Genomic DNA, 117,288 nt, shown 5'->3' on the forward strand with positions numbered 1-117,288 from the left:
CAAGTTCAATTATCATGTGAGGGTCCAAGCCACTCTTGACCGTGAGCACGGCTGATATATCAGTTTTATACTCTGCAGAGGTTGTACACTTTCACCACAATTCGCGTAAAAGTTCAAAGAACTTTAAACCCAACCATACAAGTGCGGGCCAAGCACCATATCACACTTCTTTATGTATGACTGCACAAGGACGCTACGAGGCTTTTCCAAAGAATCACTATATGTACGCACTGGTCCCTTAATTTCTGCGGTACCTCAGAAGACGAAGCTTCCTTCACACGCTCCTCAAATCTCGATAACCCAAAATCCACCAATCAAACACCCCCAGGCACGATATATAGATCATCTAATTACTTAGCCAAGACCAGAGCCATATGATATTGTGGTTGTACTGTTTTCTTAGGTGGTTCTCCATGTTCCAATTAACACAGATGATCTTGATTAACAACATTAAGCCATCATGAACATGAGGTAAAACAAGTATAGCATTTGTATCATCATTAACCAACCATAACTAAAGTATAGCAACTAGCATAACTACTTAACATGAAATTAAATCCAAGTTGATCAAGGATAAAAGTAAATAACACTAGGCATATCCTTAATTCGGGTCCCATCATATTATAGACACATGCATGTACATAAAAAGTAAATGTGATTTGTTTGGTGTTTCATGGGACAAAAGCATGATCAAGGGTCCACTTGCCTTGCTCAAAGTGCTTCTGGTCCGGTCCTTCGAAGCCTTGGTCTTGATGCTGCTCCTCGAACTGCGGATCGTCTATCGCACCAAACACGCACATACAAGCAAACAAGCGCAAAAAATAAGAAACAGTACACCAAACAACATAAACAGTACAAAACAAGGTTGCTAAACTATTGTACATGTTGCAAGAGTCGCGTGGGCGCAAGAATCGTCGAAAACGGATTTAAAACGAGAGAGTTATAGCTAAAACATGGTTTTAGGACTAAACTGCGAAGAACCTAAAAGATCAGGGCCTAAAACATAAAAGAAAAGGCTATTTCACAAATTTTTTTCAACTGGCTCGAACGGCAGGTTAAATTTAGAAAAACAGAGGGGCTTATTTGATAAACTGACTCGGTTGACCGGTAGGCTAGGTTTGACTCGAGTTTAGATTAGATCTGGGCCGTTGGATCGAGATCCGGCGGCCAGGGTTAAAAGGAACGAGCGGCGGCGGCGAGCTGAGGCGGTAGCGCGCGGCGGCGGATCGCCAGACTTCGCCGAAAACGGCCGTCCGAGGCTCAAATCGAGCGTGGCTTGCACTGGGAGCACGAGCGCGACTTCGCGAACTCGTCTGGACGGTCTGCATGAGGTAGAAGCGAGCGGAGCAGAGCTGCGGCGGTGCATGGCGGATCGGCGGCGTTGGCGAGCACTCCCGGGCGAAACAGAGTGAGAGTGTGTGTGTGAGAGAGAGGGAAACAGGGCCTGCATGCTTCGCTACCTCGGCGCGAAGCTCCTGGAAGGCTTGAACTCGTGAGAAGAGCGGTGGAACGGAGGCACGATGGTGGCTCCAAGCTCCGACAATGGCGGCGGCGCGCGGAAGCTAGGGTTTGCGAGGCGAGACGACTGCGGCTCGATTCGATGGGGTTCAAGGGCACGGGGCGGCGCTTTATATAGGGCGAGCGAGACCCCTAGGCGGCACCCAGGATGGAAGGCGGAGGCGCGGCGCGGCTTCAGGTCGGACTCCAGAGTCCGGCGCGAGCACGGGGAAGAGGAAGGCCCCAACAGGTGGGGCCCGCCTGTCGGTGGCAGGAAGGAAAAAGGAAACGGGGGCGCTGGGTTGGGCCGGAAGAGAGGATATTGGGCCGGCGGCGGAGGTTTTGGGCCGTGGGAAGAAAAGGAAAAAGAGATGGGGGTTGGGCCAGCTGGGCTGAAATGGTTTACATTTTCTGAAAACGATTCAAACATATTCAATTTAAAATCAAACTTAAGGATTTGAATTCAAATTGAACCACAAACAAAATAAGATGCAAGGCAGCATGAAAATGCAACAAAACCTATTTCCCTTATATTTATTTTATTGCTAAGTATTTTATTTAATTATCGACAAATGCTCTAAATTTAAGATAAATTAAATAAAATCTTATCGAACGTACAACAAATCTAATTAAAATTATTTAGGTTTCTAATTTGAAATTACGGGTGTTACACATCTAGACCCCCCCACCACCAAAAAAAAAGGTTTTAAAACACATTTTCAAACCCCTCAAACTTGCTAATTGTACGTGCCGTGCCACATATATGGGTCCAAAGCATCTAAACTTCTATTAGACGAGTGACATGCTAACTGGGCAATGACATGGACCTAGCATGTGAGATCCACTTGTCAGGTCTTCCTCTATCTATCCCTCCCTGCCCTCTCTCTCCCACACACGACTACGAGCGAGGTGTGGAGTCGGCCATGCACGCATGGCTGCCTACGGGTGTGGGTGGGTGTGCCACCACCACCACGTAGGGGCTGCGACCGCCTCGGGCTGGCTCTCCCCTCCTTGCAGGTGCAATTTCCTTTCCTCTCCCCCTTTCTCTTCTATGATCCCAGCTCCGGCCAAGCCGAGCTCCATCCGCCACTTGCAGTAATACGCCGGCTACACCCCCTTCATCTCCGATTCGCTCTGCGAGAGCCTCACCACCACCTCCTCCACCTTCCCCGCCATTTTCCCTACCCATTCCATTCGTTTCCCAGCTGGAATCGCCTTCGGCTCAGCTAGTCACTATTGAAGTTCGCTGGAGCTCCGAGCCATACGCCGACGAACCTCATTTGGCCTTCCTCCGCTCGAGCCGAGCCCACGTGGAGCACCATGCCACCGCCCTCATCCTTCCTGACCCTTTTCTTCATCGTCGTGGCCTATCCTTCGTCACTCTGCTCGTCGCAAGTAGCCTCCACGCGGCTTGCGCCCCCTCCCCCTACTGTAGCTGTACCTTGGCGCTGGCCGTGTTTCACGGCACTCCATCACTGGCCTAGCCTTGGGCGGCTCGCCGTTGCCTCGCCAGGGGGATCGAGAGAGAGATCCAGGCCCATGGGACCAGTGCGACTGGGCGCGATGGTGCCCGAGCAGCCGCAAACAACGACGGCACAGAAAGAAGGTAGTGTCGAAGAGTGGAGGGAGGTGGTGAACCTAGACTCATGCCACAACCTCCCATGTAAAGCGTTGTCGGTGGAGGGGCTGAGGAGAATAGAGAGGGAGGGGAAGGAAGGGAGAGAGTAATGGTTGACAAGTGGAACCACATGTCAAGTTCATGTCATCATTGAGTTAGCATTAGCATACCGTATCACTCGGATGGTTTAACGTAAGTTATAAATGTAGACCCATATGGCACAATTAGCAAGTTTGAGGATTTAAAAATGCATTTTAGAAGTTTGAAAACTTAGATGATATAGTCGAACAAGTTTATATATGTGAGCCCGTTCGTATGAGATAAAAAACGTTGGCTGGGCTGGGAATCGCTGGGCTGGGCAGGCAGCCGTTCGGCAGGCCAGGTGGAGCCGAATGGCTAGGGGATAAGACGCTCGTCTTCAGCCTTCCTTCCTCACCAGCACGAACAATGAATATCACCTGGTACTATTCATAGCAGCCACCGGCCCAACGATTCCCAGCCCAGACAGAGCTTTTCAGCTCATCCGAACAGGGCCTGTATCGCCTATATATTTTACCTTTTAAATAAAAAAAAGGTTAGATCGGAGCATAATAAGTTGGGTTGTTCAGAGAAGCTTCTGGATTTGAGAGCTTCAATTGGATTATAATTATATTTTTCTTCAACCGCGTGCACATGAACTTGAATCGAAGATCATGGCGCCCATCTCCGATCCGGATCGGCGAGGACAGGTGGCGCCCTCCGGCGGCAGTCGTAGCCGACCTTCCTTGGCAATGGCAACCGCCCCGACACCTCCAGCTTCCATGGAAGCCTCTCGATCTCGCACCCTACCAAACAAGCTACGGACGCGACGAGTAGCGACGACGCACGAATTTGGCGCTCCTCTCATGCATGAACAAGTTCGACCGACTGATTCTTCTTGAGTTACTACTACCTGGAAAGGAAAGGACGGCAAAAATGGCCTGCATCCGAGGAGGAAGAAAGGGGGCGGATTTACCGTACGGTCCCCTGAGAGGCTGAGACTGTAAGAGGTGAGAGTAAATTAGGCCAAGTGATCACCGTCAATTTGGGTGAAACTAAAACCTAAGCGAGCGTGGAGACGGCACGGTCAATTTTGGTCATGGTAGCCGTAGCGTGAGGGTTATTCCGTTTGCCCCCTGCGCGGAGGGGAGAAAGATCTGGATGAGGATGACGTGGATCCACGTGTCCGGCGGCGAGGCCCGCGTGGAGCGGGGCCCCGGCGCTATTTAAGCCGTCCCGGAGCGCCACCCTTTTCTTCACTCATCACACTCATCGCTGGAGCGCAGGAGGAGCTTGTTTGTTTCCGCAAACCTGCTTACACACGCAGTATAATCCAGCTGCCATCAGCTCATTGCAAGCTTAGCGGCGGCAGTGTAGCAGAGGAAGCAAGGGAGAGCAGAGCAGGAGAGCCGATAGAGATAGCTCCGTGCTGCTGCCGGTCGTCTCGTCCTCGATAGAGAATTAGAGATAGCAGCAGGTTGAGGACCCGGCCGGTCGAGCTGATCGGATCGTCATCGGAGGGAGGGAGAGGGAGGATGGTGAACACGGCGGCGAGCCTGGGCGGCGGCAGGGCGGGCGGCGTGCTGCCGCTGGCATCGCTGAACCACATCAGCATCGTGTGCCGGTCGGTGGAGGAGTCGCTGCGCTTCTACACCGACGTGCTGGGCTTCGCCCCCATCCGCCGCCCGGGCTCCTTCGACTTCGACGGCGCATGGTGCGTATCATTAGGGGTGGTAATGGGCCACGGCCTTGGTGGTCTTTTTCACAACCCACCAAATTCAAAATTATATAAGATTAAAGCCTGATGTTTTTAGGGCTCAATCTTTAGATGTTCTAGTTCAAAATATTGAACTCTTTACCACCCCTAGTCCTACTACCAATCTAGTACTACTAGCTAGAGTCTTCTCCGCGCACACACACAGGCACAGCACCAACTCTGATCTGATCTGATCGCATCGATCATCGGTTCTGAATCATAGGCTGTTCAACTACGGGATCGGCATCCACCTGCTGCAGTCGGAGGACCCCGGCAGCCTGCCGGAGAAGAGGGAGATCAACCCCAAGGACAACCACATCTCCTTCCAGGTACTCACCACCGTCTCTCTCTCGCTCTGTCTCGCTCACCATCACTAGTGACTCGTACCAGAATTTAATATCTATTTTTTCTCCCTGATCCGCCGACGGCGACGGGGCCTTGTGAACTAACAAATAATTCCCACCCCGTCGATGGATGGATGGATGGATTAACCTGCACGGTAGCTTACATATCTAGCCCGCGCTAGCCTCCAACGCCGAGCCGCCGGCGCCCCCACTTCGGCCGCACATGGCCAAGGTTGCTTTCACCCCTCAGCCAGGGCGCCACACGTCGGTGTCCATGGCTCCGTCCACGCCCGTCACGGAGCCCCGATGGAGACGCGCGGTGCCGGGAGCTAGCTAGCTCATCCTTTGCCCGTCCTTTCCGCCATGGATCATCGGACGGGAACCGGACCGGTCACCGGAGGAGGGGAGGAGGAGCATGTGGGCGAGTTGGTGTTCCCTTGCTGAGCCGTGTTCCGGCTGGTCGAGTCGATCCACAGGTAGTAGTAAGGTGCTTGTCGTGCAGGGCTAGCTCATGGGATATCTTGAACGGAATCAGGGGAAAAAATGGAGCTCGGAATGAGTGAACGGTTTGGGTTCTACCACCGCCGTGGCCGACCGTGACGTGCTCCACCCAACTTGCAGCGACGATTTCAGGGCAGAGCGAAAGTATCTTTCCGGTGTAGAGCATGTAAATCGAGCGGATACCATCACCGTCGTCCGACCTGCTACCTGCTATAAAATGCAGTGCGTTCAGCAACTGTTTCTATTCTCTTTTTTTGATTGCGCTACTGTTTCTATTCTCAACGTACTAGGTCACTCTGTCTCTGCTCTAGGTACCTGCTAGGTCTCCACGTTGATTTCGTGCTAGGAGTTTTACCTAACCATCATCCACCAACTTGTAGTGCAGGGACGTCGAGTCCCTTAACAATACAACTTTCGATCCCGAAGGTGTCGAACAATTTCAAATTTGATCGAGCTATGTCATAAAAATAATTAAATTAGTTATTTAATGTTTTTTATAATAAATATATTTGAAGATATACATATTAGTATTTTCATTTGATGAAATTTAAAATTATTTATCTTGCCATAATTAGTTCAGGCTTGTCACATCCACCAGTTTTTTTTGTTTAAGAGGAAAAAATGATAATTGTTTTTAGGATAAATTATAAAACTGCCCTTATTTTGAAATCCAACTACACGTTTGTCTTTTTTTAATTTTGCATGTTTGTTTCTGTTTTTAGTCTTTCAGTTGCATAGTTGCTCTTAAAATGTGCAATTCGACCTTAAAATAGGGATAATCATACAAGTGCAAGACTAAAAATAGGGGCAAACATGCAAAGTTGAAAAAATACGAGCCATACAAAGGGTGCGCGTACACGCACAACCACCACTATAGTTCCCAACTGTCCAAATAATTATTTCAAAATAAAACCAAAACAAGCATTAAAACTCGAAGCTCGCTCTTTATCATCAATCTTATTCTACGTCGTTTTTCTTTGTTGCAAATTCCTGGGGATTGGGCTTCAGAACTCTCTAGAGGTTCACATGCATGTCCCCCTCCGGCAGCCAAGCTGTACTGTTAGTTAGGTCAGCCATGTCCTGTTCAGATCAACTGGACGTCGTTGTTGCTTTCCCCTAACCTCCCTTTCCCAAGCCTTTTCCCCGGGCCGGGACACACGATCGATCACATGCACGCAGGCACCACCTCCATGGCTCGTCGGCCCTACCGCTAGCTAGCTCAGCGCCCCCCTCAGCAGAGCAAACCAACACAAAAATCTTCAGGAAATATTAGCCGTCACGACAGCGACGCTGTCCATCAGCGGCTGGAAGTAGGCTCTCCAAAGCTCCGCGCATAATTGCTGCACGCGCTCTAGTACCACGGACGCGGCGAGCGCCACGCTATTATTTTCGCCGGCGACGACGGAATCACGGGCGGGTCTATGTTCTGCGCCTGCCGGCCGGGTGTATATATTCCGGATTGAGATTTCGTGACATTATCGGTGACATTATTCAAGGTTTCACATGTCAGTGACTCAATGTCACTGTGGAATGTCACTGAATCTGCCATCTGCGTCCATATATTCCACCACGACGCGTCGATCGGGATATTTTTTTTCGGACAGGAACAGGTGAGCAGTCGCGTGCGTGTCGTGGTGTCCGAGTCAGCAGCCACAGCAGGCTGAGGTGGATAATGATTGAGCTGAGCAGGGGATCGTACTCGATCGCCGTGCACCACACGAGACCGAGCCGGAGAAGAAAAATATCGTGTACCCCACACGAGTAAAATTAAAGCTGTGATTTTTTTTTATCGTGTCAAGTTGTGAATGAACTTGTGAATTGAAAGTGACGCGATCTCTGGACTCATGTCTGCACTACTGTATGAATGGTTTGTGCAGTGCGAGAGCATGGCGGCGGTGGAGCGGCGGCTCAAGGAGCTGGGCATCCCGTACGTGCAGCGGTGCGTGGAGGAGGGCGGCATCAACGTCGACCAGATCTTCTTCCACGACCCCGACGGCTTCATGATCGAGATCTGCAACTGCGACAACCTCCCCGTCATCCCGCTCGCCGGCGCGCCCGTCCTGGGGGCCTGCAAGCGCGCCTCCGTCGTCAAGCAACAGGGAGGCGCGGTGCCCTCCTCCGCCCCCGCGGCGGCGGCCGCGCAGTGCGTGCCGTCGGCCGCGGCGGCGCAGGCCATCCGCGTCGGCGAGGAGGCGCACATCTCGTGCGCGTGATGAGCAGCTAGCCACGGCGTGCGCGGCTGCGCGTGGTCAACTGGTCATGTCGTCGGCGGTGACGCTTCGGAGCCGTGCGTGCGTGCGCCGCCGTCGACCGTGGTGACGAGGCGGCGCCGCACGAGGCGCCCGTGTGCGGCTGGCGTCGCCGTCTGTATATGCGTCGAGTTTAGTAGGGTTGTGTGTAAGAGTAAAAACTCCCTTTCTAAGTGAAGAATAAACCAAGGCAGGAAGATTTCTTCTTTATTTCCTCCTCGATCTTCGCTCAGCGCTGCCGATTTTTCTGGCCGTGTGCTCGGATTTCCTGCGCCGACGCGGCGTTTCGTGGGCGTACTGATCCGAAACGACAGGAGATCATTGATCGAGTATATCTCTAGCTCGGAGAAGAGAGTCGTCAAGGAAAGCAACACCTCCTGTGATCTTTTTTCCCCTCTGTGCTTGGAGGAAAAACGGAGGGAGGGGAGCAAGCAGGAATCCACATCCAGGTGAGGTGACTGATGAGGACTCGGGCGGATCCTTGGCTGCTCGCAAAGTCACGAGGTGGAAGAAGAAGAAGAAAAATCTAGAACGAGACCAGACAATCTAGGATGAGACAGTCACAGACCGAAAGAAGTGGTTCGCGGCGGAGTCATGTTTCGCTATCACGCGCCTGGGTGCCCAAGCGTCCGCCACTCTTCTTTCAGTTTTTCATCGATCAATAAGACCAAGAGAGAAATCTCTATGGAAAGTTTTTATGGATAACATTTTTCGAAACACAATCCGACAAGTCGCTAAAGAGAATGGGAGACCAAGAAGAAATAAGACCTTGTCTTTCAGTGGCAAAGAATTCCAACAACCCTGCAATCAGGGTTTACCTTTTCGTTTTTTTACCGAATCCCGCCAACTGCCGGAAACGAAATTTCGGCCGAAATTTCGCCAAATTTTGCTAATTCTGAATGGAAAGAGAATTCAAATTCAAAAACAAAATTTTGATGAATTCCGACCGAAACTTCGGTGATTTCGACCGAAATTCGGTGATTTTCGACCGGAAAATGATGTCAGTTGTGATTTTCCTACTGTTTCCGAGGTCAAATGAAAAACTTTTGAATACCAACTTTGTTCAGTTTTTCGAGATCTACAACTTTTGTTTCAGGAACTTTTTCATTTGAGCAATGGTTTGAAAGTTATTTAATTATTTCAAAAACTACCAATTAAAAGTCTTGTCATTTCATGTGACAACTTCCATTTTCTCTCTTAGGCCTCAACTAGACTTTTATTATTCTTGTTATTGCGGATATGCCTATAAAATTTCAGGGACATTGGTTGATCCAATTGAAAGTTATTTTAAATCCAGGACAAACATGATTTGAATTGGTTATCAATTCATGTGACAGTGTTTGAATTTTTTTTTGATTCAATTTGTATAGAGAATTGTTAAAGCATTCTGAAAGGTGTGCTTTCCTACTTCGTTACCTCTCATGCCAACTTTCAACTATAAATTCTACCTCATTAGACTACAAATAACCTTGTTTTTCAACTAAAATGCAATTTTAGCCTAGCAAATGATCTTAGATTTGAGTGTGTTCTAGTCCTATTTGCTCAGAAGAACACCTAGTTTTTTATCATATTTTTTCCAAATTTTTTATAAATATTTTTGAATTTTTAAATTTGAAAACGGAATATGGCGAAAAGTACCGAAATTTCTTTTCCCGGTGTATAGCGAAAACGAAAAAAATATCGAAATTTCGGCGAAATTCGACCGTAAATGTTAACCCTGCCTGCAATGATATCTGTAACAGTCCAACTCGTGGCTGTTTGGGCTAAAATTGGCCTGCGCGTGCTGGTGCCGTGAGCCATATCAGTTAGGAAAATAGTCCCACATGCCACAGTGCCTAATGGCTAGTTTGGAGAAGTTATTAACTCCTTTTATAATCTTTTGCGTGAACCGAGGATAAAAACGCAAGAGAACTAATTAACATATGCGGTCTATTCAACGTGTAGAGTGGTCATTAGTCGTTTTTCTAGACCAGGTCATTACAATATCTATCTAAAAGATTCCAAGGGGTGGCTTGTCATCCCAAGTTCACTTCTAGACAAAATCTTGTTTGCAAAATTACTAAAAAAAGGGGGGGAATCTGATTTCAACATTCAATTATAAAATCGGATAACATAGGCCATCCAACTATTGGAGCTGGGCAAATTTAGCCCTTTAAGTGGTTTTTCATTTTGTGAGAACTATAAATATTCAAATTTAAACAAAAAATTAATAAATAATTTATTTTAAATAAAGAAAATGAAATGGGTATTAAAAGTTTTCTAAAAACGTAACCAATCTATTGGCACAATATTTGTCAGTTATTCAGATCAAATCTTTTATGTTTATAATATTTAGTTGCTTGTAGTTGCGCCTATTACTTTTAAATAACTAATATTCAAATAGATCAATAATGATAGGTTGCATTTTTTAAAAAAATGGTACTAGTTTTATATTTTTCTAATTTAAACTAAATTAGCTTTGAATTTTTAAATCTAATTAATTTTTTTAAAGGGCTAAATTTGACCGATTTTAATAGTTGATGGCATCTGTTATCCGGTTTTGCAGTTGAATGTTGAAAATTGAATGTAAATCGGACTTTTCCACTGAAAAAATGGCACCTCCTTGTTTGATAATCTCCTCTTCTGGAAAGGGGCCAAAGGTACAACATTGCACTTGGGGTAGCAAAAGGACCCTCCTCCATGAATGAATGTCTTGAATGGATCGTGCAGTGTGATGTCAAACCAGAGAACATGCTGTAGTTTGATGAAGAATTCGAGCCCAAGATTGCAGATTTTGGTTTGGTGAAGCTATTAGGCCGAGGAGCCGCGGCACAAATGCTGTCAAGTGCAGTAGAGTACATATGGCACTAGAGGGTACATGTTCCAGAGTGGGCTCTACGAATCCAGCTCAAGCTCTTTCGGACAGGGCATAAGTACAAGCCTGTCGTTATCGATCGCTCACGCCCTAGTAGTGTACAGAAGCGCGCGTCGGTGCGTCCGCGCCTCCGCTGATCATTGTGCTGAAAACGGATTCGCGGGGACGTTAAATATCGCGTGAGTACAGAGCAGAGGCGTACGTGTGTAAAGGCCGCGGATCGATCGAGCACTGACAAGGTGAAGGTGTCCAATTGTCCACGTACATGCCACAGTGACACCCGGTGGCGTGCCTTGCCTTTGATCGCGAGAGCAAAACGAAGCTTCCGCACAACCGGAGGCCGGCCCGGAGGCCTAATTGCCACGTACTGTACTGATGAATGACATGACGCCGGCCGAGAGGTCGCTCTACGCGGGAGCTAGCAGCCGGAGCTAGATGACCTCTCGATCCGTTGCCTCCACAGCCGTTGCTTCCACATCTCCACACCTTTGTCTTCATGGCCGCCACTACTTCCACGCCGTCGTCGTCTCCGTCTCCGTGGCCACCGGCACCTCACCTCCAAACTGTGGCTCAGCATCTATCTGTATGCTCGTTTCCTGCAACCCCCTTTTCCTCCTCCATTTCCTCTTCCTTCCCCCTTCCTATTTTTTCTAGGGTGTGCCTACTTCTTAGAATAGATCTTGTGAAATTGATGATTTCTTCCCCTGCTCCTCCCCGGTGTAGAGGCCTCCGACACCATCTTTTGATTGCTGATGGCATCTTCTCCCTTCCACAGACACTGGAGGTTTGTTCACACGGCTGAAACCTGTAGCGTCTATTTTATATGCTGATGACCGGGTATAGATTTTTAGAGCTTTTGCTTGCTGAAACAGTTAGCTGTAGCGCCTGTTCTATATGCTAATTCTCGTGACCAGGTACAATTTTTTAGAGTTTTTGATTGGGAGTCCTAGAAATCAGTCTCTCTCTTGTCTTCCACTGGTGAAAAGCTATGCAGTTCAGAAATCCAGATACAGCATAGCACTGGACTGAATTTCATAGTCAAGTAGTATTGGACCTAATCTAAGTTCCATTGTTGGAATCCAATCTGTGAATTGCTCTATACCTGCAATGTCGTAGTGTATTTAAATAAGAAATGTTTCATTCTTTATGTAGGCAGATGTAATGGTCCGACAAAACCACATTAGCCGATAGTAGTGACCAATAAGGAAATAACAGTCACCTTTTCAATGCAATTCAATCTTTTTGGAACAGGTTTTCTACCACCAAGCTGAACAAAGCAAGGATAGGGTTACCAATAAAGATCCTATTCTTTCTGATTGGATTTTATTGTGCGACGGCCTTTGCTACTGTCATCTCCTTATATGCATAAAAGTTGTATGTCAGGTTAATGTCATTTTCAGGCTTCAACATACTTGGGTAATCTGCTCAGTAAAATGTATGGTTAGTCAATCACAGGGATGTGGGCATGTGTTCATTTGAATGCTCGGAATAATAACTAGCATTATGTTTTGCCATGCTAGAACTGCTTTCATTAGTTAATTTAGCCAAGCTATTTGTAGCAGTTAATCAATCATAAAGCCTAGAACTGCTTTTATTAGTTAATTTGGCCAAGCTACTTGTAGCACTTAATCAATCATAAAGCAGTTCTATATGTGCCACAAAGCAATCAGTAAGTTTCTTGGGTCATTTATATTATGATTTATTTGATCATTTGCAGGAAATGCAGCTACTTTTATCAGCATGCACAAGTCAAAAATAGTGCCGAACCAAATTCTTGCTGGATATTAGATGGTACTCAATTCAAATTTTGTAAGAATTGAACTTCATTGTAGAAATTCTGAAAAGTTGTAGCCCTTCTCAATATTGTAACCTCTTTTGTTGTCAGTTGTCATAGACAACTTGTGAGTGTAAAAAGTTGTAAGAACCTATATGTGAACACGATTTTTGTTTTTTTAAAGAAAATTTATGTAAGGGTGCCGCAAAGTATTGCTTAAATTTTGTTTGTGTACTGCTGGTGAAGATCCGTATGTTTTCAGATTTTTTAGTTTTTTTCTAATTTTCTGAGCATATATTTGTATTTAGGGATTTCTGTCCCTTGTCTTCCAAACGGCTGCAGGGAATAAACCCCGAATGGGGGATTCGTCCCTGTGGAACTGAAGGGGATATCATCTGCAGGGAATATCCCACTTGGGGGTTCGTGTCCCTGGTATCCTTCCCTTCGCTGCCAAACTAGGCCTTAGGGAAATTCAGAAAATACCACTGAAATGAAACAATCAAGATTGCTTCGTCGTCGAGTTACCCTTTCTTACGATTAGAGGACAGACTGAGATGCCCTTCCCTTGTCTCCAACCCGCCGCGGTGAGTAGCTCGGCATCCTATAGGCATCATATCAACGTGCCTGCGCGTCAACCATGCCTAGGGGTGATAAAGGAATCCAAAATTTTGAACTAGAAAATTTAAGGGCCAGACTCTAAAAGGGTCGGGCTCTAATCTTATACAATTTTGAGCTAAAAAATTTAAGGATTTTGTTGGAGTGTAAAGAGATCGCTAGGGTCATAACACATTACCACCCCTATCCATGCCCTTGCTCGCCACCACAGTTTCATGTTACGTGCAAATACCAGTTGGAGTCTAAAGCACTCTACTTTCAGTTTGCATGGCTGGCCTGGCCACCGCCGGTGGCGAAGTCGCGCGTGCTGACCCTGATGAGGAAGATGCCCTCCACGGTGCGCCTAATCTGGGGCCGCTGAATCCCGATCCCACGGCCTGTATACCGTCCACCCCTGGGATCCAACTCCGCGCCAGCGCTGCTTCACGCCGCGGCTCGCCGGAGCGGAAGAATATCTACGCTTGTTTCACCTTCGTATTCTGGCAGGCCGCGTATTCCCTCCACCAAGCGCGAGCAGCTCCTAATCGCCATGGCCAGTCCTGGCAGCGCGTCCACCAGTGCGCGCGACGCTGGGAGTAGACAGTAGAGCCATCTCGCCGGAAGCCGGAGCAGACGCAGCACCTCGACGAGCACGTCCGTCCGTGGTCGCGCCACCACTGGCCGCCGTCGCCGGCCAAGTGAGCAAGTCTCCGGCTCGCCGCTTTTCCTGATACACCGCGGCCACCGGCTGCCGCGCCGCGCGCGCCAGGGCCAGGTGAAGAAGAGGCTCTTGAGATGTTCCCGATCTGGACCGCAAAGGTTGTATCGGACGGCCAGTAGGGGTGGACGGTAATTCAAATACCATCCACCTGGTCGGTTTCTGAGATACCGTCCACCGTTGGGAGCTAGCCCAGCCACGGCGCGCTGGAACGGCGCCGAACTCAGACCGGCGAGCTGCGCTAGGCGCGGCGGGTGGCAGACACGGTGCGCACACAAAGCTCCGCTGAGACGGCGGCGGCCGGCTCCTCGGCGTCAGTCGATGCCACGCCGGAGAGAGTCACGTCCGTGGTCCGCCTCACCGGCCGTACTGCGTCCCCCGCTCTTCCTCTCGGAGTTCTCGCCGCGCGCGCAATGCGACAAGGAGCGCGACACGGCTTTGACCGCGCCTTGTTGAAGACGCAGACGTCGCGCGGCGAGAACGATGGTGGACTCGAGGTCTCCGCAATGTTTGGCGGCGGCGAGGATGGCCGGAGTTGGCCATGCGAATAATTCTGGAGCTCTGGCAGAAATCAATCTTTTATGCCTGGAGCCCTGGACGAATCCGAACACCCGCCATGAGAGCCGCTCGGGACGGTGCCCAGGCGGGGCGTGGGCGGCACCGTTGCAGCCGCAGCGGGGGCAGGGAGGAGAAGCCTCGCGGAGCCCCGGGATGCCAAATTAGACGAAGCGCTGTGCTCGCGCCTGACGCCGCGGTGGGCCTAATCTGGTCGGCCGAATCTCGATCGCACGGTTTGTAACCACCCAAGGGGTGGACGGTATTTGAAACACCGTCCACCCTTCGGGTCCAATTCCGCGCCCACGTCGCTAGCTTCAGCGCCGCGGCTCGCCGGAGCGCGCGGCAGAGCACCCAGGCAGGTCGTCCCTTGATCCCCGGCGCCGGAATTCTGGCCGCTCCTCCGTATTCCGGCACACCGCGTGCTTAGGCCTCCACCAAGGGCGCAGCTTAGGCCTCCCTGATGGCCGGCGCCGTCGTTTAGCAGCAGGTGGTCTCGGGCTGTCCATGACGCTGGCGGCGTGAGCGCACAGGGCGGCCTCGTCGGAGGCGAGTGCGCGGTGATTGCTTGGCCACTGATGCCGTTACTCGTGGTCGATCGACGAGGACCCTCTCGTTGTGGGTGCTCATCGGGAAGAAGGATTATTGCAGTTGCGGCTAACGAACAAGGATGATGCATGTCTCGTTCCTACTGAAAAATCAGCTCACTGTAGCATTCGGATATAGGAGCAGAGGAAGACGAGGAGCCAGCCACAGTTGATTCCTCTGTTCCATCTGTTTCCGAGCAGAGGATGGCAATTGGCATGCGTATGCGTGTGCCTGCTGGTCATCAGTTGCAAGTATTTCACCGAATACAAACAAGTAGTAGCACTAAGCCAGGCAGGATACTTCGAACCAAAGGATCCAAGAATATTTAATCCTTCTTGGTTGTGTGGAGGAGCTAGCTGTTCAAAGGTCCTCTCAATACTGATCACATCCACTTCTGAAAAACTAGCAAGGTTGCCCGCGCAAATAGCGTGGGTAGCTAGGTTTTTTTTCACACTAAAATTTAGGTTTTTCACTTAGAAGCAAATTTATATAAGGTTTTTTTTAGTTGTTTCATTGTCATTATTGTTTTAATGTCATTGTTTTGTTAAGTGACCCAGACAAAGACATTCTCTCTTCTTATCATCATATTATATGGTTTGGGAACATGAATTCATTTTTCAGGATAAAGGATATGTACTTATGTAGAAACATATTTTTTGGGTTATTGAACTTAATATAACTTTTTTTCTTGAACTTTATTTTGTTTCTCCTCTTGTTTCCATACAAATTAGAGTTGCTTCAATTCTATTCAACACAGATTTTAATTGCCACTCGGGGGGTCTGAGTTGCAATATCCATATATGGATCCAATCTATTATTTTAATCTTCTATACCTCATCTATTCTTCTAAAAGATTAAATAGTTATAACACAAACCTACTATTATCGATGTTGTTCATTTTTCTATTTATTCACCATTTAATGTGGTAATAGCTAGTTTTTCTAGATGAACATGTAGCTCAATAGTTTTTCTAGATGAACATGTAGCTCAATAGTTTTATTATAAAATCTATTTACTAAATAGATTGACATGAATACTATAAATATATTTTTTTCAATTGACGTGGTAGACTATTAGTGAAAATAATTATATTCTCCATGGGATCTTAATTTAAATAATTTGCTTCTAATATCAATGAAAATTTCTCTTAATTTTATTTCTCAATTATTTAGTTATAGTATTTGACTTTGACTACTTTTCTAAATTCATAAAGAATATTACTGTTTTCCCTATTAGTTTAATTTAACACTATTCATCTACAACTATTTAGCCCATTTACACACCGTGTAAACTCTAATCGGTGGTTAACCTTGTTCGTTATATCAACTGTTTATTCTGTTTAATAGCTATTTAACAGTGTTTAAATGGTCATTTAGTCCAAATAAATAGCTAAATGGTAGATGTCCGACTATTTAGCGTTATCGTTTTTTGTGCTAACACTGAATATTAGTTTAGCTATGATTACAGAAATAATAATTTGCTTCCCAATCTCAGTGGAAGTCGAAATATATATTAATCACATTAGATTGGAGTTTTGTCATCTATTAATTTTTTATTTACAGTTTTGACTTTTGCTATTACTAATCGTACTTGACATAGATTATTTCAGTTAATATAGATCATTAGATAATGCAACACTGCATTCTATTATTTTTATTTGTTCAACTACCCACCGTTAAGATGAAAATTTAGAACACCCTGCCAATTTTATGAACACCAACTCATTTAGACGCTAATTTTATGGGGCTCCAACATTTTGATGATTATATATAGCATACTATTCACCTCGGTGCCCTCTCCTCTTGTAACATCAATATTTTTATGATTATTAGAAAAGCATTTGTTGCAATTACTTTATTATTGTTGTCCACTTGTTTTACCTTATTATTTTGGAGTTCCTAGACTTGTACCTATTTATCTAATATTTTTTATTTTACAATGAAAATTGCTCATAATCAGGATAAGTTAGAAAATTAAAATTCTTCTGCTCAGATTAGGGCATACTCTAATCAGTATCTTTATGCTACCTGATGTGCTTCCTCTTACCACCACTCAAGTTTGGCTCAGTCTATAGCACTTTTTCTGCTTGTGCCCAACGATTAGCACTTAGAGCATCTCCAGCAGATTATTCAAATCTTGTAACCAAAAAAACTTCCTCTCTTTGTAATCAATAACTATTTTTAAGTTTTTTGTGATGGTTGCAAACTACCAAAATTTAATGACTGGTGGATGCAGTAGAGAGATAAATATTGACAGTTATTTATGTAAACCCGAGGTGTGTTTTGGTTATCATAAAGAAAAAAATTGAATTGGTAATCTATTGAAACATCTCCAACCAACAAATTTTATTTCTTAGTATTAGGGAGAGATATGAGTAATTTGCTAGAGATGTTCTTATACCCACGAGCTGCTACCATCATTATTGCTCCTCCTCCCTATCACCATGCCCACCATGTGTCCATATCCAATGACCAATGGCACGAACACATGATTATTGACCACCTCCTTAGCTTAAAGTAGTTCATACTTTCTCTTCTGGTTTTAGCATCCCACTTCTATATAGACCTAATTATTGGTTGGGTTGGATCTGACAAAAAATAGCCATCACTTTTCCTTTAGTCTGAATCCTAATCGATCGACAGGCTAGGCATTATGGCATCAGTGTGGCTCGACATGTGCTCAGATTGGGCCGGGTTTAGCTAGGTTAGGTGAAACCCAACTTTTCGTGCATATAGTTTTCAGATTGGCTCTAGTTTTTCATATTTTGGGTAAGAAAACCTTGGCACGTGTGTGATTTGGTTTTTATGGTGTGCTACAAATCTCAGCCAAACCTACGTACAATACACTGACCGGGTTGGGTATTTTGGAGTGGGTTGGATTGTGTTCTTCAGGTCGGATACAGTGATTCTGAATTTTTCTGCGGTTGGAAAACCAAGTTGTCTTGTTTTAACTCTTGGCTAATTCTTAAAAAAAAACATCTTCCAGTGCTCTTGCAAATTCATTCATTCATTTTTTGACTCTTATGTTTTTTTTGCCTCGTGTCTAGCTCTAGGGAATCTGTGCACGTAGTTCTTCTTTATTGAACATCACGTAGTTCCATCTACATTGCAACACCACGTGACCAAAATTGAGGTTATATGCATGCATTTCTATTTTTATATGCTAAAGAGACGGGATTTGGTTTTGGTATGGTAAAGTGAATTTGGACGCCGAACACTTCTATCTCCTTATGTAGAATCTGAATAGGATTGCTAGTTTTTATTTAATTTTTAATTCCAAATTCAGCTACTTAGTAATTGTATTCGGCAAGGACTCTTTGGGCTATTCCGGATCGTTAGATTCTGAATAGGATTCCTAGTTTTTGTTTAATTTTTAATTCCAAATTCAGCTACTTAGTAATTGTATTCGGCAAGGACTCTTTGGGCTATTCTGGATCGTTAGATTCTGAATATGATTCCTAGTTTTTGTTTAATTTTTATTTCCAAATTCAGCTACTTATTAATTGTATTCGGCAAGGACTCTTTGGGCTATTCTGGATCGTTAGGACTCTTTGGGCTATTCTGGATCGTTAGATCTTCATAAAATTCAATGGTGCAAATTCTTCTCTTTTTTAGATTAACGTGAAAATTTCTAGACTCTCTCGGCGAACGTGGTTGTTTTTTTTAACACTATTGTATTAAGATAATAGATGGCTCGTTTGTATCTTCAGTGCAACCTACATTAATTTTTTTCTCAGATTTTTTTTCTTTATTAGCAAGGAATATGTAACATTTTCATCTGCTACAGCATGATTGTTAGATTCATTGTTACAACAAATCACCAGCGTTATGAAATTTCTACACACTAACCAGCAAGAGGCTGCTGCTGGCTTCCTACTGCAGTCTCCCGCGGATGACAACCTGACAAGAACAGACAAACGACGCCCGCATTGGTCTCCTCCGCGACAACGTCCTGCCTCACAGTCGCAAGAGCGCCGCCGCGGCGATGCGTTCTGGACATGCTTTTCGCTGTTGACGCGCCAGTTCCAGCGCGCGCAGCTCCCGATCTCCTCCAGTCCTGGCGGCCGCGCGTCCAGTGCGCGCGGCACCGGGACGAGCGAACCTCGCCGGAACCACGAGCGGATGCAGCATGCCTCGGAATCACGGACCTGTCTGATCGGGATCGCGCCACCACTGGCCGCCGTCGCCGGCGAATTGAAGCGATCAAGTTGCCGCTTCTCCCGAGCGGCCGAGCCGCCGGACCACCGCCACGGGCACCAGCTGCTGGGCCGCGCGCGCCTGCGGGGAAAGACGCTCTTGAGATGGCCCCTAATCCGCAGATCCGGACCGCACATGTCCAATCGGACGGCTTTTAGGCACCCACGGGTGGACGGTATTTGAAATACCGTCCACCCGGTCGGCACCTCAAATACCGTCCGCGTTTGGGGTCCTGCCGTCCCACGGCCGGGGCGCCGCCGAACTCAGGCGGTCCCTAGCTTCCACCCCTTTCCTCGTAGACACCTGGGCGCCTTTCCATCTTGCATCTGACTAGCCATGGGGGCGAGGGGGGCCGACGGGGATGCTGGCCGCCTTGACGGGCGCGACGGGACGGCATGTGCCAGAAACAGGGCGCCGACAATGCTCTGCCGAGACGCCGGCGTCGGCGACCGGCTCTGCCCAGATGTTCAGACGGCTGTGACTCTCTCCAGCGGGGCGGGGCGACGTGGAGGAGCCGACCGCCGGCGAGTCGGCAGAGCTTGTTCTAGGCGCGCCATGCGTCTGCCACACATGCATGCCGTTCGCTCCCGCCGAACCGGGCACCCCCCCACCCTGTAGATCCCTTAGCGTGTCGCTGGCTAGATGCGAAGACGCCATGACTCCGAGGTGTCGAAACCGGAGGGGGGAGAAGCTAAGGAGACCTGCTGAGTGCTGCGCCGCCGGTCCGGCGAGCTGCGGATTGGACACCGAGGGTGGACGGTATTTGAAATACCGTCCACCCCCTGGGCATCTACCAGCCACCGGATCGATATTGTGCGGCCCAGATCGGCGTACGGAAGGAGTCTCTCTTCCTCGTGGCCTTGTCTGGCTCACTGACCCAAGGCCGAGCTGCTCTGCTGGGCGCCGGCTGAAGACTTGCTCGCTTTGCCAGGACGGTGGCCAGCCGTGGCGCGAGCGCGACCAGGCAGACGTCCCGGTGCCGCCCGCACTGGACGCGCCGCCTCGACCAGAAGCTGCTCGGGTGGAATTGGCGCGCCAGCCGGCAACGCAAATCGCAGCCAGGAGGCAACGAAACGAGTTGAGCCCGGCGACACTTTTAGGTCTGGCCGTGTGCCGTGCTGGCGAACCCAAATCGCAGCCAGGAGGCCACTCAGTCACCCTCGTTTCCGAGTCGGAGCTCCGCGGCGCGCTGCGGCCGGCATCAGCAACCGGAGGCCATGCGTGGTGGACGGTTTCTCTGATCAGCGAAAGAGAAAATGGCAGAGGAACATACAATTTGTATTCTTCAGAGAAACAGCATGAGTGAGTAGGATTTGTATCTTCAGAGAAATGACATGAATGCGTACTAAATATCAGTCAGACTTCTTCAAGAGACCAAACTTGTGAGGGAACATGAATCGGCTGATTTTGCAAGTGCAATGGCAAGCCGAGGCTAGCATGAGACCATCCCTGGGATCATGACTATTGTATCCCTGCTACGATTGTATTGATCTGAATTCTGAACTGATTTTTCTTTGTGATGAAAGACCGAACTGATTTTTCATGCCGTCTGTTAGTCAATAGGAAAGTAGAATTCCTGACCATATGGCAGGTCCAGTTCAGTGCAGCACGGATCTTTGCTATGTTCAGTTAATCGATCGCTGAATTGTTGATTGGATTGGCCTCTGATGGTCTGTCCGCGAAATTCAGAAGTAGAACCAACCAATTCACCAGGCCAACGCATGCGGCAACGCGAGGGATGCAGAGTTCGAGAAACTGCAGGCCGGGATTGCCGGAATGCGGCGGCTCTTCGGCGAGCAGCAGCGTGCCGCGGGAGCAGCTAGGGCCGCTGGCACGCGTGGTATGGCTGGCGGCGTTACTTGCATTGCAGAGATCGCGCCACCACTGGCCGCCGTCGCTGGCGAATTTAAGCGAGCAAGTTGCCGCTTCTCCGAGCAGCCGAGCCACCGTGGCCGCCGGCTGCCGGGCCGCGCGCGGGGAAGACGCTCTTGACATGGCCCCTAATCCGCCAATCCGGACCGCACATTTCCCATCGGACGGCTTTTAGTACCCAGGGGTCCACCCGGTTGGCATCTCAAATAGACAAATACCGTCCGCGCGCCTGGGATCCTGCCGTCCCACGGCGAGCCTTTCCTTCCATCCTGCATGTGACCAGCCATGGAGGCGAAGGGGGCCGACGGGGACGCTGCATTGCTGCTGGCCGGGCGCAGCGGGACGGCATGGAGGACACGGGCGCGGACAATGCTCCGCCGGGACGTCGGCGTCGGCGGCCGGCTGACGAGTGACGACCAATAGCCCATCGCTGGCCTCCGTCCCGGGCTCCCGGCTCTTCCTCTCGGAGTCCTCGCCGCGCGCGCGGCCAGGGGCGTGACGCGGCTCTGTGCCCGGCCTGTTGAAGACGCGGGCGCTGGTTGCGGAAACAGATCGACGTCGCACGGCGAGCCGGTGAGGACACGCCGATGGTGGACGTCACAGTCACAGGCAGGCAGTAAAAAAGTGGGGCGGTGCCGATGGTGGCGCCGTCGTATGCAGATGGGCCGCGGCCGCCATGTTCGCCTCCACTCCAGGTGCCGCGTAGGCCACATTATCACTGAAGAAACGCTCTGCACTGTCCGGCTGGACATCAGCTATTCAGTTGCTGAATAAGCAGGCTCTGAGCCTTTGGTGAATTCAGATCGGGGCGCTACCGCGTTATAGCACTGATGTCCGCCTTTGGAACTGATCAAAGCACTCGCACCCCGTGAGCTAGGAAGATTAAATTCCAAATTATACTTGTCTTTATCTTGTGCGTGTTGAGAGTTCTTGTGAGCTTGTCCTATGGGTTCAGTTCAGTCTTCAGTCTCAGACTTTTTGCCTTTTTGTGGCAAAACCTCTTGCCTTTGAGAACGAAGTGCTAACATTTTTTTTTTGGAAAATACTAGTGCTAACATTCTGGGCTCCTGGTACTGATTACATTGCTTTGATTGCTTGAATCATGAGCCCCACACGGGCACACCCTTCGGTAACTTAGTTATCTAGAGTTTTTTTCTCTCTCATGTTTGTAGCATCCAACTTGCTTTCTACTATGGCCATGTTTGGCAGGCCTCCAAAAGAGGCTCCGGCTCCGGCTCCACGCGGAGCCCTGCCAAACGGGATGCGGGAAGGCGGCTCTGTCGGAGGAGCCCCTGGAAACCCGCTCTCTGGAGCCCAAAGACGGAGGAGGAGCCACGATTCCGTAGCTCCGTCCGGCTCCACACCGCAGGTCTACCATCTTTAACCCCCCCCCCCCCCCGGTTCGTCTCCTGCGTGCCCCCCCTCGTTGTGCGCTCCACTCGCGAGACCGAGCAGCGGTAGGTGGCGACCGGCAGCCGACTGCTGGAGATCGAGGTCGTGCGGCAGCGAGAGATCGAGGCGCGGTGGGCGGCTGCAGGAGGTCGGGGCGCTGCTCCTGGCGCTCCTGCTCCAAGCGGCAAGAGCTGGAGGCGCGACAGGCTGCTGCTGGGGTCAGGTGGTGGGAAGCTGCGAGAACAGCAGCACCGGGAGGCTAGGGATGGATTGGACCGATGGATAGTGGAACGGATAAGGAGGAAAGAAAAATAGGAAAATGAAATAGGATGGAAAATAGAAAATATAAAAACACGGTCATGGATATTTATTTATTTTCATATGATTTAGAATTGTAAACTTAGTGTAAACATAGATGCACAAACACGTCAAATAGCTAAGCTAAAGGTATATTGGTCACTTGAACTCTTCAATCCATTTAAAAAAGTAAAATGAAGCTATTTTGCCAAATATTTTACAAAACGACTCCAGCTCCACCAGAGAAGCCGCTCCGCTAAAAATACTGGAGCCGGAGTCGTTTTTGAAGCAGCCGGAGCCCTGCCAAACAAGCCCAATAATGAAAAGCAGAGCACCTGCTTCCTTCGCTAAAAAAAAACTGAGGAACCGGTAAGGTAATGAAAGCAGCTTTCTGCAATTTCTCTGAACTGTTTACGACGACAGCCTGCTTTAATTTCACCGCAATACTGGCACTCTGCCACGGCTTAGAATGTGGCTCAATGGGATGGGGAGGACGTGGCAACCATGTTATCCGACTGTTCAATTTCCTCCTTCACACTGCATATCATTGACACGAGAAACTGCCTATATATATATATATATATATATATATATATATATATATATATATATATATATATATATATTAAAAAAAAAGACTCCATATTCCCGGGCACAAGGAACAACAGAGAGTTCATGCAACAGCTTCCTTATATAGTTGTGCTATAAGAGATTACAGTGTTTGCTCACAAACCAAAGAATGTATAGTTCGCGTGAACAGTGTTCCCTCAAACAAATGGTAATTTACTCTAAAACAATAAACACCACGTGTACCAAACGCAAAATTCACAATTTACGCTGCTGGCTTGGCGCTGCAAGGAGGCTTCACATTTTCATTTAGTCCGCAGCAGGAGCCACCAGCACTGAAGAAGCTAATAAACAGGGGCATAATTTAGATGCAATCCATCTTCATCTACAACAAAAAATCCCATCTAGCCTCCTCAGCTATCAACACGAAGGGGGTAGATCCTGATTGAGCCTCTTCAGGGAGGGGTCTAGTCCTGATCAGCAGTTCACGCCGCATTGCCCCAAAGCAACAGCTCTCTGTGTTGGGGAGATGAAAGGGTCGATCTTCACCCACAACAGAGAGAAGATGGACGCAAGGAGAATGGACCAGACAATGACAATGGTTGGTGTGCGGTTCTGCCTGCCCATGAGACCCTTGAGGAAGGGGTAGAGATGGAGGATCACCCAGATTGAGAAGAACAGCTTCCCAAAAAGCGGACCCCAGGATTGGTAGCCGCTGTTAATGGCATATGAAATCCCTGCCACCATTCCAACCAGGTTAATGACAAGGACAGTGGTTGGCGGGATGAGCAAACTGGTCCACTTGAACACATAAAGCTCAGCAAAGTCGCCATCTTCATCAGATGCCTTTGAGGTAACTGTGAAGTTGGTATCGATCCCAGCCAACACTTTCAGCAGACCCTGGAACACGGCGAAGAGATGGGCAGAGGTGCCACCAATAACCCAAAACTGTTCATTTCTCCACCAATCTTCAATGCCAACACCACTCCATCTGAGCTCCAATATACCAGTAGCAAAAATGGAGGCGAAAAGAAGAATGAAGAACATCCCAGCATAATTACTGATCTGCACATTACCAAAAAAATATATGAACATTAGAAAGTTGACCATATGATACTCAATGGAAATGGTTTCTGCACAATTTAGCAAAAAAAAAAGGCTGCTGAACTTGAACTTGTGACAGCCTGTTGTTTGGTTGCATCCATCAACCTCACAAGTGAGGTACTTCAAAATAATTGACTATTGAGTAAGAAGAAAAATGCAAAGGGGAAACAAGAACTACATCCCATCCATTCTTATGTATGTGACGTTAACTAATTAGCTTGTCTTAAACGTCATATATTTAAGGACAGAGGAAGTACTTGTTATGGCTAAATGTTGCGCACTTGTACTATTTGTTAGTTCAGTTCAATGTGATAACAGCTACACAGGTTAAAGCTTAATATGGTAGAAAAAGCAATAATGAGAACAGCAGAAATGATACCTAAAAATATTGAACAGAGCAAGGAAGTCAAGAGGATATCTTGTGACTAACCTCAGGAATGATAAATTTATTGGTAAGGAGACAGATAGCAGGAAGCACACAATAGGCGATAAGTGGAATGGATGTGATTGGATAAACGATGGTGTTGATGTAAGCCAGCCTCTCCAGAAGCTTCAACCGCCCATTGTAGCCATACCAGATAGGACAATGTCTGCTAAGCAGAATTTCAACTGACCCAAGAGCCCAACGGAGCACCTGATTAAGACGATCAGAAAGATTGATTGGTGCAGAACCCTTGAAACAAGGCCTTGGTGGCATGCAGTAGATTGACTGCCAGCCTCTTGCGTGCATTTTAAACCCAGTCAAAATATCCTCAGTAACTGAACCATAGATCCAGCCAATCTGAAACATAAAAAGGAAAATCATGTTCTGAGTCCTGGAATGGGAAAAGAGATTCTATGCCATGATACGAAGTTAAACAAATCTATAAACAAAAGAAAGAGGGAAACTTTGCTTGCCACACTAACCTCTTTGCCCCATTCAGTTTTGTCCTCATACCCACAGCTGATGACATGAATAGCTTCCTTTAGTAGAGATGCTGGGTTTGTTGAAGGTGGTATGCCACCTTGAGTCATAAAGGTGGATGCAATGAAAATTGGGGACTGGCCAAAGCGTTTCTCCAATTTCCTCTGGGACATAAGCACTGACCTTTCATCCTCATAACCTAATAGGAGTCCAAAAGTAAGATCAGTAGGAGGTAGGCAACTTGAGTAGTTAACATTCTTTTGTTCTTTTATGGTTAAAAAATCAGACCAAGAGAAGCATGTTTATAATGCAATATAAGCAATTATTGTTCTCAGATCTCTAAGGATAAAAGAAATGCTTAACAGCAAGCAAGCACCTTCAATACCCTCTTCGATGTCTTCCATGTTGAAGATGGGAGCCGAAGATTCTGTTCTCTTCATAATACGGCTTTGGCTATCCATGTAACTCTTGTTCTTCTTCTTTCTTCTACCACAGCAGCTCTTAACAACAATGTTAGGTTCCAGATCGGCTTCGGTCAATACAGGATCATAGCCGTACAAAGCCTGCCTATTGAAACAGCATCCTGTTCCCACATAAACTGGACCCTGGATGCCATCTAGACCTTTCATGTTGATCTGCAAAAACAAATATTATGTGAGCTATGAAATTTTGGTTTCGATGGTTTACAGAGGCACCACTACTCTGTCAGACTTACATCAAAGAAAACTATGTTGCGATTAGCATATCGATCATGCAAGTCAATGCCATCGAATCTTTGTGGAAACTGTACGTAACAAGTTTTCCTTCCTAGTGCAGGATCCATCATGAAGCACATTGCTTCTCTAAGAGCTTTGCTGCTGTTGAAATAATGGTCACAATCCACATTGAGAAGATAGGCACCATTTGTTAGCACAGCAGACACACGAATCTGCCCACCAGCAAAAGGGGTATAATTAGCACAGAATATAGAATACAGTGCATGGGGCAGAAGAGAATTCACGGAACATAAACATACCAGTGCATTCATTGCACCAGCCTTCTTGTGATGCTGGAAGCCTGGTCTCTTTTCACGAGAGACATAGACAAGGCGGGGTAACTCATTTCCATCAGTGTCAAGCCCACCACTGTGCCCCAGGAACACCTGATTTTCCACGTAGAGCAAGTTCAATAAGATCCAAGTTTCATTCATTTTTTTTAAAGAAATGGCTTCATTTAAGTAAAGGGCACCTGAATCATGCCAGGATGATCCCTTGTATTATTCCCAGGCCAAGCAGTTCCATCAGCCATGGTCCAACCCTCTTCAGGCACTTTCTGTGCTTTGGCAACAAGGGCATTGATTCTTACTTTGAATTCTTCATACTCTCTCTGAAACAAAGCATACCAAAGTTATAACCTAAGCAAAAGGTGCAGCAACAGTACAGCAGTGTAAGTTTGAGATTTATAGCTTACCTTCATTGCTCGCCTTTCCTTAACAAATGAAGGTTGGATTTTGTCCTTTAGGTAATCTATTTTTTGAGCAAAGTAAAATTCAGGAGCTCTCGGTTCAATGTTGTGCTTTTTGCAGAAGGGAACCCACTTCCTAGCAAATTCCGCAGTTTCTGAGAGAGCCTCAAAAGTCAACATAGCTGAACCATCATCAGAAACATAGCATGACACTTTGTCAACAGGATAATCCACAGCAAGAATGGACAAAACAGTATTGGCTGTGATCAATGGAGGTTCCTTCAATGGATCCACTGTACTGACAAAGACATCGATGGGAGCCAGCTGTGATGGCTCTCCCTCTCTATCATACCTGCAATATTAGAATTAGGCATATCAACACACAAAATGTCAACACAAAGGAGCAATTCAGTACCCAAAATCTTGAAGAAATGTGCACCAATGTCGCAGCTTACCTCAATGCAAGCCTGTCAAGGTATGTCTCACGGTTGATTGGATGCCATTTTGGGAACTGATCAAGAAGCCAAGACAAGGCAAACCAAACCTCACAGATAACAGATACTAGCCACAATCCATAAGCATCACGCACTGGATGAGTGACACGATACTGGAAGAAGAAGCACAGGATGATAAGCCGGAGAATGATCACTATCCGGTAAAGGTTGAGCTGGTTTGCGGGAATCGGCACAATACGGCTCAGAGGTAGCCGTGCATCATCAACCCTGCCACAAAGAAAATTACAGATACCTCAGTTATTTTGAAGAACAATCTACAATAAACATGAATGGGCACTTTAATACCCCTGTGAGTCCTCTTCAGTGTAAGCTTGTATAACATACCCCCCGTTAATTCATCCCAAGAAATCCAAGTTCCAGTATCCAATGTGAACTTATATCATGCAAACCTAAATCTAATGCACTATAGGAAGTATAATAACATAGGCAAAGGAAGGTAGTTTATACATTTGCATATCTTCACCATTTGAGCCAGTTCCCTCAATGTCTCCTCCTCTAGCTTCTGGATATTTATTAGTCACTTGCATCATATTTTTATCCTGTTTAACCCTCCAGCTCTCAACTCTTTCCTTCCAGTCAACACTATTAAGCCCATAGGAATTCAAGTCCTTCGAGGGATCCACAATCCTCACGGGAACTGAAACCACAGTAAAGAAATATTAATGCTTCCCAACTATAATGCAGATAAATCTGCAAAAGCAGTGATTTGTGATGTATGACAGAATACCTGGGACGCTTGGATCAACATAGCTTGATGTTGGACTGCGGATAGAATGACGGTCAGGGGAAGCATCAGGGATCTCTCCAGACATCTGAAGAAATATTATCAATATGATAGTTGTAAGAGCACATATCCATAAATTAACATTGATAAATGAACATAATGGCATATATTATACCTGCTGCCCACTTGTCAAGCGGGGAATTCGATGATGCGGCTCATGGCGAGCAGATGAAGAAAGATCAGCATCATCTCCCTGACCATGCAGCTGCCACCCTGGTCCTTTCCCATTGCCTTGCTCGTAGTTGAATTCATTGTCAATGTCATCAACATCTTCTTCCTCCTCATCACCGTGAACTCGAGGGCTACCTGAATTTCATCCAAGAGAGTAAGAAGAATTCGTCAACTGTTGTTGTTGAGAATCAAATGGATAAGAAGGCTTAGTCTTAGTTGTCAACATCATAAGGGATGACCACTACACTGCAGCCTTTTTGTTCGCATAAAGTAAGCAAATGATGTGGACTCCCTGATAGTATTATCATACAGGCTATACGAACTCAAAGAAGTCTTACAGAAACCGACCTTTCTGTCTCTTGTATCTAGTCTTGCACTGAGGGCAGCACTGGTTCCCCTCCTTGCGCTCGTACTCATAGCAAGGGCGGCAGACAGGGAAGGCACACTCATTGCAGGCAACAAAGACATCACCAGTGGCTGAAACACCAACAGTGTCACCACAAATCTGGCAGACCTGCCCATTCACGCTTTTCGCCGGCTTAGCCTACATTCGCAAGAGAACAATACAGTCAGCACACATCCAAACAGAAATACACGTGTTAAAAATACACAGTATTCTCTCAGGCACTCCACCAAGGAGCCACCACAGACTGAAAATCAGTCGGTGATCAACTGTATTCTCGGCTTCAAGTCAGGCTAAGAACCAAATGCCCGAAAGGGCGGCACCAATCGGAGAAGACAAACTAATCACATGGTTGTGCAGTCACTAAGGCACGTTACAGCAGGCCAAACAAGGATCTAATTCATCGTCGGTGGAACGATCGAGGGCACAGATTACTAGGTAAACACAGGATCTAAACAACCCGAGGCTGCATTCCGATAGATCTCGGATGCAGTGAGCCTCGACCACTATGGCACTACCCAACTGGCAATTTGCCATGTGAAGCCCGATTGTCCACCGCGCTCGAACATTTCTGAAATTGCAGTGAGGACAAGCTGTGATCTAGTGGCTACGGAAGCATCCCCACAATGAGCAGGGGAAACCAGCGGCGGATCTACAGGGGGGGCTGGGGGGCTCCAGCCCCCCTCCCCCCCCCCCCCCCCCCCCCCAAGAGCAACTAATCACACATAAAATACTGTAGCAAAAACCTTAAATCATTGGGGCGAACCCCGAGCGTCACACCTGTGAACCAACCCCCGCGACCCAGATCCACCGACACGCGCACGGCATGAAGCCGTCGCAAACAGAACCCGAAGGAGCGAGGGCGCAGTCGGGGGGAGGGAGGGCGCACGTACCGCGGCGGGCGCGTCGCCGTCGTGCTGGATCATGACGAACTCGTTGCGCTTGTGCGAGCCCGCCACCATCCCCTTGTTGGCCGCCATCTCCGGCGCTCCCCTCCTCACCGGCAGCGAACGAGGCGCGGGCGGAGACCGATCGGCCTCCACTAGATCCGAGCGGCGGCGGCGGCCACCACCATGCCCAGACCCCCTCTCCCGCGCTCGCTGCAATGCCGCAGTGCTGCTGCCGCTGCCGCTGCCGCCTCTGCTTCCTTCCTCTCCACACCTTCCGTTACATACCACCCCGGCTCGCTGGGTTAGTTTTAGTTGAGTTGGTGGGGAGCCTCCTCTCCCACAGGCTGCAGCGGGTCGGTCTGTCGGCGGCCTCATCGGTGGACCGAATTGCCCTCACACCTGCCGGTGATTTTACTGTTCCCGGAGGAGGGCCTCTCGTCGGTGGACAGAACTGCCCTCCTACCTGCCGGTGATTAGTATTGTTTTTTTGAGGGGATTTTTCTCTTTTAGTGGAAAAAACGGGGAGGAGACGGCCATGTGCACCATGCGTGTTCCGTGGGAGCTGGCATCGGCCGCATGATCATGGGTGTGTGATTGGTAGATGGAGAGAGATCACGGTTGAAATCAATCACAGGCTTGATTTTGTCACTGGTGCTCGTTTATGGCCAAAGCACCAGCTCCGTAGTACATTATAGGAAACAAATCACAATTTGTTTTTATAGTTTGTCTGTAATTCTCAAATTCCAAATGGAGGCTGCAGTTTTTTGTTCCATTTTCTGAAGCCAGTATGAGTTATGACTACACGTCTGCATAGGAAACCAATTGGCCAAACCATCTCTTGACAGTGACTTGTATTTTTTTTCCCCTAGCTTGACTAGCTTGAGGAGCATCACTGGTTTTGTCCCCTTCCTTTGAAACGATTAGATCCCTGTGCAACTGGAAATGCTCAGACTACCAAACACTCCTGGCGGACAACACTTTCTCATTTCATCCACCGACAGGAAACGATGTGTGAGGTAGAAATTCCTACAGTGTGAGGCCGAACAAGCATGGTCGCCCCAACAAGCAAGCGCAGCATTCCTGTCTGCGTGAGGCCGAAGGGACACGTGAAGCAGGAAGCCGGAGGGGGTTTCTGGGAAATCGCCGTCCCTCCCGTGTGACTGAGCTGCAGACAGTGCAGTGCTGCTGTTCAGCTGTTGCCACTCGAGCATATGGGGCTGTTCGGCTGATTTAAAAGCCGGCTGATTTCGACTGATTTAATAGTATTATATGGGAAGAAATAAGCCAAAACAAGCCGAAATAAGCCGGGAAAAGAAAAGCGAACATACTCCTACTGCCAAGAGTATTGTCAACTTGCTGGCTCGTGCTTTGCATTAAACTTGTCCGGTAATCCGTTCCTGTCCCAGTAATGGCAGTTGGGGCGCAGCTTTCCCGGCCGTCGGTGACCTCCTTTTTTTATTGTTGCTCTCTTTCTTTTCTGTGATTGGGTTTGACGGAACACTCCGTGGTTCTGTCGTGATAGTACTGTCTGATAGTTACTTGTTTGTTATGGCACCTAAACTCATGAAAAAGAAAAACTGATGCTACCGATCAACCGTTGGCAAAGTTTTTTTTTGCTGCTAAATTTCGTGCCGAGTCAGAGAATGTGTGCACTAAAGCTCGTCCAGTGAGAATCACACCTCACCAAACACCCAAATTGACGTAGAGCAGGGAGTTACCGTAGCTGACGAGCCTGACGTGGAGCGGCTCTTTCATTACCGTTCAGCTTAGTGAAGCTTAAGCATCAGGTTAGTGTGTGTGTGTGTATGTGTAGATCCGGTGGATGCTTCGCTGGATTTGGAGCGGCATCCACCACCACTAAACAATTAGTGGTCACATGCGCGGATGCGCCGGTGGCACGGCGAGATTTTTAGAATGGAACGTGAGGGAATATTCAGATGACAGAGCAGAGCTGCAGAGAGGCCCTCCAGAGCTGTCTGTCTCTGGAGTCTGGACCGACATGGCATGGCGACAGAGTCTTGTTTATCTCACACAGCTAGACCGCGAAATGAGCATTTTCAAGATAGTGCAGTATCATTTAGCCTTCTTATAGGCCCTTCACAATATTGGCTCTGAGTGAAGCCCGTAAATAAGAGAATGTCTAGGCATAACTTCCAACATTGCAGCTAGTGATGCCTAAGTGATGTGGAAGCTTGAAAAAATGGGAGTGGTGTCAGCTCTGTAGTATATTAACATTAAAGGCAGTAGAAGCAGCAAACATCCATGTGCATAATTTCGTTCAACAAAATAATTACCCACAAATAGATGGTGAAGGAAATTTGACAAAAGGCTGAGTATAACTTGCAGGGATGTTATTTAGCATCAATACGTTGGTACCCATCATATAAACAATGCACATGCTAGTTAATAATTTCATCCATGCAAAATCAATTAATCAACTTAGAAGACGATAATTTCATAAATTATCATAATTCAAAGCAGAAGGGACAAAGGTAGAAATGTTCGCTCTGGCTTGTAAATAAGCTGATGTACGTAAAAAACTTTGATGACTGTTCCATATCCATTGGATCGTTGATGACTGTTCCACATCCAATGGATGGTATCCAACAGCGCAACAGAAGTTCATATCCAGAAAGCACCATTTTACAGTTAAGAGCAACACTAAGTAAACAAGTGGGTTAATGTCATTTACCAATCACGGCAGTAAGCAAAAGAAAGTCCTGAATACAGGTCCCTTCATCCTCCTCACAGTCACACTCACCGTCTTCTTAACACTTTGTTCAGAGACTGCCGGAAATCAACATTTTCCATTATGTTTCACAAAAGTACTTCCAAGTTGATTGTTATGATAGCAAAACCTAGCTTTCACTGGCATCATTCTGACCAAGGTCACGATATACACATACACTTGCTACAGAATGATTCCCTAACCAGCAGGAGTCCTACCCTTGGCCTTCAGAAGCTCACTCAGAGATTTGGGCCCCGCAAAATCATTTGAGAACGATTTCCCATGAGCCACGCGAACAGTGGGATGACTAATACTTGACCTTGATCTACACTTCTCTTCTTTTATCTGAACAAGGGACTTTGGACCCATAAAATCTTCAGGACCATCAAAGTGCTTTGCATTTGCATTAGTATAGTTTGATGATCTAGCAGGATGAGCATGTTGTTGCTTTCTCTTACTTTTCTTCTTCTGTCCTCTGATGGTTGCACAGACAAGAGAACGAGAACAATCTCCCATCAACGAATTTTGCATGCGCTGAGTTGGTCTTTGCTCGGTCTCTTCAGAACCATTCCTGGATTCTTGAATACGACATCTCTTAGTGCGACCATTCTTGCCCTTTGCACTTCTTCTCCTCTCAGGTCTTTGCCCTGATATGTGTCCAATCTCAGTGTTCCGATGATCAAAGTCAGCACACGAGCCCATTAAGCTTCTTAGGTCGAAGAATCTTTTGACATGTCCTTCAGAAGTGGACTTTACAAGATCTAATCTACTCTGTGGTATATGTCCTAAAGTGGTAAAATAATCATGCCCTTGAACTCCTTCAAGATAATTAAGATAACAGCCACGTTCAAAGTCACTAAGTCCTTGTTCCTGGTAATCTGCATCATGATAATCCAGACCATAAACAGTTGGGTCTCCAGTATAATGTTTCACATTAAGCACCTCAGTGTCTCTTTCCTGTGCCAATTGATGCTCAAGATCAATCTCGTTGACGAGTCCATCATCCACAAGCACATCAAATCCAGGGGAGGAATCACGTGATTCGTCTTGTTCTGCATGTTCCATTCCTGAATCTCCTGAACTGTGATCAGACGGCATGGAGCTTTTCATGTATCCAACCTTGTCAGCTGATGTTTCAGGTGCATTAGAAGTAGCTCCATTAAATACGGGACTGCTTGACTCTGAAACTCCTTTCGAGTGATGTTTCTTTATGTGTTCAGGGCTGCCTTGATAAGGATTAGCAAGAGCACATTTCGATGATTCAATCTTCTCTTCTATAGCAGAAATTCCATGTACAGCAATGTTAGCAATGGTGGATCCAGAACAAGTTCCAACAACACTGTTAAAAGTTGGAGGTTCATGTAGAAAGGGGCAACTGCCACCCTTCTTACAGTATGAGTTGTAGTAGAAGTAACAAGGACTAGCTGCCTTGACAGAAGCAGAAGAATATGATGGAAGTGGATCAGCCAAGGGTTTGGTCTGGTTCAAGCTTTCCAATGGCTGCAAGATGATAAGGGTGTAATGAGATAACAAGCACTGTACAAAACTATATAACCAAGAAAGCTAATGAAAAGCTAAGGTTCAGCGAGTCAGTTGAATTAATTCAAGGGATCAAAGCATAAAGTAGAAAGTGGAGAATGTAAGTTACTTCAATAAAAAATTATGAACAAGTTAACAAACAAATGAACGCTTTCTATGCTACAGACAGAAATACTAAATAGCACATGGCGGCCTCTTATCTGTACATCAGGAAATGAATTGATGAACACAAATAAATTCAACCACTGGATCAAATGTACTGTCCTCTCCATCCCTGAACTCATTTACATACATCAGCAACGCCACATGCCCATAGCACAAGAGAAAGAGCATGGAATTGGTCAATGTTGCCGCACAAACAACCATTTTTTTCAGGAAATTACTGTAGACTCCAACCGGCACTGCGCGCAAGGTAGTCCCCAATACTGTAGAGAGTCCATCGGCGGTAGTCCAATAGGTTGCTTGTATGCAATTGATTGCAGTCTAATGGGCTGCCTGTATTGTATCAATAGACTCCATCACTCGAACCAACAAGCCCTCTGGACCAATGTTCCAACATTGCAAATGTTCCTAATAAGTTGCTCAGTCCATTGGCCCAGAGCACTGCCATCTCATCTTTCTTATAAAACCTTTCAACAAAGCAAGATTTTTCAAACAGACTCTGCACATGAAGTCACCAAAACTATAACAGCACAAGCTTGGCAATTGCATCCGTCATTATCAACTATCAAGTACCGAACCAGAGCACATTCTCTACTCATGGTACACAGCAAACACACCAACACAGCGTATCATCCAAGGAATTTAACACAGCGGCCAGGCTCCGATCACTCACGGGGTGGCGGAAGGTGCAGCTCGGATTGACGCAGTTGCCTTGGAACCAGTACCAGCAGCTCGGGCTGAACCGCGCGCCCTCGCTGTGTCGGAACTCGCAATTCGTCCCCTGCAACAAAAACCCCAAACACACCAGAGAGAAAGCGAGAATCTGATCAACCACCAAAACCAACCAATGGGTCCCCAAGCTGTCTCCAACAGCAGCTTTCCGGTGCCGAAACGCAAAAAACCCAGAAATGGCGGCACCGGACTAGGGCTTTACCGCCGAAGGGTTTGGTAGCTAAGGACTAGGGTACTACCTTGGTGCAGGCGAAGCGGGAGGCGAGGAAGGAGACGCAATCGGTGCTGCTCCGCCTCCACCTCGGGTCCTCTCCATCTCCCGCCGCCGTGTCCACCATCGCTTCACTCGGCAGCGGCGGCGGTGCCGGAAATGGGGAGGCGGCGCCGGTATCGATGGCTTTGGGGTTTTCGATCAATGAACTGCCATCAACTAGCCAGTTGTTGATTTCTTCGTCAATTGCATATGGGCCCCTCAAAAGGTCGTGATTTGCCACAGATTTTTACGAGGAGAGTGCTGTTCATTTTATTTTTCTCTTCTTTAGTGAAATTAAGAGTAAATTTCATTTGGAGAACTAACAAAACCCTTTAAGAATTAAGTTTCACAAAAGGACATTTTTTCTACCATCATATTTCAAACTACACTCTTCTAAATGACTAACTCAAATTTGCATAGTTCTACTTCTATTGTCATAACGTAATGCAAAACTTCCAATGCTTGGCTCTGTGCGTTTATAGTTTATCCTAGGGGTTTATGAGCCCCTAGGATAAACTAAACATATGGCATATATGAGCGTTTGTGCGAATACTATGTTTAAATAATGTAATGCAAAACTAAACATATGCTTGGAATTCTATGAATGTCGGAAACTCAGCCAATCTCGAACCTAAAAACAAATTAGGTACAGAATCATGCGAAAACGTATCAAAATCCGGTGCATCGTCTTCTTTAACTATGCATGTTCCGGGGCAATCAAATCCTCCCTCGGAATAAAAGGAGACGAACAAAAGAGACTTTCCATATCTTCACGTAACTTATTGTACAAAAATAGACCCACAATCAGGTCAGCAGTCTTAATAACCACAGAAGTTAGGATTTGTGTTCCTGTAAACTGTTACATATGGCATGGAAATCATTTGGCACCAGAATATCCATGCTGCATAGTCGCTACAGTGTGATTGGAAACCCAAAAAAACCAGCCATCCCATGCTTATTAACAGCAGCGAAAAAAATGCCTCCATTTGCCAAATGAGAAGGTAGAAAACACTTTGAAGTTGCTATGAAACAAAATTTCATCCACCAAAAGTTACAAGGAAAAAATAGGTAGAAACCCAATCTCATTTTTCATCTAACAAAATGGAGGCAGATGCCGTTAGCGACGACAACTCCTCTTCTGTTGCGGATCCAAAACCTTGCCATCTTATTCTTCCTTCGCGGTCGACCAGGTATATGTATCTGCGGTTCAAGAGTTGAACTACCTTATATCGACAAGAATACAAACTTTTAGCTTTTGACAAACTACTGAAGGGAAAGGAATTCAGGTTACCCAGTAAGAAGGTTTATAATCTGAAGCTTCTTCCGGAAGTCATAATGGTCCCCAAAAGCATATACGACATGTCTGTGAGGATTGTTAGATTTCCTCATCACCTTGAGGAATGCTCGTCTCACAGGGCCCGACGATAATAACCAAGAATCTATAAATGAGACCTGGAACACAAAATATTTCCCTTTCAGCTCGCTTAGAATAGTTTAGTGTGTTGTTTCCCCTCAGCACTATTCAAAAGCTTACAGGTTAATTACTTAATTAACAAAAGATTAACTATTGGAAATATTCTCTTTTATTATGTGCATGCCATGAAAAGATTAAATAAAAAATTGTGCTAGCTCTGGCAATAAGCATAGGTAAAGTAACTGACCATAATTTGACAATTAAAACTATTATAGATTGGATCATGTAAATGGCAATCATGTAAACAAGAGCGTCTTAATATTTTCACAACCTGTAAAACAGGAAGAGTTTAATTTGAATAATGTATTACTGCTAGTGTTACATAAGAAGATTTTGGTGAGAGAATTGACAAAAAGAGCTTGATAATAAATGTTTCTATAGTTACAGGATATATCGAGTGCCATCCAATATCTTCCTTCATTTATTTTGATTTGAATACTGTTTGTGGTACTCCATACTTGGCATCAAACAGAAAACAAAAATCGTTATGTACTGGTACCTCATAAACATGAATGTTCTTGTCAGCACCGAATGCATCCAGGAAAGGTGAACTCCATGATTCTGTCATTTTCTATTAAGCAAAAGGCACATCCAGTTAGCCGTTGAATCACTACGATTCACTTAGCATATAAGCTTTAAATGCATAAAGTCAATGCAAATGTAAACAACTAGATCAACTATATATTTCGAACAAAATAATTACAAGGGACCACCAACGAAAAGTGTATATCATATTGGAGAAGAACAATCTTAGTATCAGTGACCAAATACTAATCCATGAAAAAATGTAAGCCACAAATTAAGTATATTAGAGAAAAAGTGAAAAAGATCTGAGCATCTGCAGACCTAAGTAGCAACCCTTTTGGGGGCATCTAACAAAGTGCACATACATTTGATAGCACACTGTCAGCATTCAGCCCATCAATCTATAATCAACATTCAGACCATCAATTCACAATCAACATGCACTGGTGGGCACACTAGTCTACACTGAATTGTTCACTACCATAGTGAGAGAACTTGTAGATGGATGTCATGTCGTCATGCCTAGAAATTCAAATCTAAAAGTTTCTACCTGCAGAGTGGGAAGTAGTTGGTCGAAATTGAACCTGAATGACAGGATAAAAGCTTCTGTAAACAATCTACCAGGCCAGGAAGCTACATGAATGCAACTTTAATCATTGATGTGTACAAAGCTTGTTGGATGAAGATGCTATAATAGAAACATGACCAGTGATTTGTTAACTCTTGATTTATCACTGATACAAATAAAACCCAAGACCATCCGGTCAAAATATATGATCCTATGTACATGTATCTAACAAGTATACAGTAACTTAGGAGATGTAACGGTAAGAATTTTGCAAATGTAATGCAAAACAAACAGTTGGAATGCACACCACCATGGTTACAAACCAGGCAGATGTGAACTGCAGGGTTTAGCTAAACAGTCAATCAAATACCTGAGAGCTTGCACGAAAGGAAAGGCAGACTAATGAAGCATCAGGAATGACACCATCACCAGCCTCAACATCATCATCTTGCGGAGCAGGCACAACAAGAGGCAGGTGCAAAGCCCCGCCATCAGGGGACTCCACAGCCAGATCAGGAAACTTCACAGCATCAGCCTCCGGGATGATAACCTTACTTGCAGTTGCAATCTGAACCATTTCGATCGCAGTGTGATTACCAGTCACCCAAACTCATCAACAGCAACGAAATGTGAGCTACTCCATACTAGAAACAGCTTCATAGGTGGTATACCTTGCCATGGTTCTTGCGGATCTCGGAGATGTCAGCGAAGTAGCCCCTACTCATCTCATCCTTACTGCACTAGACCAATCAGAACCAAACCATCACATGGTACATCCATATTCCACACAGTGCTGCAGAGAAGTTTGCAGCCGTAACTATGAATAGCTAGTAAAACGAGGTGGGGGCAGAGGAGCCTTACAGCCTGGCCTTCTCCTTCTCGATGGCCTCCTTGCTCGCCATCTGATTACCCCAGCAACACGAGAACGACAAGTCACTCTCTCGCTCTAACCCTCAAACTAACTGCAGCTGCGGAGAAATGGAGGAGCGACGGAGACGAAGCGGATACCTTGTGGAGATCCAGGAAGCCACGAGTGAATGCCGCGCGCGCGAGCTGAGGGGCACCGCCACTCTGGACACCGGCTGCGGCGCCGGCGAGGCGGAGCAGCCCACCCGCCGCCCGCCGCGCCCTCAGCATCGTCGTCGTCGCCGCCGCCGCCGCCGATCGACTCGGGTCAGGAGGAGCCGCGAGACTGATCGGGCTGAGTCGTGGAACTAAAAATTTGGGCCGGGCCTACCCTCATCATTTTGGGCCGAGGCGTTGTTTCAGCACGAGAAGAGCCTGGTCCAGGAAGACACATTTGGCCAACGGCCCACGGACTACGGCCCACGGACCACCCCACTACGCAATACGTAATCACCATGAGGAGGCGTATTCCAGTAGAAACCACCGGTTCCACGGAGTTCCAAAACCGGCGGCGCCGAACTGAGCAAAACCAATTGCGGGAGGAGGAGAAGCACGCGACGCCAGCAGACCAATCGGGATTCCCCGTTCAGATTCCATTCGGTTCGATCCCCTCTCCTCCGTCGCCGGCGCCGGCACCGTTCATGGCGTCGCGCTCCTCCTCGCAGTTCGAGTAAGCGATTCAGTATCCACTATTACTCGATTCGGCTTCTCCTTTTGCTCCACCAGTGATCTCACTGACTTGCATCGTCCTCTCGCATCAGCGATCCGGCGGCGGTGAGGCGCCCCCCGCAGCATAAGCGGAAGCCGCCGTATATGCTGCTGCTCCCGCTCGTCTACGCCCCCGTGCTCCCCCTCAGTACGCTCTCCACCCTCCGCCCCAATCCCCCTTCATTTGCTGTGCTGACTTGTGTTTCGGTTGGTTCGACCTCGACGGGGCAGTCAGGATCGGGCTGCGGAACAACCCCGTGTTGAGGGACCGTCTCTTCTACGGCGTCCTCGCCGGCGCATTCGCCCACGGCGCCTACCTCATGTACGTCTTCCTCCTCTCGCCGCACGCTCGTGCTCCCCTTTATGTGCCCCTGTTTTTATTGGATGGTCGGTTGTTCTGCTGGAACATTTCTGATGCTGCGAATTCTGGCACAGCTTATTCTCTTAAGGAAAAACTATGGCTCAGCCTGTTTGTGCTTGGCTGGTAATGCTGATGGCTGATAGGAACACCGAACGGCTGTAGTTTCACGACATTATAATATGGCAGACATTGCAACCCCCCAGCAATATGGTATCCAATTGTAGAGCAAACAAATGTGCTTGTTAGTGAGCTAGAGACAGATGTATATTTGATAATATCTGGTAAATATTCATCAGGAGAGAAATAGTAGAAGTCAGTAATGTTGATGGTGCTCGCTATGAAACTTACATTCAGATAAGTTGTTTTCTTACTTGTACCAATTACAAAACATGAGTGGTCATATGGCATCTGTATCAAATGCAGAGCAGAACTTGTTGTTGTAAGTTCCCTTATAGTATAACAAAAAAGAAAAAAGGCAACTCTGCACAGCCACATTCGAAAATAGGATATCTGGCAATCACAGTTTTCTTAAAAAAAGAATTAAAATGAAGGAAAAAAGAGTGTAGCAGAATATGATCATATGAACTTAACAATCTTTATGTCTCACCATCTGAGTCATGATCACTATATTGTTATGTTTCCCACATGGAAATGATTAGTGACTTGGCCATACTATGATCAACATAAGTTGGAATAAAGCAGGGTAAAGTATCCAAGCTGCCAAAAGTCAGAGTTGATCCCTATATACAGTTGGTCTACTTTCTGTGAACATCTGGGTGCATGTTATAGGAAGAAATAAACTATCAAAGAGAATTGTATCTAGGTTTTATGATAATCTACTATATTATGAATCTATCCAGGGTTGGGGTTGTCCTAGAACAATGTATTGTTAGTTTGTGACGTGGAAAATTCCATGCATGCTTATCTTTTCTTTGATTCATGAGGTTATAATGGGAATAGGAAGCACACATGAAACTCTTATGGCACTGGAGTTGAAAACTTGAAACGAATCATTGTGTTATTGAAGTACTTGAAGTTTAGGCATGTTAAGTGAAATCCTCCATGAACTAAAAATCATGTGTCAGCAAAGAACTTGACCTGCATTGATCTAGGAGTCCTTAAGTTCAGGATGTGAAAATCATAGCCCTATTGCCATCCCATATTGAATTACCCTTTTACTGTAGATGAGAGTGAATAGCTTATATAATTTGTGAACCTATGCAGCAAATGTGAGTACCGAACATGAAACAGGAACTTCTCTTCTAATTTCCAATTGTCACTATTATTTTCAACTGATCCTGATATATGTAAACCTTGGCACAACAATCCTGGTTACGCCAGGAGTATGAACCTAAATGAGTAGACTATGTTCTTATATATCATTGGAAGTATGAACCTAAATAGGTAGACTATGTTCTTGTATGTAGTTCCTCTCTGAAAAGGTGCCCCTGCTTTTGCTGTTCTTTCTACTGTTTTTACATTGATGATGGTGGTGCTTATGCACCAGATTTTGTGACGTATTGTTAGTTTGTGACGTATGACATGATTATCTTTTCTTTGATTCATGATTCATGATGTTATCATGGGAATAGGAAGCACACATGAAACTCTTATGGTATTGGAGTTGAAATGAATCATTGTGTTATTGAAGTACTTGAAGTTTAGGCATGTTAGGTGAAATTCTCCATAAACTAAAAATCGTATGTGCGAGCAAAAACTTGACCTGCATTGATCTAGGAGTCCTTAAGTTCAGGATGTAAAAACATAGTCCTATTGCCATCCCATATTGAGTTACCTTTTTTACTGTAGATTAGAATGGATAGGTTACATAATGTGTGAACCTATGGAGCAAATGTGAGTACCGAACAAGGAACTGGAACAGCTCTTCTTATTTTCACTATTATTATTAACTGATCCTGATATATGTAAAACTTGGTACTACAATCCTGGACACAGGGTGTAAGAACCTAATGAGTAGGCTATGTTCTTGTATATCATAGGAAGTATGAACCTATATAGGCAGACTATGTTCTCGTATGTAGTTCCTCTCTGAAAAGGTGCCCCTGCTTTCCCTGTTCTTGCTACTGTTTTTACATTGATGATGGTGGTTCTGTGCACCAGTGTTTTTTTATTCTGCATATGTGTGTGTTTGTCATTTAATCGCTGTATCTTTCAGTTGACCTATCATGCCTGATGGCATGGCTAGTGGTTCATATTGAACTTATTTGCTGCAACTTCCATGTCTCAATTTGTTGGTCCATATGCGCAAAATTACAGACAGATTTTCTCCATGAAAATAATTTTTATTATTTTATGTGAAAGCCTACTTTAAGCTAAACCATGAAGACATACAACTGAACATTCTTATTTGTAGCTCCTGTCTGGAAAAGGAAACTCGGATGTCGTGCTGTTCTTGCATGTGCAAAGTAGTTTCCAAGTCTGTATGTCTGTTAGTGCTTCAGTGGGCCTGTCATGCCTGATGGTGATGCTATCATTTTCCCTATAATAATGTATTGTTAGTTTGTTTCGAGGCCCTGGTGTTATAATCAGAATTGGCGGCTCACAATAAACTCTTATATAGCACTTTAAGTGAAATGGACTTTCATGCTAATGTCTAACTTTTGTAAAGATTGGATGGAGATTTAATGCTTTGGGCCGATTTAACCTGGAGTATATCCAAACTCACATTCTTGTATTGAACTACTTGGGCATATGGGTATATTACGTCAAATCCTCTATGAAGTAAAAACTGTGTGTCAGCAAAAAGCATGATTTGCATTGTATAATCAAAGTCCAGGGTGTGAGGACAACAGTCAAATCATTGTCTGTTTGCCATCCCATATTGAATTGCCTGTGTTTTCAGAATGAATGGCTCATATAATATGTGTGAACCTATGAATGAAATGTGAATTCTGAACGAGGAACTGGAACCACTTTCTTAAGTTCTACTCTTACTATGAAGTGTTCTTGATACATGTAAATCTTGGTGCTACAATCCTGTTTACACATTACATATTAAAGTAGGGAGAATGGGCTAATCATTTCTATAGTTCCTGTCTGAAAAGGCGCCCCTTCATTCTTGCTGTTCTTGTTTGTGCAAACTGGTTTACACTGCCAATGGTTGTGACCGCATCTACCATGCCAGTTAATTTTATTGTGCATGACTACCTATCTTCACGCTTTCTAGTGATAGAATTGCTGTATGCCTGTATCTTTCTGTTGTCTTTTCATGCACTTATGCCTGATGGCAGTTTCGTATTAAACTAGTTCCCTGCAACTTCCACGCCTCTTTGAATTGTCCATGTGCACAAATTTACAGATAAACTTTCTTCTTGACGATAATTCTTAAAATTATTATATAGCTGTGAAATCCTATGGTAACCCACAAAGAGATACGAGGTTGACATTCTTGTATGTATTTCCTGTCTGAAAAAGGCATCCCATCTTTTCTTTTTGTGCAAACTTGTTTCCAATCTTTTATGTCTGTTAGTGCTTGATTTGTTGTGAGTGCTTGTCGTGCCTGATGCCGTTATTAGCATTTTCATATTGAACTTGTTCTTGCAACTTCCATGTTTTCTCTATTTGGTTTGTCCATATGCACAGAATTACAGATACACTTTCTTCATTAGGACTTGAGGGTGACTCTTATCATTTTGGTAGTGAAGATCTATGCTAGCATAATCCGCAAAGAGATATAACCTGGTTGTTCTTATCTGGTTTACCTTTGTTCTTTCAGATCGGAGCTATATGATGTAGAGAGCAAATGAGTTGCATCCTTCTAAAGATCAGGAGATGAGTTTTCAGACCGCAATTTTGATTATATTGAATCCGCATTGGATAAGGGCTGACTGGGTCTTCAGATTGACTAGTGTGCCATGTACCTACCTATATTTCCTTCTGCTCATGCTATTATGTTTGCCAAAAGGATAGAGTTTGAGCACTCGAAATAATCCTGACAGCGAGAAATATATATCCATTCATAAGTCATTGGCTTGCGTTAATGAATGATTTGATTATGTTAGATGCTACTGGTACATCGGAATGATTGAAATGGTACTCTTAAGGTGGGTGGGTGGGGGGGGGGGCTTTCAAGCTCTGTAAGCAAAAGCATGATACCAGAACCCACCAGGTAACGAATGGCTGGTTACGATCTTTCCTGGTGGCTTCTTTTGTGCTCTTTTTCTCAAGTCGATCCACAACGTTTTGCTCCGTGTGAGATGGAAACACACTTGTAAATCTCTCTCCTAGTGCTACCTGTTTCTCTGTTGATGCATGGTCTTGTTACCATCGTCATGGCATCATCACCAAACAAATGCGAGCATACGCCTCTGTAGCTGGCATTCGGCATTTTGTCCATTGCACAGCTCAGCTGGTAGTGATGGTTTAAGCATCAGGCCGTGGGGACACGGTCTTTGTTATCGACGAGGCCGGCAGCTGCTGTGGTGTGCGCCCGTGCCGTCTTTGGCTGCTTCCATCATCGCATGTACGGATTGGACTCGGACAGCAACCCTCCTCTCAAATCCGCACCAGCTGAACAATTGTTTAACCGCTTAACTAAAAAATCAATTGTTTAGCCGGGTCGCTCCACAGCTGCACACGGCAATGCAAGTGGCGCCTTGATCCGTCAACTTAAGATTTTTCACGCTGCCGCAGTGCTGATTGGCGGATTAACTTCGCCATCTGTAAATTTTAAGCTTTTATTTTACATGATGCTTTTCTCACTCTGTGAGGAATAAGTAAGCATAACTACACATACTTGTACTAATATTATTTGCAAACAACGAGTACGAGTGGATCATTAATTATTTTGATCCGGACCGTGTACTGTACGAGAAAGATACCCCATGTCCTCCAGGGCACGTTGGGGCACCGCCGCTCGTGGCTAAAAATAAGCAGCCGCGCCTGCACGGGGCCGGCCACTGGCTCCATTTTTCCTCGGCAGCTTTGCGTTTGCGGTGCCCTCGCGCGTTCCTCCCGGCAACAAGTAGACCCCTGTTAAACAGTTCACACCCCATAAACTCCGTAAAAAAAACATCACATAAAATGTTTCGACACATACATGGAGTACTAAATGAAATCTATTTACAACTTTTTGCATGGATGGACTGTAAATCGCGAGACGAATCTAATGAGCCTACTTAATCTATGATTTGCAACAGTGATGCTACAGTAACATTCGCTGATTGTGGATTAATCATGAATTAATTAGGATCATTAGATTCGTCTCGCGATTTACAACCCATCTGTGCAAAAAAATTTATAAATAGACTTTATTTATTTAGTACTTCAAATTAGCAAGATTCTTTCGAAAAAATTGCGTTTCAAGGGCCTCAATTGATTGGCGTGTCGATCGGTTACTTTAAGAGAGGTCGGTGTCAGCAATTAATTACGGATTTAGAAAATGCGCCCAGTGTGCCGTACATATTCTCTTGGTCGGGTCCAAGGGAGGCCGAGGGGGCACGGTGCGAGATACGGTTTCAGAATTCTGATCGAGGTTCCTGCAATGCGCCGAGAGGGAGGAGATCGAATCTGCGCGGCAACAATGCCGATCCGTTCGAGAGGCAGTATGCAGGAGTGCACGCTGCTTCGTAACCAAACCACAGCCAATCAAAGCATCATTGGCAACATCACTGACTGATTGGCGATTGGTCGTCGACACGCGTCGGGGTGTATGTAGTGTAACGGCTAATTATAGTGGGTAAGATAAGATGAACCTCAGCTCAATCATTAAACAAGATCGGCCAAATCCAAATAATCGAACCGGGGCAGAATGGGGGCTCGAACAGCTCCACCGGATCTGGGCATCTGGCCGGCCACAGGCGGAAGCGACAGTCGAAGCGAGGCGCGGAGGCGCAAATGCATCTCAATTACAGCAAGCCAGGAACAATGTCTGGGATCCAATCTCATCAAGTTTGCGACAACTTTTCGCGGATCTGCCATTTCAGCGAAGACCGGAAATGATTCGGGAACAACATTTCAAGCTCCAGATCGGAGCAGATCGGGGAGCCGGCGAAGGGTGGGGTGCTTTTAAAACCAGAGCCCCCTCCCTTGCTCTCTCGCCTCCTACTCCACAACAGCAACAGCAATGGGGGAACGAATCCCCAACTCATCAAAGAAGAAAAGGAAGAAGAAAAACAGGACACAACATGCATATACACGCGCGCGCGCGCACGGACGGCGCGCTAGATCCACGGCGTCCCGGCCTAGGCGGAGCGGGCGAGGCGGGAGGCAATGGCGGAGTGGTACATGGCGTCGTGGAAGGACTCGGTCTGCGCCATGCGCGCGCGCAGCTCCCGCGCCTTCTCCTCCGTCAGGCCCCCCATGAACGCCCTGCCCCTGCCCGCCGCCGCGGCCTCCTTGGCCGCGTCGGCCGCGGGCGCGGGGGCCTCGATGTAGTCGGCCTTGCCCGACCACCCCAGCAGCGGCGCCCACCACTTGCCGCTGCCGCCCTCCCCGCCGCCCGCCGCGGCGCGGACCACGCCGGCGCGCGCCCGGGCGGAGGAGGATGACGCCGCCGCCGCCGAAGCCGCCGGGCGGGCGGGGAAGGAGACGGAGGCCGCCGCCGCGCACGGTGACATCGCCATTCCGGATCGGTCGCTTCGCTTTGGAGCTTGGTGGTTGCTTTTGCTTTGGTTGGAGCGAGGAGATGGGGGAGGATGCTGGCGGTGAGGTCCTCGGCGGCAGGGGTGGGCGGGGTATTTATAGCGGCCGGAGCGGGGACGGACGGGGGAGGAGGAGGGATGGGATGGACGAACGGATAAGACCGCCGCGTGGACACGTGCTCACCATCCTGGTACGTGGCCATTAACGGCGTGACAGCCTGTACAGCAAACGGTTACTATTTCCGCAGGGCCGTCAGGTCACTGACGCGTGGGTCCAGGTTGTGGGCTCAGGCGCTGGCGGTGGTGCTGTTTTTTTCTGGCCGGGACGGCGATGCCGTTGGGAGCGGTTGTTATATGGAGGGCGCATTTGGGAAAGCTCCGACTCGGCTCCGGCGGCTCCGCACGTAGCTTTCGGACCGGAGAAGTCGGAGCCGCATCAAACAGGCGCAGCAGTGGAGCCGCTCCTAACCATCTGCAGGAGGAGCTAGAGCCATTTTTGTACTATATTGATGGAGCCACAAATTGCAGCTCCGTGGCTCCGGCTCCACACATGGAGCCCTCGGCGAGGAGCCCAAACAAACAGGCCTGGAGTAATGGAGGCACGGAGGACGGGAGGAGAGCACACACGCAACCTAATCTGAGTTTAGGGTTAGATTCTCCTGTTGTTGTGCCTACGTGCGTATAGTAAGGAGTAGTTTGATCTTTTCGTAATTTGCATGTTGGTTTAGTTCGAATTAGATGAATTTTGAGAACTAATGGACTAAATTTTACTTTGATGTAGAATTAAACTTTAGTCCCCTATTTGGATCACATAATGGACTAAAATTTAGACCTAAAGTTTAGTCTATAGATCCAAACAGATATCATCCACTGAGGATGAAAGATGGCACGATTAAAATCCGCTCATGCAAGATAATGATAAAGAAACTTTCAAGATGCTTATAAGAAATAATGTTCATGATAAGATCCTACTAACAAAGAATAAAAATGCTCTCCATTTGTTTGTTCATATTAGCTTTCATGGTTGAAAATAGACTAGGGGCACCCAAGTGGTAAGAACCACCCTTTGCCCAAGATGAAAGGGTGGCCAGCTAGGACTCTGCATTTGTTTCTTTACGTTGACTTTCATGATCCTCTTTTTGCAAAAGAATTCGATCAGGTAGTCTCGCTTTTTGGAGATTTAGATATTCAATAAGATGTCGTTTAATAGGGCTATCTCAAAATGGCTTCACCAGTAAAGACAAAACCGTTGGAAAAAAAACTTTACCCATTTTCTAGTTTATGTTTACCCCGAGTTACAAAATGATTTTTGCGTCACAGTACCTTATTTTGCGCAAAAGAGGTGAAACCGAAGCCGCAATAAGTGCTCCCAAACAGGTCCTAAACACACTAGCTATGTGATTTTGTAAAGATTTTGAGGCAATATTCTTTGTAGTAAATACGAGTGTGGTTGTGCAAAAAAAAAAAACAGAGGGATGTGTAGAGAACGAATTTGTGGCTACTGGAGCCCTCAGTGACCGTTGCTTTCAAGCTCGTATAGTCGTATAACCTCTGAGACCATACTTGTTTTATTTCACGAAATCGTCCGTCTTACAGGTATCGCTTCATTTGGGTTGCAAGTGTCTTTTTTTGTGTGTGTGTGTGGTCCATATTTTTCTCAAGAAAATATCGGCATGTTTATGCACCCATTATCACTGCAATGGTTCTTTGTACGTTGCATGTGTACAATGGTTCTATGAGATTATCAATACAATGTGATTCGGTTCCGATCTTATCCAGCCGAACAATGCTTTTGAGGCGTAGGAATTTTTCAGGACCAAGATTTGAAGCAGTCCATGATTGAGTGAGAAGCCTAGGATCCACTTGATCTTGGTCAGGATGGAAAACAGACCTAGATTGTAAACTGGGCTGCCGAATGAGGCCATAAAAAGAAAAGAGATTGCCCTGACGGGTAACTACACCGAGTAGGATAAAAGTATTATTTTTGCCAAAAAAAAGTAGGTATTCAGTTTGAAAAATCAATGTGTTATATCAGTCAACAAAATTGTTCGAACAAAATATTAGTCAACAAAATATTAGTATCGTCAAAGGAACATATCGAGTTTTCATTTCAAAATTCAAATTCGAATAAAGCAAATGGGCCAAAGGTTCATACGTCGGTATCGAACATCAATTCGAACCGACTCTGAATATAAAAAAAATCGAACCGACTCAAAAGAATTCCGGCCCAAACAAAACCTATCTACCGTCCCGGCCTCCGACTCCGGAGAGTCTTTTTTTTTTTTGGGAACTCCGACTCCGGAGAGTCGAGTCTCGACTCCCGAGTCCCGACTCCCAAGCAAGTCTCCCCTCCCGATCTAAACCCGTCGAAACCCTAATCCCCATCGCCGCCGCCATGGTGAGCCCCATCCTGACCCTCCCCGCGCCGGAGGGCAACGGAGGCGCGGTCGGTGACGCCGACAAGCAGCAGCAGACGGCGCCTTCCACGCCCCCTCCCGGCGCGAAGGCGGACCCGCCGGCGACGGTGGCCACCCACACGCGCACCATCGGAATCATCCACCCTCCGCCCGACATCCGCGCCATCGTCGAGAAGACCGCCGTCTTCGTCGCCAAGAACGGGCCCGAGTTCGAGCGCCGCATCATCTCCCTCAACCAGGGCAACGCCAAGTTCAACTTCCTCCAGCCCTCCGACCCCTACCACGCCTACTACCAGCACCGCGTCTCCGAGATCGCTGCGGCGCCGCCCGGCTCCGACGCCCCCGCGGGCGCCGAGCCCGACGGAGGCCCCCCCGCCGCGCCAGCGGCGGCCCCGGCGGACGGCGCCGCCGCACCTGCTGATGGCGCTGCGGCGGCGGCAGATGCGAAGCCCGACCACTCCGCGCCCTTCCGCGTGGCACCGCCTGCCAAGGTGCTGGTGCCGCCCAAGGCGGAGCTGTACACGGTGCGGCTGCCCGAGGGCATCACAGGGGAGGAGCTGGACATCATCAAGCTGACAGCGCAGTTCGTGGCCCGGAACGGGAAGAACTTCCTGACGAGCCTGGCACAGCGTGAGAGCAACAACGTGCAGTTCCATTTTATCCGGCCCACGCACAGCATGTTCCCATTCTTCACATCACTAACGGATGCATACTCGAGTGTGCTGAGGCCGGAAGAGGGGGTGCCGGCACTGTTAAAGGAGTTGAGGGAGGGGTCGAAGGATCTGACTACGGTGCTGGAGAGATGCCTGAATCGGTTGGAGTGGGATCGGTCGCAGGAGCAGGCAAGGCAGCAGGCGGAGGATAAGATTGAGCAGGAAAGGATGCAGATGTCAATGATCGACTGGCATGATTTTGTTGTTGTTGAGACAATTGAATTTGCAGAGGATGAGTATGAGGGGCTTCCTGTGCCACCTACTCTGGAAGAGTTGAAACGCCGGAAGAGGATGCAGAATTTGGGAGAGGACGAAGCGATGGAAATGGCTGAACCAGCTAAGGAGGTTGAGATGGAAATGGATGAAGACGAGATGCAACTTGTTGAGGAAGGAATGCGGGCAGCACAGCTTGAGGAGAATGAAGGAGCAGCGCAGGTTAAGGTGGCTGGTGATGATGAGGCTCCTATGAGGATTGTCAAAAACTACAAGAGGCCTGAGGAGAGGATCCCTGCAGAGAGGGACCCAACCAAGTTTGTTGTCTCACCGATAACTGGGGAGCTGATTCCCATCAGCGAGATGGAGGAACACATGCGCATCTCACTCATTGACCCTAAGTACAAGGAGCAGAAAGAGAGGATGCTGGCCAAGATTAAGGAGACCACCCTTGCACCTGATGATGAGATTTCAAGGAACATTGTTGGTCTTGCTCGCACTCGCCCTGATATTTTTGGGACCACTGAGGAAGAGGTTTCTAATGCTGTTAAGGCAGAAATTGAAAAGAAAAAGGATGAGCAGCCGAAGCTGGTTATTTGGGATGGTCATTCTGGTAGCATTGGTCGGACTGCCACTCATGCATTGTCTCAGCCCCAGGGTGGTGAGGAACAGTTTGATGCTTCAAATTCTCATGTTCCTGGTCCAGCTCCGCCTCTCCGGCCTGGCATGCAATTGCCCCGACCTCCTCAGCCACTTCCTCTTCTTAATGTTCCTCGCTTTATTGCCCCTCCAGCACCGTATTCTGTCCCACCACCAGGTCCTCATATGCCTGGAGCTCAACATATGATGCCTCATATGCATCCACCTCCACAACAGATAACAGGGCAGCCGCAGATGATCAGGATGCCAGGACAGATGGTTCATATGCCAACCAATATTCCTCCACCTCCTGGCCAGACTCAGTTTATGCCTGGTCCACCGCGCTCATTTCCAATGCCCCCACCACCACACATGCCACCCATGGTCAATCCTATTGGAATCCCTCAGCCTCCAGCACCGCCTCTGCCTCCACAGCCTCCTGCCGAAGAGCAGCCACCTCCACCTGATGAACCAGAACCAAAGAGGTTGAGAGCAGATGATGCTTCTCTTATCCCGGCAGAGCAGTTCCTCACTCAGCATCCGGTAATGGCACTGGCATCCTTACTTTACATGTTGTTCTAGTTATTTTGCTATATTGTCCTGTGGTATTCTAATGTAGTCTCCTGTCTTCAGGGTCCTGCTAGCATCTCAGTATCTGTACCCAACCTTGATGAAGGAAATCTGCGTGGCCAAGTTTTGGAGATTCGTGTCCAATCACTGTCAGACACAGTTGGTAGTCTGAAGGAGCAGATTGCTGGAGAGTTGCAGCTCCCTGCTAATAAGCAGAAGTTGAGTGTGAGGACTAGTTTCCTCAAAGACAACCTTTCTCTTGCTTACTACAATGTGGGTCCTGGAGTGGTGATCAATCTAACACTGAGGGAGCGTGGTGGGAGAAAGAAATGAAGCATTTTCAACCTCAGCTCAGTGTCAGGTTAATGCGTAGAACCATTGTTCAGAGCTATCATGGAGAACCTTTTTACTGGATCTTGCTGCGGTATTTTTCATATTATTTTCTTGAGCACAATCTTTGGCGTTATCTGAACGCTATTCTTTCCTCTTATAACAATGGTGTGAGGTTCTGCCTTGATGTAGCTTGTAGTATGTTACTGGAGGTTTGCTACTGGATACCTTGGCCAGCTGGCCACTTAAACTCTGTATCACATGTCTTCTTTAGCTTCTTCTGGTTGGTCTTAGTGTCTGCAGAGCTCCTGCGTTATGATTTTATTTTTCTTATGGGAGTATGTGTTATTGTAGATTCTTCTTTACAACATCGATGGTGGTACTGTTCCTTGAATGGTTATTCTGGCAGGTTTGGACTGTTAGATTGTTATTCTTGTTTTTTGCATCGTAGATGACGCTGCTGATTGTTGGAATTTTTTTTTGACAATGCCATGGCATCCACTGCATAACTGCTACTGGAACATTTGAAGTAGGAAATGTATTTGTTTGGGGATATGCATTCTCTGGTCGCTTTCACTATTGCACTAAGCTTTGATATGCTCCTGCAGAAATGGTTCCTTTATGCTAACCAAATTTTGTTATAATGCTATGTTTTCACAAGTCACCACTCACCAGCATACCTGTTTTCTGGTATGGTGTTGCTTATGTGCACCTGCGCATACAAGTTTCCACCTAGTATATATGATGTATTACTCATTCCCTTGCCACTTCTGTTTTTCCTTTGGATGTGATGCAGAAAATGCATGTCGAGATATATTAGTCATTCAACCATCTGCACACACCTTGGCAAGGGGGAAAATGGCCTGAATACTTGCTGGGCACTAGTGTATTTTGTATGATTGGACAGCAAACTATCCACAATATTACTTGTTAGGGTGTTGGTTCAAGCTTGAAAACTTAATTCGTAGGTCTTGTCTGGATACATCAAAATCCACCCCCATTCATGTGTATTGGGGTGGATTGGCTTGAAAATTAGTTCATTTTCCACCCCAATCCACATGTATTGAAGTGCATTTGTGGTACCCAAACAAAGCGGGGTTGATTGTCGCCATATCTTCTTGGAACTTCACAACCAGTTTCTGTAAATGTTTTGTACCGGCTTCAGTTTGAATTTCTTAATATTGTCGGATGGCTGCTTCCAGTTTCCCGTTTCTTCCATTCATGTTCGGAAGCTAACACCCGTGTTGTCACATGGTGTGGTGGTTGATGCGATTGATGCTCGTGCGGCCAACCAGGTACTTCATACATATTCTGCTATGCATGTCACCACAATTAAATGGCAATCATGTGGTTGATGCTAGGTAAGCAAGGCCTTGTGTTAGCTGATGTGTTTGAAACTTTGATGTCTTACATTCGATGAGTTGATTCTCAGGGGATTTCACATCAAATGCATAGCAATTCTACGAAATTCCCATTTCAGTTGGTTCATTATTTTAACATGCCTGGTGTTGCGGCTATTGCGGACTTTTTTTACGCCCTTTCCTTGTGATGCAATCTGGATGTTGCATTTGACTTGAGTTAGTATTTTCTATTACTAATCTGTATATCTGTTACTAGAGTCTCTGCTATGTCTTCTGTCAGCACTAGTTACCTGTATGAAGTAGTCACTAGTTAAAGCGCGAGTTCTTGCTGACGTGTACTTGTGTTATACCAAGCAAGAGCAATCTGGGGTGATAATTCTAACGCGCAGCTGGACACGGAGTTTGTTTCATCCAGGAGCTGGAACTACAATGTGCGCTCGCTTTGTTTTCCCGCTGCCCTCATGCTTGATCGCGTACGCATGCGGAAGGGCATGTGCGTTATGTTAACACCGTTGCTGTATTGACGGTCCGTGATTTTTCTTTCACAGTTCAATACTGTAGTCGGACTAAAGTATTTTTCTTTTTGAAAAAAAAAACTAGAACAAAAATAAAGGATGATGGGGCCTGCTAAATCAGTTGGCCCACTGGGCTATTCTTTAGACGGCCCACTTCCAAGTTCCAACACTGGCAGTCCGGCAGCCTGCCCTCCTCTCTCCGCGCCCACGTCCACTCACGCTTCCCCGCGCATTGGTGCCGCTCGCGGCTTCCTCAGCGGCACAGCTGCAGGAGGACTGCGAATCTGGTGGACGTGAGGTCGGGCTCGTTGGCGACCGCGGCGGACCGAGAGCGAGATGAGACCGGTGCTCGCCACGGGGCCGCGGAACGACACGCTGGCGCGGTCTATGGACGAGCTCAGCGACGCCGAGGACGTCCTGGACCAGCTCGATTACTGCCGCCTCCAAGCAAGTTAGCAACGAGCTGAATCGAACACAAACAAACAAGAACGATGTTTTCAAAACATGAAGCCGAGAATAGGTCGTAGTGAATTGGTAACACAAACAAAACATTGTTTTCAATTTGCCACCCGTAACTGATCGCGGGATCGAAAACAAGATGCACACGCGGCAGGGATCAGAGCAGGAACGGGATCCCCTCGCTAAAAACCAGAGTCCCCCTTCCCTAATCCCTCCCTCTCGCTCGCCTAATCACTCCTCGCCTAGGCAACTACTAGCTATGTACAGCGCACGCGGAGACGGAGGTGGGATGGCGGCGCCGGCGAGCTGGTCCGCGCCTGCCTCGTCTCCGCGGCGGCAGTGTGGCCCCGGCCCGGCCTAGGCGGAGCGCGCGAGGCGGGAGGCGATGGCGGAGTGGTACATGGCGTCGTGGAACGACTCCGTCTGCGCCATCCGCGCCCGCAGCTCCCGCGCCTTCTCCTCCGTCAGCCCGCCCACGAACTGCCTCCGGGCCGCCGCCGCGGCGCCGTCCTGGGCAGCAGCCACCGGCGCCGGGGCCTCCAGGTAGTCGGCCTTCCCGGACCACCCCAGCAGCGGCGCCCACCACTTGCCGCTGCCGCCCTCCGCCGCCCCGGCGGCGGCGCAGACCACCCCACCGGCGCCGCGGGGCCGGGCAGCCGCCGCCGGGCGGGCCGGGAACGACACGGCGCATGAGGACGGTGCCGTCGCCATTGCCATTGCCATTGGATCTCTGCCGATTGGTTCTCTCCGACGCTTCCTCTTGCCTTGGGAGTTGAGGCGGCTGGAGTTGCTAGATTGCTTGCTTCGGCTGATTGCTTGATGCGAAAGCGAAACGAGGCTGGTGATGGATGTGCCATGGCTCGGGGACGGTGGGGAATTTATAGCGATCGGAGCGGGAGGAGACGGAAGCGATGGGGACGAGCAGGGGATAAGACCGCCGCCTGGCCACGTGGCGGTGATCCCTGCACGGATCCGTCACGCGCCCGTAACTGCTGCTCCTGTGTTACCGTCGCTTTCTTTACTTTTCTGGGCCACCGACGGCTGGGCCCAGGTGCCGCCGGGTGATAGGGCGCGGTTCCTTTCCCATTGCCGTGACGGTGGGGCCAGCTTGAGCGGTTAATGGTTGTTGCCCCACGCGATGGTAGTGTGCAAACTAGTTTCGCATTTTGGGAGTTCTAGATGTTGCTTGACTACCAGTAACGCGTAGAATACTCGTGTCCTACTCAATATTGAAGCATTCAACCAACTTTCTAGTATATATGGTGACTCATTCAATTATGTGTATAATACTCGTCGCTTTCCAACAGATGGTCCACATAGATGGTATATAGCTTTTAATTTAATATATACGTTGTCCGGTTGTTATTGTCAATATACGTCGGATTGATATGCTCACCTTCATAACTAACAATAAATTATGATATGAGGACTCAGCATCACCAATATTATGAGAGCGATCTTTGTTGAACATGAAGGGAAGGCTAAAACCATCTAGAAGGTCTCTCTGTCTAAAGTCACAGAACGGCCATTTCTTATTGTTCTGTCTGGAAAGTTATGTTGGGAAGAAAAGAGAGACGGTCTTACAAAAATATTAATGAAGGAAAATATAATGCTATGATATGTCCGTTACCTCCATCCTTCTAGAAGCCGGGCCTTGTATAGACGGCCAACCCGCCAAGCTTCAGGTGGTCTCTACGGCGACGGCCGACGGGCGTGCGACACCCTTCTAAAAGAGAGACACTCTTGCTGGGTGGAGTCGACTCGGCTCCTCGTCAGCTGGTCCGCTGTGGAAGCAGGGGTTGGTGGGTATGGGTACGAGTACGCGGGAGGATCCGGTGGGCACGGAGAAGCGAGGCGAGAGGAGGGGCCTGGCTGCTTCTGCGCGGCTGCCGGCTCTCCCCGCGTTCCGCGACACGCTGACTCACCGCCACAGCCCACAGCCACCGACACTTCTGCGCGGCTGCCTTGGAGTGACTACTGACTAGCGAGTGACTCGCTCCGTGACCGCTAGTCGCGAGAGGCGACCGGCGAGACCGCCCAGTGGGCTAGGCTCCTCTGCATTTCTAGGCTGTATTTAGTTCGCCAAAAATTTGGATTTTAATAGTGTAGCATATTTCGTTATTACTTGACAAATAATATCTAATTATGAACTAATTAGGCTTAAAAGATTCATCTCGTACTAGTTAGTTAGACTGTGTAATTAGTTATTTTTTCAACTATATTTAATACTCCATGCATGTGTCTAAAAATTTGATGTGACGGATACTGTAGGAAATTTTTTGGGACTAAACAGGGCAGTCGCCTTCACTGCACTGCACGGCTGACCGGATGGATCGTATGGATAGGTCATAGGGACAGGATACATCACATATATCTCGTTCGAATCGAGGCAGACGCATAGTGTCACAACGCACTTGAAAAAGAGTAGTAATAAGCAGACAGCATCAGGAGGGATCATGCTCCATACAAAACGCAAATGCTCATCAATTCATCGTCGGTCGAGTGGACGGAGGATCCCACACTACCAACCAGGGAGGGTGGGAGGTGGGCGGAGCGGCCGCCGGCGAGGTCGCCGGCGGCCGGGGTGGCGGCAGGAGGATGCGGACTTAGATTTCGGGTTGCCGGGTGGCTCCCATGTCCGCCGGCCTTAGAGGAGGGGGCGGGGGCGGCGGCCGGGGTGGCGGCAGGAGGCTGCGGACTTAGATTTCGGGTTGCCGGGTGGCTCCCATGTCCGCCGGCCTTAGAGGAGGGGTCGGGGGCGGCGGCGGTTCGGCCGGCAGAGGGTGCGGGAGCGCCGCCAGCTGGGGCGGGTCGGACAACCGGTGGGCTTGTGCCGGCGGTGGGGGGCGGACGGCGCTGGCGGCCGTGGGCGGTGGGGAAGGCCGGCAGGGGCGGGTGGCGGGCGGAGCAGTGCGGCGGTGAGTCGCTGCCGCCGCGGGTGGCGGCGGTGGGGCCGGGACGGAGCGGATGGGGTGAGGAGGAAGAAGAATAGGAGACCGTTCGCTAGCGACGCGCGAGCGTCTACTAGCATCCCCCAACCAGGCCCATTCCCTCTCCCTCGGCTCACGTCGTATCCGAACAACGGCAGAGGAAGGCTATTGCAGACGACAGCATGGACAGTAAAAAAAAAACTGTCCGTATTTTTACCCTTTCTGTCAGTAGCAATACATGCAAATCCTTCTGTCCTTTTTTTTCACCTTTTGTGCTGCACACGACTAGCACACGTGGCTTTTTTTTCTCAATGATCATGCCTGAGCGTTGGAGCCCGCGACATAGTCCGGGAAAGCTCTCTTGTCATCCTGACCGAGTTGAGCTGCCGAACGCAAAACAAAAGCTACGTCAGATTCTGACGACTCCAATGTCCCTGTAGAGCTCACGTTACGAAACCCGGTGGTGCTTTGCGCGTGATGTTACCTGAAGTAGCCTCCCGTCGCGGAAGTTCGAGTTCCTGCGCTTCAACTCTCCACGGTGCGTCGTGAATTCCTCCAGTATCTCAGAAGCGTACTCAGGTTGGGCATCTCTGCTGCGCACAGACTCATCGCCGCCCTGCGTGAAGGGGGGTAAAAATCAACTCAGATCATCTCAGTAACATGGAAATGCAAGCAATCTTAACTCTTATCGAGATATCTGATTTGCAAGCAGAAGAAATGAGGTATATAGGCCTAGCGTGCTCCTTGGCGAGCCCATCGCTATAGTGCTATTTATACTATTAACCAAAGATTATGGTGTTCAAAACGTGTAACAACTCGACTACAATGACTTAAAGAATAGACTATAACTGAAATAACGAGGAAGATGAATGTACTAATATGGTATGCGACAAGGAAACATTAACCAAGAAAGAAACACTGTTTCCAGTTGAACATGTTGACTAGAGCTGAAATAGCTTGTGTTTTGTATAAACTATAACGGACAACTGAAAGGACCAGGTGGGTCAGGATTTCATACCTCTGAAGGATCAGGGGTGAAACCCTCAAGTTCTTCGTACTCTGCTGCATCTAATTCCCTCAGGTGGGCGGGATCGAAATACTTTGGAATGAAATGCTGCCTGATGACAATGAGAAAAAAGAAGAGCAGCGGGAAGAGGATTCCTGCCATTGGTATCCATGTCATCCCAAAGACGAGCAAGAGATAAATTAGCTGGAAAAGCGTGAAGGCCGATATTATGTTGAAAGGCACCGACTCCACGAAGGATGCATGCGCACCTTCAAGAACCCTATCAGAGTTATAACAAACAAATAATCACTGAGAATACCGGTTTCCTAAATGAAAATATACTGCAGCGAACAAGGGCTTACTTGTAGCGCCTTTGAGGTGTGACAAACATAAGTTTTATCCTCTCCCAGAACTGGTTCCCAGGAACACTGTCGATGGACATATAGGCAAAGTAACCCCAAAGCACTGATGTTGGTATCCTCCGGATGAGCGGTGTAACTCCGATACAACCACCAACCAACAAGGACTGTAACAGATTGCTTACTCTCTGCTCATTCACCCGGACAGGCAAGTAAGAATCCACATGCTTCTCAGGATCAAATGCTTCAGGCACTTTCCCTGCTCCATCCCCCTCTGGAATAATGGCATCCTTCAAGTCCTTGAGCTCGTTGCTGGCAGAAACAGACTGCAGCATTTTTCAAAGATGTGTTTAGTGCCTTCAGGTAGTTGATACCAATTTCTTTTTATTTTTTTTGTTTCTTACAGAAGTATTATCAAAACAGTAACACTACAGCACTCGCAACAAAAGTATGAAACCCTCTCGATGAGAAAAACAAAACAGAATAGAGGCATCAGCAAAATGACGTAGCATTGTAATTTAGCGACAGTGCAGTTAACCTTTACAAATTCGATAAAGATCTCGCCATTATATTTTGATGAGCATGCTTCAACAACATCAGTCATCAGAAATGAAAGGGTGCTTTTGATAAGCCCCCACAATGACAAATAGATCCTTACTAATGTAGTGAGAAAATAGTTCCTTAGTAATGCATGTGTTTAATTGATGAATACTCACGTTGCTTCCATGGTCCATTTTTATGAAAACATCTTGCATCTTGCCATAAACTTCTGAACTGGTAGCATTGTTCATCATCCCCTCCTGGGCAGTTTGGACCATCTTTTTGCGCATCAACTATTTTAAATGAAAGAGAAGGCAGATGAGCAAAGTTAACTGTATTGCAGACGACAGCTAAGAGACCTGTGAAAATCACCAACCTGCCGCTTGAGGACAGCAAGGCTTCTTGTGTGCATGGGGGACTGAGGAAGCACTCCATTAGATGGAGGAATGCCAAGAAGACCGCAGATCAAGGTCTACATGACATTTCTATAGTATGAGAAGGAAGAAATACAATAATATGTCGGCCCAAAACCAGGAGAGTCGGCCCAACCGGGCACACACCCGGGGGAAATCCTGCTACACCCCAAAAGCTAGCCCAAGAGGTGAGAGACTCCCCCCATTTTTATGTTGGTTCAACTCTCCCCCCACAACTAATGTGGGACTAATCCCAACAATCTCCCCCGTCACACATTGGTGCCCCTTAGCACTGACTGGGTCCACACCACAGTCCACCAGTGACCGGCTCCGCACACGAGCACATATGGGCCTCACACCCGCGGTCCACCACTGACCGGCTCGACACACGAGCACACACGGGCCTCACACCCACAAAGTCACTGGGCTTTGGGCCTACACCACCCAAGTGTGCACGGGCACAGGAGATTGCGGACCCAGCTCTGATACCAATTGTCGGCCCAAAACCAGGAGAGTCGGCCCAACCGGGCACACACCCGGGGGAAATCCTGCTACACCCCAAAAGCTAGCCCAAGAGGTGAGAGACTCCCCCCATTTTTATGTTGGTTCAACTCTCCCCCACAACTAATGTGGGATTAATCCCAACATAATAAAAGGTCTGCTATCATGTTCATTAAAAAAACGCTACCACATAGATAATATTTAACAACTATTTTCCACCATTGATTTCTTATGTCTTTACGGTTTCTATAAGCAGCAGGAATTCATTAGCAAAGCATTCAATATTTTTCACATCGTGATATCCCTAATATGAAAAGTAATGCCGTTATCTTAAAGAGGCACCTAAAAATTAACACAACATACCGTCAAGCTCAGGACCAAAATGTCATAATGGTAGGCTGATGGGTTCTTCAAATTAAATTCCTTCTGCTGTGCCATCTGTGAAGCTACACTGTGATCAAAGAAATAGAGCCCTGCAACCATTGCAGCAGGCACAATAGCCAGAAATATATGTGCTGGAGGGACAGACAAGAGATCCTGCAAGTTCATCATTGAAACATGTGGAATAGCCATGAAAAATATTCTACGCTCACAAAACTGCAATGGAATCCTGGAATCATAGTAACACTTCCTAATTACCTTTGCTACTGTCCAATGCTGGAGTGACTTGGGTTCCCAAGGAAGTGGGGTGAAGAGCCTCCTAGGAACTCCTGAAGGGATCTTGCTTGGCAATGAATACGATAGTGCTGTCCACAGTATGACCATCAGTGGAACGCCATAGTCAGCAATTAAGCTCCTTTGCCACCCTGCAGGTATTATCTGGAGAATTAGTAGTTGGTGTGTGGAAACCGTAGTGAAATCATAAGTATATATAGGCCGATATAACAAACCAGTTCCGTATAGAGATGATCTTGCCTCCGTGCTGGCTAATGAAGTATATAGTACGCCCATTGAAAAGATAACTCCAAGCAGACCATTAACGTATAGCCATTGGAACTGGAATGTCGGTTGACTTTCGTCATTACCCTCAGGGACACCAAATTCGCCCACCATCCCCTGTGACATGCTATGTAGTTAGTAATTAAATTAAATTAAATTAAATCAGTTAAGAATTTAGATTTAACATATGTAAATTGCATACTTTGATCGCCTGTTGCATGAACAGAATTGTGATCAACATTCCAAAAAGTTCTCCTGAAAACCTTGTAAATTTGTTTAGAACAGCTGCAGCGTTAAACATTGCCATGAGGAACAACATAACGGCAGTCCAGATGCAAACCCTGTCCCATGAGAAGGAATTACATGTACCATTTAGAAGTGAAAGACGAACTAATGCAGGACATAATATATTATTTATCCCTTACCATCCAGCCCATGGAAGAAACATTTTCTCTCCCAGGTTCGGCTGACTTTTTACAAAATTGTAGATATAAGTATACATAATAATAGTCGGCTCTGCAACTCCCACAATTAATAGTGGCTGTCCGCCTATGATTGAATGTATGATTCCACAAATAGCAGTTGATGCTAATGCCTCAACTGTGGTCAGTGCGCCATCTGAAACATATCAATTTTAATCATCGGCAACTGTGCCTAAGAAATTCAGGACCTTTTTATTATTCTCTTTTACAATGTGAATCTTGAGCAACTAGCAAACTGATACTATTTCCTAATATTCCCTGTTGAAACAACAATGAAACGCAAGCCAATGGCAGATCAGTGTTCCCCTTTTCTTTTCTACCAATTAATCATATCATGGCAGTAACTGCAGATCATGAATATCTATCAATCCTGACTCCTGAGTGTGAAGGATGATTTTCCTCTTAATACAAAGATACGCAGCTCTCCTGTGTTTTCAAGAAAAAAAAAGTGTGAAGGATGACAACCCACCTGTATCTTTACTCAATTGCTCCCCAAAGGCTATTACAGGAACGGCGGATGCAAAAAATATGTAGAGTGTAGGTGCCAATATCCTGACAACAGATTCACGTAGCAAATTGAACATGATGGGCTAAATTATGATAGGATGTAAACACATTTACAGAATGGTGCCAGGCAAACCTGAAACCGGAACGGAACCCATTGTTCCAGTCTTGTTTGTAACAAGCTGCTCTTCCTTTGAAATCCTCAGCCACTCCACTAAATGGGGCTTTATTAGGTTCCGCCATCTGAAGAAGAAGCTCCCAAATAATCAGTTATTGCACTCATAAAAGGCATGCATTGGGTTTACAAACATGTCATAAGTCAAAATGCTTCATGAACAGCAGATACCACGGAAAAAACAGAAAAAATTCTGCAGGATTACACAAGCATTACCACACAATAGGCAAGCTTAAAATTTAAGATGTTGGCTTGGAAAAATAATGACATAAGTAGCACATTAAGGCACGGTTAAAAAGATTGGAAGGTTGGTACAGTTGGGTATGTAAACAAGGGACTTCAACTGGTGTCGAGACCATGACATGATCAAATTTCACTTTACCTTATGCTATCTTTAGCTTGTTTGAGCATGTTTTTCACGAGCATACCGACAACTCTCAAGATCCAACAAAGGTTTCATGCGAAGAAAGCAGGACAGTTGGAAAAAGAACGTTTGGGCATATAAATTTGGTAAATTCCAAGCAGACGAATGTGCTCTCTTTAGAACAATCATACTATATTTCAGCCCCGATGTTATACAGCCGCCGCCATTTCGCTGAGCACACGTCCAAATGACGAGAACCAACGACATTTCGAAAAGCTTCCTGAGTCCAGACTACCCCCCGTATCGCCGCAAATTTAATTTATCTTGACTACCGACCCTGTCGTGTCCAAAACTCCAAATGGGATAATGGCAGGAAACGAATAAGCTTCCATTTCGCTGAACACACCTACAGCGCAACAGATTGCTCCTGAGCATGGTGGTGTCGTATCCAGACGACTCCAGCAGCACAGAGGCAGCAATTGTACAGCAAAAGCAATGCGCGCGCGAACAGCCGAACACCAATGCAGCCACACATCATCAGCAGATGGAAGCCCCGCGAACGTACCAGCGATGAGGGGCGGGCGGCGGCGCGATGCTGGCCGCCTCCACCGCGACGCGAGGCGGAGCCCCCTAGGCGTCGGTGGGCGGAGGCGCGGGGGCGCGGAGGGGCGGCGAATCTGGCGGAAGGTCCTGCTGCCCTGCTCCCCTCCCTCCTCCATGGCCCACCCTACTTATAGACGGCGGCCAGGTGGTGCCCGAAGCGACGGGAGCCGGGAGCGGCGGAGGAGAGGGGAGGCGCAGACACAGGGCCGGGCGACGCGAGCGCGAGGGGAGGGGAAGGCCACGTTGTACACGTGTCGTCAGGCCAGGTCGCTCCGGGATCCGGGCCGGCCGAGGGCGCACGCTTTTGAGGTGGCGGGGATGGAAACCCCCGTGCGATCGCGGATCGCGGCCATCCGCTCGCCGTCCCTCTGCTGCTGTTTCTCTTGCTTTCTCGCTCCTGTCGCGGCTTGAGCACGTGTCCTGCCGATGGAGGTTTTCTTCAGATTTGGCTCAAGCTTCGAGTTCCACGCTCACCTTCCTGCAGATTTGGCTCAAGCTTCGAATTCCACGCTCACCTTCCTGTGCCATACCCCATCAGCATGAGCTTTAGTCGCTGTTTGGTTTTAAATAAATCATCTACTTTTAAATCAGGTGATTTAAAACCAGTGACTTATAAGTCAAAAGTGTTTGGTTGTTAAATGTCTTAAAAGGTGTGAGTCCCACACGAAAAATAGAGACTTATAAGTTTTAAGTTGGGGTGGAGCCACTTAAAACTTATAAGTTGAGGTGACTTATAAATTAGGATTGTTTGACAAATTAAATCATTTTTTCACTTTTTGACTTATAAATAGGTGATTTATTTGGAACCAAACATGACTTTATATTCAACTTTTCATTAGCTCGAAAAGTAGTGAAGGGTACTGTTGTATATTGTTAGTTTTTACTGTTAATTATTTGCGCGAATCAACGCCTGAAATATCATGCGTCCTATGCAGTTGGTCGTTAACACCAATTGTATATTCCATAAAAAGAGCCGTCTGATTGATTTATGAACGTACTGGGTCGGTGACCTAAATGGCCATTTTGGAATATTAAATATTTTTTCGAAGCACAGTACAACACAGATGCTCAGAAACGCAGGCACACCCACCCCTATGTATATACTTACATAACCCGACAGATCCTCAGATTGACGAAGTCACCATTGACGTCTCACTATCGATGGACACGTCGACTACTACTGAAAGAATAGTGCCGGTTAAATTTTGGAATAAATTCAGAAAAATACGAGCACCAGTGCTGAGTCAAGGACTCAAACTCTAGTGGGTAGGTTCTACCACAAGGAACCTTACCAGCCGATCTACGCTCAATTTGCTAGAATATTAAGTACTCCCTCGTTTCAAATTATAAGTCATTCCAAGAATCTTGGAGAGTCAAAAATTTTCAAGTTTGACCAAATTTATATGACAAGATAATAACATTTATGATACCAATTAAATATCATTAGATTCTTTATTAGCTATATTTTTATAGTGCATCTATTTAATGTCATAAATTTTTATATTTTTCTCTATAATTTTGGTCAAACTTTGAGATAGTTTGACTCTCCATGATTCTTGAAATGACTTATACTTTGGAACGGAGGGAATATTAAGAAAATATTTCTTAATACTTAATGAAATATTAAGTATTATGACAAAATGTTTAGGATTATTATATTCTTACCCTCCCTCCGAACTGCAATTGTAATTTTAACTTGATTTTTGTCTGCTTAATAATTTTACCTCTTCTTTCTAAAATTGAAGTCCAGGTTTGCTCCTACTCCATAAACAGCATGTAATGGTGTCAAATGAGCTAAGAAAAATAGATTTGCCCTTAAGAATACGTCCCTGATTTTTTTTATGAGAACATAGAACATCAAATATTTGGATCACATTCCAAAGGATCCAAAAAGAAATTTGCCAAACCAATAGGGTACTTCTAGAAGCGGGCATCATACTGCGCGCGCCGCCGTGGGCTGCAGCGGCGGCGAGGAGAAAACCTGAAAACGATGGACCACGGCTCACCGGGGCCACCAGCGGAATCCTGCCACCTCGAGCACCGCTGCCCACTGGGAGCGGGGGAGCTTCGGCGTCGGCGCTTGCTTGTTCGGTGGGTCGCGACGCCGCCGTATTCGCTGCACCCGCTGGAAATTTGCTGCTGCCGACCCGCGCGCCCGCGCCAGGCGGCTGGGCCCGCACGCTGACCACGCCGCGCCGGTGCGGCCGCCCGCACCCGGCGCGCCCGCTGGCCGGCCGGCCGCACATGCGCCCGGATGACGCGCCCGCCCCACATGCATTGTGAAAAATCTATTTTGTTGAGTGCCGGTTGGCGTTAATTGTTTGGCAAAAAGTTCCGAGGTCGGGCTTTGGCACAATGCAAGGTGGAAAAAATCCATTTTGTTGAGTGCCGGTTGGCGTTAATTAATCATTCATGATATGGTACTATGTTACTGGCTTGCGTCGATTGGTAGACGTGGCACCGCAGGACCCACGCCGGCACGGAGTATTTTTCCGAAACTACTTTTTAATTATGGCATACGCTAGGTCTGAAACTATGACCACGTCAACATGACGGCATCCTAGGATTATAGTATTATATTATATATATACTCGGAAGCAGGAACATTCTCGCTGCTGGCTGACGAGTGTATGTGTACAAGCAGAGCGGTACGCGCAAGACAAGCCGCGCGTGGTGCCATGGCGGCGGAGCTCCACTTCGTGCTGGTGCCGCTCTTGGCGCAGGGCCACGTGCTCCCCATGCTCGACCTGGCGCGCCTCGTCGCCGGCCACGGCGCGCGCGCCACCGTCGTGCTCACGCCCGTGAACGCCGCGCGCAACAGGCCCGTCCTGGAGCACGCCGCGCGGGCGGGGCTCGCCGTCGACTTCGCCGAGCTCGCCTTCCCGGGGCCCGCGCTCGGCCTGCCCGAGGGCTTCGAGAACCTCGACATGCTGACCGACGTATCCCTCATCATCCCTTTCTACGACGCCGTGTGGCTGCTCGCCGAGCCCCTCGAGGCGTACCTCCGGTCGCTGCCCCGGCGCCCGGACTGCCTCGTCGCCGACTCCAGCGGCCCGTGGGCGGAGGGCGTCGCGCGGCGGCTCGGCATCCCGCGGCTGCTGTTCCACGGCCCGTCCGCGTTCTACCTCCTCGCCGTGCACAACCTGGCCAGGCACGGCTCCTACGACCGCGCCCCCGGCGACTTCGAGCCGTTCGAGGTGCCGGACTTCCCGGTGCGCGCGGTCGTTAACAGGGCGACGTCGCTCGGGTTCTTCCAATTGCCGGGGCTGGAGAATCAGCGGCGGGAGACGCTCGAGGCCGAGGCAACCGCCGACGGCCTGCTCGTCAACACGTGCGCCGCCTTGGAGGGCGCGTTCGTCGAGCGCTACGCGGCGGTGCTCGGCCGGAAGGTATGGGCGGTCGGGCCGCTCTGCCTCCTCAACACCGGCGCCGACACGATGGCGGGTCGAGGCAACCGCGCGGCCATGGACGCCGAGCACATCGCGTCCTGGCTCGACGCGCGGCCGGCGGCGTCCGTGCTCTACGTCAACTTCGGTAGCATCGCCCGCTTGTTCCCTGCTCAGGTCGCCGAGCTCGCCGCCGGCCTGGAGGCGTCCGGCCGGCCGTTCATCTGGGTGGTCAAGGGCGCCGCCGGCCTCGACGCCGAGTTCGAGGCCCGAGTCAAGGACCGGGGCCTGGTCATCCGCGGGTGGGCGCCGCAGATGAGCATCCTGTCGCACGGGTCCGTGGGCGGCTTCCTGACGCACTGCGGGTGGAATTCGACGCTCGAGGCCGTCTCCCACGGCGTGCCGCTGCTGACCTGGCCGCACTTCGCCGACCAGTTCCTGAACGAGGCGCTGGCCGTGGACGTGCTGGGCGTCGGCGTGCGTTCCGGCGTGAAGGTGCCGGCCACGCACGTGGGGCTCGTGAGGCCCGGGGAGATGCTGGAGGTGCAGGTAGGGAGGGACGACGTGGGGAGGGCGGTGGCCGAGCTCATGGACGAGGGGCCGGCCGGCGCGGCGCGGCGGGCTAGGGCCAAGGAGCTCGCGGATAAGGCGAGGGCCGCCATGGCGGAGGGCGGGTCGTCGGACGCTGACGTCAGGAACATGGTCCGCCACATCGCCGAGCTCGCTCGGGCTCGGAAGGAGGCGGGCGCGGCTCCGGCTCCTGGTGTGTCAGAGGCCGTGAGCACGAGCAAGGACAAGAAGATGGACGACGCAGATGGCATGCTCCCGGTGGCGTCCGAAATTACCTGAACTACTTGAATACTTCTCTTCGGAGACATATGCGAAGGAATACTAGATTACTCTGATGGCAAGAACAAACATCCAAACTTTGATATATTTTTTTAATAAAAATAGGAGCACTGCTATGTCATTTAAGTGGATAGAAGCAAATACAGATTCTTAGTACGGCGATATTATACGAAAGCAGTGGCGAAGCTACAGCAAATTGGAGAGGGGTGCATTTGAGTTGTGGGTGCATAAAGTTGAGTCATTGAAGATGCAAATATGGTGAAAATTTGGACGTAAGCATTGTTTTTTCTATAATGCACCCCCTAATCAATATGTAGCTTCACCCCTGCATGAAAGGAGAGGTTCTCAAACTCAAAAACTGATGAACAAAACATGAAAAACTTAAGATAACTCTGGCCCCCATAGTCCAATTTTCTAGTGTTAACTTCGGTCTTAGTCTCTTGCATCACTTCCGCTGGTGTTACTGATGAACTTTGATATTACCTCTTGATGCTTCCTTGCATTTTTTGGTCCATCCATGGTTGTAAGTAAACTCTCATCAGGCTGCACTGCGCACCCTTTGTTTCCTCTTGTCGCCCTCTGTTGGAACAGGACCAATGCATGCAAACAAGGAACGAGTCTTTTCTTGTCTCCCGGCCTGCTTCGAGTGATGTTACAGCGATACTGTCCATTCAGCCATACATTACCCATACGTATACTTTGAGCCGTCCACGGCTTGTGTGGTGGCCAGTGGAAGTACGGCCGCCGGCCGCCGGCCGCCGTCGCGCTTCCCTCCGATCCTCAGCCCATGCTGCGGGTCATCAGCGAGATGCGAATTGGCAGATCGACGCCTACCTAGAACTTGGAAGGTACGTCTTCCGTCGGCAGTTCGCGCACTTCATTTTTACCTTGATGCCCCGATCAACCATCGAGTAGATAGCGACCCTCGCCCCAGGCGACCGAAACCGGGGCCTGTTTGGTTTGGTCGTAACACACCTAGTGACCTAGCACAAATTTTAATCAATAATTAGAGATACTAAATGAAGTCAATTTGCAAAACTAATTTCACAACCTTTGCTCCACTTCACGAGACGAATCTAATGAGATCTTTGACCGCACGATTAGAAAATGGTTATTGTAGCATTACTGTGGTCAATCACGGATTTTTTTTGACTCATTAGATTCGTCGCACAAAGTTGCACACATCTGTCAAAAGATTTTGCAAATAGACTTCGTTTAAACCTCCATGCATGAAAGATTCTATGGTTACTGTTTAATGAACCAAACGAACAAGCACGGACGTGGTCAGCGTGCCGGCAAAGCCGCAGACTGGCGCCGGCGCGCGGCCGGCACCAGCAATTTCCACTTTCCAGCGTGTGCAGGGAATATCGGCGGGGTCGCGACCCAGTGAACGAGCAAGCGACGGCGAAACTCCCACTTGAACTGGGCAGAGGCAGCGGTGCTCGTGGTGGCAGGTTGCTCGCTGGCGGCCCCGGTGAACCGTGGTCCAACTATCCATTATTGACCATTCGTCAAGAGTGTCTAAAAATTCACATATTAATTTAAAAAAAAGAAGGATTTGCACCGTTAAATTTATAAAAATCTAAAAATCTACATTATTCTAAGAGCATCTCCAAGAGTTCTTGTATTTTATATGAGTTTTCTAAAAAAAGAAGACAGAAAACTCTCATCCAACAGAAACTATATCTACATCGTCTTCTATCTTCGTTTTTCATCCACGGGGTGCCGCTGGACATCTTTGCCTAGCGCTGAGCACTAGCCATTCCTTTTTGGATTTTGAAAAAGCTGTTGGATTTTATCCCTTTTTCGCTAGCTATTTCGTTTTACATAATAGCTATATATATCAGAATTTTAGCTATTCACAGATACAAGAGCTCTTGGAGATGCTCTAAAAATTCATATTAATTTGGTATTTCTATCATATTTAGACTCAATTAGCTTTCCAATTGTAAAAAGAATTTGAACTCTATCTTTCCATAATCATGTAATAATAAAGAAAAGGGAAAGACAACATCATAAAGCATGTCCTTCTTTCCTAGTCTATCTGGTCGATCTAGTATATCTATCTATACTATAAAGATAGTAGATTAAAAACAATTAAAAATATTTATTAATTAAAATGAATTCACTGTATCTCTCATGTTGAACCCACGTGTCACGATAGAGGGAGGTGGATGGACTAATCGGGTTCATATGGGCTAAACTGAGCTTTCTAGTCCTCTCTGGGTCTTATATTTTCTGAGGCGGATCCTATAGGGTGTCCGCTCGGTTAATCTATTTTGCGAGGTGATTTTTTATAACCGCCTCGGTTAATAAAAAGTGACTGCCTCGGTTAATGCTAGCCATTAACCGAGACGATTATTTTTTTGTCCGCCTCCGAGGGCTTTTTTAAAGGTCACGATTAATGTTTTTTTAGTAGTGGCAGCAGAAAATAAACGATAGTACTAACGACGATACAAGATGTCATGATAGAGCCCATACACGATATCGGATGCATCCCATTCCACCGGCCAACCAGGAGGAAGAGTATATGGCCAATTCAAGCTAGCAAACATGTCTTCAAAGTTTTCACCTAGAAATAGAGCCGCAAACAAGACTGAATATACTAATACAGTAATACTCAACAAGACTTACTCGACTAGTGTTATATACTTAGCCGACTTCTAAACATGCAAGACGTTTGGCTCTAGAATTTATTTTTGCTGGAAAGCTACAAATAGTGGATCCTTACTTTCGATATTTTAGCTTAAATTTAATTTAATGTAACATGTGTCAACTAGGCTTGGAGTTCTCACAATCAATTTGGTGTTGCTTCAATTTTTCTAGCCAAATACTTTCTCCATCTTCTACGGTCAACCTGGCCACAAAATCATCCACAGGATCACAAGTATTTGGACAACATCAATCAACAAACACATCAAGTTTGAACTAATTACCGGCAAAAAAAAAGAGTGAACTAATTGACTAGCACATGAGATTTGTAACCTGGATCGCACATCTGCTACAAAAATTTTCGGTTTAGGTCAGATTTTGTACACAGTAAGTGTCGCATTGATCTCCACACCCAAAGTTTAGAAGTGTATTCATTTGGGAGTTGGGACGGAGGAGTATTGCTTAGAGCATTGAAGTTTCCATGGTTTAGGTACAACCTTTTTGTCCATTCAATACTACCATCAGTTCTCTCTGTCCACCTATGGTGTCAAAAAGCACCTGCAAACCTGAGCACTTCAAATGTATTATTCACTTATTTCGGCTTAACAACTTATTCTCTCTCACAGAACATTATTAGAACATTATTGAATCAGTTGAAATCTGTTGATTTTTTCAGACGAACGGGAGGATAAAGGAAAAAAAATTAAGAGTAAAATGCACTGGGGGTCCTTAAACTAGTTGACATGTTCTGTTTAGGTCCATAAACTCCGAAAGTGCATTTCTGGGTCCCTAAACTTTTTAAGTCGTTCACCGCAAGTCCATATGCATCCATGTGGGCAGCTAGCGCTGATGTGGCACGCTGACTAGGCGCTCTCTCTCTCTTTCTCTCTCTCCCCGTTCTCCCCCTGCACCGCGCCTCCGCCTCCCATTTCTAGCCGGCACCGCCCCCTCTCTCCCCCTGCGCCGCCAGCGAGGCGAGCCGCGGCGGAGGGGCCGGAGCCCCGGCGAGGCGAGGCTGGCGGCGGAGGGGCCCTCCTGCCCGAACTCGCTCTCTCTCCCTCCCCACACTCTCTCCTCCCTCCCTCCTCTCTCTCTCCCCCCACCCGCGTCGGCCCCTCCCTGCTCCGCCGTCCTCCAGCGCGTTGTGCTCCCTTCGCCGGCGCGGACGGGGTGGCCGGATGCGCGCCTGTCCTCCCATGGCGACGGCGGCTCGCCTCCCCGCCGCAAGCCTCCTCCCCGGCGCGCGCAGCGGCGACGGCCAGCGTCGGAGCAAGCAGAGCGCGCGAAGCTGCGGCGGCCTCGCGGCTTCTCGGCGTGATAGGGGCCTGTCCGTGCTGGTCACCAGCGCCGCGGGGTTCGTGGGAGCGGCGACGATGGTGAGATGGTGCGGCGGCCTCGCGGCCTCTCGCGACGGCGACGGCGCCGCCACCCTCCCGCCAGTGGAGGCCACGGCGGTGGAGTACGCGCGGAACAGAGGAGGAGGCTCCTCCTCGGTCTTCTCCAGGCGGCTCGATGAAGGCGCGCAAGGGAGGCGGAGGAGGGCGGCGGCGCGCGGGCGAAGGACGCGAGGGCAGCTCTCGCGTCGACTTCGAGCGGCCTCCGCCGTCCCTGCCTCATCTCCGACAGCGGTGACGAGCATGGCCGGGCGGCCCTCTGCTCCCCCGATCCCCTCTCCCATGGCGGCGGCCAGATCCTTCCTCGCGGCGGCGCCACTCCCCGCAGCGGCGCATCCTCCCTTCCCGAGCTCGCCGGCGGCCAGCTTCGCGTGGATCTGCGGCTCTCCTCCCTCCTCTGTCCGGGTGGAGCTCCCTCCCGCGCCGCCGGCCCTAGCGCTGCTCCACGGCCACGACCCGCAGATCTGCCTGCGCCACGGCGGCGGCGGAGCCGGCCTGCGCGGCCGTCACACGGCGGCGGGCGTGGAGCTCGGAGCTCCCCAGGCCGGCGGATGGCGGTGCGTGGCGGGGCGGCGCGAGGCTGGCCGCGGCACGAACACGCACGCGGGGCCGGCCCTCCTTCTTCCGCGCCATCCCTCTCCCCAGTGGCCGCGGCGGCGGCGTGCGCCCAGGCGGAGGCGCGGTGCAGGGGGAGAACGGGGGGAGAGAGAGAAAGAGAGAGAGCGCCTAGTCAGCGTGCCACGTCAGCGCTAGCTGCCCACATGGATGCGTATGGACCTGCGGTGAACGACTTAAAAAGTTTAGGGACCCAGAAATGCACTTTCGGAGTTTATGGACTTAAACGGAACAGGTCAATTAGTTTAAGGACCCCAGTGCATTTTACTCAAAAATTAATAACTAGGACAATTTTTTTCTTTTAGAGTAGAAAAATATAGTATGACGAGTGCGGATATACTAGCCTAGTTCCGTTGATGTCACATATCGCCTTGCCAAATTGAGACCGGCAGATACTTAAAATTTGGCAACACACTGCCATTGTTCGAGACAAAAGTTGCAATTGAGGAGTTTGCCCACTTTCAAACACAGCAGCAGAAAGGCGCAGATAAATTGGATTATGCGCATGCGTGGATTCTAAATCATGCATGGACCAAAGAATGTAAAGAAGCACCAAGAGCTAATATCAAAGTTCGGAGGTTTGTACTTGCGATCAAAGTAATCTGGCCGTGTTTAGATCTCAAAATATTTTGACAAAAAACATCACATCATATGTTTGGACACATAAGTACTAAATGAAGTCTATTTTTTTAAATATTTTTACATGAATGGGTCGTAAATCGAGAGACGAATCTAATGAGACTACTCAATTCATAATTTGCAACAGCGATGCTACAGTAAACATCCGCTAATTATGGATTAATTAGACTCATTAGATTTGTCTTACGATTTACAACTCATCTATGCAAAAAGTTTTACAAATAGATTTCATTTAGTACTCCGAAATAGTAAATAAAAATTTCAAAAATTTTACCCCTAAACATCTTTGTCTCCGAAGGGAAGTATTAGAGTAGTTCAGGCAACTTTGGACGCCACTGGGTGCATGCCACCTGCGTCGTCCATCTTCTTGTCCTTGCTCGTGCTCACGGCCTCTGACACACCAGAAGCTGGAGCCGCGCCCGCTTCCTTCCGAGCCCGAGCGAGCTCGGCGATGTGGCGGACCATGTTCCTTACGTCAGCGTCCGACGACCCGCCCTCCGCCATGGCGGCCCTCGCCTTATCCGCGAGCTCCTTGGCCCTAGCCCGCCGCGCCGCGCCGGCCGTCCCCTCGTCCATGAGCTCGGCCACCACCCTCCCCACGTCGTCCCTCCCGACCTGCACCTCCAGCATCTCCCCGGGCCTCACGAGCCCCGCGTGCGTAGCCGGCACCTTCACGCCGGCACGCACGCCGACGCCCAGCACGTCCACGGCCAGCGCCACGTTCAGGAACTGGTCGGCGAAGTGCGGCCAGGTCAGCAGCGGCACGCCGTGGGAGACTGCCTCCAGCGTCGAGTTCCACCCGCAGTGCGTCAGGAAGCCGCCCACGGACCGGTGCGACAGGATGCTCATCTGCGGCGCCCACCCGCGGATGACCAGGCCCCGATCCTTGACCCGGGCCTCGAACTCGGCGTCGAGCCCGGCGGTGCCCTTGACCGCCCAGATGAACGGCCGGCGTGACGCCTCGAGGCCGGCGGCGAGCTCGGCGACCTGAGCGGGGAACAGGCGGGCCATGCTGCCGAAGTTGACGTAGAGCACGGACGCCGCTGGCCGCGCGTCGAGCCAGGACGCGATGTGCTCGGCGTCCACGGCCGCGCGGTTGCCTCGACCCGCCATCGTGTCGGCGCCGGTGTTGAGGAGGCAGAGCGGCCCGACCGCCCATACCTTCCGGCCGAGCGCCGCCGCGTAGCGCTCGACGAACGCGTCCTCCAGGGCGGCGCACGTGTTGACGAGCAGGCCGTCGGCGGTGGCCTCGGCCTCGAGCGTCTCCCGCCGCTGCCTCTCCTGCCCCGGCCACTGGAAGAACCCGAGCGACTTGGCCCTGTTGACGACCACGCGCACCGGGAAGTCCGGCACCTCGAACGGCTCGAAGTCGTCGGGGACGCGGTCGTGCACGCCGTGCCTGGCCAGGTTGTGCACGGCGAGGAGGAAGATCGTGGACGGGCCGTGGAACACCAGCCGCGGGACGCCGAGCCGCCGCGCGACGCCCGCCGTCCACGGGCCGCTCGAGTCGGCGACGAGGCAGTCCGGGCGCCGGGGCAGCGACCGGAGGTACGCCTCGAGCGGCTCGGCGAGCAGCCACATGGCGTCGTAGAAAGGGAGGAACAAGGAAAAGTCGGTCGCCATGTCGAGGTTCTCGAAGCCCTCGGGCAGGCCGAGCGCGGGCCCCGGGAAGGCGAGCTCGGCGAAGTCGACGGCGAGCCCCGCCCGCCCGGCGTGCTCCAGGACGGGCCTGTTGCGCTCGGCGTTCACGGGCGTGAGCACGACGGTGGCGCGCGCGCCGTGGCCGGCGAGGAGGCGCGCCAGGTCGAGCATGGGGAGCACGTGGCCCTGAGCCATGAGCGGCACCAGCACGAAGTGGAGCTCCCCCGCCATGGCACTTCCCCTTGGGACAACGTTTCTTATATATAAATTCTTTCGTGCAAAGGTCCTGCTTTTTTTGTTTTAAAAATATACCGCTGCTAGTGTACACTCATCACTTCATCAGCCAGCCGCTAGAATGTTCCTACTAATTAGTAACTACCAAAGATATGCACGTACATATACTGCTTCCGACTCCGTGTATAATCTTTTTTTTTACGAAGAAGGATTTCGAGTATAATCTGGTTTCATCTAGGATGCGGTCATAGTTTCAGACTCAGTGGATACTGTCTACTGTGCACACTAGTTGGACTTTTTTTAACCTAGCGTATGCCATAACAAAAAATAAATAAATTATGCAATAATAAAATTCTAATACCTTAGTTTTGTTCTTGATATATTCTACTTCACGCATTCATAAATACTAGAGTATAAGTATGTTACTAAAACATCTCTAACTTCGGTCGCTAATTTATAAGAGAACGTATCATGTGCAAACCAACCTCTCCGTACAAACTATAGAAATTTCAATCTAGGTCATCGGATCAACATCCAAGGGGCATGGGGGATTGAGTAATTTTATAATCTGGACCCGCCCTTGGATTGGGTAATCACACTTTTGCAAATTCCCTATCCCCACCCCTTGCGCCCTTCCCCGTGGATGTTGATCCGATGACCCAGATTAAAGTTTTTATAGTTTACACGAATAGATTGATTTGCACATGATATGTTCCCAATTTATAAGGGAGTATGGAGTCTCTAGACAACATCTTGGACATACTCTCGATTTCTTATGAGCCATAAAAAAAAGAGAAAACTTTTGTGGTGACTTAGATTAGATCTAATTTTGTAGCACCTAACAAAAATTCTAATATTATTAGAGCATCTTCAGCAGTTCCCCAATATTCTATTCCCAATAGCAGTTTTAATATTAATGGGAGAGCATTAACCATCCCTTTATTTGAGGGGGGGGGGGGTTGGGGTGAAACATTGGGACATCTCAATAATTATTGGAGAAAAGGAGATGTATTGGGAACTGCCGGAGCATACCTTTTTTCCCAATAGTAGAAACATCTCTAGTAGTCTCCCATGCTCCAGCAGTTTCTCAATACATCTCCCTTTCTTCAATAATTATTGGGATGTCCTAATATTTCACCCCAACTCTCCACAAATAAAGGGAAGGTTCATGCTCTCTCAATATGAGTTGTATTGGGACAAGATTATTGGGAGACTGCAAAAGCAACTCCCTCAATAATCCTAAAACTGCTATTGAGACATATTCTAATACCAGTTGTTATTGGAAAAAGATTATTGGGGAACTGCTAGGGATGCTCTTAGATTCTATAGCATCTCAACTTTTTTTTTCAGGTAGCACCTGAACTTTATTACACCAGAAAGTAACTGTGTAGGTTCTACGTAAGTTAACTTCGGTTCCAAAGAAATTAAGTGCAACTAAAATATAGCAAATTTCATGTATTAGGAGGCCTACAATTTTTTCCTCATGTAAATACCCACCCTCCATAGAGTGCAAATAACAACACGCAATAACCTAGGGCCCTAAATTCAGGTGTTAAAGGAGAAATTTAGCTTTTTCCCATCTAAAACGAGTTATTTGCATTGTTCATGTGAAAATCGTATATAACTGATTTTTTCATGGAAAACCTTTGGTAACACAGTAACTCATAATTGCTCGTTATTCATTCTATATAAAAGGTTCTGATCTAGTCAATGCCATTGCTCAAAATGTCGTACTTATACAGGCGAGATGACGCCACTTATCTCGATCCAAGATTACTCGGTAATTAATCAGGGGCTTTGAGGTCCAACCCCAGACAGAAGCCAAGAAGTTTCGCCACCGTGCGTTATTGGAGCAGGTACAATTAGCTTATAGTCAAGCTAATCAATATTTTTGTTGATGTGGAAAAGGGGAAAAAGAGAGAAGAGAGCTTTGGCTCTCATACAAAGCTGGGCACGGAAGTATAAGCAGTAGTGTGTCTCAAATCCCATTATTAATCTTGCTCTTATGTGGCCTAAGATGCAGACAAAAGGACACACACCACAGCGACCGCAACTGCGCAAGTTCCAGAATCTGGAAATGAAACCACGCACAGCGACCATTCGCGTAGGGAAAAGGGAAAAAAAACACACGGCGCCGGTGAGGTGCCACATCGGCGGCCGCACGGCTCACGGAAGTGGCCGTCCAATGGCCGCAAGCCCGTGGCAAAGGGCGTCCACGGAACACGGCTTCCGTGACTGATTGCGCATGGCTACTGGTCAGCTGCTGTTCATCGCTCGTTGGTTCCTGTTATACAAAGGGGAGGGGGATGATGCATCTCTGGTGCAAGTGGGGTGTACCTTTTTGGCAACGGTGCAAATCCTCCATCCATGAAAAAATTCAGGTGCACATTCAAATACCTTTTCAGAGATTTTTTTTATATAAAAGAGAGCAATTTCAGGAACTGGCAGCTTTCGGTAGCTTTCTGTGTTGATTTGATGCCTAGAAGGTTCAAACTCTAGTGAAAAACAACAGAAAAGGACAGCCATTTTATTGTTGTGCTTGTGCAAGCTTCACATGCTGTCATGCTTTCACAGTGCATGTTTGGTGTTCATCCCAGAACAGCTATTCATCAGTTGTATGTATATCCTAGCACGGCCATTAATCAGCTATCTAATTTGGCAATGGTGCTATCAGGACAAGCTAACGCACACCTATACTGTTACAAAAACAATCTGCTGACTGCGACGCAATTCTATTCCAGTATGATTTACCGTGTTGTGAGGTTGTGTGCATCATGTAGAGGCTGGAACTATTTTTCCATTATAAATAAAGAAAAAATACTATGTTCTTTCTGAAGTTATTATATGTAAATCAAAACTCTATGCATACCAAGTCTAATGGCTGAGTTCATTCAGATGTTCCATCTTACTATTACTAATTGGAGGCTTCTTTTCAAGCCTTCAAATGAAACCATCTAGGATCCTAGGTGGACAGTCTAAAAAAATAGAGAAATCTTACAAATTCTCACAAAAATCAGAAACATCTGGCCATCAATTCGGCAACTCTAATCATAATAGCCATTGGAGCTGTTATTTTTTTCTAATAAATTAGCCACCTTTGCCATTATAAAAATAGACTAAAGTAACCCCCTAAATATGTATCAAAATTACCCACCTCTGCCATTATAAAAAAAATAATCTAAAGTAACACCCTAATCTTCATGTAAATTACCCACTTATGCCATTATAAAATAATATCAAATAACACCTTAAATTTTTATACATATTATCCAATGATAACATAATAAAAAGTTAAAATAAACCCAAAATTTGAATCAAAATTATATTATTATAATAAATCTTAACGCGCATCAATATAAAATTCTAAATTACTATTTCTATCATTATTAATATATTGTTTATGTTATTATTTATATAAAATACTAACCATAATGTGTGTGTCACAATATATTCATGTATAAGAGAAGAGATAAGAATATCAACTTTCATGTTGTTCACATAGCTCAAACAAAGTGTTCAATTGAATACATATCAAACACATATCATTGTATTGTATGACACAGTATGTTCAGACATCAGAAACTTTTGCATATCATTCTTACAGTGAGAAAACTTCCGTGGTGGCAACCACATTGTTCAGGGTTCCTGTTAGTGATCTTACAAGCTAATACTTAAATATGTGAAATGCTTGGCCCTTTTACTGGATAGTAGTAGATCCAATTGCTACTTACTGGGAGTTGATATATTGTAGGGATGGTTCGCAATCAGTGGCATCATACATTCATATCCATGCACTTATGAAGAAACAAAAAATAAACTCTAGTGATCAAGCACACATGACATAAGCCCAAAACTGTCAATTTTGTATCTTCCTCCAATAACTTCTGGGTATCAAATAGGAGGCATTTGAAGACAATTTCTTGAACATTGATCACTAACACATTATTGAAGGAGCAATAACCAAGACTCAAGATCTAAAAGCTGAAGATTAGGAAAAGCATCTGCCTTATTTTACTGGAAAACTCACAATCTCCAAAGGACTACGCAGATTGTTGGTCTCAACAATGTGCTGGTGGTATGGAATATTAAAATTATTTTGATTTTATTTCGCCCAAAACAGTAACAATACTAACTGATAAACATATTGGTATCAAGTGAAAGTTGAGAGCACACATAGCTGTAGCTTCATTACACAAATAACATACAGTGGACATCATCTGTGGTTGTGCCCTTAGATGTTCATTACTAATTCTTATTCAGTTCTAGAAGAGTCTGAACATACAATTTTTTTCTTTTGAGAAGTAATAATTTTCAAATGAACTTCAGAGTAAGTATAACAGATTAGTAATCAACTCTTATTTAGGGCAGATCAATGAAAAAGGAATTGCACGAATCAATTACCTTAACCTCCAAACAGAGCCTGCATTATTCTTGAAATATGTCATTATCTGCAATATTTTCCAGTAAATCTGATAGATCCAAGGATCAGACCTTCCACTCCAATTACTCATTCTGCAAAAGTGTGTAAGATAGTCAACATATCTTCTTAATCCACTTCAGAAAATCAGACTCCTATTCAACCTCAGGTTAGCACTCCAGATTACTCAACAAAGTGTAACTTTAATGAGTCACATTGAACTCCCCCGTCTGGATAAGTCTCTAAATGCAGGTCATCAAAGCACCAATGAATTCCCATGGGCATATGAAATGTACTTCTAATGCTGATGTGCTATGACAACGAGCACATATTTACCAATGCATTCACCCATTCATGCACTTGTGAACCATTGCATATGCTCCTCAATAAGGCACGCCTGCTAGTAGGGCTAATCCTAGTTCATCAAGGCATCTTCTGCCTGCCCCACCCACGTTCAGCACCCAACCATCAATCATCCAAATCCACAGATAATGACACAGTTACAGAATTCCCCATTGGCTATCGCCGGTCGATCAATCTACTCTGCAAGGTGGCCATACCATATCATTGATCCGTCGCACCGGGCAGCCAATCCCGTCTCGCTTAGCATGCAATGCACAGCTCTCTCGTCCGCTGCTCTGTGAAGGGCAGGCACCCATGGTCGGGCTCCGGCGCTAGGGACCCCGATGGGGAATTCTGCCGAACAGGTCCCGGGCACGCGGCGCTGCACCGGCCGTACACCCACACCGCCCCGGCATCCTTGCGAGTTGCGAGGAAGACCACCAGAAACCTCACTCTCACACCAACACATCATCGGTTTACACCAGCAACGATCGATCCGGGTCCGGAAAACAACAGGCGATCCGTGGAGAATCTTGGGGCAACGGCGGCAGCAGGCAGCAGGCAGCAGCAGCATCCAGCAGCCATGGTGGTGGACTGCTGCCTGCCTTGCTGCTGCAACTGCACGGAGCAACCCTGCGGCAGTAACAATTTGGCCATATGCGTGTGTGCGGATTGACTGGAGTGCATGGAAGAGATCGAGGACCACGCACTCCTGCGCTCACAGTGACGCGGCAGAGTAAGGCTGGGACGGGTGCAGGTAGCCCGGGGTGCAGGCAACTACAGCGGACGCAGCAGCCTTTGAGTTGTTGCAGGGCAGCAGCCAGCAGGGGGCGGGCGGGACCTCACGTCCTCACCTCCTGCTTGATATCCATGGCGTTCGGTAATTCGGTTGGTTTTCAAGGGTGGCCACTGATCTCTGCATGTCTCACAAGTCATGGGAAATAAGGTACTAGTTCTGTCTTCTTTCAAAAAAAAAAGGTACTAGTTCTGGATCTATGTTGTTGATTGATCTTTTGGTTAATTGAGAGCTGAGTTTTCAGGAGAAAAGAAGACTGAGAGCTGAGAGACGGAGATTTAAGGACAACTACAGTAACTAACTGTACATTTTTGCAAAAGGTGAAAGATTTTATTGGCCTCTTTGCAACTACTCCTGTCGAGGGGGCTGGAACTGGAGCAGCAGCAAGGCATGGCCATCAAGTCAATCGTGCAGATAACACACAGGCGCACAGCGCTGGCTGTTACAGGAAAAGAAAGATTATAGTGCGTAGGGCCTGCATTATGATTTGCATCAATTGAATTCTTCGAAGTTTCTGTCAAATTCCGCGCTTCAAATGAGACATCAACAAGGAACAGTTTGTAAATTATAGCTGAATCTTTGCCGTTGGAATTTAGGAACCAGAACTATTCCTAGAATACAGCCACTCATTATCCTTAGGATTGTTTTTTTTCCCTACTTTTTTACAACTGGAACATGGATATGTATCATAACCTAGCTACAACTCATGGATGCAGGTGCAGTGCAGTACATCAGTGGATCCTGATGGAAATGCTCTACCTGGTGACCAACAGAGCAAGAGAAAGCAAAGTGCAGCATGCATCTGCTGTGAAAAAAGCGATAAAGCCAGTGACCAAACAAGAGCAGGAAGCCAGATCTTGCTTGGGATGTCTGATCAGATTTACCGATCGAAAAAGGTGCTCGGCTTTTGGTCCGTTTCATCGTCGTGTCGATCAGTGCCTTCAGACTTTTGGAGAACACAGAAGATTGGCCCAGAGCTAGGGGACTACTGGCCTGCGTTCACAGTTTTGGCCGTGCAATGAGTACTATCTCGTGCAAAAAATGGCATTGGCACGCATGCAGGTGATCGGACGATCGACGACATGCCACGCTGGTATGTGTGAGTAGTTGTAGTGGTGTTACAATTTACAGCTCGAGGACGAAGGAGACCTTTTAACCCGCAGAGGAAGGAGATAACGTGTGAGAACAGTGGCCAGTACGCACCGGCGACGACTTTGCATGTCCTCGCCGGCCGGCTAGCCCGGCTGTGTCCATCTTCTCCGATTGGACCAGTGAACTAGCTAGCTACTGTAACTGTTTACAACATGCTCCGGAAGTGGCCGTGTCCATCATCATCTCTGAATGCAACCTCTTCAGCAATGATGGTTGCTGCTTACAGAACACAAAGTAACCAGCATATAGTTTTTTTAAAAAAGTAACCAGCATACAAAAAATAATTACCAATATCTTTTTGAAAGAACGGTCCATTCTAAATTATTATTCACTTTGATTTTGTACTAAGTAAACAGAATAGCAAACTGTTTGTGCTTACGTGTTTATTTTCTTAGGGCGATGGTCAGTCGGCCATCATTGCTCGATTTGGCCAGGCCTACAGCCAATAATGCATGTTCTTTTGGGCTCGGTTTACCACTGTTCGTAAGGCCAATTCTACTTCAGGCCCACATGGCTGCTTAACGGAGAAAATCGGCCATGATTCATAGTGTTTGTGGAGGAAAAGGTGTTGATACTTGCGAGAGTGGTGTCAAATCTCAAATGCCAACCTTTCGTACTGCCACCTCATCTCTAGATTGAAGGTCCGAGTTCAACCCTTCTTTAATTTTTCAAAGGAGTTCGACTTGTTTGCATACAAAGATTTTCTTAGACCAAATCCCCCCTTAGTGCCAAGGAAATTAGTTCAGTTTTTCCACGTTGGTCTAACGTTATTTTCCCACGACAGTTTGTGTTATTTTCAGTGTGCCGTGCAGTAAAATGTTTGAGAAATTAAATGAGAACCAAAGCAGCGTCAAAGTGTAGCAAAGTTAGAGTAAAAACTAACATACACCAGTCAAAGTTAGATTAGAAAACAAAAACTAATATATCATGTATAAACAAATCTCTCCATGCAAACTACGAAAACTTCAATCTGCACCATCGAATCAACATTCAAGAGGCATAACAATACAAAGTAATAAAACTAAAAAGACCTAGCACTCAAGATGCCGTTGAGTAGGAAACCGGGTCATCCGTGACCCGTGCCCATGCCCATTAATCACCCATACCCAAATTACTCATCTCCAAATACTATGGATAGTGCTAGGTCACTATGGCACGTGGGCCATAGAGCATCAAACCACTCCAACCGTGGCACCACCAATGAGCCAAACAGACGCCAGATACCTCTGGCACATGAATGTGGGCGTGGCCGTCAGTTCCTCAGGCCCCGGCCTCTCGTCGCACACTCACTCTCCTGCTGCTGCTCCTGCTTAGCTCCATGTCACCAACCCTCGACTGTCAAGCTCGCGATGCTGCCACTACAAGAAGCGTTATGGCGCATTGCCACCCATCATGCTAGCGCCTGTTCCGCTCCGCCAGACCGTCACGGAGTTTTGCTCGCACTCGCAGCGCCTTAGCTAGCTCACCGGCCCAACGAAGCCAGCCAAGACACGCCGGCGGCGGGGCACCATGACGTCGTCTCCGCAAGCTGCCGGCACCCGCGCCGTCGAGCCCGCCGCCCACGCTTCCTCCCCTGAGCCGTCACGGTGCTCCTACTCCGCCGCCGCCGCCCCCTCGCGCGCCAGCGACGACTCGTGCGTGGTCAACGACGTCGACGCCTTCGCGCGCACCATCGCCGCCATCCGGTCCAAGCCGCCCGCGGCCGCCGCGGCGGGCACGGGCGGCAGCCTCGCCTCCGTCCTGTCGCACTACGCGGCGAGGTGGCTCCCGGACGCGGCCTCCTCCCCGTCCGGCCGCTTCCTGCTGCCCCCCGAGAGCCCCACCGCCGCGTGGCTCAAGAAGCGCCTCCTCCTCGAGTCCCTCGTCGCCGCGCTCCCGCCCGACGACGACGCCGCCGGCGGCGGCGGCGAGGGCATCACGTGCGACTTCCTGCTCCGGCTGCTCCGCGCGGGGAGCACGGTGGGCGCGGAGGCCGCGCTGCTCGGGGACCTGGAGGCCCGCGCGGCGCGGCGGCTGGACCAGGCCACCCTGGGCGCCCTGATGATCCCGGCGTTCGGCGGGCTGGCCCGCGGTGCCACGTCCCCGCGCGCGCCGTCGCCGACGCTGCTGGACGTGCCGCTTGTGCTCCGCCTGGTGCGGGGCTTCCTCCGGGAGGGCGCCAAGGCCGGCGGGGGCGGCGCGGCGGCCGCCAGGGTGGCGAGGCTGGTGGACGCGTACCTGGCAGAGGCGGCGCTGGAGGCCGGGCTGCGGCCGGCCGAGTTCGAAGAGCTGGCGCGCGCGGTGCCGGCGCACGCCCGCGCTGCCGACGACGGGCTGTACCGCGCCGTCGACACCTACCTCAAGGTGAGTGCGCTGCGCAGGCCTCTGCCGCTTAATCATCCATCAACCATCATCTGCAGGACATGGGAGCAATCATACTTATCTCTCTATGTCTAATCATGCATGTTCATGGTTTGCTTGGTTAACTTATGATCCGTACATTTATCGTATGTTTATTTATGTCGTCGTCACGCCATGGTTAGAAAAGAAAAGGTGTCTCCAGCCATTCTTTTACAGTGATCTTGCAGGAGTGAATAGCGATCATGGCGTGTTTCATATCTAAACGTGTTTAAAATTATGATTTTCCCTACATTTCTGAACAAGAAGAATTTGTTCATGTGGTTTTGGCGAATTCACCCAACTTCTTCTATTTTTTTATGCCCTCTATTAGTTATGGTTGTCAAAGCGGTCAAAAGTTCACTTGAAAACTAAACACAAAGATCACCATTTTATACTCCAATGAAACCATTGAAGCTTTCTCTAACGGGCTGTTGTCATTCCATTCAACTTTTCGAACTTAGATATTAATAGTACTCCCTTATTTCTTAAATTGGGCCACTAAAATGGCATGGTACCACCAAAGGTTGAGCTTTAGAAGATGGTTGATTTCAAGGCCGAAGTAACTACTAACTAGCTAGGGTGATCATGATGTTCTATTGATCATGAGTCATGGCCAAACAAATCATTAAGCGTGGCAAATCTCATGACACGCCGTGTAAAAAATAAGCATCATCTCATGGCAGTTCGTGGCTCCCTCCTGTCTTTTCTTTTCCTTTGTTTCTTTCGGGAACCGTTTGGCTCTGACGTGAAAGGCCGAAAAGGCGTGTATGTCTAGGACGTGATTGGCGCACGAGTATCCATGCAGAGGGGATGTACGGTTCTTGGGGGCGATGTGAATTGTGGTGACCGAGTTGGATGCATGCTGCGCTCGTGGTAAAAAACCATGGAGCCATGGAGGTAAACCAGGAGAGAGCCAGATACTGTACGGCTCTGTGCTTGACCGCAGCAGTTCCACTTGGACCATCAACCGAGAGAGTAAAGGTTACTGGTTAGGATGGCTCTATTTTAGGACTGGAATAAACGTCTGAAGCAAATTGGCATCAAAATATACAAATTGAACATGGAGAGTGCCATATGTAGGCATACTTCCACATTTTACTATTACTAATTGGAGACTCCTTTTGAAACCTCCAGGTGAAGCCACCTAGGATTCTAGGTTGACAGTCTAAAAAAATAGTTACTAATTGGAGGCTCCTTTTGAAACTTCTAGGTGAAGCCACCTAGGATCTTAGGTGGACAGTCTAAAAAAATAGAGAAATTCTACAAATTCTCACAAAAATCAGAAACATCTGGCCATCAATTTAGCAACTCTAATCATAATAGCCATTGGATCTGTTATCTTTTTTTTAATAAATTACCCACCTTTGCCATTATAAAAATAGACTAAAATAACCCTCTAAATATGTATCTAAATTATCCACCTCTGCCATTATAAAAAATAATCTAAAGTAACCCCCTAATCTTCATATAAATTCCCCACTTATGCCATTATAAAATAATATCAAATAACCTCTAAATTTTCACATATATTATCCAATGATAAGATAATAAAAGTTAAAATTAATCTCAAATCTGAAACAAAATTATGTTATTATAATAAAATCTTAAAGCACATCAATATAAAATTCTAGATTAATATTCCTATTATTATTAATACTTTATTTATGTTATTATTTATATAAACATATATACTAATCACAAGGTGTTTGTCACCATATATTCATGTATAAGAGAAGAGATAAGAATATCAATTTTCATATTGTTCACATAGCTCAAACAAATGTTCAATTAAACAAATATCAAACATATATGGAGGTGTAATGCAAAGTGAGAAAAATTGTTAGTAACTAAACCTATCACATTTATTACAATTATATAATAATAAATATGTATCTTTGCAGTACTGAATTAGAATATTTAATTGGTTAAAAAGAGTGTGAGATAGATTATTATTATTATTAGATATCTCTAACTAGCTGGTGAGTGAGCACAGGTCGATAAACTAGTATGCATAAATGAGTTACTCGTATCGAATACTCCATGCAGAACTTCTGTCCTCCTGATGAACTACTCAGACAGTCTAAGCCCTGTTTGGGAGGGCTTCAGCTCCGGCTCCAAGACCGGCTTCTGCTGAAGCCCTCCCAAACGGGTGCCGCAACCGGCTCCATCGATGGAGCTCCCGATCTTCCGCTCTCTGGAGCGATTTGGTGAAGGAGGAGCCACAAAAACGTGGCTCGCACGGCTCCTCCGGCTCCTCCATGTCGCCTTCCTTCTTTGCCCCCGACGGCCGCAGCGCGGGCTTGAGCTCAACCCTGGTGGGCAGCAGATCCACCAGGGAAGGGAAGGAAGAAGCTAGGGAGGGCATAGATCCGGCGCGACCGGCGTTAGCTGCGGAGGTGGACGACGAGGCCAGTGCCGGGCGAGGCGGCCTGCTGCGGGCGTCGGAGGCCAGGAGCTATCGGCGCCGGCAAGCTACCTCGCGCTGGGAGCGGTGCCAGGCTCGGCTGGCAGCAGGGGCCAAAGGCCAAGGTGGGTGGCGAGCAGCGGTTGCAAAGCTTGACCGCCTGATAGGATAAGGACGGTGAATGGGACGGAGGTAAAAAAGAAAAGGAATAGGAAGAAAATAGAAAAATAGAAAATATAAGGGTAATATGGGTATTTCATCATTATAGATAATTGTAGGAGCTGTTTTACCAAACGTTTTCTAAAACGACTCCAGCTCCACCAGAGGAGCCGGAGCCGAAGTTGTTTTAGAAGGAGCCGGAGCCCTGTCAAACAGGCTCTAGCTTCTACTCTTCCTCTTTCCCATGATATACTGCTCTGCAATCAGCATTATTTGTCCTTTGCGCATGGAAATTACTGCAGCATCTACAGAGTGCTTCGCCCACTACTATACGGTCTAGTCACGTCAGAGGGTAAAAAGGGGTCTTTCTTTTTTGGCTTCTCCCAATCACTCAAGTCTCAATGTATAGTGAAGCTACAATGAGATCCTGCTCGAGATCACGTGAGCTACTACCTCATTCTACAAGACAAGAGCTAGAGCACAAGAGAATCATCGTCTGCCGTAGCACCAGTACGTGGATTCTCCATATGTGTGCTGGTCGTACACATCAACTGGCACTGCTGCGTCCCCTTGTGAATTGTGATTGTTTTCTCTTCTCCTCTTGGAACGTGGGAATCTTTTCGTTCCTAATATTGCGTTGATTTGAATAGATGCAAGTGATCGTTCAATTTGAAGTTCACAAGAACGAGAAATTGGATCACTTGCAGTTGAAAAGGATCGGAGGAGAAAATGGGATGGGCCATTTTCAATGCATGATCCTTGTGGGTTCAGAATTTCCGACATGAGCTTCGGAGCACAAAACTGATGGCGTGGCGTCGTGCCCGCGTACTGCGTGCAGGCACACCCGCGGGCGAGCAAGGAGGAGCGGCGGTCGCTGTGCCGGCTGATCGACGCGCGCAAGCTGTCAGCGGAGGCGGCCGCGCACGCCGTGCAGAACGACCGCCTGCCGGTGCGCTGCGTGGTGCAGGTGCTCTTCCTGTCGGAGCACGGCGGCCGCGGCGGGGCCAGGCTCAGCCACCACCGCCTCGCCGAGTGGACCGGCGGCTCCTTCCGCGACCTGCAACAGATCAGGAGCCCCGCCCCCGCCCTCGACCTCCCCTCCGCCGCCGTCGTGGCGACCGGCGCGCGGTGCCCGTCGAAGCGGGAGGTCGTCGCCGCGCAGCACCACGAGCTGCGCCGCCTCCGCGAGGACGTCGCCCGCCTCCAGGTCCGTCCGTGCCACGCCGCCATGAACGTCGCTCGTGGTTGCCAATTGCCATCATCAGTCTCAGTGTGAGTGTGCGTGGCTCCATGGATGCAGGTGCAGTGCCACGCGCTGCAGGCGCAGGTGGACCGGCTGAGCTCGGAGGGCCGCCGGCGGCGGGGGCTGTTCGGCTGGGGCGCCACCCTCCTGTTCCGCGGCGGGCCGGGCGCGGCGAGGGTGGACGACTCCGACAGCGGCGCGGACAGGACGCCGCTCAGCGGGGGGAAGCAGCAGGGCCGGCACGCGCCGACGCCGGCCACGGGCACGCCGACGGTGGCGAGGTGGCGCAGGTCACACTCCTGAAGGCCAGCATCGACGCGGAAGTCTTTGAAAATCAAGTGAAATTGTGCTGTAGTTTTTCATATTTGTTTTCATTTGCTCATGCATGTGTGATGTGTTCCTTCAAATCTCGAAGGAAATAAATGGAGGCCTCGCCACGAGCCTGTGCGTGGCGCCTGTCCCGCCGCACTAGTACGCTACTGATTGAGTGATTGGTTACTGCTTGTTTCTTTGTGTTTGAAGTATCTTTTCTGCGGATTGGCAAATGCTCTGTTTATGTTTGTAGGTGTTAACTCAAATGGTAAACCCTAAACACTCTATCGCCTACTTATTTGGACAAAACGGCCATTTTAACGGATTAAACAGTTATTAAATAGGGCAGACGGCTGATTAAACGGATACGGCTGGCCATTTTGTAGTGTTTACATGGCGTGTACACCGACTATAGGAGAACAATACTGATTAAGGTTACTCAATTTTTAGCCTAATCTGTTTATGTTTGTTCTAGGTACCCAAGGAACTCAACTATGAATCGCTGTGCTACCTTTCGCATTATCTCATAAAAGCTGAAGCTATCGAGGAAAAGGTGAAAAACCTATATACTATTTTTATTTTTATTTACATATCGTGTTAGGTTTGTCATAAGTCAAGCTTGACAAACTTTAATCAAATTTATAAAAAAATAATAACATTTACAATATTATTTTTGTTTCATTGAATATACCATCAAGTATATGTTAATAGTACATTTTTCTATAGATTTGGTCAAAGTTAGCCAAGTTTGATCTAGGACAAAACTAATATAGTAATATGACATATAAATAAAACAGAGGGAGTATAAAACTTGAGCAGGTCTGATTTCAACTGATTTCAGTTTAGGACCACGGTTTTATTTCATCCACATTGCACATAGCCTTTGAAGTTCCAACAACCTTGGCATTTTCGAGCTGCTATACATTATTCAAACTAGTCACAATCAGGATGACATTTATTTATTCTCCCATTCTGTATGACTTCAAGCTAGTTCTTATGCGGCATTCCACTTTCTTCTCCTTCGTCCGCCACCCGCAGCATCGCCAGCGCCGACGCGTCCGTGCGGTGCGCCTTCTCCCTGACCCCCATGTACTCCGGCCACGTCACGGCCCGGAACGCGGCCTTCCTCCCCGGCGGCACGGCGGACGCGAGCGGCGGACCGAGGAAGTAGGGCACGGAGATGCGGTCGCGCTCCCGTTTCACGACGGCACGGTGGAACGCGCTGCGGAGGCGGCCGTTGGTGAGCAGCTGGAAGAGGTCGCCGAGCACGACCACGAGCGCGCCCGGCGGCGGCGGCACCGTCACCCACCAGTCCGGCCCGCGGCGGAGCAGCTGCAGCCCCGGCACGGGGCTCTGCGTGATGAACGTGAAGAAGCCTGTGACAGAACCGCCAAGTTAAACGGCTTAATTAAGCGTAATGGCCATCATTTGAACGCATCAGGCGCATTAGCTTAATTAAGTGTAACCTGACATCCTGTTTCCAACCCACAGGCCGATCGAAACACACCAGAAGTCTCGCGCGACGGCGAGCACAGACGGTACCAGCATAATATAATTTCACAAAAATAGTTAATAATATAAATATTTACAAAACAACTTTAAATTTAGAATTTATATAAAATAAATGACAGCAGCGGATGAGAATATGACCTGAGAGGAAGAAATTTGATTGAGAACCAATAAAACGAAATGATAACTATGAACACGTGAGGACGTCACATCGAGCCCACTGATGCGAATCCTGATTAGCTTCTATACCTGAAATAGGGTAAACAACAAACCCTGAGTATACTAATACTCAGCAAGACTTACCCGACCAGTGGATATAACTTAGCCCACATATCTAGACATGCAAGTCATTTGGCTGGTGGTTTATTTTGCAGAAAAAACAACTAAAATAATTCCTTACTTTCATTATTTTAGCTCCAGGTTCTATATAAATTAACTCTCATCTAATATTTGCATAGACCTACTATAGTAATCATGGTGATGCAAGCAAAATAATTCAATGAGATCAATATTTTATATAAACATACCTAACTCACATTCTACATTTTTGCTACGGTGTGACAAAGAGACCAAGGCCCTCATAACCGCGAGACACGGCGAATCGATCCGATTTAACCTTGCAAGGTGGACCTAACCAACACGGCCCGTATTTGCCCCGTCGGACAATACAAACCAACCATTCCCCTCCCCGCCTCGAACTACAGGACCGCCCCACCAGCGTATAGTCAGCCGAGCTCAACGAGAGACCACCAAAAGTAAATACATGCATCCCAATTCTCCGCGACTACTCGACTCGCCCTAAGGGGTGGGAAGGAGTCATGTACTTTCGAAGTAAGGCAGTACTTGGCTTACCGGTTTCGACTACCTCCTACTCCCGGCATGCAGTTAGTACAATTCAATCCCCGATCAGCACTGCCACAACGACCGGTCCTTAATCGACACGGGCGGGACTAAGACACACAGGAACCCTGTCCTGCTGCCATACCTATCCATCATCCCCGCCCGGTCTCACATCTGCATATCCATTTCAATCCATTTCTCAATTACTGAAGTATAACGACAATAATGTATCTTGCGAGTAACCGGCAATTACTCGGCTTCTAAAGTTTTCCTATAACTCGGGAGTGACGAGAAGTCACTCGTCTTCTATCGAGAACTTATTAAGCATAGCAGTTCTATCGTCCTATACATACTAGTACAACTCCAGGAATCTAAGGATCATGCAACTAGGGTTCCAATCAACTCCTGAAACATAATGCACAAGTAATAAAAATGTATATAGATATCATAATTTAAAATAATCGGACATGCACCGGGGCTTGCCTGGGATGAACACTGAGTCAGTGTTAGTTAGATGATACTCGCTTGGCGAGCACCTGCCTTCGGTCATGCACATCGGGATCCATCCATCCATCTTCTAGATGGGTCCACCATTCACCATCTTCTGGCTCGGCTTCAATGTCACATCCCTCACGAGGTTCATCTATCGTACCTAAATGAGGTGCAATAATGCATATGTATGAATGCACAGTTCTGAGTTGCTCAACCATATAGATGCTATTATTTTTCCTTCACGATAAAGTTGTAGTCTAACAAGTAACAAACAATCATATCACATGGGCAATCATTTATAGAGTAGTTAACTACATTTCTAACTACCCATGGCATCATGATCAACGGCACACAAGAAGTTCACTAACTGCACAAACAAGCAGTAGTTGATTCCTATAACATGCAGGTCATGGCTTGCTAATAAATAAACAACTCAAAGCACAAAAAGAAATACATTTAGCAAAAATTACCCTAAACATAACATGAACAGATTAAGCTACCCTGTAAAACTCATGCCAAGACATGTAGCCAATTAATCACAATAATTCAATCATTCAGACAACACCTAGAACAAGCTTAAATTATACAGGTCAAACTAGAGCAAAACAGAAGCTCAAAATTTAACATGAGGTTGACACAGAAATGAACTAGCGACTGTGAATTTTTCATGATTTTATCTACACTGAATTAATTCTGAGAAAATAAACAAAACAGATAGTAGATTAGCAAGATTCATTTTTAGCTCCTGTTCTTGTCATGAACTGAGGCTCAAACTTCCTGGACAAGCTAATCTAATCAAAAAGAACATGCAGAAATATTTTCATGATTTATTACTAACAGAAACTATTTACCATAAATAAAGTCTACTAAACAAGGATTAAATCAAATAAATAGCTACACCAGAGAACTGATCATGAAATTTTTATAGCAACACTATTGTCACATGAACAAACTACCATAAAAATTTCAGAGCATAAAAAGGCTCCAAGAATTAATTAAGAAAAAGAATAAACAACTAGCCTTTATGCACCTAGTAACATAAATCTAATTCTACAGCAAAAACTTGCAACTAACACCTACCATATTATGGTTCTACTGCATAGATCTCTTCAAGAGGATTCCAAAACAACAATATTTTCTATTTTACGAATTTTCTACGAATTGATATTGAATTTCAAAGTTTATAGCTAGAAATTACAAAGAAGTCCTTAAAGCACTATTCGTCTGAGTCACAGTCTATTCAAATAACCCCCTGGACTTTCTTGAATTTCAACCCGAGGTCCTTGGTCGCGAAACAGAGCAGGGGCGGTGATTTCGGGCTCGATTCCGGCGGCAGGGCTCAACGTCGGCATGGGGAAAGTTGGGGAAAAGCTAGAGGGACTCGAGAGCTACCTCTGGGTGGTCTTAGAGCGCGAAGAGGTGGTCCGTGGCGGCGGTTCCACGGCGGGCGGCGGGCGGCGGCGGTACTGTGCCGCTGTGGCGGCGTTCCGGCGACTCTGGACGGCGGCAAGCGGGTCGGGGAGCACCGGTGGAGGCCAAGGAAGCTAGCTACGGGTTCGTTTGGGCGCGAGAAAGGGTGGAAGAGGGAGCTCCGCGGGAGACCGACGAGCGGCGACGCTAATGGCGGCCATGGCAAGCGGCGCTCGCGCGAGAGGGAGAGGGAGAGGCGTGGGCGGCTCAGGCAGCATGGAGAGGGTTCGGGAGAGGAGCGTGCTGGCCTACGAGCGAGACAAGGACAGCATGGGCGGGGACGCGCGTCGTGAGCGCGCGCGAGCGGCGTTCGTGGCCAACTTGACCACGGCAACGACGCACGGGAGAAAGAGCAGAGAGCTACACGTGTGCTTGACATTTTTGACTCCATTTGAATCTTCAAACTTCGTTTAAGGCTCCTAATTGAGTGCTAATTGAGGGGTGTTACAAAGCCCGAGTCCGTGTGCGCCGCCAGCCCCATCGCGCGCTCCGGCTCCGGGCACCTGGGGTACCTGCGTTGCGTGCGCACACACCGACATCAAAATGGCATGCACAGAGCTGCGTGCGTGGCACTGGCACGGCGCGACTAGAAAGAAGAAAAATGGTTGGCCTGGACAGAGATTTTTGATGTACAGGTTGAGGTGCATCGTGGCCATCAAGGTCTCCCGGATCTTCCACTCCGTCTCGCCGGCGGCGATCTGGTTGGCGGTGAGCCCGAGCGCCGCGAAGAAGACGTCGAGCAGCCTGCCGCCGAGAGCCCTCATCTCCCTGTGGTGTGCTCCTCCATCACGTCGCTGGTCGCATGCAGTCAACGCGGGCCCACACGTGAGTGAGCCTGTGTAACGTATAGAACGTGACGTAGACTAACAGCCCGAACGGGACATCGCGAGCACGTGACGCGCGACACGTACCAGAAGCGGAGGTACTCGTCGCCGCCGTCGGGCCAGACGCGGCGGAACTCGTCGCGCAAGGCGGCCGCGGGGAACGTGTACCCCTCGGACCACATGCTTGGGCAGGTGGAGCGCCGCCGGGTAGCCGTAGCCGCTGGCCTCCCCGGGGCGGCGGCCCGCGCGGGCCTTGTCTGGCGCCGGGAGCGCGAACAGGCGCGCGACCTGCTCCTCCACGCCCGCCGCCGCGCGCGCCGGCACGCCGTGCCCGACGAGCAGGAACGCGCCCCACTCCTCGGGGCGCGCGCCACCGCCCGCGCCGCGCCCGGGCGCCCCATGTCCACCACCGGCACCGCGTCGCGCCCGGCGGCCTCCCCCGACGGGTGGGCGTCGTCCGGCCGGCCGCCCACGCGTGCGTCTCCGGCACGCGCTCCGCGGCGCGGAGCTCGACGTAGGGAGCGGCGGCGACGGCATCGTGGTCGGTCGGTCGGCGGCGCGCGGCCTCACGCGAGAACGCGATCGGGGCACGAGTTAAAAGGCACTCTACTAGCACCAACTGTTGCTAGCTGTGCGGCAGAGACGATTCATCTATCCGGGCAACGTTTCTGCAAGCCTGTAACGCAAGCGTGCGGCACGCGTGGCATGCAAGAGGCGAGGGCTGGTGACACTTGTTTGGGCCGCTGGCAGGCTTCAGTTTCAAACTTCGTGAGGTTCAGTTTCAGCTTTTGATGCAGCAGAGGGTGATGAAAACCAGGGAGTGATCGCGTTGCGCGCATGAAAAGAGGTGACGAGCATGGCGTGGAGTGCCGAACCACCGTATCGGTTTCTACTTTCTCCTCAATGCATACCACTCCACGTCATCCCAATCCAATGCGCAAACCACCAGGAATCTCGCCCACCACTTTCTCTCAAAAAGAAAACCTTTTCCAAAAAAAAAAAACTTCAAAATCGTGCAGTTTTACCATGGTGCGTGCAGTAGAATTGGATCAGAAGAAAGACTGCTTAGCAAAATGCATCACAGCCATAAAGAAAAAGAAATGTTTTGGCCAAGTGATGTTAAGGCCCGTTGTCATTTGCTACAGCTAGCACTAGTGGATCAAAACACTGGCTAATCGGCCAACTAATGGCATAATGAACTATTAGCTGGAGGATGCAAATGGGACACGGCTAATAGCCCAGCTAATAGAGCTTTATTGGCTTCCTTTGTTGGTACCGTATCCTATGGAAACCAGACTTCCTATAGAAACTTTGAAAACTCCAATCAGCACCCTAGGATCCTCATCCAAGGGCCATCCCAACCTGACGTGCGCTGCGCCCCCCATCCGCTTCCGTGAGTGTCGTCAGCGCCTCCGTCCGTTCCATCCCCCCCACCTAACCGGTCGCACCCTCGACGCTGCCGGGCGCGCTCCGCCGGCGGACATCAGCACGACCCGTGCCGCCGGTCTCCAACAGGAACACAAGCGCCGCCGCCCTCCGTTTCGCCTTGAGCCGGCACCCTCCATCACCCTGCAGAGCCGCTGCCCTCCGTTCAGCCTACAGCGCTGCCGGCGTCCGATTCCTCTACAGCGCCGCCGCCATGGATAAGGCGTACGCCATGGAGCACGGGGCCGACGGCGAGGCCATGGATATGGCGCCCTCCGGCCGTGATTTGGTGTTGCCCTGAATGTCTCTGCTGGTCGAGCTGCTGTCCGCCGGCGGTGCTGGTTGTACTGCTGTCCGCCTCGAGCTGGCCCGCGCGGACGCCAACCTCACGGGCCACAACCTCATCCGCCACGCCGTGCAGCGCAGCCTCGACCACCCGGGTGTCGTGCCGCGCCCCGGCGGCAGCGGCGGCGGCACGACAACCGCCGCGGACGGGGGGCGCAGGTCCTCCTCCTCTGCCGCCTCCGCGTATTCATGGGCGGAACAACTCACACTCGCTTGCTCACTGACAAACACCTTCGATTCCTCTGGCTGTGCGCGGGCGCGCTGCAGGTGCCTCTCCGAGGACGACGACGCGTGCCAGTAGCCCAGTACACGTACAAGTACAGCGGGAACGGCGTGACCAGGGGCACCCTGGCCATCGACAAGCTGGCCGTCGGCAGCGACGTGTTCCACGGCGTGGTCTTCGGCTGCAGCGACTCCAGTGCCGGGGGTCTCGCCGTGGGCGACTAGACTCCGCGCATGGTCAAGGCCATGGCGCCGCCGCCCACGGCTAGAAGAGGAGCCACCCCCACCACCGGCGGCGCTGGTCGTGCTGCTGTCCGCCGGCGGAGCGCGCCCTAGGGCCGGCAGCGTCGGGGGTGCGACGTCCTGGGGGGAGGGAACGGACGGAGGCGTTGACGGCGCTCACGGAAGTGGATGGGGGGCGCAACACACGTCAGGTTGGGGATGACCCTTGGATGAGGATCCTAGGGTGCTGATTGGAGTTTCTAAAGTTTTCATAGGAGGTCTGGTTTCCATAGGATACGGTGCCTCCTTTGTTAGCAGATAACTATTGTTGGTGGTTTTGTAAACGTTTCATTCTGAGTTCGTGTAGCTTTTGCCAACTACGTGTAATAATTGGTGAATTGATTTCGTCTCAATCAGGATATTGAAGCCGGATTTCTATGCATAAAGTTGAAAGCAGCTAAATAGTTATCCAAACAGGACCAAGCAAAAACCTTTTTTGTTTTAGGAAATCAGAATTCTTAATAGCAATCCATTTGGGCCACAGAATAAGAGAAATGAATGTTCTATGGGCTTAGAACACTTGCATGAATTTATTGTTTCTATCTTCTGTCTCCTCTCCTTGAAAAGCCCATGTAAGTGTGATGGCTGGTGGATTTAGGGATGAAAACGGACGGGAACAGGCGGGAAAACCCCGCAACCATTTCCGTTTCTATTTTTTATTACGGAAAACGGGAGCGGGAGCGGGATAGCCGGGTACGGGAGCAGAAACGGGATATAATGATTACGGAAACGGGCGGGAACCGGAAAATCTACCGGAATACATTAGGATTTAATCACCACTCATTTTGCATGAATATAACACAAGACACTCCTTTACACAAGCTATTTTTCAAAAATATGATCAATATTTCTTGTTTCCTACAATTAAAGCGTGAAATATATGTATTGATGTCGAGGAATATGTATTGATGTTGAGAAACATAAGAGGATATATGGTGTGCCTATTTATTCTTTCCTGGATTTTATAAATATGGAAAAAAAATATGAAATTATCCCGGCTAAAAATGGGATCCCGCAAATACGGGCGGGATACACCTCCTCCCGCTTCCCGCCCCATTTCCGTATTTTTCCGTAAATACAAAAACGGACAGAATAAATATAGAAATACGGGCGGGACGGGACGAGATTTTTTCCGTCCGTTTTCATCCTTAGGTGGATTAACCCAAAGCCCAAAGAAATAGTTTTTGTTTGCTTACGGCTTCATATGTTCGCAAAACAGGACTCGTTTGTCGAGTACTCTCTCGACTCTTCCTCTTTCCCCAAGCTACAGGACAGAGAGGCGGAGGAGGCGATTTCTGATTCTGTGCCCACTCCTCGCCGATTCCTCCTCTCCGACGGCCTCGCCGGCATCGGGAGGGTTGGGAATCGGTGCGGGATGCAGGCGTGGTCCTGTATATAGGCTAGTTCTTTGTGTAGTAGCCTAGGTTTTGCAGGTGGAGGCATAGTTGGTGTCGTCCGTGCTGTGGCGGCGACGGTGTAGCTTCCACGGCTGCTCCTTTTCCTCCAGGCGGGTTCCGGTGCTGGCGCCGTCGATGGCGCGAGTTCTGGTGGCTTCCCTGGGAGGTTAGGTAATCCCGTCGTCTGTGTCTGCTGCGGTTCTTGCAAGAGACGACGGCGTGGATGCGGAGAGGCCAGATCCAGTATCGCGCGCGGCCTTCTTCATCATCCATGGCGGTTTCCCTGTCTCTGCGAGCGGCGGCGGCGGGTTCTTTTGCTCCCGATGGCCCTTCCAGGTCTGTCGGTGAGACTAGTTCTCTTGTGCTGCGGTGGGCTCGGCGGTTGATGGAGTGGGTTCATCTTCTCCGGTATTGTCGGCGGCAACAGCACGAGGCTTGTTTTCCTGACGGCGCTTGTTTGGGGGAGACAGCGTCGTCTTCGTGGAATAAGGTACTCCAGACTTCTCTCTCCTTCGTCGGCGTGTGCTCCGGTGCCGGCGTCGGGTCTGTGAGGTCTTATATTGGAGTTGTGGTGGCCTGCTGGTCGTCTTGATGTCGTTGCCTCTCGCGCGTGGAGCCACAAGGGTATTGCGACGTGCCCGTCGTCTACGGAGTCTTCCGGTGATTTCAAAAAGGACGTGTTTCTGGTCTGCATGTAGATGTAGGTTTGTTTGTACGTGTGTGGTGCGGTGTGAGTGTGTACAAGTATATATCTTACAAGCATGTACGAACAGATACTACAGCTGCATGAATCCAGATGAGAGGTTTCAAAAAAAAATGTTCGCAAAACAGAAGTTTTCTTCTCATATATTTCATCAAATGTGCTATTATACTGTTCCTTTACCATGCTCATCCAAACCCCTTTTTTAATTAATACTTATCCCACGTTCACTCGTGAAACCTCTAAGATTCTTATGAACGATTTTTTCCCCAAGAATTTCACACAGCTCAAACTCCGAGCTCCGAGAATTCCTTAGCTCCAAATATTCTAGGAACTAGAGCGATGCCAGTCGCCAGACATGGCCATAATATTCTTTTTCAATAATAAAAGCATTGTTTTGCCATTCTTCCCACTTCAAGTTCGTGTAGTTTTCTCGCATCCAATCAAGACAGCCATAAAATGCATTACTTTTTATATTCCAACTCTTCTTCTCAACTTGCATCCTCGGCTAGGTCTCCAAAAAAAATAAGTAAATTTGTATCCTACTGACTTAGAAGTGTGGTAGTTTCAGTTTGATACAGCAGGATCACAATAAAATGCATTCATCTGAGCAAGATACAGCAGATTTAAAGAGTTTTACAAAACAGTGCAAATATGCACGCACACCCGACACACGAACATGACATCACACAGGCATTAATACGTTTTCAACATACTTGCATAAGCACAACATTTTATTGATAACAATGGTACATGGCCCATGTGTGTGTGGGACAGCGCTGAGTGTCCCGTTTGGCCACACCTCCATGATGTGTCTCCTCGAGCTGGACTAGCAGCAGCAGCAGATGGTCTCGAGGCAGCACTCGCAAGTCTCGTAGCAGCAGAAGCAGCAGCACAAAGTGAACAGGCTGAAAAAGAAGAACAAGCTCCCATTGTGATCGTGGTATGAAATCCGTATTTAACTGGAATTAAGTACCAAAGAACTTATCCATAGTCTCCGAATCAGGATTTGATAAAGCATTAGCTCTACTGAAACACTTAACAGCCGTTTTACATGTTTCATTTGAGAGGATGATGGCCCCAATAAAGTGATATGAAGGACAACATCACATCTAGGTGTACGCACATATCACGGGTGAAAATGACCAGCAACCACCAAATTGCCATTTCCCATCTAAACACTTGAGCCAAAGGCACTACAGTGTTGGGACAGCTTGCGCGGTGGATCTCTCTATCATGGATTTATAACCCAGTAGGGACCTTGACAACGATAGCTGATGGACCCTTTTTTTTCTGTTCAGAGATCATGATAGGCTAAAGCCAGATGCTCACAAAAAAAGGATTAATCTACCTGTCCAAAGGACTTTGAAGAAGAGGGAAACACATAATTGGAGACTAACAGATTGGAAAGAAGCATAGAACCTAATTGGAGACTAACAGATTTTTGTTTTGAGAATCACATAAAGAGAATTTGATGAATCGAGCTAAGGTCCTCCTTTGAAAGAAGTTTTGAAGGGCTTTCTGTTAGTGGAACGATATGTACCTTCCATAACAGGTTTGTGCAAGGAATATCTTCCCAGTTAATGTTCTGCTCATTTGTTCTGGATGCTCAAACCATACATGGTTCTCTTTTGAAAAAACTTTACAGGCAGATACCTAAGCAGGTGTTCTGCAAACATAAATATTAGTTTGCTATGAAGAGTATAAGGTGTAAACTGCATACATACAACTTCCTAATTTGAACTTCCAGAATGTATTCTTGTGGAGGCTACCCTGCTCTTGTGACGTAGAGATATTGTCTACAATATTCAGAGAAATTACTTGCAACTGGTTGAATCCACTTACTTTTTAATATTTTCTTCCATGTTGTTTCTCAACTAACATGAGCAAACCACCACGATTCTGAAAAATTACTTTGGTGACCTTGTACATCTCATGACAAGGTTCTTCCTATTCTTAAAACGATTCAAGACAACTTCACGAGTTCAATGGGCTTCATCATGGAAATTATGTTAACAAAAACATACAATGGAAAAAAAAATATAGAGAGAGGGTTGCGTAATTGAGAACACAACATAAAGGTCACCAATTACCATGCATATAGGCAGCCCTTCTCCTCATGGCGCTTCTGAACATGATCGTAGTAGGACATCTCCTGTGCACTGGGAGGGTTATACATCGTGTTTGCCTGACGGAGCTCACTGTCCAAGTATCTAAAATATGCAAGGAGTAAAGGAAAGGGGCTCTGAACAAAGCAGAGAGCTGTATATAGGGTGTGTTAGTCATATGTGTGGATATGAAGCCTTCTTTATAGGGCATTCAGCTAGCCAACTTGCAACGTGTCGGCGGTTCCAGGCACCTTCCGAGTGCCCTGTCTGGTACAGAAAATTTAACGACGGAAGCAGTATTGTGCTAATATCTTATATTCCTCAAATTGCGTTTGTCATTTTTATAAGCAAAAAAAATATGATATGAATTGTGACTGTAGAATATCAAAAGTAGCACTGATGTTTACCTACTGTAACCAGTTATCAGTATACTTATGTAGGGATTCAGAATTTCAGTCTTTTGGATGCTTGAAATACATTGTTTAGGATTGGAATTTGAAAATACTTGAATTCAAGTACCAACTATTAAGTATTAAGCCTAAAATTCCAGACAGGTCACATCAGAATTTGATGGACAAAGCAACTCTGTGATGCAAGGAGGAACAGCTTTTTCCTCAGGATTATCCATCTGGCTGAAAATCTTCACTAGGCTTTAGGTTCATAGCTTGATGGAAAATGATTTTATGAATCTTTTTTTTGTGAAGTTAGGCCCCTCTAGCATTCACAGATAAATTGCCATCATTGTGAGTGCAACATCCATTGATCCACGATTACAAAGGAGGAAAAAAAAACTCATGCTCATAGCAAAGGTGGCATGATGTGGAACTTGCTTCAGTACACATCTTCTAGAAAAGTTTATGAATCTTAAGCCAAGGAGTCTATATTATAGATGAACTAGTCTGTATCAACCTGAAATTACATCAGGAGTTTTTTTATTTTTGTGAAACAACAAGTGGAAGTGGTACATAGCAAAAGCTATGAATCTAGAAAAGCCAAAACAACTAATAATTTGGGACGGAGGGAGTGATATTTTGTTAGCCTAGTTTGCTAGGCCCCAAATTTTGTACGGCAACACAAGGTCTGCTATTTACCAAGTTGGCTTCCATTATCTTTGTTTAATGTACTTGGATGTAAAAATAACATAGGGATTTCCTAGGATCAGCAGCCGTGGGCAAAGCAGAGCTAAAGTATCAGTTAGACAGGGTGGTCCATGCCATGAATTGAATGGATTTACAATGCCACAAACATCTACGAATTATTGTAGCCAAATCCTGATTTCTGATGCATTTCGGATTTTGCCTTGATAAGTAGAAGCATGAAATAATGTGATTTGAGTTATCATGAAAAGTTCTATGAACTTACCTCATTGCATGCTCTTCCATCAACTCTGACATTTTAGTAGATCCATCAGAATCCACTCAATTTTGCCAAGATAATAAACCACTTTCACACCCCCACCAGTCAAGTAGGGACATTATCTTGAGACAGACAGATATGTCCATAACTTCGAGAGTACACCAAAGGATCAAGCATTTGTTGTCAAACCAGCAACTATTAATTACAGACTTTGGCACAAGGGGCCTACAAAGGCAACAAAATTCCTTGCGCAACACCAAATATCTATTGCTAGCTAACGAGCAAGCAGAACGAATTATGAATTACATCTTGAGTCCATGAGTAATCATGTCATAGCGGGAGCGACCAGAGGAGCAGATGTAGGAGGAACTGCAAAGCCTATGTCTCCGGTTACTGATTGAAATGTGGCATTCCTCTCGAGGCGCTCCCATACAAGCCTTCTTCGTTCCTCAGATGCAGCTCGCCTCTTTTCCTCCTCTTGGAAATTGGCCTCACAAGCCAGAAGCAATCTCTCGTCCATGTCAAAGAACATTTTCCTCACATTCATTGTTACATTTAGAACTGATTGATTCCAGTGCCAACGAGCGTTCCTTTCCAGAGCAGGATATATGATTGGCAGGATAACTTGTCGGTTTTGGGAAATCAGGTCAAACAAATGTTTATTATTCCACAGGAATAAGGCCCTTTCAGCAACCTGTTATAAACAAAGAAAGTACATTCTTAAGTTTGGCAAACTGTTGCATAGTTGTTAAAGATGCCATGCTGTCAAAGCACCAGACATGCAAAGCATTTCTCCAATGGATTGCTAGCAGATAAACAAAATCGTGCGTACTGCATAGATCGAACTTGGACTTAAATTTGGGATTATTAGCATTTTTTTTGTACCCAGTATCTTGTAGCAACATACAGTATGGGTTTGTTCATTAAAAAAATTGAAAAATTCATTTCCTACAAACAACCTCAACCTACAGTCCTGCACTACCAGGCTGCAAGATTTATAAAGGAAAAAGGGCCCAGAATAGTCATCTTACATGTTAGATCATAATATCTTTCCTTCTCATAAAGTTCTCTTGATCACTCTAGTGAACAAACAGGAAGCCCAAACAGGAACAAACTATCCTGCAGATTCAAAATATATACTACCTCCAGCCACTTTTCAATGACGTTTCAGACAGTAAAATTAAACTACTTCCAGGTCAAATTCACTGTCTGAAACGTCATGTAATCTGACTGGGGAAGTATTTGTTGTATTCCCAGTATGGGGGGTCATACTGCTATCATGTACCTTTTTCCCTTGCAAGTTTGGCACTAGTGTTTTTTGATTTTTAGAACTGTATCTTACTTCCACAAAATGACAAAAATTGAAAATAAATAACAAGTTTAGGATAAAATGGGACAAACATAATTAAGGCTTGTGGATTAAAGTGATAATGAATTTTGCCTACCACAGTATCATGCTTCATTAATTCTAAGGAGCAAATTAAAGCACAGCCATGTGGCCTGTTTTGTTGTTGATAACTTCCATTGTCCAAATTCACACATGGAGACAAAAAAAAAAGGTGGCAAAATTTGTCTAAATCTAACTGTGAATGTATTCTAGAAATCCACCAAAAAAACTGGATGGACATGTGACAACCCCTTAGCTACTAGCTTCTTCTAACTATTAAGGTATGTGTAGTCTTCAGAGAAACAGATGTACATGTGACGAACCCTTATCTATGCATTTTCTGCCTAAGGCTAGCAATTGTGGCCATTCTTGTCAACAAGATGTATTAAAGAAACTTATACAAACAGTAAGCAATGTTTAAAGGACAAATTCAAATCAGTATTCACGGAAGCAATTTCACCTGAAAATGAGAGCTATTCAGGCATTGCGCAATCCTGCAAAACAAGGGAACGACACACTTCTGGAAATCAGCCATTTCTGTCAACTCCAGCACCTCCTCCAACTCTCCCAAGAACATCATCTCCTTCTGACTGTTCGTCACCGGCCAGTACTTCAGGAGGCCTCTAATAACAGTCCCTGTGAGCTTTGGTTCCTTCTCAATAAACTGTGTAATGCAGTATGTCAACTGTGGCAAATACACTCCAACTGTCTTTGGCTTGTGAAGTGGAATCAACGCCTTCCACAGAAACAACTTATGCTCCTCCTTCAGCGGCTTTGCGAAACCACTAATCACACTCCCAAACACCTCCAACAGCTCAGCAATCCCATTGTAATGATCCGTCTCAAACACAAACCTGTAGAAGATGTTGCTCACTGCCTTGCGGATAAACGGCCTATTGCCCATGAATTTTCCATATATCCTGTGCAAGACTGTCTTCAAACAATCCCTCTCCCTAGGGTCATCAGAATCGAACAGGTCCAGAAGCCTAGAGATGAATGAGTTGTCCATGTACTTCCTAGCTACCTTCACATCGACAACCGGTGACATCACAAACCGGAGCAGCAGCTCGTACACGACCTGCAGGTGGTACCAGGAGGGGTCAAAGAATGGCTCGTCCTCATCAATGGCGCCGCCGGAGTGTAGCTTGGGCGGGAAGACCCTGAAGAGGTTGATGGCGAACATGCGGACGCAGGCCGAGATCATTGCCTCCGTGAGTGGCTCCTCGGCCACGGAGACGCAGTCGACGAGGGACACGAGCACCTGCCGCTTCCTCTCCACCTCCGGCGAGTCCCTCCCCCGCTCGGCGGCGAAGTCGAACACCACGCAGCAGATGTTGAGCTTGCGGAGGAACACGTCCTCCCTGGTCTCCGACCCAGGCACCGCGGCGCCGGCCGACGCCTGCGGCGGAGGCGACGCTCTCAGCTCCGCTTCAGCCCCATTGGTTCCACACGACGGCGGGCACTTCTGCGGCAGCGAGCCTCGGCCGCCGCTGCCAGATTTGGGCGACTTCTGTGAGATCTTGCCAAGAAACTGCTTCCACATGGCGGCGGCGGCAGCAGCAGAGTGCGGGTGCCCACCGCTGGCATCAAAGACCCGTTTCAACAATCCATGGCAGGGCCACGGACAACTACCAGCCACCCACTATACCGACCTCAAGAAACTGATCAGTGAATCTTGGACGGCAAAGAACCGTGCGGCCGTCGGACAGCGGAGCGGAAGCGTCAGAAGAGGATCCCGTGGTAGCTGGACGGGCTCAGACCCGGAGGCAAGCCGCGGTGGCCTCCATGAATGGGATCTGGGGGAGAGAGAGGAGGGGGCAGAAAGCGCAGAGCTTTTGGAGTTTGGGGCGGATTCGCAGTGGGGAGGAGCTCGAGCTACAGCTGGGTGTCGGGCGCGCGTACGGAAGACGAAGTGGGTGGCTCCACGCATCTCAGCCGTCGGTTTCGATGGACCGCGATTTACCGACCGTTGGAGCGTGTCGATACGGGGCGGTAGAAACAGTTCCTTCTGATCTTTGCATTTGAATTTTACGGGGAAATTTCAAGGGCCACAAAAGTTTGGCAAACTACAACCGCAGCATTGAGCCAACCACAGCTAAAGAATCTACCGCACATCTAAACTGCGACCAGCGTACTCTTGCTGGTTTCCTTTAAAAAGATAACGTGATCAATAAGATCTTACTATTACTAATTGGAGGTTTTTTTAAGTCTTCAGTAAAGCCACCTAGAATCGTAGGTGGACAGATTAAAAGAATAGAGAAATCATACAAATTCTCACAAAAATCAGAAACATCCGGCCATCAATTCGACAACTCTAATCATAATAGTCATTGAATCTGTTATCTTTTTTAATAAATTTCCCACCTTTGTCATTATGAAAATAGATTAAAATAACCCCTTAAATATTTATCTAAATTACCCACCTCTGTCATTATAAAAAAATAATCTAAAGTACCCCCTAATATTCATGTAAATTACCCACTTATGCCATTATAAAATAATATCAAATAACTCCCTAAATTTTTATATATATTATCCAATGATAATATAATAAAAAATAAAATTAACCCCAAATCTGAAACAAAATTATATTATTAGAATAAAACCTTAAAGCGCATCAATATAAAATTCTAAATTACTATTCCTATCATTATTAAAATATTATTTATGTTAGTATTTATATAAACATATATATACTAACCATAAGGTGTTTGTCACCATATATTCATGCACAAGAGAAGAGATAAGAATACCAATTTTCATGTTATTTGTATAGCTTAAACAAAGTGTTCAATTAAACACATATCAAACATATATGGAGGTGTGATGCAAAGTGAGAAAAAATTGTTAGTAACTAAACATATCACATTTATTACAATTATATAATAATAAATATGTATCTTCGCAGTACTGAATTAGAATATTTAATTAGTTAAAGAGAGCGTGAGATAGATAATTATTAGATATCTCTAACTAGCCCATGCAGAAACACTGGTTGATAGACTAATGTTCTAAATTCTGTCAAAAGTCTAGAAGAATATTATATCAGGTGCAAACCAATCTCTCCGTGCAAACTTCAATTTAGGCCATCAGATCAATATCCAAGGTGCATGGGGGATTGGGTAATTTTACAATTAATCGCCCGCTCTTGGATTCGGTAATCACACTTTTGCAATTTTTCCCTCCCACCCACTGCGTTGCGCCCTTCCCCTTGGGCCCCGTTTGGATGCGTAGCACAAAACGTGCTAGAAAAAAATCTTCAATGCATGAGCCACTAAATGAAGTTTATTTGTAAAACTTTTTCACGGATGTGTGTAACTTTTCATAACAAATCTAATGATGGTAATTAATTTATAATTGGCTACAGTAATACTACAATAACTATTCTCTAATCGTGCGGTCAAAGATCTCATTAGATTCATCTCGCAAAGTAGCGCAGGAGTTGTGAAGTTAGTTTTGTAAAATATTTTTATTTAGTACCTCTAATTATTGGTCAAAGTGAGCTACAGTGTTTTGTGCTACCCAACCAAACGGGGCCTTGGATATTGATCTAATGGCCTATATTAAAGTTTGTATAATTTGCACAGAATGTTAATTTGCATCTGATATGTTCCTAAAGTCTAGAGCATCATCTAAATTAAGAATAGGGATTTAGAGTGTTCATGGTATTGCTTGGAACCAACCAACAACACTTTTGAATCGAACCATGCTGAAGCGTCCCCTCATAAGAGAAGACTTAAATGTGTTGCAAACATCAGTCCCAGGAGGCTGATGTCACATTTATTACATCAGATGGTTCATTATCGTACAAACCTCCGAGGAGGACACTCGATACAGATAATAATAATAAGTAACCAAGCTACGACATAAGACCAGACCGCAACCCACATGGGGTCTAGCTCGGGCTCAGAGTACTGCATCAGCGAAAACATCTCGAACAGGGCCGGTTCCACAGGCAAGGTTGGGTGTAGAACGATAACCCTACTCGGCGTCGTCTGGTACGAAGTCTGGGTCTTCTTCTGTAAAAAGTAAGAATGGGGTGAGTACAAACGTACTCAGGAAGTCCAACCACACCCATGGAGGGGGTTATATCAGAACCCACGGAGGGGGTTATATCAGAATAACATGCACAGGTAAAACAAGAATAAGGTTATGGCTTTAATTTGCTGAAAGCTAAATTTTATGCAGGGGTTCGTTTAACCAAAACATTTCGGAAAAACAGTTTTTGTAATGAATAACACGGGGTTTAAGTTTTAAACGGCTACCGGATTCCCCGTCCGTCATAGCACACGGCACAACTGCCGGACACAAATCCAAAACAAATCACGCTAGCCCAACCCAAGGTAAACACTAGTTATGTGACCACACCGTAACTCGCCCAATACCGTGGGCATGGCTATTCGAATAGCTTTTAACTCTGCAGAGGTGTGCAACTTTACCCACAAGCGGGTACCACAACACGAGCACCGAAGTGTCGGTGTAGATCCCGACAAAACCATTACCCACCTTAGCTAGACCTGATTCGTCATCACGGGATTTACCAAGGGGTCATCGACCCAACTCTGAGATATAACCGGGGTATAAGTCACACTGAGCCTATCCCTTCTCCTTAGTCACCCGTTGCTCTCAGCCCTCCTGATGGCTATCACATCAACTAGTGGGGTTTATGCTAAGCTGTTGCCCATTCAACGGTCGATTGGTTTGCACGATTGTGGAGTTAGGTGAGATGACACACCAACTCGGTCCTTAGTTGTGACAAGATGGATATCTCCCTTCCTTGCCCTGCCATACAGGCACGAGCACACCAAATGGCAAATCCCGCGGAAATGCCATCCATCCTGTCTAAACTCACTTTTCAAAAACACCACTTTTATCCCTTCCCACATACTCACGCATTTTCTTTTATAAAACAAATAGCATTATGTGTGAAGCCCTAAGCGTTCTAATAGCGATTAACGTCCAAGCAAAATCAGACATTAATCTAGGTAGTCAAGGAATGGTTATAACAAATCAAGGGGTGGCTATCCAACCTTGTTTTCATGCAGTCAAAACATATGCAATTTTATAATACAGGCCAATAGGTTATGTTTATAAAAACTAGGACTGAAACATGCATCAAAGGGCGGAATTGAACTTGCCGTCTTCAAAGCCTTCTGGGATGTCCTGTCCTTCGGGCTCGGGGTCGCGGAACGGGTCCTCGTTCACCTGTTCACAGTACTGCTCATTGACGGGCTCTCCTTCGTTCACTCCGTGGTCTACAGCGCACACAAACAAGCACACAATCAATACACAGAAAATAAAGATCTATCGTTGCTCGAATCGGGAACACATAAGATATGGAGTACAGAGTGATATTTTCGAGCAGTTTCCCAATGGCATGGTCGAAACTAGGTTATGAGAGGCGTGGTAGAGTTTCGGGCCTATCAGGGTTCGTTTGGTGCATGAAATGATAGGTTACATAAAGGGTTAGGGGTTAAATCAGGGTCCAGGGGCCTTTTTATAATTAAATTTAAGAAGGCAGGGGCTTGGTTTGTATTTTAGAAATTATTTGGGTTATTCTAAAAAGGGCCAGGGGCTTATTTATAAATATGTTGCATAGTGGAGGGGTCTGTTTGTGAATATCATACAATGTAGGGACGTTTTTGCATAAAAGCCAAAAGGTGGAGTGATTCTTTAATAAATATAATAGAAGGGAGGGGGTTATGAGCAAAACGCCCTGTCTTCCCCCTTCCCTCGCGCTGGAAAACAGGGGAGGGGGGCGGCGCTCGCCGGCGCTGCCTGGGCGGCGGCTCTGGGGTTCGGGAGCGGCCAGGAGGAGGGGGAAAAGGGGGAGGGCGACGTGGGAGGTCGATCCCCTCCCTCGATTTGAGGAAATGGTGGCCCGTAGGGGCGGTTCTACGGCGGCGGGTGGCAGCAGGCGGTGGCGAGCGTGGGGCGGCGCCACGGAGCTCGGCGGCGGGCCGGCCCCGGGGAAAAAAAGAGGAAGGGATCTCGGGGATCCCAAAGCCTACCTTGGCTCGGGCCGTGATGCTGTGGGGAGGGGAGCTCCGCGGTGGCTGGCGTTCGGGAGCGGCGGCAATGGCGAGTGGCGGCGCTAGGAGGTCAGGGGGGCGGCGGTGGAGGTTGAGGGGGTGGCTGTGGAGCTCGGGGGTGCTCTGCGGCCCTTTTTATAGGCGGCCAAGGCGGTGGAGGCGAGGGTGCGGCGGTGGCGGCCTGACGGACTCCGCGGCCGGCTTTAATGGCGGTGGGGGGCCGGCTCGGCGCTGTGCGGCACTGGCGCGGCGTCAACGGCGGCGGTGGTGCGGTCGGCGAGGCGAGCGCTGGTGACGCGACGCCTCGGGCGACCGGCACAGGCGGCACTGTGCCAAGGTCGCTGGCGCTGTGCGTGCGCAGGGCGACGGCACGTGCGGCGAGGTGGGATTTGATGCGTCGGGCAGGCGGCGACCGGGTGCAGGTGGCGCTGTGCGGCCATCAACGGCGGTGGTGTGCGCGCGAGCGGGGCGGTGTGTGTGTCGCGGCGTGGCCAGGCGGTGCGGGTGCGCGCGCGTCGCGGCGTGCGCGGGCCGATGGCCACGGCGTGGCGCGGGGCAGGTGGCCGTGGCGTGGCACGGCTGGACGCGGCGAGCGCGTGCGGGCGGGCGCACGGCTCGGGGGTGGCTCGGCGCGGCGCGGCGGTCGGCCAGGGAGGGTGTGCGGGGTGAGCGGGAGGCGGCGACGCGGCGGTGAGCGGGCGACCGGTGGCGAGTGTAGGGCACGGCTCAGGTGCAGCGGGGGCGCGGTCAGAGGGAAGGGAGGCGCGCATGGGAGGGGGTGAGCGGAAGGCGGCCGGTGGCGAGGTGCGGACCGGGGCGAGCGGGCGTTTAGGGGCGCGCGGAAGCGAGCCGAGCAGGAGGGGGAGGCCGGGTCGGGCGGCGCTCGGGAGCAGAGAGGGAGGAGGAGGGAGGAGGGGAAAAAGAAAAAAGGAAATGGAAAAAAAAGAAAAAGAAAAAGGGGAGGGGGAAAAGAAAAAGGGAGACGCGTCGGCGCCGATTGCGGCGATCGGTCGCGCGTGGCCGACCGGTGGTCGGGCGACGCGGGATTGGACAGCGGCGAGGACAAAGAGAGGAGTACGGCTCGCGGAATAAAGGTGGGACGATGAATGAAGTCGGGTATCGGGACGGCGGAAAGTTCTGGGGGAAGAACTTAGGGTTTGAGCTTAACGAAGAAAAAAAAATAGCGAGTGATTTATTTTAGTGAATTTTGGGATGTCACACATGCCACTCGATTATCATGGCCAAACGCAGGAGACATGGCACTAGCCACACTTTAGGTCATTTTAACTTAGGCCTTGTTTAATTCAGCGAAAGAAAAGGGAAACACCACTGGATTGCAGTTGGTCCATCGCTGCCGAACCCCTCCATATAACAAGTTAAGAACAAAGCGGCGACAGCTAGTTCAGCTGAGTAGCGGACAGCTCACGCTCAAAACGAAAAAGGAGGATGGAGAAAAAGAAATGGCAAATGAGAGGCCCCCGTCGTCCATGCTCTGGCCCAACAGCTACCGATAAACAAATGAACAAATATCTGGGCTCCCAGTCCACGGCTCACAAACAAACATCGGAGAGGCCGAGAGGGGGTTTATTTGTTTCAGACTCAGGGCACATCCACTTGTGAAGAGAAAGCAAGGGCAGAAAGGAACTTGTCGTGTTGATGAGTCTTCAGAGACATTTCGTCCAAAACCCAAACAGTAAATGGAGAGATTATCATTGGATGGCAGGCAGACGAAGGGACAAATGACAGAATTGAGAACAACTTGCCAATACGGAAAGCACCAACAGAAAAAGGCTCAGCGGCACGACGTGCGTGCTTCACGCAGAGGCGATCACGAAGTACACGCTACGCCGGCATCACAACTCGATGCCCTGCGTAGCAACCTACCGGCAGCTGCACTTGGTTGAGCAACCACTTCAAGGTACAGTATAGCACGTACTCCGCCAAAATAGTGGCTGTAACTTCCTTTCTGCTCAACAATCGATCTCCTTTCCTTCGAGCTGTTAACAAAAGCTTTTGGATTCTAGATGAAAAGGATAGTGGCAAACATTATCAGACCTTGTATCAAAACACACAATCACATAGATGCAGTCTTGCTTATCACATGAACAGAATTGGCCAAAAGTGAAAAGAAAAAAAAAGCGTCGAAAGAAGAAACGAAGAACAATAGCCAGATAATACATAGTGTACCATTCAATAAACACAACTCAGAGCAAAACCGTTGCATAACATGAAGTGTTCTAGCGTTACCATACCAGGGGGCCTTGCATCGCCCATCACAAAATCTGGAAAACTAGCACACGAGATGGAAAAGAACAGGGGTGGCTCCAACCTTGTCTTATTCGTCATATGACAAAACTATAGGTGTATTTCAAAAGCATAAACATCTTGCTCGTCTATATGTATGTTGGCACCAACAACTGGTGATGCTACAGGCTATAAACTCTTCTCAGTTCGTGCTGGAACCAAAACCCAAAGTTGAAGTCGATGGCTGTACATGTTTCTCTCTGTTACACAAGACCAACCTCAGCAAGCAGTCCGTAGAAAAGGAGTGTAGGTGTGCCTCATATTGTCATTCACCAACTCTTGGCGCTGCAAGGAAAAGGATAAACGGACTCATTATGACAAAACTGAGCTAAACACAAGTCACTACCAAAGCTCTGAAAAACAAGGTTCAGAAGGTGATAGCACGTACCCAAGTTAACCACCTCGGAGTTTTTCATCAGACGAAGACGTTGGCAGGTTTCCACAAACATTCTGTAGTGAGATATTAGAGAGGTCAGGATCATCTTGGGAGACTAGGAGTCGATTTTTGAGAGAACATTTTGCTAAAGCGGGATAAAGAGAGCGTATATCTTTAGAGTTGTCTCTAGGTTTGTGTGATGCTCTAGTTTGTTGAAACCAAACTAGAAAAAGTAAAGAAGAAGGTATCAACTAATTTAGGTTTGTGCCATGCTCCAACTCTCTAGACAAGGAATCTACAGACCCAGGCAAGTAATAACACAGTGGGAATCTAAGTTTGTCAAAAGATAGTATTAGCTTAACCTGAAAATGTTATACCAGAAACAAGCAAGCATTACAACCTATCCAAAGCAGCTTATTGTAATCAACTTTAAAGGAGAAGTAACGATTTATTTAGGTTTGTGGCATGCTCCAACTGCCTAGTTAGGAATCTTAGCTCCTACAGACCTACGGGTGTAGTTTCTAGCAGGAATCTAACGTTTGGTAAAAACAAAATATAAGAAATGGTTGAGCATAAACAAACAAGACCATCAAAATTAGCCCTAACCAAAAAGGTTGTGCCAAAAACAGGCAAGCAGTGCAACCTCATCCAAAGTAGCTTCGACTAACTTTATTCTTCATATATATGCTTATCTATTTCTGGTGAGACAAATACATCAATGCAATTCAGCCAGTCAGTTATATAAGAAATAAGAAAACAAGAGCTTGTTGAGCCTACTGGAATAAAAAGAGCACATGATGGGGGGAAAAGCAACAGCAAGGGAACTCCTATGATTGAACCACTGTCCACCAGAATACCAGATAGAAATTCCCAAAGAGAGTGCACAAACCCAGTTGTCAACTGCCATGGATAATCTCCCATTATCTATCACCCTTAGGAAGTTAACTAAATTCAGTTAACTATATACTTGAAGGTCTTAGCAAATAAGGGACAACAGATTGCTTCTTCAACACAACCCAAAAACTACTGGTGATTACATTTCTAGCTGGTCTTAAATCGTTTCCACTATCATTATGTACTCAGGGAGTCAGGGGTCAGAAAAATGAAATGGTTGAGTGCGCTTATGTGGAAATGGAGTAGACTATTTCAGGCCTTATCGCAGCTGTCCTATCAAACTGAAAAGATATATTCCGAGAGGCCTCAAGATCCACAAAGCAAATAACATTACAAGTCAAGAATACACTACAGTTTATGAATCAAGGACCAGCAAATACTAGTCAGATCCAACCAATATGCCAATTGATATCTCATATATAGCAGTGGAAGCCGATGGGCTATGCGCATAATTCCCTGGCCAACAATAGAAAAGTTTGCCCACAAACAAACACAACATGTCAATATCCAATTAAGGGATTGATCCTAATTCCCATATACTCTCAGATCGATCATTAACTGAGTTCAAACTAACTAATTCCCCCGCCAAACGTCAAATCAACCCTAAAAGGCGCCACGATTCTAATTATAAGCTGTCTAGATGAACTTAAACAATATGATTTTTATTTGGTTAAAAATAACCAAGAATTACAGCGAGGAAGGAGCTCCAATTAAAGCTGACCTCCAGGGGACGTCTCCGACGAGCATCCAGTCGCCGTCCTTGTCCTCGTAAGTCGGCACGTACTCGACGCCGCTCACGACGTCGACGAGCTCCATCTCCTCGTTCGCCCCCCGGCCTGCACACATTCATGATCTACGAAAATGGACAGGGAAGATGCAGGAGACACAAGCGGCAGGCTCCGGCGGCGATGCACTCACGGACGGTGAAGTGGGCGGTGAACTTGTCCTGGAGCGCGGCGAGCAGCTGGTCGTAGCCCGCGTACGCCTCGAGGTCCACCTTGCGCTGGTACGGTGCGCCGGCCACGGCCACCTTGACGAACTTGACCTTGTTTGGGCGGCGCCGAACCGGAGGCCACCCCACCACCCGCGGCCTGCACCCAGCACGAACGAACGGACCAATCGATCAATCACGCCGAAATCGGCTCGGAACCAATCCCCAGTCTCGCCCCCCCCCCCCCCCCCCCCCCCCCGCCGAGGCCGCAGGAGTGTCGCGCGAGAGCGTACCTGTTGGAGGGCGGCGGCGGCGGGGCGTCGGGGGCGCGCGGGGAGCGGCTGCGGGCGCGGGCGGCGGGGTCGGAGGTGGAGGCGGCGCTGCTGCGGTCGGGGTCGGAGCCCGGGGGACGGAGCCTGAGCACGAAGTCGGGCCCCGAGGACGCCCCGGAGGAGGACTCCGTGGAGCTCCGCGCCGGCTCCTCCGACATGGCGGGTGCTCGGCCGGCGTGGTCCGCGTATGGGCTCTCCGGTCGCGGCTGGCGACGGGCGGGCGGGAGGCGGCTTCTCTCTCCGTCGGGGAGGCGGGCCGGTGAGCCGGGAGCAGCAGCCAGGCGCGGTTGGCAGAGGCGGAGGAGGATGGGCGGGTGCGGTCGCCGCTGGACCGGTCGTCGGGGTTTAATCCGCGGTCGAGGCCAGTGACGACGCGACACGTGGCGCCTCGGCCTGGGTAGAGGTTCTAGACAGGCAGTGGGCCAGGTTTGGCGGTTCCCTCTCGTGGTTGTACTGTATTAATTTGAGAATTGATACGAAACGCGAGGTGGTATACGTGAAAACACCCGGCCCCACCGTGCGGACGCTTCCACCTGTGGGGCCAGGCTGCCGGTTGGCCACTCCCATGGGCCCCGTCCAGCGGATCCGACGGCCAGACGCATCGAGGGCAAGCAGCACAAAAATTTTAATCAATAATTAGGGGTACTAAATAAATGTAATTTATAAAACTAACTCCACAACCCTGCGCTACTTCGCGAGAAACCTAATGAGGACTTTGACTGCACGATTAGAGGGGTTACTGTAGTATTACTGTAGCCAATCATCGATTAATTACTGTCATTAAATTCATCGTGAAAAATTACACCCATCCGTGAAAAAATTTTGCAAATAAATTTCGTTTAATACTCCATACATGTGAGATTGTTTTCTCGAAAATCATGTGCGTTGCTCGTACTATCAAACCAAACAGGGCCCGACACCCGGCACCCCGGGACGACGAGGGGGGTGGGGGGACAGGCGATAAAGCTGGGCGCGCGTGGACGTGCCGGGCTGTCGGGAACGTGTTCCCCCCGTCTCCCGTCCCGTACCCGTTTAAATTTCGTGCCGCATCTTCTTGCTCTCGCGGGTCGCGGGGTTTGATTTGATTTGGGCCATGTTTGGTTGCATTCCAGTTTTCTAGCGCACGCAAGTTAAGAAAGAGTTAAGAAAAAAATCTCATATGTATAGAGTGTTAAATAAAATTTATTTGTAAAAATTTTTCAGGAATGGGTGTAATTTTTCGCGACGAACTTAATGACGATAATTAATCGATGATTGAATACATTGATACTACAGTAAATATCCTCTAATTACGCGATCAAAGGCCTCATTAGATTCTTCAGGATTCCTAGTGTGGGGGTTATGGAGTTAGTTTTGTAAACTGGCTTTGTTTGACACTGTAATTAACCGTCAAAATATTACTATTCCTAGCGTGAACCAAACAAAGCCTTGGGCAGTGGACGTGGACCAGGCAGTCAGATCGCTTTCCGCTGCCATGCCGGGTTGCACGCATTGCACACGGGCAGGAGGAGGAGGAGGAGGAGGAGAGGAGGGGAGGCGCGCGGACAGAGACGCCTGCCGCCGGCGGGCAGCCCAACCGGCCAACCGAGCCGATCATCATAGACTAATCCAATCCCTCGCCACTGCAAGGTGGGCCCGGGCCTCGCGGTGTCAAAGACTCGTGTTCCTAAACGTAGGGCATTCTAGATTTTTAGACAGATTATAAAGATAAAAAGACACATATACCTTTCATTAATATATTTTTTATCATGCCCGCATCAAAATCAAAAAAATTAGCATACCTTTTTATTGCCCTGGGCCACCATCAATTGATTTCTTACAAAACTGGCATTAGAACAAGGAGATTAGCATAGTTTTTTGTTCAAAAGATCTAGGATGTCTTATATTTGAGTATAAATTTTAAACTCTATAATGCTTTACATTCCAAGACGGTGGCAGTACATGTTCAAATTTATGACAAAAATAACCCAAGGAACAGTAGTGTTCTTTTAGAACTTATTAATTAAAACGTAAATTCCAAGGACTCCGTTTACAACATGGAGCTCAAATTGCTCCGATGGATTATTCTATTTTCGGTAATGTTTGTGCTCGGGCGTCCGACATGTCGGATGCTCCGGAGGCCCTGGTCCACACGTCTCATTTTCCATTGTCACCGTTCCTCTCGAGCTTGGACGTCCAGGCGCGAGCAGCTCCCTTCTATCTTCGATGCGTGCACATTATCTTATCATACAATGCTGCTATGCTGCTAATGTAATGGCTTCAGGAATCGTTTGATTTTTAAGTTGCTGTCTCATCGAATATTCGAATATCATCCTCAACAACAATGAGAAAAGATGATAGCTTGTTGAACGTAGGAAGGGGAGGCACGCGTCACTGTCACCTTAAGCAAGTCCTCGCGCGCACTCCGCATCGTGTCGCGCCCATCGGTGACAAACGACGCGCTCATTTTTCTCTTTCCCTTTTTTTTTGTCTTTGAGCAGCTAGCTGCAAGTAAAGAACAGGCTCGCGCCAAGTTCATTCTTCGCAAGCGGGTACTGCTCCGCGAAGAAATTATGGGCAAGATATATCAGATCAAACAGCTATTGCTGATTTCCTGGCCTATCGGCTGGACTTTTCGTTCAGAATCCAACACGGTGACCGATTGTTTATTCAGACCATTAGGCCGGGCTCGTCACAATCTTCTCTAACACCGATCTCATCACCGGTAGTCGCTAGAGAGAGAGCATTATTGAGAGAAATTCTGTATTCCTACGACTACTACGAGCAAATGGATCACTCGGGTGGTCGATGTGTGGAATTTTCTAGGTAGCTTTTTTTTGGTAGATATGGATTGGTTCACTCGGCGGGTAAACTTGATTTGTCTTCTCCGTCACCGTCAACCGGTCTATTACCTATAGCAATTAGTAAACTGCAACCACTTGTAGAATGGATCCATCAGAATCTTCTATTGTTCTCTTCTTCAGAGTCTGATTACATTTTGTCTGCCGCAAGAGGAAATACACAGTATTTGCATCCACACTGCCAATCTGCCATGCATATCCAGCAGCCAGAAACCAGAATGGTCTCTAGTTGCATTTTTTTTAGAAGAAAAATGCACCGTACCGAAGTTGACCTACCTAGCAGTGAACCCCGAGGGATGGTGATGGTCTAGTCTAGGCCGTCTAGCTTGAGGTGAATTCGCTTCATATATGGAATCCGATAAGCATCTCGCTTATCAACATGTCTGCCCACTTGTGGTAGTAGGTATCAACACCATGTCACGTATAAACCCGGATTACGGGAATTATTAGATTCTATCAAGGATTTGTGCTGATCTTGATGGACTGTCAGTTGCACAAAGGCGTCTCCTTGTTTTCAATACGGCTAACACGGAAAACGTAACGCGCGCCGTGGACCAGAAGTCCCAGCCAAGAAATCTCGGAATTTTGGATAGACGGGAGGTCCAATATGAACCGGGTGATCTCATTCAATTTACAGCCAGATGTAGATCGGGCGGTGGCAGAGATGGCTACCATGCATCTGTAGTGTTAGACAACTAGTAGAAGAGATAGCTATCGTGTCTCAAATTTTCCTGCTACCTCTGTAGCTTCGATCGTCAGTACCAAAATACCAAAACTTCCGATTTTCTTTTTGTCAATGTTAGTTGTCAGCACATCCCTACGTGATTGATCAGAGCAAGAGAAGAATTGTGGCGAGACAGGTGTAAAAATCCTAAATATGGCACTGCAGTTGTATGTTTCTGATGATACTTTGTCGCTTTTTTCACTGATGTTTTATCTCTGTCTCGTCTGGGCATTACAAGCTTAACCACTGATGTATGGTAAAGGTGTTTTTTTTTCCTCAAAAGGGTGACAAAAAACACTGCTAAAAATTTTACTAGGAGAGGAAAAAAAACACAAGAGCTAGCCGGGGGTTTTTTTTTGGAAGCGGGGCCAAAAAAAACCTAACAACTACTATTGTATGATGCATGAAGCATGGTCTCTTGGCAGCTTAGACAAAATCATGAAACCTGGAGGCCCCATACATCGACACACGCAAATGCAATTCATCTGTCTCGGAGCGCTTCGCTTGCGTGAAGACTGAAGACATGCCATTGCGCTCAATGATAGCCGTTCTGCAACAGGAACATGGAGAGAGAAAAAGAAGAAGAAGAATGGAATAAGACTAGTAGGCCGAAAGGTGACCCATCTATAGCTTTAAGCTTTGGTTGCGAGCATATGTGCTCCAGGCAGCCTCCACCGGGCGTGTAAACAAAAGCTCAGCTTGGACCGGAACCAAAGACAGCAAGAAAAGCGAAAGCTGAGGAGAGGGCACGGATCGCTGAGCGCCTTCGGCTTTGCAGAAAGACTGAAAGAGAGAGAGCGCGCGAAAGCGAGACGATGCAGGTAGCAGAAGAGGCAGAGGCCATCGAGCGTATCCTGTTCTGCTTCTGCACAGCCACGGCACACGGCGGGGGTGCGCCGGCCGCTGCTGTGGATTTCGGATATCTTTCGCCTGCCGGCTGCCGCTGCAATGCCGGACAGGAAGACAATACTGTGCTGCGGCTTTCAGCTTTCTCCTATTCTATTCTCTTCCTTTTCTGTTCTGTTGCGCGCACAGTCTCGTTCGAATTCCTTTGGCTTTGGCCGTCCCATTTTTGGGCTAGTTTACGCGAACACACATGCTGGCCCTTATGTAGATAGAAATACTGAAGGCTGGGAATGCTTACATCCACCGTGTTCGGCTGCACCACTTTAGGCTGCTGGGTTGATTCCGGCTGGGCTGAGCAGCCCAAGCCGTTCGGCTGCTCAACTAGCACAGTCCCCTCCACTTTTGGTGCAACGAAGCACTGCAGCTGCCGGCTTGAACCAGACAGCGGGGCTGCTTCAGGGCTACTGCTAGCTGCAACAGCTCCATCCCAAAGCAGCCCAGCGAAGATCAGCCAAACAGAGTGATCGCAGCCACCAGCCAAGCTCCCAAATGGGCCAGAAAGTACTGGGCCAAGCCGGCCCGAGATGCCCTCCCAACAACAGTCAACATTGGGAAATTCTTCTGCGTCTGTGGTATTATACTGGTTCCTATTATATTCGCTCTTTGAAGAATGAAGGCTGGAACAGTAGTTTGAGGACAATGCTAAAACATGCTTTGGTGTAAAATCCGAGTTTCCTTTGCAATGTACCTTCAAACAGCTCAACAAATTCAGCTTGCTTCTGTAAATGGCGGTAAAGCTTACTAAATACTAGCCCTGGACTACAAAATGTGAAAAGGGCCCGA

General features: G+C 47.9%; 15 protein-coding genes and 1 pseudogene across 29 annotated transcripts; 6 read left to right on the forward strand and 10 right to left on the reverse strand.

The window, feature by feature from the left end:
* The first annotated feature begins 4,379 nt into the window (after positions 1-4,379).
* Positions 4,380-8,197, forward strand: LOC120697564. Its single transcript, XM_039980834.1, has 3 exons — positions 4,380-4,847; positions 5,113-5,218; positions 7,612-8,197. Exons 1-3 carry the CDS (start codon positions 4,669-4,671, stop codon positions 7,945-7,947), a joined length of 621 nt encoding a protein of 206 aa, XP_039836768.1. The 5' UTR covers positions 4,380-4,668; the 3' UTR covers positions 7,948-8,197.
* A 2,863-nt stretch (positions 8,198-11,060) lies between these two features.
* On the forward strand, positions 11,061-12,856 carry LOC120697565. 11 transcript variants are annotated; one of them, XM_039980836.1, is made up of 4 exons: positions 11,103-11,420; positions 11,613-11,674; positions 12,089-12,220; positions 12,555-12,856. In XM_039980836.1, exons 1-4 carry the CDS (start codon positions 11,273-11,275, stop codon positions 12,594-12,596), a joined length of 384 nt encoding a protein of 127 aa, XP_039836770.1. In that variant the 5' UTR covers positions 11,103-11,272; the 3' UTR covers positions 12,597-12,856. The 11 variants fall into 11 exon arrangements, 4 of the variants coding, with proteins under 4 accessions (XP_039836770.1, XP_039836769.1, XP_039836772.1 ...); XM_039980835.1 differs by having other exon boundaries at positions 11,121-11,420; positions 12,089-12,277; XM_039980837.1 differs by having other exon boundaries at positions 11,128-11,420; positions 11,613-11,621; positions 12,089-12,277.
* Positions 12,857-23,495: 10,639 nt separating this feature from the next.
* LOC120697567 (probable cellulose synthase A catalytic subunit 1 [UDP-forming]) lies at positions 23,496-29,928 on the reverse strand. The gene is made up of 14 exons (XM_039980839.1): positions 29,608-29,928; positions 28,660-28,855; positions 28,256-28,446; positions 28,084-28,168; positions 27,804-27,993; positions 27,297-27,563; positions 26,848-27,193; positions 26,626-26,763; positions 26,414-26,539; positions 26,114-26,326; positions 25,775-26,033; positions 25,401-25,597; positions 24,925-25,275; positions 23,496-24,455 (listed from the first exon to the last, which is right to left on the reverse strand). The coding sequence occupies exons 1-14, from the start codon at positions 29,692-29,694 to the stop codon at positions 23,868-23,870; spliced, it is 3,234 nt and encodes a 1,077-aa protein (XP_039836773.1). The 5' UTR covers positions 29,695-29,928; the 3' UTR covers positions 23,496-23,867.
* Positions 29,929-32,093: 2,165 nt separating this feature from the next.
* On the reverse strand, positions 32,094-35,206 carry LOC120697568 (zinc finger CCCH domain-containing protein 34-like). Its single transcript, XM_039980840.1, has 3 exons — positions 35,005-35,206; positions 34,707-34,814; positions 32,094-33,832 (listed from the first exon to the last, which is right to left on the reverse strand). Exons 1-3 carry the CDS (start codon positions 35,101-35,103, stop codon positions 32,531-32,533), a joined length of 1,509 nt encoding a protein of 502 aa, XP_039836774.1. The 5' UTR covers positions 35,104-35,206; the 3' UTR covers positions 32,094-32,530.
* A 547-nt stretch (positions 35,207-35,753) lies between these two features.
* LOC120697569 (mitochondrial ATPase complex subunit ATP10-like) lies at positions 35,754-38,795 on the reverse strand. 2 transcript variants are annotated; one of them, XM_039980841.1, is made up of 7 exons: positions 38,594-38,795; positions 38,447-38,487; positions 38,257-38,320; positions 37,956-38,153; positions 36,992-37,063; positions 36,310-36,470; positions 35,754-36,218 (listed from the first exon to the last, which is right to left on the reverse strand). In XM_039980841.1, exons 1-7 carry the CDS (start codon positions 38,720-38,722, stop codon positions 36,101-36,103), a joined length of 783 nt encoding a protein of 260 aa, XP_039836775.1. In that variant the 5' UTR covers positions 38,723-38,795; the 3' UTR covers positions 35,754-36,100. The 2 variants fall into 2 exon arrangements, with proteins under 2 accessions (XP_039836775.1, XP_039836776.1); XM_039980842.1 differs by having other exon boundaries at positions 38,257-38,325; positions 38,594-38,746.
* Positions 38,796-38,983: 188 nt separating this feature from the next.
* Positions 38,984-43,581, forward strand: LOC120697570. The gene is made up of 4 exons (XM_039980843.1): positions 38,984-39,161; positions 39,253-39,347; positions 39,431-39,521; positions 43,297-43,581. The coding sequence occupies exons 1-4, from the start codon at positions 39,133-39,135 to the stop codon at positions 43,325-43,327; spliced, it is 246 nt and encodes an 81-aa protein (XP_039836777.1). The 5' UTR covers positions 38,984-39,132; the 3' UTR covers positions 43,328-43,581.
* Positions 43,582-45,451: 1,870 nt separating this feature from the next.
* LOC120697571 lies at positions 45,452-46,227 on the reverse strand. The gene has a single exon (XM_039980844.1). It carries the CDS (start codon positions 46,142-46,144, stop codon positions 45,764-45,766), a length of 381 nt encoding a protein of 126 aa, XP_039836778.1. The 5' UTR covers positions 46,145-46,227; the 3' UTR covers positions 45,452-45,763.
* Positions 46,228-48,476: 2,249 nt separating this feature from the next.
* On the forward strand, positions 48,477-52,223 carry LOC120697572 (probable splicing factor 3A subunit 1). 3 transcript variants are annotated; one of them, XR_005684550.1, is made up of 5 exons: positions 48,558-50,687; positions 50,778-51,075; positions 51,399-51,453; positions 51,530-51,734; positions 51,841-52,223. XR_005684550.1 is itself a non-coding variant. In XM_039980845.1 (2 exons), exons 1-2 carry the CDS (start codon positions 48,558-48,560, stop codon positions 51,045-51,047), a joined length of 2,400 nt encoding a protein of 799 aa, XP_039836779.1. In that variant the 5' UTR covers positions 48,477-48,557; the 3' UTR covers positions 51,048-51,337. The 3 variants fall into 3 exon arrangements, 1 of the variants encoding a protein (XP_039836779.1); XR_005684549.1 differs by lacking the exon at positions 51,841-52,223 and having other exon boundaries at positions 51,530-51,800; XM_039980845.1 differs by lacking the exons at positions 51,399-51,453; positions 51,530-51,734; positions 51,841-52,223 and having other exon boundaries at positions 48,477-50,687; positions 50,778-51,337.
* A 1,191-nt stretch (positions 52,224-53,414) lies between these two features.
* Positions 53,415-54,251, reverse strand: LOC120697575. Its single transcript, XM_039980846.1, has one exon. The coding sequence runs from the start codon at positions 54,100-54,102 to the stop codon at positions 53,737-53,739; it is 366 nt and encodes a 121-aa protein (XP_039836780.1). The 5' UTR covers positions 54,103-54,251; the 3' UTR covers positions 53,415-53,736.
* Positions 54,252-56,477: 2,226 nt separating this feature from the next.
* On the reverse strand, positions 56,478-62,607 carry LOC120697576 (boron transporter 4-like). The gene is made up of 14 exons (XM_039980847.1): positions 62,158-62,607; positions 61,190-61,296; positions 61,019-61,101; positions 60,493-60,685; positions 60,270-60,408; positions 60,019-60,184; positions 59,768-59,934; positions 59,492-59,665; positions 58,591-58,686; positions 58,391-58,507; positions 57,678-58,000; positions 57,328-57,595; positions 56,794-56,925; positions 56,478-56,692 (listed from the first exon to the last, which is right to left on the reverse strand). Exons 2-14 carry the CDS (start codon positions 61,294-61,296, stop codon positions 56,618-56,620), a joined length of 2,040 nt encoding a protein of 679 aa, XP_039836781.1. The 5' UTR covers positions 62,158-62,607; the 3' UTR covers positions 56,478-56,617.
* A 2,208-nt stretch (positions 62,608-64,815) lies between these two features.
* LOC120697577 (UDP-glycosyltransferase 73E1-like) lies at positions 64,816-66,724 on the forward strand. The gene has a single exon (XM_039980848.1). The coding sequence runs from the start codon at positions 64,826-64,828 to the stop codon at positions 66,428-66,430; it is 1,605 nt and encodes a 534-aa protein (XP_039836782.1). The 5' UTR covers positions 64,816-64,825; the 3' UTR covers positions 66,431-66,724.
* A 5,210-nt stretch (positions 66,725-71,934) lies between these two features.
* On the reverse strand, positions 71,935-73,740 carry LOC120697578 (UDP-glycosyltransferase 73E1-like). Its single transcript, XM_039980849.1, has one exon. It carries the CDS (start codon positions 73,600-73,602, stop codon positions 72,046-72,048), a length of 1,557 nt encoding a protein of 518 aa, XP_039836783.1. The 5' UTR covers positions 73,603-73,740; the 3' UTR covers positions 71,935-72,045.
* Positions 73,741-81,478: 7,738 nt separating this feature from the next.
* On the forward strand, positions 81,479-87,042 carry LOC120697579 (coleoptile phototropism protein 1-like). Its single transcript, XM_039980850.1, has 3 exons — positions 81,479-82,655; positions 86,093-86,461; positions 86,555-87,042. Exons 1-3 carry the CDS (start codon positions 81,822-81,824, stop codon positions 86,798-86,800), a joined length of 1,449 nt encoding a protein of 482 aa, XP_039836784.1. The 5' UTR covers positions 81,479-81,821; the 3' UTR covers positions 86,801-87,042.
* A 637-nt stretch (positions 87,043-87,679) lies between these two features.
* LOC120700603 lies at positions 87,680-92,802 on the reverse strand (annotated as a pseudogene).
* Positions 92,803-96,886: 4,084 nt separating this feature from the next.
* LOC120697580 (serine/threonine protein phosphatase 2A 57 kDa regulatory subunit B' kappa isoform-like) lies at positions 96,887-103,033 on the reverse strand. Its single transcript, XM_039980851.1, has 4 exons — positions 101,627-103,033; positions 98,409-100,473; positions 97,859-97,984; positions 96,887-97,223 (listed from the first exon to the last, which is right to left on the reverse strand). Exons 1-2 carry the CDS (start codon positions 102,707-102,709, stop codon positions 100,105-100,107), a joined length of 1,452 nt encoding a protein of 483 aa, XP_039836785.1. The 5' UTR covers positions 102,710-103,033; the 3' UTR covers positions 96,887-97,223; positions 97,859-97,984; positions 98,409-100,104.
* A 6,321-nt stretch (positions 103,034-109,354) lies between these two features.
* LOC120697581 (auxin-responsive protein IAA1-like) lies at positions 109,355-112,369 on the reverse strand. 2 transcript variants are annotated; one of them, XM_039980852.1, is made up of 5 exons: positions 111,997-112,369; positions 111,691-111,863; positions 111,464-111,608; positions 109,891-109,952; positions 109,355-109,787 (listed from the first exon to the last, which is right to left on the reverse strand). In XM_039980852.1, exons 1-5 carry the CDS (start codon positions 112,191-112,193, stop codon positions 109,768-109,770), a joined length of 597 nt encoding a protein of 198 aa, XP_039836786.1. In that variant the 5' UTR covers positions 112,194-112,369; the 3' UTR covers positions 109,355-109,767. The 2 variants fall into 2 exon arrangements, with proteins under 2 accessions (XP_039836786.1, XP_039836787.1); XM_039980853.1 differs by having other exon boundaries at positions 111,494-111,608; positions 111,997-112,365.
* Positions 112,370-117,288: the final 4,919 nt, after the last annotated feature.

This window comes from Panicum virgatum, chromosome 3K (assembly GCF_016808335.1).
Source record: "Panicum virgatum strain AP13 chromosome 3K, P.virgatum_v5, whole genome shotgun sequence".
Classification (NCBI taxonomy): Eukaryota; Viridiplantae; Streptophyta; class Magnoliopsida; order Poales; family Poaceae; genus Panicum; species Panicum virgatum.

Excerpts from the sequence above, each read along its gene's own strand:
- LOC120697581 (XM_039980852.1), bottom strand. The coding sequence starts at position 112,193 with ATGTCGGAGGAGCCGGCGCGGAGCTCCACGGAGTCCTCCTCCGGGGCG. Across the intron at positions 111,864-111,996 it reads CCGCCGCCGCCCTCCAACAG|GCCGCGGGTGGTGGGGTGGC; the intron begins GTACGCTCTCGC and ends TGCTGGGTGCAG. Across the intron at positions 109,953-111,463 it reads ATTGGAGCTCCTTCCTCGCT|AATGTTTGTGGAAACCTGCC; the intron begins GTAATTCTTGGT and ends ATCTCACTACAG.
- LOC120697569 (XM_039980841.1), bottom strand. The coding sequence starts at position 38,722 with ATGCTGAGGGCGCGGCGGGCGGCGGGTGGGCTGCTCCGCCTCGCCGGC. Across the intron at positions 38,154-38,256 it reads TCCGCAAGAACCATGGCAAG|ATTGCAACTGCAAGTAAGGT; the intron begins GTATACCACCTA and ends GAAATGGTTCAG. Across the intron at positions 36,471-36,991 it reads AGAACATTCATGTTTATGAG|GTCTCATTTATAGATTCTTG; the intron begins GTACCAGTACAT and ends TTTGTGTTCCAG.
- LOC120697576 (XM_039980847.1), bottom strand. The coding sequence starts at position 61,296 with ATGGCGGAACCTAATAAAGCCCCATTTAGTGGAGTGGCTGAGGATTTC. Across the intron at positions 58,508-58,590 it reads TTGCTGTCCTCAAGCGGCAG|TTGATGCGCAAAAAGATGGT; the intron begins GTTGGTGATTTT and ends CATTTAAAATAG. Across the intron at positions 57,596-57,677 it reads ACACCTCAAAGGCGCTACAA|GGTTCTTGAAGGTGCGCATG; the intron begins GTAAGCCCTTGT and ends TAACTCTGATAG.
- LOC120697580 (XM_039980851.1), bottom strand. The coding sequence starts at position 102,709 with ATGTGGAAGCAGTTTCTTGGCAAGATCTCACAGAAGTCGCCCAAATCT. Across the intron at positions 100,474-101,626 it reads TGAATAGCTCTCATTTTCAG|GTTGCTGAAAGGGCCTTATT; the intron begins GTGAAATTGCTT and ends TGTTTATAACAG.
- LOC120697567 (XM_039980839.1), bottom strand. The coding sequence starts at position 29,694 with ATGGCGGCCAACAAGGGGATGGTGGCGGGCTCGCACAAGCGCAACGAG. Across the intron at positions 26,764-26,847 it reads AGGAAAGGCGAGCAATGAAG|AGAGAGTATGAAGAATTCAA; the intron begins GTAAGCTATAAA and ends GCTTTGTTTCAG. Across the intron at positions 26,034-26,113 it reads GCAACATAGTTTTCTTTGAT|ATCAACATGAAAGGTCTAGA; the intron begins GTAAGTCTGACA and ends TTGTTTTTGCAG.
- LOC120697568 (XM_039980840.1), bottom strand. The coding sequence starts at position 35,103 with ATGGTGGACACGGCGGCGGGAGATGGAGAGGACCCGAGGTGGAGGCGG. Across the intron at positions 34,815-35,004 it reads CCCGCTTCGCCTGCACCAAG|GGGACGAATTGCGAGTTCCG; the intron begins GTAGTACCCTAG and ends TTTTTGTTGCAG. Across the intron at positions 33,833-34,706 it reads GCTGCACCTTCCGCCACCCC|CCATTGGAAAGCTTGAACCA; the intron begins GTGAGTGATCGG and ends ATCATCTTGCAG.
- LOC120697577 (XM_039980848.1), top strand. The coding sequence starts at position 64,826 with ATGTGTACAAGCAGAGCGGTACGCGCAAGACAAGCCGCGCGTGGTGCC.
- LOC120697572 (XM_039980845.1), top strand. The coding sequence starts at position 48,558 with ATGGTGAGCCCCATCCTGACCCTCCCCGCGCCGGAGGGCAACGGAGGC. Across the intron at positions 50,688-50,777 it reads AGTTCCTCACTCAGCATCCG|GGTCCTGCTAGCATCTCAGT; the intron begins GTAATGGCACTG and ends TCCTGTCTTCAG.
- LOC120697564 (XM_039980834.1), top strand. The coding sequence starts at position 4,669 with ATGGTGAACACGGCGGCGAGCCTGGGCGGCGGCAGGGCGGGCGGCGTG. Across the intron at positions 4,848-5,112 it reads TTCGACTTCGACGGCGCATG|GCTGTTCAACTACGGGATCG; the intron begins GTGCGTATCATT and ends TCTGAATCATAG. Across the intron at positions 5,219-7,611 it reads ACAACCACATCTCCTTCCAG|TGCGAGAGCATGGCGGCGGT; the intron begins GTACTCACCACC and ends TGGTTTGTGCAG.
- LOC120697571 (XM_039980844.1), bottom strand. The coding sequence starts at position 46,144 with ATGGCGATGTCACCGTGCGCGGCGGCGGCCTCCGTCTCCTTCCCCGCC.
- LOC120697565 (XM_039980835.1), top strand. The coding sequence starts at position 11,273 with ATGACCTCTCGATCCGTTGCCTCCACAGCCGTTGCTTCCACATCTCCA. Across the intron at positions 11,675-12,088 it reads TTTTATATGCTGATGACCGG|GTTTTCTACCACCAAGCTGA; the intron begins GTATAGATTTTT and ends TTTTTGGAACAG. Across the intron at positions 12,278-12,554 it reads TCTGCTCAGTAAAATGTATG|GAAATGCAGCTACTTTTATC; the intron begins GTTAGTCAATCA and ends GATCATTTGCAG.
- LOC120697579 (XM_039980850.1), top strand. The coding sequence starts at position 81,822 with ATGACGTCGTCTCCGCAAGCTGCCGGCACCCGCGCCGTCGAGCCCGCC. Across the intron at positions 82,656-86,092 it reads CCGTCGACACCTACCTCAAG|GCACACCCGCGGGCGAGCAA; the intron begins GTGAGTGCGCTG and ends TACTGCGTGCAG. Across the intron at positions 86,462-86,554 it reads AGGACGTCGCCCGCCTCCAG|GTGCAGTGCCACGCGCTGCA; the intron begins GTCCGTCCGTGC and ends CCATGGATGCAG.
- LOC120697578 (XM_039980849.1), bottom strand. The coding sequence starts at position 73,602 with ATGGCGGGGGAGCTCCACTTCGTGCTGGTGCCGCTCATGGCTCAGGGC.
- LOC120697570 (XM_039980843.1), top strand. The coding sequence starts at position 39,133 with ATGGCGTCGCGCTCCTCCTCGCAGTTCGA. Across the intron at positions 39,162-39,252 it reads CGCTCCTCCTCGCAGTTCGA|CGATCCGGCGGCGGTGAGGC; the intron begins GTAAGCGATTCA and ends CTCTCGCATCAG. Across the intron at positions 39,348-39,430 it reads CGCCCCCGTGCTCCCCCTCA|TCAGGATCGGGCTGCGGAAC; the intron begins GTACGCTCTCCA and ends TCGACGGGGCAG.
- LOC120697575 (XM_039980846.1), bottom strand. The coding sequence starts at position 54,102 with ATGGCAATGGCAATGGCGACGGCACCGTCCTCATGCGCCGTGTCGTTC.